The sequence below is a fragment of the Miniopterus natalensis genome, chromosome 9, assembly GCF_054644295.1.
Source record: "Miniopterus natalensis isolate mMinNat1 chromosome 9, mMinNat1.hap1, whole genome shotgun sequence".
Lineage (NCBI taxonomy): Eukaryota > Metazoa > Chordata > Mammalia > Chiroptera > Miniopteridae > Miniopterus > Miniopterus natalensis.
This window is the reverse complement of record NC_142089.1, coordinates 11,695,479-11,836,856: the sequence shown is the minus strand read 5'-3', so window position 1 is coordinate 11,836,856 and position 141,378 is coordinate 11,695,479. Positions and strand designations below refer to the sequence as shown.

The window sequence follows — 141,378 nt, the reverse complement described above, 5'->3', positions numbered from 1 at the left end:
CCAACAGCGGAAGGTGTCATTGGACCGTCAGAGTTTTGCCAGTTCGCTAAGGGACGTGGCGCGTGGCTGTCATTTTAAGAGGCATTGATCTTACTATGAAATTTTCTCATCAGTTTCTAAAGGTTCTTCGGGAGTGGGGGGGATTAGCCCTTTGCCTCTGATGGGAATTTCAAATAATTTTCCTCAGTCTGTCATGTGCCTTGACTTTCTTCGTGATGGGTGTGTGTTTTCCAGCATGCAAAATATTTCCTATCTTTAAATACGTAAATGTGTACATCTTTTTTAATGGCTTCTAGATTTTTGAGTTGTAATTAGACAGTCCTCACACTTGAAAGCCATCGAGAAATTCTTCCGCGTTTCCTTTAACGACGTGCGTGGTTTCGTGTCCGCATTTAAATCTTCGATTTCTTTGGAGCCTGTTTGAGGTAACTGGTAGGAACCCAGAATTTTGCTTTCCCAGGCGGCCACGCAGCTGTGCCAGCACCGTTTACGGAATAACTCAGCGTTCCTTCATTGGTCTGGGAGGGCAACTTTATCAAACACTAAATTCCTATCTGAATGGGGGCCTATTTCTGGGGTTTCTGTCCTACCCCGTTGGCCCGTTTGAGAATTCATGAGTCAAAAGCACATCGTTTGAATGACTGAAGCGCCATGACATGGTGGCTCCTTCCCGTCGGTGCCCTCTTTCCTCCAGAGTTCTCCTGAACTTCCCGTTAAACGGAGCAAGTGCAACAAAAACTGGGGATGTGTTTGCCCGACTCACCGTAGATTCATCAATTAGCCTGGAGAGAATTAAAACTTCATGGCGCTGAGTCTCCTTCCCGAAACATGATGTGTCTTTCTACTTGTCCACTTCTTTCTGTCTTTTCGCAGTTTTATTAATTAAAGTACGTATGGAAATAGAACAATGTAGACAGAAAAGCCACAAATCGTGAAGGGTAGAGCTCGATGAGTTCTCGAAAAGGGAACGCCCCCACGAAGTGACCGCCCAGGCTGAGAAATAGAAGATGACCGGCACCTGACAGCCCCTAGGGCCCCCTTCTCCAAACCATCCTCCCCACAGAAGCCACTGTCCCCACTGCTGTTGTCATGAGTGTTTCTGGTTTTGAACCCCATAACTTAAGTCCCACCGTCTACAGTCTCTGGGATCGGGCTTCCTTGGCTGAGCAGCGTGTTGGGGGGATTAATCCGCTCTGCTAGGCATGGCGGCACTCGGTTCATTTTCACTGCTGTGCGGTTTTCCCCGGGGTGACTGTGTTACGGTGTGTTCGAGGATCCTACCTCTGATGGCTATTTGGGTTGTTTCTAGTTGAGGCCCATTAGAAACCGTGCTGCTGTGAACATTCTAGTTCGTGTCTTTTCACTCAAATATGAGCTCATTTCTGTTGGGCCCTCCTGCAAGTAGCACGGCTGGGCCACAGGGTAAGTGTACTTGAACTTCGGCAGATACTCTCAGATTGTTTCCTAAAGCACTGGTACTCGTTCCCACTGCACCAGGGTCTGCTCAGACCTGTTCTTCCCTTCTTCCTGGGCACACGGTGAAAGGACATTTCCCAGCCTCCCTTGCAGCTAGGTAAGGCCACGGATGCTGAGCCCTCCCCAGTGGCCTGCCATGGGTGTCTGTGGGCTCCTCCCCCACATTCCCCTCCCCTTCCCTCTCTCTGGAACCCATAGGGACCCGGCTTCAACCGAGCAAACAATGCCAGTGCCCTCTGGGGGAGCAGAGAAGCGTGTTGGAAGCGACCTGGCTTCCTAGAGACCTCCCTGGGGCAGAGCTGCCCCACCCCCTAAACAGCTCACCTCGCAATGTCTACACGTGAGAGAATTAGACTCCTGTGTTCTTCAAGCCAGTGTATTTTGGGGTCTTTTTTGTTATGAGTTAGATCTTCTATCCTCAATAAGACAGGAATTGGTACCAGAAGCGGGGAACCCGTACATGCCATTGTTTTCAAGTCAGGCAGTAGATGAGTCATCACTCACGTTATGAAGATTTTCTGTATCCTTTACCTGTCATGTCATAAGGGGAGAGAAATGTGTTTCCCCTCGGGTCTCGTGTACCTTCCCCTTCATAAAGGGCGCGTTATTTAGGGTGCCTGTGTCCATCACTCTTTCTCATCTCCATTGTGAATCACTCTTTCCTGTATTCTAAAGTGCCTTTCTTTGTCTCATTAAATACTTTTCTAGTCTGAACTCCCCATTGTCTAAGGTTTATGCTCTAGTATTGAGATTTTTCTTTACATTTGCTTAGTACACTTTTGCTCCGCTTTTATTTTCAACCATCTGAATTACTTGGGTTTAGGAACGAATTCCTCCCACATGGAACATACACAGGGTTGGATTTGATTTGAGAATCCAATCTGAATTTTTTTTTTCTTTTCCTCGGCAAATTAAGCCCCTATTGACATTTCCATACCTGTGGTCTGTTACATTCTTTCATGTAACTTTTTTTCTGTTTTCACAGATTTTTAAAGTCTTTTACTATGTGGTTTGCTCTCTTTGCTTTTGTATGTGGTTCTTCTACTAGACAAGGAGTTTAAGGCTTTGGTTTAAACTTTATATGCTTTTTGTTATCATTTTATATGATATTCTTGCTCCACCATTTCTCAGAGGACCAGTGTTCTCCCTCAGGGCAGGGACCCTATATCCTTGCTCCCTTCTTTCCCCGCTGCACTATTTCCCTCCAATGACCTGACCATTAGGAGCTTTGTGGGGGCGGGGTGGGGGGTAGATTGTAAAGGGGGCTACTGGGGGGCGACCTCAGTCTGACAGAGCCCCACTTTCAGGCGATGATCACTAGGTGGCAGCATTGCTCTGCTGAGGAGGCAGGGCCGCGCTTCCTGGAGGCGGCAATTTCGGCCCCAGGGAGAAGGGAGCAGAACCTGCCCCTGCCCCTCCCGGCCTAGGGACCCTTCATTGATAGGGACGATGGCAGTGAGTGCGGTGACTTTCCCGAGGCATAACTACCTTTCCCATCAGTTGCTTCACGTGGCACAGCAAATTCTGCGAGGTCGCCCTATGGACCTGGTAGTGCGTTGTACAGGTGAGAACAGAGGCCCAAAGAGGGGTGCGGGATGGCCCCAAATCCGGGCCCCCTTGCTGGTCTTGCCATTCCTCTCTGAACCTGAAACAGTGGCAGGGGTGGGGGGTTCGGGGGAAATGCCTTTACCCATCCCGGTTGACTGGTCCAGAAGGGGATAAGCCCTTCTGAGAGGAGAAGTCGTGCACATACCTGGGAACCCTTTTAGGGGCCACCAGAACCCCGTCACATCAGCGAGTGGAGGGGTATCTAAAGTCAACCCCCACAAAATAAAAACAGGATCAAAAGTGATGATGGCAAAGGAGAAGGAATTATGTTTGTAACTGCCTGTCTTGATAAACACTTAATTAATGGTATTATTATTAGTTGTTATCGCTCAAAAAAAGAGGGAGTGGCTCCCCTTATGCCTCCCTCTAGAGACCAAGTCAACCCCCCCATTTAAAAGGCACCGAGTGCCTCTCCTTTAACAGGAACTAAAGGAAACCTCCTTACCATTCTCTTAAGTACCTATCGGATTCATTCCTCTCTCCCCCCCAGACTGCCAGCCCCCAAAAGAATAGGAACTGGTCTCTTTACTCTACAAATGGCATCCTCAGCTCCTGCTACTGGCGTGTGGCACACAGAGGTGCTCAGCAAACACGAGTGAATGCATGCACCGATGGATGAATGAATGAATGAATGAATGCATAAGTATCTTGGCCTGATCCCGTGGCCTCCATGAGGGCCCCCCTGCCCTGAGCTTTGCGCAGCCCACAGTGGGGAGCAATTCGTTGCTGCTCCAGGGCCCACTGTGTTCCATTGAACCCAAAACTGGAGTTGGTTCCATGTCAAAAGCTTCCCCAGCTGGGTTTGGGTGTATTTACCCCCCCCCCCCCCGCCCCCGCCGGCTGATGGCAGAGCAGAATGGGAGGTGACCCAGTGGAACCAGCCCCCATCCCCTGCCCATCCTGCCCCCCGCCCCCGCCCCCAGCTCAGTGGATGGCTGGGAGTCCTGCCGGGGCTGCGGGATGGAGAAGCCCGAGAGCCCTGCTCTTAAATTACAACTGGGGCCGTCTGCTGGGGAGATTAGGATCTCAGGGGTTTGCAGCCAGGGCTCTCGGGGTCTCCCTGCGGGAACAGTGGTTCGGGGATACACAGGCCTAGCACTGAGAGGGAAGGAGGGAAGGGGAGTGGGGAAGAGGGAGAAGAGACCCGGAGGGGAGACAGAGGAGAGGAAGGGGAGGGGAGAGGGAAGGGAGGGGGATGGGAAGAGAGACAGACCAGGAGACAAAAGAGAGACAGAGACAAGAGACAGGGCAACCCGGGAGATGAAGTCACGGAGGACTCGGGAGGCAGAGAAGCGGACAGAGGGGCAGTGAAGGCGCCCTTGCAGGCAGGGCGGTGAGCACAGCCCCCTTGCCTTCGGGAGTCTCCCCTCTGGACCTTGGGGACAAAGCGTATCTCCCCTGTCTCCTTCTGGAAGGTGGGCCAATCGCCTTACTGACCCTGAGCACCAAGGCAGGCAAGAGTCTTCCCAACCAGGCCCCGACTGGGAAAGACGTTTTCCCAAGGTCACACAGCAAACTTGTGGCAGGCACATCCAGGGACTTCAGTACAGGACCCCCAGGCCGGTACTAGATGCCATTCTCAGGGTCCCCTTGTTGGGAGCAGGAACCAACTAACCCTGGGAGACAGGTGTGCAGAGGTGACAGACCTCACACATTCTTTTTCTGTTTCCATTCATAGCTTCATTCATCTTGTCCAGTATAGGGCCCAGCCCATCAAAATCCCCACTAAGGCTAATTAAACACTGTTCGAGTGCCAAGCCCCACGTGAAGCGTTCATGCGGATTATCTGGTCTAATCCGCACAGCCATCTCACACCCCGTGAGCACACCCACCTCCGAATGGTTGTAGATTGGCTTGTGTGTGTGCCTGGCTCAGAGCAGGGGCTCAGCATCCACGTGTGGAACCAATGAATGAGCAGCGCTAGACGGTGGGTGCTAACGCTGTCCCCCTTTTACGGATGAGGAAACTGAGGCTTAGAGGTGAAGCAAGTTGCCCAACATCACAAAGGGAACATATTTGAACCCTGGCAGTCTGACCCCAGAGCCTATCTACCCTGTGCAGTGGGAACACAAAATAATTGATGAATACATGAATGAATGAGTGAACGATCGAATGAATGGGTGAATGAGTGAATGAGTGAGTGAATGAATGAATGCACAAGGTCTTGTATTTCTCTGACAGTGTGGGATAGAGCAGCTCCTTTTAAATGTGGAAGCAAGTACTAAACCTAAGACCTTGACCCTTGACCCTTGACCCTGCAGCATCACCTCTTGGAGTCCCACCCAGATAGGGTCAGTGACAGGCCTGAGTCAGACGGTAGGCTGGTAGGAGGCCAGACATCCTGCCCCACAGCCCTGCTCCCCTCTGAGACCGCCCTGTGCCTGGTGACAGAGCTGGGCTGGGGTTAAATTCCAGCCTTGCTCCTGACTTGCTGTGTGACCTACTGTGAGTCACAGTGCCTCTCTGAGTCTCCCTGCTCTAAAATGGGAATATTGTTCCCAAACCCACAGGGCTGTACTGAAAATTAGGAAATGAAACTGTAGACAACCAGCTCAGTGGGAGAGCATAGCTCTGCTCAACGAACCCCACCAGCCCCTCCTGGCCTCCCTCCCGGCAAACCCCAGAAGCCACCTGAGGACTCTGGAGGCCTGAACCAGAGGGAAAGAACTGAGGTTCATTCCCGGGCACCTGCACTACCACCCACCTCTCCTCCCAGCAGGCCAGCAGGAGAGGATTTATGAGTTAATGGCGGCATTGTCATCTAAGGGGCTTTGAGATCCTTGGAGAGAGAGCCCTGGAGACACAGGGAGTATGAAATGGGAGGCACAATGGTATTAGCACCCAATTACTCGGGGATGATCGCTCTGGCTCCCCTGACGCTGAACTGAAGAGGCTCCTCTCCCTGCCACCCCTGCCACTAGCCCCTGCTGGACCAGGCTGGGGCAGGCAGGAGCCATTGGCTCAGGCCTGAGTCCTTCCAGCTTGCTGTGTGGCCTTAGGCAGCTCACACACCCTCTCTGGGTGTCCTGCCTCATTAGCTGTTCACCAGACCAAGGATGAGCCGCTACACCTGCCCCTTGTCTCCCCGGGGGGGCCCTACAGCTGCTACACAAAATATGTGTGAATGTCACACGGGTGTCCACCCAGGGAGGAAGCCAGGGGCATCGCTCCCAGGCCAAGCTCCTCCCCGCCCCCGTCTTAGCCAAACGCAGAGGCCCGGGACATAGGGTCAAACGGGTATCAGACTCTGGTAAGAACAGCTCCCACTTAGCTCAGTGCAGCTGAGCCCCTTCCATAGTAACGCTTTAGTCCCCCATCTCTGGAAGAGGAAACTGAGGCAGAGGGCCTGTCCTTGCCCAAGGTCCCACGGCTAGGAAGCCGGTGACCAGGATTCGAACCCAGGAGGTCTAGCTCCAGCCGATCCTCATACATCTCAAAAGAAGCTCGGAGGAGGCACCCCAGCCTCCTTCCTGTGCTCTCACACTCAGAAGTTCCCCACCAGAGTACCTGCCAGCTCCCCGCCTTTCCTGCCTGACCATAAACCTGAGCGAGGTTTTACTGAGCGTGGACTACACACCGGGCTCTGCGCTGAGCTCCATCCCTTCCTAGCTAACTCACCTCCGGAGAAATGCAGTGCTTCCATTCCCATTTCACAGGTGCAGAGTCTGAGGCCTGGGGAGGAGAGATTTGCCTGGGATCTCTTGGCTAAAATGTGGCCGCTCCACCATCTGTGGCCCTACCTGATTCTTGACAGCTTCGCGCTCCCCCGTTTGTCTCCTCCTGCCTTTGCAAACAAGAAGGGGTTTATTTCCCATCCCCCTGACTTTGCAGGCTCATCTGGCCCCTCCTATTCCCTGCTGGGTACGCAGGGCCTGGAATGGCACCAGGCACATAGCAGGTGCTCAACAAATATTGACAAATAAGGGCTGGAAGGCAGTGTTTTGTAGAGCCCTCTGCACAGGGGTGGGACGCTTACCCTTCAGTGGCCTGAGAGGGGCCGGGACGGGGTGGAAGCTGCTCAGAGACGGGAGATCAGCAGAGGCGTCAGGCCAGAGCTCCTTCCGCGAGTTCTGGGACAGATGCGCAGCCCAGCCCGCCTGGCACAATGGGCACCCAGGCGGAGAGCTCAGGTGCCCTTCCTCGGGCAACCTAGCACCTCTAGGTCCCAATGGGCGAGCTGGCCCGCCTGTCTTTCCCGTTCAGAGCAACACATCCCCTCTGGGTACATGCCAGGCCTCCCCTCCCTCCTCGGAAGAGGCCAGCCTCCTAGTCCTCACCTAGCTCTTCAGCTTCCATCTCCTGCCCCCTCGCTCCGCCTGCCCTCCCACCGCCTCCACCCACCAGAAGTTAATTCCTCGGAAACTTTCCTTGGGAGCAATTTCCACTTCTTATTAAGCTCGCTGCGCCGGCCGGCTCGGTGCTATCTGGCTCCCTACAGAAGGGAAGACGGCTGACACTTGCCTGGAATAGCAGAGGTGACAGAGTTGGGGGGGCGGCTCGCAGGCCGTTTGGTATGCGCGCCCAGGCCACGCGCGTTACCTTCCATATTGGGGTGATAAAGATGATTTTCCATGCTGGCCCCTATCTCCTATCAAGACCAATCATTCAAATGCAGGCCTAGTCTTAAACCGCAGCCCCCTCCTGCGAGATGCTACCACCTCTGACGGAAATGGAACCTCATGATTTGAAAGGAAAAAAAATTTAATTGAAGTAGCCAGGTCATTCCCTCCGTGTGGCTCTCGGATTTAATGAAAAAATGGAGCCGGTTTTGAAGCCCGGTGTGCTTGTGGGGTGCGGAGAGGAAAGGGGGGGCTGGGAGGTATTTATCTGGGGGCTCTACAGGGTCCTCAATCTATCAGGAGGGTTCTGGACAAGGGCCCCGGGCCCCGGCCCACCTGCCAGGTGACCCGATCTCGGGCTGGGAAAACGAGAACCGAGCCCTGGGCTCAGGAGCAAGATCCTGACCCAAAAGAAACGGGGTGGGGGTGCGGGGAGGGAGCGTGACTTCACTTCCCATCTTAATAAAATTTTACCAGAGGAGAAAGAGGCTCCAGGAAGGTTTGGGTTCTTTCTCTTGATTATGATTATTTCTTAGGGTTTCAGAACTGTTTCCTGGGTTTGGAGTTTGTCAGCAGAATATTTATTGTACTTCATGGTGCGTTAGTAACGAGATTGTCTTCCCTTCCTCGGCGCACTTCAAACCCCCGTCTCCTGGAAGGAGGGTATATTAAGTAGGAGGATTTCTTTTCTGCCAAAGTCAGCAGCTGTGGCAGAGACGCCCCAACTCCCGGAACTCCGGCTGCGGTGGCATCGCCCACGGGCCCCGGGAGGGAGCGGGGAGGCGCCCTGGCCGGGCCTGGCACCCACCCCTGTCCTCATTCATCCCAGCCACTGCCCCCCCAGCACTGGCCGCTGGGAGCCCCTGCCTCAGTGCAGCCCCACCTCCCCCGAGGGGCACCACGCCCCAGAATGGCCTGGCACCCGCCGCAAATTAGAGCCTAGACCAGCGGGAGTGCGGGCCAGCAGGGAAGGGCTGGGAGGCGGGATGGGGAGGCGGCCCAGCCCCCCTCCCGCGGGAGCGAGGGGACAAAGGGGCCGGAACCCAGAGGCTGGCCGCCCAGCCAGGGGCCGGCCCGCAGCGGCTTCTCATACAGGTTCTGCAGGTCTGCCACGGAGGCGGGGAGAGATGTGGCCACAAGCCAGTAATTACAAATTGGTTCAGGAAAGGAAAGGCCGGAGAAGGTGTCTCCACGCTCGGGTGGAAATTCCTGCTCCGTCCAGGATGGGCCCAGAGCAGGCCCCGGGCTGGGAGGGAGAGCCCTGCACCTCCTCCCATTCACAGGGTGTCAAGCGGGCGGCCGCCTCTCTGAGCCTCACCTTCCCCCATCTGTCAACCCACGGGTGGGACTAGACCCCACCCAGGGATATTCCCGGTTCTGACAATAACAATAATGACAACAAGAGCGGGAGTTAACGTGTGGCGAGGGGACTGGCGGCCAGCACTGCGTTGTTATGGGTATTATCTCACTGAATCCGCCCAACAACACCGTGGGCTGGGTACTATTACTGTTCTCATTGTATGGGTGCAGGGACAAGACTAGGAGCAGCCAGTGCGGGGCCCCCGGGAGGTGCGCGAAGCCTTGTGATCCGGCAGGTAGGGGCAGTGCCTGTCCCCCATCCTGCCTCACCCCAAATCCCTCCAGTGACTCTTGGCAAAATCATCTCAGATGGTTCTGCAGGTCTAGGATTATTGCTTTATCTTCCAACTTTTCCTCATCAACTAAACATAAGAAAGAAATGTGTCCAGAATCTTAAAGACTCTGGAGTAGTTTGTGCCTGTGCAGACGTCAGCTGAAACATGGACAAGCGCAAGTCTGGGTCTTTTCTTTTTTTAAATTTTTTTATTGATTGATTTTTAGAGAGAGGGGAAGAGGGAGAGAGAGAGAGAAACATCGATGTGTTGTTCCACGTATTTATGCATTTATCGGTTGATTCTTATATGTGTCCTGGCCGGGGATCAAACCCGCAACCTTGGCGTATCGAGATGATGCTCTAAGCAACTGAGCTACTCGGCCAGGGCCCAAGTCTGGGTCTTTATTCCAGGAGGTGGAGGGGGGTGGAGAAGGCCCCCAAGACCAGTTAGTGGAGGCACCGCAGGCCCACCAACTATTATGGCCCTCCCCCTCTCCCCCTCCCCCAGAAACCCCCATCCCACCAGGCTCCTCTCTCCCTCTAGGGCAGACGCTCTCAGCCTTGGCACCACTGGCAGTTAGACTGGTAACTCTGGCTTGTAGGGACTGTCCTGTGCACAGTGGGATGTTTGGCCTCTACCCCCTAGAGGGTAAAAAGTACAGGGACCAGGGTACCCTGGTGCAATGCCCCTTCTGCCACTCAGAGCGTGGCATTTGGCCAGCAGCATAACCTCTCTAAAGCTCAGTCTTCTCCTCTGGAAAATGGGGATGACAATAATAAAAAAGGACATGATCTAAGGATTCCATGAGATAAAGCCTGTGAGGTGCCCCTGAGGTATTTGGCCAGCACCTGACACACGCGTTCACCTAGGAAATGGTCATGGGCTGGGGGGAAGAGCTCTGTCACCCAGAGGTTAGCACAGCCGTGGAAGTTGCCAGAGCTGGGTCTTCATGGACTGGAAACGGCACAGGCTCAAAATCTGTCTATGGACTCTGAGACCTGATCCTGAAGGCCTTGGTGGCCACGTTGTCCAGTCCTTTATCCGAAGACCCCATGTCCAGGTTTGCGTCCTTTCATTAGATCGTCAGTCCCCAAACAGCGCAGTTTTCACCCCCAGAGGACAGAGGCATTTTTGATTGTCACAGCTGGGCAGGGGAGGAGGGGGGAGGTGCTTTGGCATCTAGGGGACAGAGGCTGGGGATGCTGCTAAATATCCTACGGAGCAGAGGACAATCGAATGACAAAGAGCTATCCAGCCTAACATGTCAATGGCACCTAGGTTGAGGGACCGTGCATTATATTGATTAAACCCACTTGCTGTCCCTTTTTGGCCGTGCCCCCTTCCATCCACCCCACCCCTGCCAGACCCCGTAGGTCAGCAACAGGGCTGTCCCTGCCGTGGGATATCATCCGCCACGGAAGGAAGGGCCCGGCCAGGCCGCAGCCTGGGTGAAGCAGGGAAAGGCCATGCTGAGGGAGGGCCGCCAGACGCTCAGGGCGCATACTGGGTGATCCACGCAGAGGAAAATACTCAGAATAGGCAAAGTGGTGGAGACAGAGAGGAAATTAGTGGTTGCTTAGGGCTGGGGTCTGGGGACAAATGGGTCCGCGGTTCCCTTTGGAGTGGGGAACACGCTCTAGAGCCAGATGGTGCCGCTGGTCGCGCAGGGACATGAATGTGCAAATGCCACCGTTTTGTACAGTTTAGATGGTTAGAACAGGGTATGTTTTACGTATGTGTATTTTACCACAAATTTTTTCACATGTTAAAAAAAAAGAAAGGAAGGGGGAGGGAGAGGGAATGGGGGAGGGAAGGAGGGAGGGAAAGCGAAGGCGGCAGAACCTGCCCCCTGGGCTCGAGCTGAGCGCCCTGTCGTCCCTTTGGTTCCATCTGACGTTGGAACACAGTTTGCACAACAAACCAACCCACAGAAAAAGGGAGAAACAAACAATCCGAAGCCCAGCCCCAGACAGCTGAGGCCACTGCGGGTCCCGAGGGCCCACGGGTCGCAGGGCCACGGGCTGGCCTGCGGAAGGCGCATTTTGTCTACGGGGCTGTTCGCTTCTCCACTGGCCGCGTGGCTCTCACTTGGCGGACACGCGGTGGGAGAACCGCTGGGGAAATACGGTTTTACCCGAGCCCCGGGTTCCCAAGTGCCCAGTTAGGAGAAGGGGGCGGCCATTCTCGGAGGCTCTGGCTGCAGGCACTTGGAGCCAAAGCGAGCGTTGGTGCCACTGGGGTGCCACTGGGGTGCCACTGGGGTGCCACTGGGGCGCTGGGAGTGTGATGGACACCAAGCTGTGCCCTCGGGGCCGAGAGGGGGCCTTGGCGTAGCAGGCGCGGGGCTCATCGCAGCAATCCCGGGGGTCTCCCTGGGGTGGTGATGAAGCCGCTACATCCGTGCGACAGAACGTTAAAGGACTCCCAGTCCATCCCAAGGAAACTGCTTTAACGCAGATTCCCCGCTTTCATGTAAACTGTGGGTGTCCCCGAGTACAGGGAAAAGGCTCGCCTTCCCAGTGAGCACGTCCCAATGGCCCATATTTTGCCATTTGCAGCAAACCCAGTATCAGTCAACACTTTTTAGTCAGTATATCTGTCCGGAAATGAAGGAAACCCAAATCTGCCCTTTTTGTCTGCATCAATCTGCACCTTCCTTTCTATGGACTTCAGCCACCTCAGTCTTTGGGGCACAGACTTGCCTGGGCTCACACACTCACACACTCACACACACACACACACACACACACTGCCTCCTACAACTCCGTGGACTTCTTCCCTAAATTAATCAACATGTGAAACACACCTCCATGACCCTTCTCAATAATGCCCAGCCCTGGAAATTCAGAACAGAAGATAAGTTCCAGGTTTGAAATCATGGATGTAAGCCTAGGGACCATCTGAGCCCACAGTTAAACAGAGGCGCACACAGAGACCACAGGGGAAGTGACTTGCCCAAGGTCACCCAGGGACTCCGCGCTGGAGCCCAAGTGGGGACCCAGGCCCCTGGCTCCCCATCCAGCACTGCCCAGCGAGGTACAGGAATAGAGGTCACTGTCTAAATTTCAAGGAGACGAATGCAACTTCTCCATCCCCAAGGAGAGCCAACGAAGGGAAGCTTTGCAGGCGCAATTGGCAGGAAAAGTTTTCAAAGCCTTTCCTAACCTAATATATGTAAAGAAATCTTTGGAGAGTCAGTCCCCATTAATCAGCTGTCAGCAGCATTCTGAGGGAGGGGAGGGGGGAATAGAAAAGACTAACTCATTTCCCAGAGCCCAGTTCCAGGATTTCAAAAACGAGTTTAGCAGAGCCAGCCATGTTGGGGGGCATCTGAGAAAATGACAAATGCCTCTCACACCCTCAAATACTCTAAACCCGCATGACGGTCCTTCTGATTTAGTGCCTCTCACACTTTAGTGAGCATCAGAATCATCTGGAAGGCTTGTTAAAACCCAGCTTGCTGCCTGGCCAGTGTTGTTCAGTGGTTGAGCATCGACCTATGAAGCAGGAGGTCACAGTTTGATTCTGGTCGGGGCACATGCACAGGTCGTGGGCTAGATCCCCGGGGGGGGCGTGCAGGAGGCAGCCGATCCGTGGTTCTTTCTCATCCTTGATGTTTCCATGTCTCTCTCCCTCTCCCTTTTTCTCACTGAAGTCACTAAGAAACAAAAAAAAAACAAACAAAAAACCCAGCTTGCTGCCTCCCGCCCACCCAGAGTTTCTGATTCTGCAGGTCTGAGGTGGGGCCTGAGAAGCTGCATTTCTGACACGTCCCAGGTGATGCTCACACTGCTGGTCCAAAGACCACACTTTGAGAGTCAATGTTCTGAGCCATTGAAGCTACTTGAGTGGTTCAGACAAAGGGGGTGAAATGACAACTTTATTCACCTGGGAACAGAAGAATGTGGCAGTCGAGCATGGACTCAAAGTCAAGCAGAGGTGGCTGGCACCCGAGCTTTGCCACAAACTCCAAGAGTGCCGGCCCATTCTTGCTGCTCCCCGGGGCTGGCACATGGTGGGTGACCCATAAATGTGTGTTCCTAAATGCTGTCTTTGTTGTTGGGTAGAGGTGACTCACACCAGGCCTCCCCTGCTCCTCACTCAGTGGAAAGGAGGAGACAGATGGCATGGGGTCCACAGGAGCATCAGGAGTGGCCCGTGAATCTCACTTCTTTGCCTTGACATTGGGTTGGGGTAATTAGGTTCTGAGGCATGAACAAGAGCCCAAAGTCTGTTTCCTTTCATTGTAATAACTTGGATGATGTCCTTATTTTTATGTTATAATTCTCACTGTAAAAAAAATTTAGAGCGCTGGCTGGTGCGGCTCAGTTGGTGGAGCCTTGTTCCATGCACCGAGAGGTCGCTGGTTCGATTCCTGGTCATGGTACATGCGCGAGTTGCAGGCTCCTTCACCAGTAGGGGACGTGCAGGAGGAAGCCAATTGATGTCTCTCTCTCTCTCTCACACTCACACTCACACTCACACATACACGAGAAAATAAATATCATCCATCATCTCACCCCCTAGAAGTACTCACTGATCATTTGGGTACACCTTCTTCTGGGGGGTTTTTCTACACATCCGTATAATTTTTTTTTGAGATAGGGTCATGCTGTTTTGGAAGCTGCCCCTTCACACTCAGTGTTTTGTGAACGTTTGTCAGGTCTTTAAAAATTCTGAGAGACAGTTGAGTTAAGAACACAGTCCGTGGAGTCAGACTATCTGAGTTTGCGTTGGTACGTGCCCCTTACTAGGTAAGGGACCACAAGCCAGTTACTTAACTCCCCCGAGTCTCATGTTTTCACCAATACAATTGGGATGATAATATTAGCAGTAAAGCATTTACGATGGTTGCTAGCCTGGAGCCAAGGAAACATTATACAAGTGTTACCTCTTATATGTATCTTTGTGATGGCTCCTGAGTCTTCCATTATACGGATGTTTCATAATACATCTGTCAGTGTCCTATTGTTAAAGATTTTCCCCATTTTCCCTATTATAAAAAAAGCTGTGATAAACATACTTATATCTGTGCACATACGCCTGATAAATTCCTGGAAGGACAAAGTAATATCCCAAGGACGGTTCTAAACATTTTAGAGCTTTTGAAACATCCTTTGCAAGTCGCCCTTCAGTTTACTCTTTCACAAACAGTGCTTCAGGGTCCCAGCCTCCAGAACCGTCAGCAACCCTGAATAATATCATTTCCTCTCTTATAACAGCCACTTTGATGGGCAAGCATGCATCTCATTGTTTTAATTTGCTTTTCTTAGGTATTTGGTAAGACTGACAATTTTTCAAATGCTTCTAGCCTTCAGGGATGTCTTAATAAATTGCCTGTCTGTGGCCTTTGCCAGGGTTGTTCATCATCTTATTGATTTGCAAGAGCTCTTTATATAGCAAAGACTTTAACCCTCTGAAGCAGAGGTGTTGAAAGCATTTTCTCTAGTTTGTTATTTACTTCTCAACTTTACTTTTGCTGGCTTCTCCCCCTGGTGTGTTACTTTGTTCCCATCAGATTCATTTGGTAACCGGCCAGGGAAGCCATAGCTTCCTCCCCCACCAGCATCTTCCCTGCCAAGTTCCATCAGCCTGGGGCCCTTTTAAGTTTGTAGCCTGGAGCAGTCCCTTTGATTTACTGCCCCCTACATAATGAGAAACCCCAGATTGGAAAGTGGTCGATCAGGTCTTTCCAGAAGTCCTAGATGACCCCAAATCTGCTGGGCTCCCACCCCTGCTGGCTGCACAGGTCACAGGTCATCACGCCCCAATGACCCCCAAAAAGGGATAACTCAAGTCCCCTGGTGATAACAGTTGATGCCAGCCAACTGGTTGGGCTGCTTGCTTCTCTAAATGTCCCTGATACTTTTGGGTGGAATGCAGGTTATAGCCCAGGACTGCAAGAGGAAAAATAATATCCCCTTGAGGATAAGTGATAAAGGCTGCCCCTTACTGAGCCCTGCTGGGTACCAGCCACTGGACATGGGTTATCTCTCTGGCAATCCCCCGCAAGCTAAGTGTTACCGTGCTCATTTCTTAAACGTGAAAATGACATTTCAGAGAGGTTCAGTAACTTGCCCCAGGAAACCCAGCTTGTGAAGACTGAAACCAAGATGAAGATGGAGTTCTTCATGTTTCAAAGCTGTGCCCTACTGCAGAGCCCCACTTGCTGAACCCTCCTGCCTATAACCCCCAGCTTTGCCAGCTGCTTGCTCTGTGATGCCAGGAAAACCACATCACCACCCTAATCCCAGTTTGCCTTCATCTGGGGGTAGTAACAACCTGGTTTATACCGCTCAATATTGAGGCAAGGGGTGAGTTTTTAAAACACAAACATGGAAACCCTATGATCAGTAAAGGGGTTCAACAAAAGTGCCAGTGGCACCTTCACTCACAACTTTACGATTTATATCAACTTGCATAGCAGATACTTACAATTACAGGATGGATCACCAACCCCCTTCCCACCCCTCATTCATTCATTCATTCATTCATTCATTCATTCTCCTGGGGGGAGAGGCAGACCTCAAGGAGCCCCCCCCCCACATTCTCTCTTCCATTCAAGTGTCTTTCCCTTCCATGGCTGTGAACGCTTGTGTCTCCAAGGCCTCAGAGACGCGGACTCCTGAGTTCACTTGAAGCCAGATCCCCACCCCTTCCCCCAATGCCCCGCTGAGCCTAGTCCTCCTGACACACGGCAAGTCCGTGTCCACCTGAGTCACACCTGGGATCACAGGGAGCACACGTGTGGCTCTGCCCTTTCGAGACGTGGCGGCCTGAAGAACCTCTACTCCTGGCTGGCAGAGCATCCTGTAGAGGCAAATCGAGGCTGTTCGAGGTCCCACTGTGTCTGCCTGGCCAATTTGATTCCTCTTTGCCCTTAAACCAACATCGCCCTGTGTCAGTGAGGACAGATCTCAAAAACATTATGTTGGGCAAGAAAAGCAAGTTTCAGCTTGATGTCCGCCATCATAGATGAACTACAAAGACTACATATTTTAATGTAAATATGTAGTAAAATTATAAAAGCATGTGTGTTCGTTTCCTGTAGCTGCCGCAAGAAATGACTACAAAGTTGGTGACTTAAAATAACAAGAAGTGACTCTCTCACAGGTCTGGAGGTCAGAGGTCTGAAACCCTACTATCCCTGTGCCAGATCACGGTGTCGCAGGGAGTGCTCTCTCTCTAAGGGACAATATGTTCCTTCTTCCAGGTTCTGGTGGCTGCCAGCATTCCTTGGTTTACGGCCGCATCACTCCAATCTCTGCCTCCACAGTCACCGTTCCTTCTCCTACTCTGTGTCAGACCTCCCTTTTCTCCTCTCTTACAATGACACCCATGATGGCATTTCAAGCCCACCCAGATAATCCAGGAGTATCTCCCCATCTCAAGATCCTTAACTCAGTCCCATCGCCAAATGTTCTTTTGCATTTTAAGATAACATTTACAGGTTCCAGAGATTAAGACCTAATGGGGGCCATTATTCAGACTACTACAGCATGTATAGAAATGATATGTGGCAAATTCATGATTATGGTTTCTTCTCGGAGAAAATAAAGGGGCACGTGAGGGTGTCTACTATGTCTGTGAGTGCCCATCCTATTATAATGTCTATGTGAGGTATTTAATAATTTACAAAAATTTTAAGCCCTGTTATGTCCTAGCTGGGTAACCCTGGGCAATTTATTTCACATTTCTGGACTTCTGTCTCCTCACCTGTATGTGAGCATTTAATAATATGATGTACGCCAAGTGTCCAGCAAGCATCTGGCTTGTCATACGTACCAAGTCACCATTATTATTATTGCTTTTATTGTCCTTCTGAAATGGGAGAGCATTTTCTACAGCGCGCGCACACACACACACACACCCCTTGCCGAGCGAGAGAAATAAGTTTTTCTGCTCCAAGCCCTGATTTCTGAAACTTAGCATTGGGGGTGGGGCGGGGGGCCAGGCGCGCTGAGACCGACACCGGTGGAAGCGGGGGTGGGGGTGGGGAGTGGGGGCAGCCCCTTGCAGCGGCACTTTTTGATCTGCTATAACTGCCACTATAGAGAATGAGATGGAATTCATTTTTATGATGAAGGAATTAATGGTTATGGAGAGAATCGGGTTCAGGTGGAGGACTTGAATCCAAAGAAGGGAATAAAGCCTTGAAATTCAAATGAAAAATTATTATATAAGCATAAAGGAAACCTATTTTACACCTGTAAGACTAAATGTATAAATATGAACCACCTGCTCCCTCTGGGAAACGGGGATTGTGCTTTTAATTCACCTAGACAAATATGCGGTGCACCCTTCCTTCCACCTATACATCTCAATGCGGGCCTGGCACCCACCGGGCCTCGGGCCCTCCCGCGCTGGCCTCCGCCTCCCCTGGGCTGGGCACTTTCTGGCCAAGCAAAAGCCCTTGTGGCTTCTCCACAGCCCCCGGAGGTGGCTTCCTGAACCTGAAACTCCTTGGACAAGGTCATCTCAAAGGCTTCCTCCCAGCTCTAGCATTTTGTGGTCCTGCAGTCCCCCGCCCCCAGCCCCACCCCCACGGACTCCCGTGTCATCCTCCGGTCATTAGAGTGTTTCAGTTTCATCCATTCAATCAATAGCATCTTTTGAGTGCCCGCCACGTGCCCATCTCTGGGCTCAGTATTGGGTTCACCTAGTTTACAAAAGGGGAAACTGAGGCAGCAAGCAAAAAAATGGGAGCAAGAAAGAGGCCAGGCTTTGGAGTCAAGGAGGCCTAAGTTAAAATCTCTTTCGTACCACCCAATACTCTCTGACCTTGAACTAGTCTCAGTTTGACCTTGGACCTCCTTGAGTCTCAGCTTCTCCCTCTGTCAGGCAGAGACGCTAGTATCCACCACACAGGGTGGCGCTGAGATTAAACGGGCTTGCTGTTAGAAGCCTGGCATGGGGTGGGCATTCAAAAAGGCTGGTTATTAATTTTGGTGCCCAAGGTCAAAGAGTAATACGATCATTCAACTGAGTTCTTTACTGAGCACCTCTGTATTCTGCGAGACACAGCTCAGCCATAGCATTGCAGAGATGAGCGCCAAGTGCCAGCCATAGCATTGCAGAGGTGAGCGCCAAGTGCCAGCCATAGCATTGCAGAGGTGAGCGCCAAGTGCCAGCCATAGCATTGCAGAGGTGAGCGCCAACTGGTTCAGGACGCACTGCCCAGGAAGGAGGAGGCAAGGGGCCGGCATGTGTTCAGTGCTGACTGCAGAACAAGCACTAGGCATCCCTGCTACTTAAGACAGCACAGATCAGCCATGTTTTGAGTTCCATTTGAGCATGTGTGTAGGTGTCATATGTGGCATGACAAAGGTTCAATATTATGGCAAATCGCCGACCTCATGAGATTCAAACCCAAGTCTCCCAACCTTTTCCCAAGTCCTGATACCCTGCTCGTGCTGCAGTAATTCATTCATTCATTCATCCCATAAATATTTATTGAGCATCTACTATGGAACGTAGGCTATTGCTGCACCCAGGAAAGAACCCTCCCTACTGAGTGGGCCTGTGACAGAGGAGGGGGCTTCCCAAGGATGGAAGGAAAGACTAGCCCTGGGGCCCAAAGGAACCCAATTCCATCAGCTTTCCCTTAGCAACAGGCCTATCTGAGGTGGGGACCAGAAAGCTTTGATCTTTTCAACCTAATTCCCATCCCACCCCACCCCCCAAAAGCCTGGGGGCCTGGAGAGAGAGTCAGTCTGGATTGTGAGCGTCCCTGGAACTCGTGGAGAGCCAGAGCTCCAGGCCAGCCGGCGCTGGGCCCCGCTACCCTCCTCCACCTTTGATTTGTTTAATGAAAATGCTTTGCCGGTTCCATAGATGTTCGGCTGTGATAAGGTGATTGTCCAAGGGCACAGTCTACAACCCATTAACGCTGGGCTCGCTGCAAACTGAACTTGGAGAAGTGATCTGAAGGGGCCAGAAAAGGCAGCCCAGTGAATCCGACACTTGGTCTTTTGTTCAGGCAGCTGGGAGCCTGGGAGGAGACTTCCAGTGGTTCCAGGAAACAAATTCCCGTTGCACACACACCTCCACCTCCTCATAGCTGTGTGGAAGCACATGCATCCTGTGTACATGCATGCATGCATGCACATGTACAGGCACACTCACATGCTCTCCTATACTCCCATACCGGCACACACGTGCTCTCAGCCTCACATTCCTGCATGCACACTCCGGTGCACACTCAGGGCTCTGGGACCAGATTGGAGGGGCACTCTTCTACTGGGGGGGCTGCTTTTTTTCCCCACACCAGAAAGGGAAAGAGGGATTATGAGGCAAAGGAAAGCTTTTTCCAGATACTGGGGAACATACTGCGAAGATGGCCTCGACTGCGTTTCGGAAAGCCAGTGGGAAAGCAGTTAGCAAGAGAGGAAAATGCAGAGGGGCACAGCAGGCGCAGGAAGGGGAGGAGCCAGTGCGAGCAGCCGGCCACCTGGCAGCGTGGGCCAGAGGGGCATCCGGGCACCTCTTGGGTCTCCCCCTAAGTTTCAACCTCACAGTCTGTATTTCCAGAACTTCAGGAGGTAAGAGGCTCCCAGGACCAGCCTGAGGAGAAGGCAGAATAGAGGAGGGAGATGAAGAGGGAGGGCCAGGAAGAAGGGGAGGAGAGGGCTCAGGGGGAGCCTGCTGAGCAGTGCGCCTGGAAGAAGCCAGATTATTATTATTGCCGTTGTTATTTACTTTGAGAACTGGAACCCAGCACAGTCTAGTTTCTTTTTCTGGGGAAACTAAAATGTCAAGCAGGAAAACATTGCAGTTTCCCTTTCCCTTCTATTCAAGTTGGGGCAGATATTTGTTGGGGCAGATATTTTAAGGAGCAGTGCTCCTTCTTAAGAGAAAAATGATAATAAAGGGTTGGGGGCATGTGGAAAGGTGTTCTTTTCCAAGGGTGCCTCTTCGAATGTAGGGATTCCGGCATCTGGAGCCCAGAGTGAGCCTCCAGAGGGTCCTTTGTCCAGGACTGTTCCATTCCTCTCCCCACCCCCGCCCCACCCTCCTCTCTCCTTATCAAACATTTGAACACTGAATAATTCCATTTGTCTATGTCTCTGGCCAGAGCCTCTGAAAATGCAAAAGGCCCCACTGAAATCAAAACCCCCAGTTTTCAAGGTGGATTTATCACCCTTTAAAGGAAGATTTATTGGGCAATGGCTTTCAAAAAGTGCTCACTGCGGAGATCTGAAATAGAGTGTCCCCTCCTTGGCCTGGGAGAAAGGCTCACTGGGCACGTGGGGGAAGGGAAAGGGGAGCCCCAGTAGTGGTCCCAAGTTGTCTCACACTTTCCATCATTCACAGTCGGGGTGGGAGCTGCCAGAGAAAGGCCAGCTTCCCCAGCTGATGTCAACCTGGGATCTCTTGCTCCTGATCTCGGGCCTATGTTTTTCTTTCCCGTTTTAATTGGGTTTGGAGGGTTCAATTTGGGAACTTGGGAGAAAGAATTTCTATCAGCACTGTTGTTGCCCCTAAAAATGAAGTGCGGGGGGCGGGGCAAGGCCTCAGTACACACGGAGAGGGGTGGAGGTAGGGGACAGTTATCCAACCAGCGAGCACTAGCACGGGGTGGTTTCTGGGGGGAGGAGTGCTGGGATCGGTTGGGCTGGGCTCGGTTGGAGATGCTCCTCTAGAGACAGCTTGAGGTGGATGCAAAGCAGAGAAGGGGCCCCTCTCGAAGGTCTTTGCCCCACCCCAAGGGGACCAAAGGGCCCTCCCAGGGATTCAGGTCTGAGTTACAGCCCAGAGAGCAATGGGGGCTGGACATACCTCAGGAAACCATGGAGATGGGGGAGGTGGTGGACAAGATGAACAGACTAAGAGAGGGAAACTGCTGGGAGAAGTCAGAAAGGCAAGGAGGGAAGAGAGAGACAAAAAAAGATGGAAGAGCCCATGAGACAGAGCGTGGGGGGACAGAGAAAGACAGAAGAGTGTGTGTTGTGAGAAGGTGGGGGGGAGGGAGGGGAGGGAAGGAGAGAGGTGGGGGGGAGGGAGGGAGGAAGAAGCCTGGAGACAGAGACCGAGAACACGATGAGGGGCTGAAGGGAAAACTTTCCAGGCCAAGCCCAACCCAACATCAGCAATGCAGAGGGTGCCCCCTCAGAACTTGAAACAGCGATTGGAGGTCTTAGGAGTTGATTAATGTCTCTATGGGGGTGAACTGGGGCAAAGAGGTGAGCAAGGGGAAGAGAGAAGAGGGGGAAAAAATTCCCCCCACCTCCAGCTGCAGCCGCCCCAGGTCCCAGGTGAACCCCTCCTTTCCCCTGCTGGATGTGAAATCGCCATTTCACCCCGCCACACTTCTTAATTGTTGCAAAAATCATTTGTGAAATTGGCCTCCAACAGGCGAGAACGGCCACGCTCATTCTGACAGACACCCCCCTTCCTCCCCCTCATCTGCCCCTTGGGAGCCCACGGAATCCCCAAGCTGCGAAAACGCAGGGTTGGCGCCACTGGCGCTGGGTTTGGAGGAGCCTGCTAAGGTGGGAGGACCCCCTTGCTACTGGACCTGCTGCTCCCAGTTGGTTGCCAGAGAGAGCAGAACCGTGCCAAGGGTTAGGTGGTCCCCGCTCACCTGGGGTTCCAGTGTGCCCAGCAGCAGCTGATACTGAATCCAGGGGTCCTGCTGTATGCTCACCCCACCCACTTCAGAAGACCCACCCAATGCAAAGCCCAAGAGGGGTGACAGAGTCTTCCAGCTTCCAAACCAGGTGCACTCCAGGGGTCTTTTCTCCCAGGGGATTGACCAAAACACCAGTGACACCTTGATGGCTCTTGGAGCTACACTAAGGCAACATGGAAGAGATTCCAAAACATAAACACAAACACAGGCCCTCCCTTATAAACACACACTCAGACTGGACCGCAGCCTCCAGCAGACCTGCACACAAACCCACCTTCACCTACACACAGACACACTGGCCATTCCACCCACAAATACAGAGAAGAGGTGCCTTAAATCCTTCCGAGCCAAGAGGGAAACAGTGATTGATGAATGAATGAATGAATGAATGTGCAATTTAGGGTGTCCCAAAACAAGATATACACACACTTTGAACAATTATGAAGGCAGTGTTTATTAAAATACATTTCATTTTCAAAACTGAACTATCAGCTGTTACAGTGCATATACATTTATTTGGGACACGGGTATATGTAATATATGTATGTATGTGTGTATTACATACATATATGTATGTGTATGTCTGTGCATATATACATGTACATGAAATGTAGAGCCACCTCTGGAGGTCAAGGCAGGCCAGTCCCTTCAGCACCATGAGAGGTAAAGGGGACTCAAGTCTAATTCATCTTTCACACACACTATGGCTTAAAATGCCATCTCCCAATCTCTCCTGGGGGCAGTGAGTATAGTGCAGTGGCACCTCCAACGAAGAATGGGAACCAGAAAATTTTGTGGGGCCCCTATAACGCAGGCAGCCTGGCACCCTGGTCTGGGCAAGGCACCCTGGTGTACCCCTTTTCAATTCTGGGGCCACCTGAGGGGGTGGGTTTAATAGCTCTTCAGTAGGCTCCCATTCCTAGAGGGCACCGCCCCTCCCACCACCAAGAGCCCGAAGAGCCCCCAGCGCTGGGAGAGAGGAGAGAGGAGGGAATGTGTCACATGCTGAGAGGGCAAAGGTCACAGGTGAGGGAAAGGGGAGGGGAGGGGGCACGGTGGGGCCAGCCTGAGGAAAGCCCCCCAGGCCAAGACAAGGCTGACCCCAGAGGAGGGAGAGGGCGGGCAGGGGGCGGGCTGGTGGGTTTGGGGCGAGTTTGGGGGCTGGGTTTATTTTATTGTATTTTGCATCCAGCGCTGGGCTGGAGACACTCTTTCCCCAGGGAGACAAAAGGCCTGCAGTCCTGGCGTCCCGCCCCGCTGGGAGGGCGTTTCGCCCCCGGGACTCAGCCTCCGAGGCTGGGGCGTCTAGTCACTCTGGCCCCGCAGAGCGCAGAATTTCGGGACCTCTGACCACCCCACCCCCACTCCTGACCTTTTAATTGGGGCATCCCCCCCCCGTCCAAATTCCGAGTGGAGGAACCCCGAATTGGTGAGCTCAGGGTGGTACCAAGTGCTGACCCGCTCCCTCCCTCCCACCCCTTGGACCCCCAGATGCTGGGCACCCACTTGCGGCTCAGCCTCAGGGACCCGAACTACCTGCTGGAAAGGGGGTTCTGGGTGTGGCCTGGGAGCCGGAAGAAGACGGGTTTTAAAGGGCAGGAGGCGAGCGAGGGCCGGGGGAGGGGCGGGGAGGAAGACGCGCGCCCCTAAGCTCGGCAGACCCGGTTTTCTCAGCTCCAGACGCCGCCGAGGCGCCGCGGGCCTCTCGGAGCCGCGGGCGGCCGGGCGGGAACCCCACGGAGAAAGTCGTCATCGCTCCCTTGAAGTCACCCTCGGCCCCACTCGCGGCAGATGCAGCGCGTGAGCGAAACGAAGGAGAAGATGTGAACAATTCAGCGGACTGTGACCCTGGGAGGCCGGAGAGAAGGCGAGAGTCCGGAGGCGCCACGAGGCGGAGCCGACATTCCCATGCAGCCGCCGCCAGGGGCCGCGGGCGGCGGGGCGCGCCGCGCTCCGGCCCATCCGTCAAAGGGAGACACTTGGGCAAAGTTGGCCCCTCGCCTCCCTCCTCCCCCAGCCCCCGGCCTTTGCTCCCCATTTTAACGGACAGTTCAAATTCTCCCCCCTTGCCCCCCCCCAAAACAACACCAGGTCGAGTCGGGGATTAGAAAATTAAAAAAAAATATTCGTTGGCGATTTCTTTCCGTTATTGGTTCTCGGCTCCCTTCCGCCTGGCCCCCTTCCCTCTTCATAAATAAAAGTCCGAACCTATCAGATCTCGTTCGCTGCCCCCTCCTCCTCCTCCTCGTACTCCAGTGGAGCACTTTTGCACAACTTACCCAGAGAATCCCTCGCCCCCTCGCCTCCCCTCGCGCCCCGAAACCCGAGAGGCACCTTCCTCCCTCCCCGAGTGCTGTTCTGGGGGCGGGGGTGTGAAAGCTCGTGTGTAAGGGAGTCGCTGGCGAGCGTGGTCCGGAGAAAGGCGTGGAGAGCAGCGCCGAGAGGAGGGGGGCAGCGGGAGCGAGAGGATAAATATATAAATAAATACGAAAAAGAATCCAGTCCGCAGCCTCTCGGCTCAGAAACTTTGGCCCGGAGCGCGGGAGCGCGGCGCGCGCGGGTCCCAGGCTGGGGGCCCTGACTCCGGCCGCGTCCCCCGGGTCTGCCCTGCGCATCCGCCCGCACAACTTCTGGCCGAGCGGGGCGGGCAGAGGCGGACTTGGGGTTGGCGTGTTTGTTTGTTTGAACTTCCCCGTCGCCACCTTCCCTCCCCCCAACCTCCTCCCCCACCTCTCCCCCCCCTCCCCAGCTTCTGGACGCGGAGACTGCAGTCGGGGGTGGGGTGGGGGGGTGGGGGTAGGCAGAGTGTGGGGAGGGGAGCCGTAAGAGGTTAAAGAGAAAGAAGAAGACGGAGGAAAGAAAGAGATCGCGGCGGGGGTGAAGGGAAAGGACGGGAAGCGATTTTTGCCGACTCCGGATCCGTCTCCGGCGCGCGCGAGAATGGCGGCGCTTCCCGGCACAGTCCCGAGGATGATGCGGCCGGCGCCCGGGCAGAACTACCCCCGCACCGGGTTTCCTCTGGAAGGTAAGATCGCGGGGCTGGCCCCTCACTCCAACGCCGGGAACTCGAGGTCCTCTGAGAGGTGGCAATCCCCGGGGGTGGGGGGTGGCGGCGCCGGCGACAGCGCGGGGGTCGCCTTCCCTTCTGGGTCCAAGTCCCCGCGCCAGACCCAGGAAGTTTTGGGAACCGACACTTGTCCGGTTTCGCGTGGATCTCACTGACCCTCGGCCTCAGCGTCACGGGTCGTGGGCTCTGGCCTTTTACCCGCAGAGCCGGACGCATAGATTGGGGCTCCTAGTCCATTTCGGGTCCTAGTGAATTTCAGTTCTTCCCACTGTTTTCAGATACTTTCTCTCCCTCGGATACTTTCTCGGCTCGGTGCGTTCCCGGGCTACAGGGCTTGCCACTCTTGTTTTGAATGGTTTCTTTCACCTCGGGATGGTCTTCCAACCCCTTTTATTTCGAAATAACCACCAATGTACGGTATTTTATTTGTCGAAACGGGGAACGCCGCCCGCTTCTTCCAAAGCTGCTGGGCGTGGAAACAAACTAATTCGAAAGAATAAACAGTAACGAATTCCCCTCCCCAAACTTTTCATTCGGGCTTCCGAACTCTGGAAATCTCCCAGGACAGGACCCCAAGATGCCAAGCGGGCACCGCGATGTGCGGACAAGGGGAGAGCGTTCGTTTTGTAACGTGTGCTCCCTAAAGATCCAGCCCCCGGGGGGTGAGCAGAGCGGACCGGCGACGAACCCGGTTCCCGGCTGGAGACGGCGCTGGGAGCGCGCGCCGCCGGGACCGACCCTTTCCTGCGTTTTTGTTTTTGTTTTCTTTTTCAACTAACGGGAGGTCTTCGACCTGTCAACTGGGAGACCGTTCGGCTCCTGGGGGTAGGTAGCCCAGGGTGTCAAAGATCCGTGGCTCGCCAGAGGTGCGACTTTGTGTGTGTGTTTTTTTTTAAATTACTCTTCTTGTAATCGTATGAGCCCTGGGTGCCGTGAGGCAGGGGAGAGAAGGCTGGGAGGAGGTGCGCAGGCAGGCAGCCCGCGATCTGGGGAGGTGGGGGGGGGGGTCCCTCTGGCAGCGAGACGGCGCGGGTCCCTGAATTAGACGGAGGCGAAGAGAGTGGCTCCGTGATCAAGTGCGCGCGAGCAGCCACGCAGGCGGGGAGCGCGCGAGCCGGGGGATTTGCCGTAACCCTCTCCCGCAGCCAATGCCGGTGAAACAGGCGGCCGGGACGCGCGGCGGATTAGAACAATATTTGCCCAACATGACGGAGAATACTGAGGAGAGCCGAGCGCCGGTCGCTAAAGAGGCTCTTGAATATAAAGTTGGGTGCTCGAGAGCTCTCCAGCGCTAATGGCATAGCCCGCCGCGGAGACCGAGGGACTCTGACTTGGCGACGCACGGTTTCTGATTAAATCCGAGGGTGGCTTCAGACACCCTACTTTTACAAAGAGAGGTGGGGGGACCGGGAGAGCGAGGGGGGGAGGCCGTGGAAACAGCTCAGCAGCCTGAGCCTCTTCTCGCCTCCCCCCTTTCCAATTATCCTGCCGGCTCCCTCCTCCACGGGGGCTGTGAAATCGTCCTAATCTGCCAGATCTCCGCAGCCGCAGAGTCCCCAAATTGCGGGGATCCGGGCCGGATTAGTGTACCGGGTGCCCCCCAACCTTCTGAGAGGAGACTGTGTAGGTTTTGCATTAAGGCTTCTGAAGCAACACACGCTTCCCTCCCCAGCACACACCAGGAGTGCCTGTCTTCCTGGTTCCCAAAGTCGCCCACACCCAGGGACTCCGGCCATCTGTGTCCCGGCCCCTCCGAGCCTGCAGGGACAGCTCGTGGATTTCCAAAGCCAAGCCGGTATTTCATTTAGGAGACGGCCCGCAGTGGAGTATGTCCCCAAATCATCCTAAAACGAAATTAGAACTTTGAGAGAGGTTAGATGCAAGGGGCGTCCCTAGAGAGACAGCCAAGTGTCCCCAGGGGCAGCGGACAACAGTGCTATGTCACACAGTCCTCAGCTATTCAGTCATGGGTAGGACAGTTCTGTGTCCCAGGCCGGGGCTGTACATACGAGTAATCAACCAGCCCCTTCTGGCCCCCCACAAAATGAATCAGTCTTGACGACTTAGAGCATGGAACTGACCAGATGGGCCACATCTCACCCAGTGCAGGCGTCTCTAAGAGGCAGGCAGCCCTGCAGCCCAAGCTGCATCGGGGGAACAGAGAACCATTGGTCCCAGAGCCTCCAGACTCCACCAGACTCGGCCTCTGCCTCGCTCCCCTTCTCAGAGCCGTTCAGATCCCCCAGGTGTGTCCACATTCCGCTCGGTGTGGCAGGAGTGGGAATGTACAGCAACTGGGGGACTCTGGCAGCCATGACCCCCTCTCCATCCCTGCAGGACCCTCCCTCAGCTTCATGACAATTTTTTTTTCCTGATTGCTCGACTGCCACGGCTCCAAATGTTGGAAACTCAGAGCTGTCAAAGGTCTTGGGGCTCGAGAAAAACCGGAGTCAGGGGGTGTACTCAATGTATCCTCTCCCTGTGCCTCTCTCTTTCCTCGTCTCCCCTCCCTTCTCCAGTGTCCACCCCGCTTGGCCAAGGCCGGGTCAATCAGCTTGGTGGGGTCTTCATCAATGGGCGACCCCTGCCTAACCACATCCGCCACAAGATAGTGGAGATGGCCCACCATGGCATCCGGCCCTGTGTCATCTCCCGCCAGCTGCGTGTCTCCCATGGCTGCGTCTCCAAGATTCTCTGCCGCTACCAGGAGACCGGGTCCATCCGGCCTGGGGCCATCGGTGGCAGCAAGCCCAGAGTGAGTGTCTTTGCCATAGAGCTGGCAGTAGGCTTCCAATGGTTGGGGGATCCTGGCTGTGACCCCGCTCACTACCCTGTGTCATCCAGTAACACCGATGGCTGTATGCTTCTTACGGAAAATACAGTGGGAGAGTGTCCCCACCCCCAGATATTCCTCCCCACTGTTTGAATTTCTCAGGGATGGGAATAACTGAGGTCTAGGTTGCCCAGGACTTTGAGGCCAATGAGTTATTCCTGGGCTGTTTCTACATCTGTCCCGACCCCCTATCACCATCCCAGACCAGGGATAATCTTCCCTCAGTCTTGCCTGAAAGAGTGAGGAGGGGTATCCTGAGGGTCCTGGTTTGGTTTCTGCTTCATTATCTATCTCTACCCTATCCCCACCCCACCCCGCTGCCTTCCCGGGAGCCAGAACAGGTTTCCTGAAAGGATAAAGCTAATTTCGGAAGGAGGGCATGGCTACCCGAGCCGCCAGCCTGGCCTGGGGCTCCTGGGAGGTCGATATTAAAAGTATCTCCCTCCCCCCACCCCATCTTTCCACTCCTCCTCTCCCACCTCCACCTCTGAAGCAGGTGGCGACTCCGGACGTGGAGAAAAAGATCGAGGAGTACAAGAGGGAAAACCCAGGCATGTTCAGCTGGGAGATCCGAGACCGGCTGCTGAAGGACGGGCACTGCGACCGCAGCACCGTGCCCTCAGGTGAGAAGGCAGCTGAGCCAGCAGAGCTTGCCCGAGCCTGACCGGGGCTCGGGTGCGCGGGCTGGATGTGGGCAGAGGGTGGGTGGTGCGGAACTTGGAGAAAAGTTGGGAGGGAAAGAGAGCCAAAGGGCAGAGAGGGAATCAAAACCGAAAAGAAGGAGGGAATCAAAACCGAAAAGAAGGAGGGAATCAAAACCGAAAAGAAGATGGAAGGAGAGAAGGAAGGGAGGGAGGGAGGGAAGGAAAAGTTAACCTATACTGTTGGGTGAGAAGGGCAGCTCCCTAGGCACTGTCTCAGAGGGGCGGCCTAGAGATGGGTTTGTCCCGGGAGGTTTGATCTCCGTGGGCCCCCTGGGCCCCCTTCTCCAAGTCACCATTTCTGTTCTGTTGCTGCCACCAACCACCAGTGGGTCTCAGATGTAGTGGCCCTGGATCATGCTGCCTGTGAGAGAGAGAGGGGGGCCTGGGTGTGTGTGTGTGTAAGTGCACGCAGGGCTGGGGCACACCTGAGCGTGGGCTGGCATCGCCGGGGCTGGGGGCCTGCCTCCAGGGAGGTCCCGGGGAAGTGGGTGTGGATGTGAGTGCGCCTAGGGCACAAGCGTGTGCGAGGCCTTGTAGAGGAATGCGCAGGTGGGTGTTTCTGCGGGTCTTGCCACGGTGTGAGTGCCCTGGGTGTGAGGCTTTCCCTTCGGTGCCGGCTGTACTCGTGCCCCCGGGGAGGTGTAAATGCTTAAATGTGGGCTTGAGTCCCCTGGCAGTGTGTTGGGGGAAGGAGCCTCAGGCCTTCGTCCCGGGGGCCCAGGCGCCGGCCCGCGCTCCCTGGCCCCAAAAACTTATATTCGCTCTTTTGCCTTTGAATTTCTGAGGTTTAGTGAGTTCGATTAGCCGAGTGCTCAGAATCAAGTTCGGGAAGAAAGAGGAGGAGGAGGAGGCAGATAAGAAAGAAGATGACGGTGAGAAGAGGGCCAAGCACAGCATCGATGGCATCCTGGGCGACAAAGGTAGGGAACCTCCCCGGGCCGCAGAGCCCGCATTTCCCCCGCACGCTGGTGTGCGGGCCAGCGGTCTGCCTCGGTCGTGCCCGACCGGCGGGCAGAACTTGAGCAAGGAGAACTCGCAGCCCCGGGGCAGCCAGGAGCCTCTCAGGGTTTGTGGAGGGCGCCCGGTTGGTGCACCCTGAAGCTGGGCCGGGAGCAGAGCCCGGGCACAGAGGCCTCCGAGTCCCGGAGGAGCTCGGCTGCAGGTTAGTGCACCGGCCGCCGCTAACCGCGCGCCCAGCTTATCCAAGGACTCGGGGACGGGTGTCCTCCGGGGCTGGTGTTTTGGTTGCAGGTCCCAGAGTGGATCTATTATTTATAGGAAACTTGGGCAAGGGGGGCGGGGGTGGGGTGGGGGCGAGGAAGGAGGGGCCGGCCTGCGGCTCCCTAAATGAATTTGTTAAACAGACCCGCACACTCTCTCTAAACGGTCCCTTGAAACCCTGCCTGACAGTTGACTGACCGCCGCAATCAATAAAAATTAGCGAGGGCCGCTGCCTCTCATTTCCGAGTTGCCAAGGCCCAAACCGAGACCAGGGGGAGTGGGGAGGCAGATGGGTGAACTGTTAAGGTGCTCTTCTCTGGCCGGGCCACAAGTTGAGGCTAAGTTCCCAGAGCCTGCGTAGGAGGATCCCAGTGAAGGAGAGAGATTGGGGATCCCACACCCTCTTCCCCTTTCAGTGCCGCTAAGCGTGCTGGAGCCTAAGCCCAGCGCTCTGATTTTCCAGGAGACAAGCGAGTGAAGGCGTTTATCTTTCAAGCTCCCGCGTGCCTGGGAAGGGGGTTTGTGCTTTCGTTTATTGATGCGGGAAGTTTCAGGAGAAGGGAAAGTCCTTCCTGGATGCCACTTCCCCTCGCAGTTGTCTTTGAGACTCGGTAGGTGTGCTTGAAGGAAGGCCGTGGGGAGAAATAGAAATGGAAGACCCAGAGTCACAGACTAACAGGGAAGAAGCAGGTCCCCAAGTGCACACGCAGGGAGGCAGCAGTAAAGACAGTGGCCGTTCGAACCTGTAAACAGTGGCTTTGGGAAAAGTGCGGAAACTTGGAAAGAGCGTGTTATGTTCGAGTTTCCTGCCAGAGGTTTCTTGAGGCCCCCTCTCCTAGCCTCCTATGAACTCCTAGCCCAGGTCTCTCTCCAGTTTTCAGTTGTCTCTCCCAACCTTGAAGATGAACTTCACAGACAAAGCCCAGCGAGGCCCAGCCCCCACCAGCTTGGTTGGAGGGGGAACCATGGAAGGGGCAGGGGCAGCCCCTTGTGAGAGCAGCCTGGAGCTGGGACAGGGCGGGCTATTGACATTCAGGGCCCCAAGTGGAACCCTGTCCCGCCAGGGACAAAAGGACCAGGGAAGAAAGGGAGTGAGCTGTGCCTGGCACCCCGCTGTGCGGGGCCTGCAGAGGGGCCTGGGTCTGTAGCAGGAGGGGCCCTGCCCTGCCAAGCAGCCCCTGGCAGGCGTGAGGCTGCCCAGAGCCCTGGCACCCCTGGTGGGGGGGGGCGGGGACCCAGTCCTTATTCTAGTCTGTACTTAGTTGGACTTCTTTTTTGTGGGGTGGGAGACAATAAAACTTGAATAATCTTTCCCACCAAATACCGCACAGCAGACTCCGCTTCTGGGAGATTTGGTTTTATTTGGAGAGACTTTTTTTGGAGGGGGGTGGCGGGGGTATGTCCAATTCATCTTGTGAAGAAGCACAAGAGATTACTTTCTTTTGAGAAAAAAAGGAAAGGAAGAGGATGTGAAGATTTGTGATTTGGGGAATCCCTTTGACTCTAATGAGCTCGGGGGTTTCCAGTGCAGGTCTGGGCTTACAAAACCAGCTAACAGGCCACTTCGCTAGATAGAGGTTTTTCCTGCAGCAGAACCAGGAAGCTCCGCGTCCCCAGGGTTGAAGGAGGAGCCTGGCGGTTCCAGATGGGAAGGCTGAGAGCACAGGCACTGAGAACGCGGAGTTGCAAAATGAAATGAAAGCCGCAGGCCTGGTCTCCGAAAAGCCTCGCAGTTTTTGAGTGACAGTGGGCATGTTGGGCATTGTGACTGCGAGCTGGATGGCCCTGGAGGTGCTCGTGTCTTTCAGTGTGATGGTTTGCCCGTGGGCTTTTGGATTGGAGTGCTTCGCTTGTATTCTGAGGAAGTGGGATTCTGCGTGGGTGTGCAGTGTCATTGCAGATGGGCGTAAACGGACGGTGTGCCGGTAGGGTTGTCTTCCCGTCTGTGGATAAAGCCTCTCAGCTCCTGATGTGGTACCCCGGCCAGTCGTGCCCAGCTGGAACCTCTCATCTCTCTCCCAGGCCCCAGACATCTGTTTCATGGCCAAGTTAAAGGTGAAAAGGCCTCTGAGCCTCCACCCAAGTCGATCAGGTGGGAAGAGGCAGAGAGGTCCCATGGGCAGAGCAAGGGCAGGGGTGCACATCCCCAAACTTTGTTTTGGCCCCTTGCTTTTGACAAATGCTATCCCCGGGAGTTGCCCCACTCATGGCGGGGAGCCGCCGAAGAAGGGGTTTAAGAGCTCTCCTCTTTAAGCGCTAAAGAGAGATCCCTCCCTGAGTCCGTTTTTTCCTATCGTCCGCTCGGCATTTAATAACGTTAAGACTTATTAGAGCTGGTAATGAAAACTGGGACTGCTGAATAGGAAACTGTGTTGGAGAGGGGTGTAATAGCTTCCAGGCATGGTAAGAAACTATTTATCCGCAATCAGTCCTCACTCTCAGAGTTTGAAGCACAAACGTTAAGTTGAAGGGTTTTAAAGCAGATTAAATTGAGCTTTTATTTCTGTGCACTTTCATCTCTGAACAGCTCACTCCTGCTCCCCTTGGGCTGATATTCATGAGGCTGTTCGTATTTTTTTTTTTTCCTCTTATCCTTGTTAAGACTGAGTTATTAGGATTGTTGGTTGTGAGAATTCGCAGACCACTGAGGATAGGGGCTCGGGCCATGCTCTGCTCACCTGGAGAGGGAAGTGGACAGTTCCGTGCCCTTACCTGCTGGGACTCTCTCCTCCATACCCCTTCTCCGAGGATCAGGGGACAGAGAGGCCAGGGACTTGGCCAACCAGGAAAGGGTCTGAGGAGGGATGAGAGAGAACAAGATTTTCCTAACCTGAGCCCAGGAAGACTCTTGTAGGAAATTTGATAGGGGTTTGCACAAACCATCCTTCTGTGGGAACTGAGGGAGTGAGTGTGAAGAAATAAGCAATAATAATAAAAAGCGATAGCAACAGTAATAATGAGAGCACCAAAGCCTGGAGCATCTGACTGTGCAAATTTAGGCTGAAACTGACCAGATCAGACATGGGGCTCCGCAGCATTGTTCTCCCGGCGGAAAGCCCGGCAGGGCCACAATTAATATGAAATAAGGGAAAAAGTAACAAGGTTAAAAAAGAGGAGTGTGCATTTTCCTCAAGGGGTGGTGGTGCCAGTGCCAAAGTCCATGGGAGAATTTGCTGATTTCCCCCGTATGAAAGACCATCTGAGGTGGGGGCCAAGGGGTGTGTGTGTGTGTGTGTGTGTGTGTGTGTGTGTGTGTGAGAGAGAGAGAGAGAGAGAGAGAGAGAGAGAGAGAGAGAGAGAGAGAGAGAGAGATGTTTCTTCCCATTTTTCCTTTATTTTTAAAGCGGCAAGCTTACAGGTGTGCAGTGGGAAGCGGAGAAGGCTCGGGAAGGAGGGAGAGCCCCGAGTGGAGTGTCGGTTTTAGACACTTGTAAAAGGAGGTGGGAAACAATTTAATTTGGCAGCAGCGGTAGCTGCTAATGCGGTTTTCGGTCGTTTGCTACACAGGAGGAAGCTGTTTTGATTGTGTGTACAAGGACCTGCCAAATTTAATTAGGCTCCGGGGGAGCGAATGAATAGGGGAAGGGGGGGCACGGCTCCCCTCAGCCCACACCGTTTTTTTTTTTGGGCTTCACACCTGGAAGGGGCATTGTTTACCGGATAGGAAAGGACGGGGAAGGGAAGGAAAGGGGAGGGGGTCGCAGAGGGAGAGGGGCCTTGGAAGGGGGAGCCAGGGAGGAGAGGGAAGATAGTCCATTTATCAAGAAACAATCTGCATTGATTTAAACCAACAAGTTCCCTCCTCTGTAAATGTGTGTTTAGAGAAAGGTAATTGACACTCCACCAAATCAAAGGATTACCCGGGGTTGGCAATCTAATCAAACAGTCCAGGCGGGATTTGAAGCTGTTCAGAGTGGGATCAGCTTCGCATAATGGGGGCTCGGAGGAAGCTGGGAGGGTGTCAGGCAATTCCCCGGCCTTAGGCAGCGCTGGGTGGTGGGTACTTAGTGAGACCCGAGGGGGAGAGGTGGGGGCGGGGGCTGCGCGGGGCCCTAGCGCTGGGGGTGGGGCGAGCCGCGGAGGCGCTGCGCGCGCTGGGGACGCGCGTCCCGGGGGAGGGGGCTCCTGGCGAGTCTTCGCGGGGCAGACGAGACTCCCCCTTTCTGCCTTCCACCCCCCCTTCAAGAAGCGAGAGGGGGAGGAGGGAGCTCAGACAAGGGAAGAACAACAATGAGATAACTATTACAAAGGCAAACACTGGCGCTCGCGCGCGCGCTCGCAGCCCCAGAACCCGCGGCAAGTAAACAAAGTCCGCCAACTGCGCGCCAGATAAACTCGTGCCTAAATCGAGTGTGACGGGGCCGGGAGAGAAGAGACAGAAAGAGATAAGGTTGGAAGGGGAATGAACGAATATAATCTAATAGACATTTACAAAACAAACTTGAAACAAGGGAGAACAGGCGAGCGGAGGGTAATTATCCGCCCCAGAGACCGAGGGAAGCCGGTGGAGCGCTGGGGGTGGGCTTGGGGAGCGGAGCCGAGGGGGAGCTGTGCGCTGGGGGGCAGAGGGGGGGGCTCTGGGACTCCACCGGGCCCCGGGAGCGGGCCCCAGGGGTGCTCCAGGGAAGGGCTCTGCTCCCAGATGGAGGTTCCAGCGCAGCTCCGTTCTCCCCGTCGCATTTCTAAACAGGGTGGCGTCCCCCGCTGCCAGGGCTTGGGAGTTTTACTTTCACCTCCGGGCCCGCACCACCTCACGCCGGCTGTTTCCAAGCGTTTGTACCTAAAAGACTCCCGTGCACGGCACAGCCTTGGAAGGAATTAGATATTTACCCGTTTGAAATAAGCCTGGCTAAGAAGAGAGAGAGAGAGAGAGAGAGAGAGAGAGAGAGAGAGAGAGAGAGAGACATTGGAAATGGGAGGCTAGGGGAAGACTTCACACGAATTCATCACTAGGACCGGCGGAGGGGGAGATTTACCAGGCAGTATTGGGAAGTTATTTAGATATTAATAACACATTTTCCCGAGGCGCGACCACGGCCGCCATCTGCGCTGCTCTGCGAGCTATTTGGCTGGGTGAAATATGGGCGTCTCAAATGTTGGGAAGAGATAAGGCAATCAGACTAACCCTGGTCCTAAAAAAAAAAAAAAAAAAGGCATCGCAGCGTTAAACCCGGATTAACCTCCCCCACCCTCACCGCCCCCTCCCCTTTCGCAGCTTTCCAAATTTTTCAGTAGAATTTACATGGAAGGATTTAAAAGCACATATAACAAACGCTTTAAAGCAATAAGGTGATTACTTGGGCTTTTTTTTTTTTTTTTTAAAGAATTTCTGAAAATGATAGTTGTTACACATGGTATGATATAGAAGTAATATTATATAAAAACCATATATAGTTTTGTCTAGGGAGAAAGGGCTGAACAAATGAGGTTTCCTTCCAGGTGGGTTGCTTCTCTGGAGTCCCTATTTGCCGTCATCAGCAAACCTGATGAGGCTTCATTCCCGATGGGACCTCAGGGATACAAACGTGAAGTGTCCCAGACCCCTGGTTCCGGCCAGCGCAAGGTCCTGGTCTAAAGCCAGACACCCAAGAAGAGACAGTGCTTGGTGCGGGGAAGCCTCCCTGCTATTAGGAGCACGGAATAGAAACCCCAAAGGGGAGGTTCTTCGGGAACTTTGGGGCCCTGAAGGCCAACACAAAGGGGGGGGCACATTCCATGAATTCCAGAAAAAAAATAGCTGTTCTCCCTCACCCACTCCAGACTAATGAGGTAATTAGGAAACCCAGTTGGGGTTGGGGAGGAGAGGCGGTTGGAAGGTTAGGATGCGCCCCTCAGTTTTTGCTGTCCTAAGCCTTCCCTTCCCCCAGCTCTTGACTGAAAAGAGGAAAAAGGTGGAAGTGGGGTCAGTGCCTTCTGACCTGCTCTGGAGGGATTGGCCCTGGCTGGGGTCGGGCAGGGGGAGGGAGGCAACTCGCCTTCCCAAATCGAATCAAGGCAGAACGGTGACCTAAGGGGGAAACTTCGCCATTAGTAGATAGACCTTAACAAAACTTCAAACAAAGTCGGGGGGGGGGGGGAGGCGGTGCCTGGAAGGAGTCCGGAGAAAAGGGGGGGAGGGCGCCTGGAGGAGGGAGAGAAGCGGCGGAGGGGAAAGGGGAAGCGGGAACGAAAAGGAAGGGGTGTAAGCCGGGCATGTCCAGCGGGGGTCTGCTGCGCCAGGGACTTCAGCCCTAGGGGAGAGGAAAAGCGTCTCCAGCCGAGGCGGCCTCGGGAAGGAGGAGGGGAAGCTGCGCGCTCCCCTGGCCGCGCTCTGGAGAGACCCTCGAGGGCGCTCGCCCGGCTGTCCACCGGGCAGCGGAGTGAGGGTGGGCTGCGAGCCTGCTGCCCATGGATGCATTGGTTCCCGTTCCTAGACACTGCAGGGTCATCCTTGGTTTCTTGGGTCCTAGGGGTGCGCTGGGCCCGAACCTGGGTGGAGACCAAGAGAGGGATGGGCAGAGACCAGGGAGCCACAGAGAGTCAGAGGAGAGAGAGAGACCGAAAATTCAGCCTGAGAAAGACCGATCGCGGGCGGAGAGTCTGACTAGAGCGTTTGCAGAATCCGAGAAAGGCCGAGGGGCCCAGGGAAGCCCGGGACAGCAGGAAGACAAAGAGACAAGAGTCCCCGAGAGGCTGGCCCTGGGACTGGCAGAGCAGGAGAGGCCGCAGGACCCGGAGACCGCCGGCGGGAGCGCGCGGGGCCGAGGGGGCGAGCGCGCCGGGCCCGACGGCGGCGGGAGGCGGGCGGACGCTGTCGTCCTTTTGATCATCCGCGGCTTCCCCTTATCGGAAAGCGCTTTCGGTGACACTGGCACAAAGGCAGTTCATCATATTACAGCGCGGCCCGGAGGCTCGCTGCGATCCCGCCGCTTAATTAGAGGCGAGCGAGTCGGGCCAGCGGGGCGGGGGCGAAGCCGACCCCTACGCTGGGGCCCCCCGGCTCCGCGCTCGGACCCGAGGCGCTGGGAAGGCGCTGGCCCGCGCGCCGGGCACGGCCGGGACTCGGAGGGACGCGGGCGGGAGGCCTTATTTAGAGCGTTGCTGAACAGACAGGCCAGTCCAGGTGTCACTGCTGACGGAGCGAGGCTCGCGGGCGTCCGGTGTTTTGCAACCACCCCTAAGAAGTTGGCAGCTTTGGGAGGGATGGCGCGTGGGCCACCATCCCCTCTCCCCAGCTTTAGACGCTGCAAACCAGAGGGTAAGGGTAAGGTTTCCACGTTGCCCCGGCTGAAGGCTTCAAGCTGCCCTGGGTCCAATTCACACCCACCAGTTCCCGGAGGTTGAGAGTTCGATTCCCTCTTCAGTTGGCCTTCTCTCCCCGTCTCCATTCAAACCCCACTGTGCAAGGCGGGAGGGATCCTGAAGGGGCAACGTGCATTGTGGTGAACCCAGGAAGAGTTTTAGCGTGCATCCTGCCCCCAACTCACTAGCGATGTAATCTGGGACTAGTTCAATCTCTCTGGGTCTCTCTTTTCTCCCATGAAAAGCCAGGGAATTGGACTAAGACAGAGATTCTTACCCTTTGGGGGATCCTGATAAAACCTAAGAAACTGGTCCTTCACACATGTTCATATAGGCAGAATTTTGCAGGCGGTATAAAGGGTTCTCTGGTCTTGTAGGGGGCCACACCCCATTAAAAACTCCACAAATGCATGTTTTTTGGTGACTCCAGTGTTCTTGAGGGAGCTTCTGATTCCAGCATCAGGAGCCCTGGATGAGGCAATGGATTGGGATATCGCGGTGGCATGAGGCTGAGACAGCCTGCCCTCAGCCGGGCCCTTGCAGCTTCCTCCCTTTCCCAAAGAGACAGCGCAGCCCATTCCCCCCCACACACCTCCATTTGGTTGTTGGGTCTTTTCTGAGGTGGTTGTATGCAAAGGTAAGAACAAATACTGAGCTTCCCCTTTGCTTGTAAAAAGAAAGCAAAAGAAAGAAAGGGAGGGAGGGAGGAAGGAAGGGGGAGAGGAGAGAGGGGAAAAAGAAAAATTTTCTAATGGGGGCGATTTTCCTGATTCAGTCTGTAAAATTTTTTGAGCACCTACTATGTGCCAGGCATTGTGTTAAGTGCCCAGGAATACCTGAGACAAGAAGGTTCTTGCTTTCATGGAGTTCTGAGCCAGCGGGTTGACTCAGAAAATAAATAAGCCCACAGTAAACAGACGTGGCCCAGTAGGTATGTTTGTGCGGTGTTACCCCAGCGCCTGCCTCCTTGCTAGGCTGTCTCTGTGTTTGGGTGTTTGTGAATAGTGTGTGTGTGTGTGTGTGTAGATCTGTGTGTGAGCACAATATCAGGATGTGTTTGGGGCGAGGGCTGAATTTGGAAGGCAGCCCCCAACCTGACCTCGGGAGTCACAGGCGTCAGCCAGGACCTCGAAGCCACTCTGGTTCGAGTGAACAGAGGAGGGAGGAGCTGTGGGCTGCGCGGGTCTCCGGAGCCTCTTGCCTTGACAGCGCTCTTTGTCTGAAGCCAAAAAAGACTGAGATCAAAGAGGCCCCAGACTGAACCGAAAGAGGGGTGGGGCTTTGGGCACAAGCCTAGCTTGGAAAACTCCACCCTGAATTTTTCCGGGGTCCTTTTGGTGGGACCCAGATGCAGCCGAGCCCCAGACAAGTGGGCAGCAGCCTTTTGGTGGGGGCCTCTCTGCGGACCCAATCCTCATCGAGGGTGACAGGTGGAGAAGGGACCACTATGGCTGCAGGTTCAAATTCAGCCCAAGAGTCTCAAGGTGACTGGGGAAGGTGGAGAGAAGGCAACATCCGGGCGAAGTTTTACAGGGTTTATGAGTGGATGTGTGTGGTGCTGTATACTTTTGCATGGAGATTGTGGGTCTGGGATCAAGCCCCGATTGCCTGGAAACTTGTCCTAGATATCTGCACCGAGTTTATCTGGGCTGCATAGACATGAACATCAGATTCAAGCTCTAGTTTGTCTCTGGAGCAACAATTCGGGGTTGATAGGGGTCAGGGGAGCCCTAAGGAACCTTCTGGAACTCTCTGGTTCCCAGCATAAGCCTGTAGAGGTGCTTCATCGAGGGTGCTCCCATGTAACCATGGACACCAGAGAGGGGTTGGTCCAGAGGCTGGAAGCTTCCTCTGACTTTTCACTAAGACCCTTCCTCCTGGGCGCGGCATCCCTGCCGGTTTTCTACCTTGCCTGCACTTCTTGAGCTTGGGTTCACCCTTCCGAGGGTCGAAAAGTCCCAGATAAAAAAGAACTCCAGTGTGTGGGGGGGGAGAGGTGCCTGCAGCTAGGAGAAACCCTTTTCCTCTGCTTTATGTCCCCCCCCCTTCTATACCCCTTCTTCCATTTTCCCTCCAGCTGCCTGCAAATGCCAACATTCAAAATCTCCGCCGGAGCCCTCCCATGTTTGCCGATGGGGAAGGTTACTGCACCGTTTTTTTCCTGGGACTTATTGGAAGCGCCGAGAGTGAACCCTAAGAAAAGGAGTCTGGAACTTTCTTTAATAAAGGGGGCTAAATTTCTCTCTCTCCGGAGATCAAACTGTGTTGGGTTGGGACTTCCCTTTCCTTGGTCTGTACAGGCGACACCCAAGAGGTGCAGCTGGTGCGCCAGGCTTGGTGGCTATTGCCACTGTGAATGCCCCTTTGCGTCTGTCTAGTCCTTTAAAAACCTCTTGCCCTCCCCGCCGCGTTGGTAGGTTTGAATCCCGGGAGCGCAACCTCTGGGGTGGAGCCTTGCGTTGGTTACTTCGGGTGCGGGAGCCTCAGGTTCCCTCTCTGAATCCTGGGGTGAGGGCCTCCCCTCCCGCCCGGGCGCGGAGGAAATGAGCGCAGGGAAAGCGCTCTGGAAACTGGTCTGCGGGCGCACGGAGTGGGGAGGGAGGCTCGGCTCGGAGCGCCCCCCCCACCCCCCGTCGCCCCCTCCCCGCCGCCTTCTCCGCAGAGTCCCCGCTCGCGCCTCAATGGCCACTTTAGAAATACAAACAACTTTAGAAATAAAGTAACCAAACCCCCGAAAGGGGCTTTGAAGGGGCGAATGCCTGGTGGCGCTTTACTATGCTGTGGGCCGGGGCCCCGGCCTAATCCCGCTTTCATTTTCACCGACGGCCGCGGGGGAAGCGCTCCGGGCCTCCCGGCCCCTCAGGAGGCTGATTAGGCCACAAAGAGCCCCCATTATCCCGAGAAGAAAACCGGGGGGCGGCGCGGGGCGGGGGGAGCCGGGGGAGCGGCCCGCCCGCGCCCGGGCTATTGACTTAGTGGATGAAGTCAAGAGCGGGCGCCCCGGGAGCCCGAGGGGGGGGACGGGGCCGGGGCGGGGCGGCCGAACAAAACAGGGCGCACAAAACCCGCCACAAAACCCCAGCTCCGGGCGAGGGGAAGCCGGGCCTGGCGGAGGGCTCGTCTGAGCGTCTGCTGGGTCAGCTGTCCCTGTGGCCCGCTGGGGGGGGGGGCAGCCCGCTTCCCCACCCCCGGAGTCGGTGGCTTTTTTGGGGGGCGGGGGAGGAAAGGAGAAAGTTACAGCCACGGAGCAGGCTGCTCCGTCCAGGGCTGTGTGACCTGCGCGCAGGCTCTGGCGCCCAGGCCTTCCCTTCCTCCTCCGTGACCCGGGGAAGTTGGGTCCAGAGGGCTCCAAAAGTCATCGCAGCTGTGGCCACTGCGGGTCTGTGACCAGTGATGGCTGGTGGGCAGAGGCAACTCCTCTGAAATGCCCTAGAGGAGGTGCCTGAGGGGGGCCAGGGAGGTGGGGATGGAGGAGATAGAGGAGCACTCCGCCCGCCAGCCTGAAAGATGTGGGCGACTTTGAACGAGGTGCCCCAGGAGCCTCAGTGTCCCTGTCTGCAAAATGGTCCCACGGATGACAACTTCAAAGTGCTCTGGGAAGCGTTAATATAATTACGTAAAATGTAGCGCAAATTGAGAGGCTGGATGAATATCCCTCTTCCATCCCTTCCACCGCTGCTCCTCCCCTAAGGCTGCTTTCTATCTCCGGGGTGGGTGAGGTGAGGACAGGTACTGAGCCACCCGACATGAATAGCATCCTTCCTTATCTGAAATAAGTAGCTCCTGTGCGCAGCTCCTCACTCAACAGCCCGCCAGGGGAAGATGGTAGAAACAAGCCAGTTCTGGGGACCCAGCAGCTGCTCTTAAATGAGTTCCCACCCCTCCCAGGTAGAGGCCAGGCCACTTTGGTGAGCAGAGCGGGAAGGTGGGGGTGAGCACTATGTGGTGATTAAAGGAGATGGTGGAAACATCTTCCAGGTATAAAGGAGGCAGGTGAGGGTATGTGACATCCCCCCCATCACATCCCCTCCCCAACCATAGCTATCTCCATCCCCTTGAAATAGGGGAGGTCTCAGCCCTGATGGGATGACCTGGAAGTGCCGTGAAGGCATCTGGCTCTTCATTTGTTCATCCCCCCAACTCTTTATTAAGCCCTACTTTGTGTGGCCTGTGCTGAGTTAAGGAGTTAGGACTTATTCCAAGGGCAGTAGGGAGCCAAGGAGGGGATTTGGGCAAAGGAGTGATGGGCTGAGCAAAGAATGCACTAGAAGGTATGGAGAGACCAGCTAGGAGGTTCATACTGTGACACGGGGGGGGGGGAGGGGGGGTTACAGAGGGTGAGTAGAGGGGTGTAAAGAGAGGGCAGCCCCAGCCTGAGGTGGGAGGAGGGAGGGAAGCAGCTGTTGCCAGACTCCTCCTACCAGATGTCCAGGTGTGCTGAATGTGTGGTTGGCTACTAGGTCAATTAGAGGGACTTGGAATTCCTTTCCAGGCTGAGATCTCAAAGGGTGAGTCAGAGTGGAACAGGCCTTAGAGGTCACCTGGTCATTATAGATGGAAAAGCTGAGGTCCCCAGGACATGGCACGAGTGAGCCCGAAAGAGGGAAAGGTAACGGGACTGCTGGCAGCTGCCCTGGTAGAAGAGGAAAATAAGCTGAAGTCTTGCTTCCAGGAATTCGAAGGTGAGGGCAGCCATGGGAAGTCCGGCCCTTCCCCATCCCCGCAGCCCATTACCCTTTGTAAGTTCCATTTCACAGAGGGGGAAACTGAGGCACACAGATTAGCCCAAGGAAGTAGGGGGAGGAGGAGCCTCTCCTAATAGGGTCGGCAGGACCGGGTGCCTTTACCCTAAGAGGCCTGAAGGGCACAGCCAGCTGCTCTCCTTTGCCCCCATCTGGACGGTCACAGCCCCAGCAGCCCCACCCACCATCCTTCATGAACCCTGGATCCTCAGGCCCAGGGGAGACTGTAGCTCAAGCCAGTACTCCCACTACCACCCAACTCCCAGCACCTATGGCCACTTATTGGGGTCTTGAGACTGACAGATGCCACAGATGTGGCTTTCTGAAGGGTCTGCTCATCTCTGGGAAAAGTCCTTGTAGCAGCAAGGACAAATCAAGCCTAGCAGTATGGTGGCTGGGGTTGGAATTCGTACCTTCCTGTGAGCGGCCCTGGCTTGCCCACTAATTGCTGTGTAACTCTGGACAAGTCACTTCTCCGGTTTTTGCCCCTTTGTCTGAACAATGGCAGGGCACAAGGAGCCCGGTGGTTTTTAAACTGTGTTCCGTGGCACCTTGGGGTTCCGAGCAGGAGGTGATGCAGCTGGTGAGGCTCCTTCAAGCTCCGATACTCTGGGCATTGGAGGCGAAACGAGCGCGCTCCCTGTGGGTAGAGGAGATGGTGAGCCAGGGCTTTGTCCTAGGAAGGAGCAGGATCACCTTCTGTCTGAGGCTACTCTGGAGGAGGGGGAGGAGAGAGACGCTCTGTTTACGCCTGGAATCAGAGCCCCAGGCTGTGGTTATTGGTCTTCAGAGATAAGCTGATATTCTTATCTGGTGACAAATGATTCCCCTCCTCTTCTATTCCCCTGATTAGAGAACTTTCTCTCCTGGCTGGGAGGTCTCTTTGGGGAACAGGCATGGCTGGGCTCCAGACACTGGGCTTTACCTGCCCAGACTGCCGTGTGGGCAGGGGAGGCAGTTACCCTCTCTGCGGCTCATTGAGGGACTGGTGGGGTGGCTGGGTGGCAGCGTCATCCTGGCATGGTCCTGGAAGGAAGGATCAATGCAGAGTGTGGGAGATGGAAAGACCTGTGAGCCTGCAGGGCTGAAAGGTGTGCCCCAGGGTCACTCGGGTGCTTTTGCAAAGCATGCGACCTGGGCACTTCCTCTATTTGGGACGTCTGAGGGCAGTGGCTCTTGGATAAGCTGCCTTGGTTGAGAGCCACTGGTTTGTGCAACATCCTGTTTTACAGATGGAGAAACTCAGGCCCAGAGAGGGGAAGGGACTTGTTCCTTGTTGCACAGCAAATCAAGAGCAGAGTCAGAACAGGGACCTGATTTCCAGACTGTTAAACTAGGCACCGTGGATGGAACATTTTTCCAAAGTCGCTGGGTCCCTCGCTTTTAAAAAATATGTATTATCTTTATTGATTTCAGAGAGAGGGAAGGAGAGGGGGAGAGAGAAAGAAACATCAATGATGAGTCATTGATCAGCTGCCTCCCGAATGCCCCCAGCTGGGGATCGAGCCCACAGCCTGGGCATGTGCCCTGACTGGGAATCGAACCGCAATCTCCTGGATCCCAGGTCGATGCTCAAACGCTGAGCCATGCCCAGCCAGGCCCTCGCTTTTTATTATTGTCCCCTGCAAGGGTCTGACCTGCCAGGAACAAGGGAGCTGACAGGGCCAGACTCCCACCTGTCCTGCTGTCCCCGGCACCCGCCCACACCCTGGGGTTGGCCTCCCAGACAGTTGCTTTCATCTCAACTCTGGGCCCTCAGCCCTTACATCCAAAGGCAGCCTCAGGGACACAGAGCACTGGACTCGGAGCCAGTGAGCCCAGGCACAGCCTCCCTGCTGTGGCTCCTCTGAGCAAGTCCAGTCGCTTCACCTCTCTGAGCCTTAGTTTTCTCATCTATCCAGTGGGGGTAAAAATCACAAAGGGAACAAATGAGTTAAAACACAGAAAAGGTGGCTAGCACATAGGAAGTGCCTGGTGAAAATGGGATAGAAGACCTGAGAGTAATTTGTGCAGAACAGATGACCCATAAAGGTTTCCAAGGTGACTTCCCAAGTCAGATGCACACTGTTCCTCTGTCAAGGGCTCGGAAATATATATGCACATAGTTCTGTCATGTTTTAAAAGGTTTATTACAAAAGTAATATGTGCTTGTAAACTTTCAAATCAAGAAAAAAGTATGTGATGTTAAAATTGAGATTTCTCCCTGTGAGGTAATCTTGTTGAGTTTGGGAGGGTAGCTGTCTAGATTTACATCCATATCTATGTTGTATCCATCCATCCATCCATCTGTCTAGACATAGATGTAGATTTAAAGGAAAGGGGCATCATGTCAACTACTTGGGCACTAGAGAGGCTTCTGGGGTGACCAAGAAGCCTCAGAATGGAATTCTCAGTCATGTGTATGTGTGAGAACATATGCATTTCCCTGGGCAGGGAACCTTAGCTTTTCCTGGGCCTCATAGGACCCAGGGTCCCCAACAGGGTAAGCATCCTGAGCTGAGATTTGCAGGTGTTTGTCGTCGAAGAGGGGCAAGCAGAAGCCCCCTCCCCCAGGCCCTCAGTGTCGTGTCACGCCTCCCCCATGCACCTGCCAGGGCTTCCGGCGGCCTCTGCTTCAAAGCGCGGGCTGGGCTTTACCTGCCTCGCCTCTGAGAAAAGCGGCCAGGTCTGAAAGGGGAAGTGGCATTTCAGGCGCTTAATTAGACCCAGGACAAGAATGGAGGCTGGCTCTGGGGTCAGGCCAGGGGAGATTGTTGGGGGATTAACACCCAGGTAAACCCATCAAGGCTCACCGCCCCTTGGCAGGAGGCAGCGAGAGAATCCTGGGCCACAGTGGAAAGGCCGGCCAGCAGCATGGACTCACATTCCGGAGGGGGGTGCAGGGAGGGCAGGGACAGAGGAGAAGGGAGGGCCCCTCCGCCTGCAACCTCCGCAGTCCTTCTTTCCCACCCCATACTAGTGCCCCAGGAAGGTGGAGCTAAGACTCCCACTTTAGTCTCACAACAACAATGTACTGAGTACCTACTGTGTGCCAGGCACTGTTCCAGGGCTGAGAATACAGTCTCGAACAGCACAAGGCCCTGGTTTCACGGAGCTTGCATTTGTCCATGGGCTGAACGTGTCTGCCCCCATTTTACAGAAAGGAGAAACTGAGGCTTAGAAAGGTCAAATCATCTGCCTGAAGTCGCCTAGCCAGTAGGTTGCTGAGCCAGCCAGGACAGTCAGGGCTGCCTTCAGAGCCCAGGCTCTTTCTCCTGCTCTCTAGGAAAGCTTTAAGTGACAATAAAAGGTTTAAATGCCATCGAGAGGTGATGCCTCCTTTGGTCAGGGGTCTGGAGGACGTGTGCGCAGTCACGTGCTCATTCTGGCACCTCAGCCTCTGTCCATTCCCTGGGCCCCCAGCCCGGCCTTGTTGCACGAGGGCCTTTCTTTTCAGGGATTGCAAATATGCCAAAGATTAACGCCCGCAGCTGGCTGCAGCCTTGAACAATGGGGGGACTGAGGAAGTGAAGAAATAGCCAGAGAGGCGGGCAGCCCTGTCCAGAGAGGCGGTTCGCAGGGTCTTTGCTCTCCACTGGGAGTGACCCTTCCCCCTCCCTGCTCTCATCTACCGCCCCCCTTCCCCAGCTGGAAGGGGAAAACAGTCTGCTGAGAAATTCTCACTGGGAAGAACACTTCTCACAAAGTCCACCGACTTAGACCAGAGATTAGGGGAAAATTTAAAAAAGGGGAGGGAATTTTCCCAGAGGGAAAATTCCAATAAATAATCATATGAGAGAGAGAGCTGAGGAGTGGGCCTGGAACCCCAGCCTGAGATGTGTCAGCTCCAACTCTGTTCTCCTTAATGGACGACAAAACAACATAATGAAGCCAACCAGAGCCCAGGGATGTGATCGAAGCCTTTCTCCTTTCCCAGTCTCCACTCCACCTGCTTCCTCTTAGTGATCAGCAAGGGTGACAGCTGCCCCCGAGGACATCATGGGCTCCTGGGGCAAGTGGAGGAAAAAACAAACCACATTGGGTGGGCTGGAAGGTAGCCTGTGCTAATTTGCAAGGCTGTAATAATTGGAGATATCGTGTTCCTTTCCCGCTGGGGTGCAGTGCTGGAGAGCAAACTTGGGATTGTGCAAGACCTACTGTGTGTAGGGCACAGTCCCTGAAGCCCCAGAACCCTGTGAACGTCACAGATTTTACTAATCCCATTTTACAGATGAGAGAACTGAGGCTCAGGGAGGTTAAGTCACTTGCCCAAGACCAGGGCTTGAGAAAGAGGCAGAAGGAGTTTTAATCCTGGCCTCTCCGCCTTTGGGCCCCAGACTAGGTCAGCCCCAGACTCAGGTCAGCTCAGGAGGGGCCAGAGGGAAAACAAACCTTTTTTTGCTAGTGCCTACCATACCCCAGTGACATCAGCTCCTGGGCCAGATACTCCTTTATTTCCGTCATTATGATGATGATTTCAGTTTAACTCTGCTATTTCATCCGGCTGGTCAGGTTTGTGCAAGCTCCTTCTCATCTCATCTCATCTCATCTCAAAAAATAAAGAATCTCATTTTAAATAAACACGAGCAGAACTCCCTGCTCACAGCCAGGAGCCGGTCTCCCTGGATTCCAGTTTGCACGGTCAGAAACAAGGGCTGTGGCCAGTCCCAGCCCATGACTAGGAAGCTGAGAAATGCAGGTGGCGGGTCCCCTCCGCAGATGAAGCCACTTAATTACCACGCAATCAATATGCAAACAAGTGCCAAACTGGGTCTGAATCAAATTCCTCATTGGGGACCCAGTGGGGGAGGAGAGTCCAGGAGAGGCAGAAGCAGGGCCCACCGGGGGTAGGCTGGCTGGGAGGGCACTTTGGGACAAAGAGACTGGCTTCCACTGGGACCCATGCACCTGAGGGCCACTCAGAGGTTCTGGGAGCCCCCAGCATCTGGCTTGAGGCCCAGGTCTCATTGAGGGGAACTTGGGTCCCCGGCTCAAGGCTGCGGTCCGCAGGAGGGTTTCCAGGCCTGTCAGCTGAAGTCTGGCGGCCTCCACTAATTCATTTGACTCGGAAATCTCAACTTGACCAGGTCCCCCCTCCCTTCTTTAAAACAAACTCATTAAACTTGTCAACACTCATTAGGCCTGTAAAACATTGAACTGGAGCCACTGGGGAGACTTGGAGGGGGGGTGTGTGTGTGTGTGTGTGTGTGTGTGTGTGTGTGTGTGTGTGTGTGTGTGTGTGTGTGTGTGTGTGTGTGTGTGTGTGTGTGTGTGTGTGTGTGTGTGTGTGGGAGTGCTTACTGCAAAGCTGAACCAGGTCCTGGGAGTCCCACCTCTGAGGCTTGACCGGGCAGGAGTCAGATTGTTCGTCTCCTCCCTGCCTTCTGCACCCGCCTTTCATCGACGGCAGAACAGTATGGGGTTGAGGCCCAGCCCCAGAGCCAGACTTGAGTTAGAATCGGCTTTGCCCTCCTGGCTGTCTGACGTGGGCCAGTTTCTTATCCTCTATGCCTCAGTCACCCCATCTGTAATATGGGTATCCTAGTAACAGGACCTATCTCTCCAGGCTGTTGGAAAAATAATGTGCGTATTATTTATAATATAACAGTGCTTGGCATATTTTAAGAGCGCAACCACTGGTAGCTATTGTTATTAATAATACCTTAAATGTAAGGGTTAGAATGTTGAAGTCTGGATTTGATAAGACTTGAGTTTGGACCTCAGCTTCCTGCCTTGGGACTCTGGATATTGGGGTCATTTCTCTGAGCCTCAGTTTCCCCAAGCATACAACGAGTTCAGTAAAATGCGTGTTAAAAATACGATTGTGCTGAGAAGTGAGTTAGCACATATAGAGTCAAAACTAGGGTGGTGTTTGTCGCTGTCTGAATATTTGGAATGGCCCTTTTTCTTTGTCCCTCCCGATACAACCTGCTGCCCTGAGCCTCACCATGAGGCATGGAACACAGGGGTGTGTACGGATCTCACTCCTTTAGTGGGGAGCTCAGGGTCCTTCCTACAACCTAAAGCAAAGCTGGGTGGGATATAGGCTTCCAGGAGAGGGGCTGGGACTGAACCCAGCCCCAGCCTGGGGGTGAAGGTTCCTCTGGCCTTAGAAGCGGAAGCCTCATTTAAAGAAGAAAAAATTGCTTCGAGGAGAAAAAACTGGCCCCTCTGCCCTTGATTTAAAAAAAAAAAATACAAAAACACCTCTAGTTTTAAAACCATCTGATGGGAAGGAAACCAAGTGACCCCAGATGGAAAAGAGAAGCTGGAGGGCGGGCTCCTGCCTGCTGTTGCCTCTGAGCCACACTTTCCTTCTAAGAAATGCCTCCTCTGGGCCTCGGCTCCCTGCAGAAGGAACTCGGCCCTCCTGCCACTGCCGGTGGGACCAGCCCGGCGCCCGAGACCCTCCGACGGCAGCGGACTTCGGGCCCCATGAATGGCGGTTTTGTCTGGGCTTGCATTTAGGATTTGCGGCTGTAGTTGTGATGTGTTCTTTTTCCCTTTAAAGCGGGGTGTCCACAGGCTCTCTCCCTCTCTCCTCCATTCCCCTTCTCATTAAGAATGCCTCCTTAAAAAAAAAAACTAAAAAAAAAAAACTAAAAAAAACCACAACAAACCACGCCGGCCTTCTGCTATTTTTCTTCTCTCTGAAAATGAGAACATCAGCTATTGAAGCGGATTGATGAACTCTTCCTAAAAGTTTATTAAGGGAAGGTTAGACAAAGGCCCCAGGCCCGCAGGCAACTGAGCAGTCAGTATATAGACTGGGCCCTTTTGTCCCCCCAGGGCCGACGCATGAATACCTCTCAATGGCCCTCTTTAGAGTGACAAGATCAAGCCAGACAACGGCTTGTTAAAAGGACTGCCAGCGTTCTCTGTCCCCCGGCCCGAAGCTCCGCCCCCCACCTCGCCTGCATTAATGTACATCTGCGGCGGGAGGAATAATCGGCTGGAATTCTGTCTGTTTTGTGTGGGTTTTTCTTTTTCCCTAAATACACCCTTCCTCCCCTCCTCTCCCCTGCCCCCACTTGCCCTTCTCCCCCGTCCGTCCCACCCCCTCCCCCAGCCGTCCTCCAGCCATATGTTGCCCAGCGCAGCCTGCTTGTGCCTTTGAAGGGACCCCAGGGTGGGTGTTTCTGGAGGAGAGAACGGGGGTCACGCCTCCGTGTCTTCTCGTCTGTCCTCATCGTAATCACCACCTTTATTGAACACTTACTATGTCCTAGGGCTGAGATCGGAACTTAGGTGTGTCATCGCTCACGTGGGCTTTTACTTCAAGGTGGGCGCTCTTTCCCCCCCAAGTTACAGATGGCAGAGCAAGGTTTCCAGCAGAGAAGTTTTCAGCAGGGCTGGGACCAGGCCCGGCTGGCTGAGCCTCACCCTGTTTCTCAGCTGCTGCACCCAGGACAGGAGTTGAGGCGAAAAGTCAGTCCCATCCCCAGGTACACGGTTGGCTTCTCAGTCGGTGGTCTCGATGGTCACCGCTGAAGGAGAGGTGCTGAGCTCAGATAAGCCACAGGCGGGGCAACCCCCCAGTTCCCTCTGAATGGGATGGGGAGTGTGTGCGTGTGCGTATGTGTGTGAGTGTATGCATGCATGTGCAGTATATGTAGTGTACATGTGTATGTGTGCATGTGTGTGTACTGCAGAGTCACTGACCTGGTGAGTTCAGTTCTGTGCTCCTGTCTTCTGTGCCAGGTTGGGACTTTCTTGGAGGGCGAGGACTGGTTAGTTAACTGCATCTTATCTGTGCCGGTACAATGCTGTACGCCGAGTAGGTGCCCAATAAATCTCCCCAAATCTAGAACTTTCCTGAGACACGTGAGCAGTATAGAGGGGAAAGGGGCAACCAGGCCTCTGCTGAGGGTCCAGCCTAGCTCCTCCCCCCCTTCCCCCCTCTCTCCCCATCTGACACCTGTCTTCATCTGGGCACTGAAGGGGCCCGAAAAGGGAGTGTCCCTAATGGTTATGGGCTAGAGACTCAGACCTGTACCACTGACCTTCACCTTCTGAACAGCTCCCCTTGTAGCCCAGCCAGGATGGGTGTTGGTACTCACCCTCCCCAGTGGTTCTTCCCTGGGAAAGCGATAATGGGGGGAAGAGAAGGGGGGGGTTAAGCAGGTAGAAGGAAATCGAGCCTGTCTGAGAGGTAGGCTCCTGGCCTCTGCATCCCGCCTTTCCTCCCTGGGGGGCGACTGACTGGGACCGTCCTAGTTTTAATACCGAGAGTCCCATGTCCCAGAAAACCCCCAGTTTTGGGCAAACTGGGATGGTCAGTCACCCTACTCCCTGGGGTGCAGGGACAGGTCTCTTTGCTTACTCCTCCAGGTATGTCATCAGCAAATGGGGTGATGACTGGGTGGGAAGGGAGGAGAGGCTGCAAAAGGACCTTGAAAAGTATGGTGCGCCCTGCGCTTGCACAGGGAGCATTGCCTTGGGGAAGACTCTTGGACGTGGTGCTTTGTGCTGGGTGGCTGAGTGCGGTGTCCTCTTGTGGGGGGCACCCATGGGGGGCACCCTTCCCCCCATGAAGCCTCCATGGGGGACCCAGATTCATATTTGGCAGCAGGAGCTTGGCCTTTTGCTTTAGACCAACCCGAGTTCCAGTCCTATCTTGACCACTTGCTGGCTGGGTGGTTTTGGGGGCTCATCACCCCACTTGTGAAACAGGAGATGCCACTCAAATCCAGATTTGCTCAGAACAAATGTTCAGTTCCTCCATTCGTCTCTGCTTTGCTTGTCCCCAGACCCCTTATTTTTTTCTGGCTTAAGGACAGAGTTAGAGGGAAGACAACGGGAAGTCCAGATGCCGAATCTATCCAGAGAGACCAGGGGGGATGGGGGAGCGGGGGGCGGGGAGCTGGCTGAAGACTCATCATAATTTAAGAAATCTGGCTCTCCCGCCTCCCCCCAAGATAAGAGTTGCTATTTCATGGATGATTCTAGGCAAACTTCCCCCAAGGAAGGGCTATGACCCTTGACCCCTGTAACCTGTATTTAACACGTTCAAAAGCTCCCACTCCCCCCAGAGAGGTGACCTGAGCTGGGACCAAGGCAACAGGGCTATAAACAAGCGGCCTCCGTGGGCTCAGGAATCCTGAGCGAAAAAACAGAAGGGGCTCTGAGGTGGGGCCCGTCCTGGACTGTGAGCATGTGGCCAAGGAGCGGGTGGTGGGGAGGTGGGTTGGGGGGAAGATGCTCAGGAGGTGGAAAGAGGGGAGGAGAAGTGGGCAGCCTACCCCCCAAATAAGAAGTTATTTCCTCTTCCTGACCCTCGGTTTTCTCACCTGTAGAATGGAGCTAAACATACGGTCCTCATAGGGTTTTTGTAAGGACTCAGTGAAATAATGTGAGCGAAAGCAGCTTAGTAGTAGGGGCTCAACTGTACTAGAGGGAAATATGCAAAGAAAAATGCTAAATCAGGGCACAGATGGGGGGATGATTGCAGACTGAAGTAGCTAACGCTCTGGCGTCTGGTGACCAGTGAATCTTTGTTGAGCACTAACTAAATGCCAATGCAGGGTGAAGCAGAGAACAACATGGCCATCCCTGCCTTCAGGGCCCCCTTATTTGTTGAGGATACAGACAGGCAAACAGATACCCCCATTAAGTATGAGAAGTGCCTGGGGTGCAGAGGGGCCATGGGAGATGCGGGCTCTGGGGGCCACAAGATGGAAATGAATTGCTATCCATTTTTGCAAACACATTTCCGGTGCATCTTTCCAGAAACTTCCTGACCTCTGCTCCCACTACCACCATTGCCCACCTGAACCTGCCGTGGTGTGTCCACCTCTTTCGCACTGACCGCCATCCTCCCCATCTTCTTGATGGGAAAGCAGAAGCACTCCCTCCAGATCTTCTGGAAACCTGTATGGGACTGCACTCTGGGTCAACCTAGCTTTTCCCTTGCTCTGTAACCTCAGGCAAGAAGCGGGCTCTCTGAGCCTCAGTCTTCTCACCTATTAAGTAGAGTGAATGACACCTACCTCACTGTTGGAAAAAACCAAGTGCCCGGTGTTGTGCCTGCTCACAGTAGATCCCAGAATGAGGGTGCTGGTGCCAGAGGCAGGCCTGGTGCCCATGCTGGCGTCTGGCTGCTCACAGGGGCCAGGGCTCGGGCTCCCAGGCCCAGCCTGGCCTTTGAAGCTCAGTGCAGCTCCTTATTACAGCAATTAATTACCAGGAACAATGCCGCTCAGCCCTGCCCTCCGCTGCGCCTCGGAGTGTTGGGGTGGGCGGGGGGCGCTGGGAGAGGGGAGGCTAACGGCTGCCTGTTTGTTTATGGGCACAAGAAGCGTTATTGGTTTTACACTCCAGCCTGTTTTGAAATCAAAGAACGTTTCCAGGGAGGGGTGGAAGCCAGCCGCCTGGAGCTCGGACAGCGGAGTGGCAGTATTTATTTTTTGGTCCCTGGTCGAGCGCAGCCTGGTCTCTGCCTGCACCCGTGTCCTCAGAGGTCTGCTCTAGGGTGGACAATAGGATGGCAATTCACTGGGGACAGGTGGGTGCTCGGGGACCAGGGCAGCAGCTGCTCTTCCATGAGCTGTGGGCACTTCTGAAGGGTGTGACCAGGGGCCTGGCCAAGCCACTCATCCTCTTTAGGCCTTTATGATCTTGTCTTCAAAATGGGCCTAAAGATGATGACCCTGCCCAGCCACCTTGAAATATGAGCTAAGTGACATTTGATGATGTGACAATATTAGTAACCTTTATGAAGCCCTGCAGTTGGCTCCTTTTTTCCTTCTTTAGGCCATTCATTCATTCATTCATTCATTCACTGGTTCTCTTGGTCTGTGAGAGAGGCTACAGCTTCAAGTCAGACTTCTGCTTGGAATTAGGAAAAAACACACAACCCGGTTTCTGACATCCGAAAACATTTCATTAGTTCTTTATAACACACGAATGGCACGCTTATTGTGGGGAAGGGAAGTCAAATGCTGGAAGAGTAGGGACGGTAAAAAGTTTGCCATCCCCTCCTCTCCGCCCTCCAGAGTTAAATGTCATGAATAAATGGGAGTCTGATCTTCTAGGCATTTCTCTGCAGGGAAGCGTGCACTTCCATACGTGGCTTTATTTTGAGAAAATGGCTTGTGCGATAGGCACTGTTCTAGACTTCAGCAGTTAGTGGATCAGGGACATCACTTTCTGGAGGCTGCTTGCTCCTCGATGCCGCACCAGCAGTAGGTTTTATCAGCTGTTTTGTCGCTGTCGAGACAGGTGAGAACACCCTGTGCCTGTCACTTTCCCCGGTTAACCCGAGGAGCCACTGCTGTTCCTACTTTACAGATGACCAGACCGAGGACCGGGAAAGTAGGTTATTTCGGGCCTCCTGCTGGAAAGTAACTGAACTGGAATTTGAATCTGGAAGATTCAGGGGTGTCCAGAGGAATTGGCCCCATGCTGAAATACAGCTGCTCAGTTTGGAGGACAGACTCCAGATAAGAGTGCAGCCTGGCCCTTTGGTGACAGATAAGCAGGGTTGATGTTCTCCAGACAGGCCAGGAAGCATTACAGGACTTTAACGTGGCCTTGAAGTTCAGGCCAGTTGCTACCTGCCCGTCCGAGATGACTCCCGAGCACCTTCTTCTCCCTCCTATTGAGAGAGAATGGAGACTAGAGGGAGGCTCAGTAAACCCGCCCCCACCTATCTACTGTGTCCTTTCCCAGTCTGGGATCCCGAAACACACCAGGTCCTTGTACTGAGGTTGGGATTTGGGGCTGAAAACGAGCTCCCCTCCTCACATGTCAGGGCTGGAAGCATCTAGTCTGACCTTCTCACTTTTGCAGATGGGGGGGGCAGAGGTCCCAGAAAGGTTAAGTGACTTGCCCAAGGTCACACAGCTAATTGGTGACAGGGCCTGGAAAGATTCCATCTTGCTGGAAAGATGATCCTGTTCCTCTGAGGTAGCCGTGACCTCTCTCCTGGCCCCTGCACGGCCTGTAGCTGCATCTGGGTTTTTCCTCTCCAACTGTTGAGAGCCTTCCAAACCCGGAGGAGGCCAGGAGGCATCGCCGCTGGGGAGCTGTGACCTGGAAAAGGGAAGACAAAGCCTGCGGTGGGGGAGGGCGGAGACAGGCTGCTCCTGGTGCGGGCGAGGTGGCCATGCTGGGAGTCTATTTACGAAGCTATCGGAGCCCTCTCATCTGGCCAGCACTTTACAGTTTATAAAGCTCTTCCACAGCTGTGAGCCTCACACCCCCTGTGAAGTAGCCTTGTCACCCCTGTTTGACACGTGGGGAAATTGAGGCCAAAAGGGTGACTCATGTAGCTCAGAGTCACACAGTGAGCGATGGGGTGTCAGACCTGGGTGGAGAAGAGCATTGGACCATTTAGTTCTCTGTCCCCATTTTCTAGATGAGGAAGGGGAGGCCAGGAGCTCCCTATTCTGGGACCTGTTCCCCTAGACACATGCTGTCCCCCTAGACATATGACAGGTGCATGCAGCTGATCCGTGTTTCTTTCTCTCTCCCTCTCTTTTCCTCTCTCTCTAAGAAATCAATAAAAACATACTTAAAAAAAAAATAGTAGCACACGGGTGGGAAAAAGTAGGTTTATAGTTGTATGTGAAACAGAGTTTACTCTTACTATTTATTAATTATTGTATGATTTTCCATATGGACAACTAACTATAAACCTTTTGCCCACACCTGTATAATTTGAAGGAGAAAACCCCCAGCTCTACAGTCCAGGGTTGAAGGCCAACACCAAACCTCAGGCCTGTACTCCACACAACAGAGATCTGCTTGATGTCAAGGGGAGACCCTGATGGCCCTCTGGCCTGTGAGGACCTCCTGGGTTCTCCAGAGAAGTTGTTGGGGGCAGGGGGAGGTGGCACACTCTCTGCCCCAAGCCCCAGAGGGGCTAATGGCACAGGTCAACACACCTGCAAGAGCCACATTCTCTCTAGTAGCTGCCCAGTATATCCTCAGAGGTACGAGGGCCTGCCCTGCCCATCTAAGCCTCCATCTGCGTGAAGTCCATGCCAGCCCATGATGGTGGGGAAGGCTCCATGCCAGCCCTGATGGTGGGGAAAGGGGTGGTGGGGCCTGGAGGTGACTGGGAGGCACCGGGCCAATGGCGGAGCCCAGACATCTCCCCATTCCTTCCCTGGCAGAGTCCTCAGGGTTCATCCCTTCACCCAGGGGGTGCATGGCAGCATGCCACCTGAGGACAGGTTTTGAAAGTCAATTGTTTGAAACCAGGGGAGCCAAGGCCTCAGGGGCCTCTCAGAGCAAACAAGCTTTTGGCAAGTTCAGAGAAAAGCAAACTGGATTGAATTTCCCCTGCGACTCACCTGGGGAAAATTCAGACTGCTTGGTGATGGGGTCTCTGGGAGCTTGGCCCAGTGGTAGGCTTAGGGCACAGGGGTCACCGAGAAAGACCCCTGAGCCACTCTGCTGCTCCAGAGCAGCTTGTTCCACTAAGGGCTCAGGACTACTGAGGTTGGGCAGTTCTTTCTTGGGTCTGACTTCAATTCCTCGAGGTGCAGATCAAAAGATGGCAGGACCTCAACTGCCTGCCCCAGCTCAGCAGCTCTGAGAGTCCTGACCCTGCAGCGGCTAGTGTGTGTGCTATGTGTGTGGGGGGCAAGCTGCCTGACTTCTCTGTGCCTGCTCCCATCTGTAAAATAGCACCCACAAGCTCTTGGTCGAGTGTAAAATCCTACAGAAAGGGCAGGGGTGGGGAGAGGCTTGCTCCGTGGTGGGCTTTACTGGCATCCTTCAGGGTCACAGGGGAAGGAAGGATGCTTCGGTCTGCATACACCCCTGACTTTGCAGCAGCCTCCGAAAGGGAGCCCTTTCCCCAGGAAGCCAGCCCCTCGCTAATGATGGAGCGCACCAGGGACAAATTGCAGCAGGTGGGTTGTAGAGAACGCAGTTGGAGGGCTGAGATTAGATGTAAGGAAATGCACACCTACATCCTGGGTGCGAGGAGGAAGAGTAGCTGGGGTGGGGAGCTATTTATTTACTCTGAGAATGTGGTAGAGTGTGGGTGACCTCCCCAGCCCAGTCCCAGGAGCTCCTGCCCACCTGTCACCTTTGGCTGGGACCCCATCCCTGAGCCAAGCCAACCAGCCCCAGGAGATGGGGAGGGTCCAATCTCCGCTCTTCTCTTCCCCAGCCAAGGCCAGTGGGACACATGCGTCCCCCCCCCCCCCCGCCAGCTTTCCCCCTCCCTCTGAAATCTCCATGACTCCTCCCCCCATACCCATCTCTTAACCAGGCAGGCGCAGGAGCTGAATAGGAGACGGGGAAATTCAGAGCAAAACCTGGGAGATCTCTGGCAGTGGTTCTCAGCCCTGGCTGGACATGAGAGCCACAGTGGGGAGCTTTTAAAAATTGCGGTGCCCAAGCTGCACCCCAGACCATTACATCGGAACGGGGGCAGTCTTTTCTAAAGCCCCCCAGCTGATTCTAGTGAACTGGTCGAGGTTTTGAACCTCTGGTCCTGGAGTCTGAGCAGCCACATGGATGCCTGAGCCTGTCCTCCCAGCTTCAAAGTCCTCACCCGCAAAAACCAGGACCATCAGAACTGTAAGTCAGATGGGAAGGGGGGCCTGTGAGAAAGGCCCGGTACCTAGTAGGTGCTCATTAAATGCTTGTTATAATCCTACCAGCCCCCATTTCATGGAGTGCCTGCTCCTTGCCAAGTATTTTGCATTCATTTGCATAAGCTTTTCTCGGGCTGGGGGTGACTCCTGGACTGGCATAGCTTTCTGCAGGAGGAGGGTTGCCTTCGTCCTGGCTCGGGGGCAGGCAGGTGTGTCTGGAGGCCCTCGAGGAGAACCCTAGCTGGTTCTTGTTTGGATGCGTCTTAGGTAACCTTCGGCAAACAGTGACTCAGCTGTAGCCAAGTCCCTTCCCAGGCCGCCCAGCTCCCTCAGGTTTCCTCCTGCAACAAGTTAGGGCCCACGAGGATGTGGCAAGCTCCTGTGTCGGTTTTCCTTGGGGGCCCTTGGAAGAGATCAGGGGCCGAGGGACAGGGGTCTCTCTTTTGTCTCCCTTTCCTCAGATACTTGCTTTACCTGAGTACCACCTGCCTCCTAGATCCTGGAGCTCAGAGAGGCTAAGTGACCAGCCCGAGGTCACACAGGATTCAAATACCTAGTTTTTGGTGTCGGAAGCCATATCTTGCTGGTAGCCTATAGTCCTACCTTGGGGACAAAGGAATGATGCCTCTGGATACCCAGCCTGGCCAGACACCCCCCTGCTCAGTTCCTGGCACTTGGCCTCAGTCTCCCTTCTCCTCTCCCTTCCTCCCAAGTCTGGATCACCCTGAGTCAGCATGACAGCCAATGGCATTGTTTCCAGGCTTGCAGGGGAGGCCCAGGAGGAATCCAGGACATCTTTAGAGCTGCAGAGCCTGTGTCCCTAGTCAGCAGCCCCAGGACTTAGATATAAGTGGTGGCCATACAGGCATCACCTTTAGGGGGTCCCTGCCTGTGGAGACCTGCTCTCGACATCCCTCCACCATTTGCTGACATACCCCGAGAGTGCCTGTGGATCTCTGGCACTAGAGAGGGGGCCTGACACTCTAACCTGCTGTGTGACCTCTGGCTAGTCGCATACCCTCTCTGGGCTCAGTTTGCTCATCTGTAAGACAATGACTCAGGACTAAATTATCTCTCAGGTCACTCCCAGCTTGAACAACTGACTCTCTTGACACAAAAAGAGGTCTCAGACATTAGAGACCAAGTCCATCTGGGGAAGCTGCCCTACACAAGGAGGCTGGTGCCTGCCACAGACCTGAGATCAACCCCACACCCTGCCTCTTTGAGCCTTGGTTTCCTTATCTATAAATGGAATGGTACTAGTTGCAACATCAGTTAGTGAGCTAATCCCCAAAAAGCCCTCAACAGTGCCTGGCACACAGGAAGCACTTCCGGTGAGCTGGCATGATTGCTGGTGATGATTTCCCTGCACCCAAAGCCCTTGTTTGTACCAGGGTAATAGAGTCTAGCAGGTGGTGCTAGTGCCAGGATTAAATGAGATAATAAGTGCCTGGACCTGGTGCCTGGCAGATGGTCCCAGATATTATAAAATCAGTGATTTGCACAGGGATGGCTGAGTCTCTGATTTCCAAACCCCATAATGGGAACAGAGGAGGTAGGAGCTGGGAAGTGGGGGGAGGGTGGGGACAGGGTGGGGTGGCTGTTGGTCGTCCTGCTCAGGGTGCCAAAGACACTCTGTCCCATAGACCCTGAGCTCCCGGGCCCAGGGACCTGCTGTGCCCCTCCCACCCTCTTGGCCCACGGCTGTGGTCATGGCAGCCGCACCCACAGCCCAGCCCTAGCCCAAGCCTCACTGTCCATCAAGCACCCTCTCTACCCTCTTGCTTCCCTTGGGCCAGAGTCTCAAAGCCTCATTTATGAAACCTTCCGACCTGGAGCCCAGACCCGCACTCCCCTAGGGCATCGGCCCATCCATTCATCTACCTGTCACATGTCATCCCTGGTGTGGCTCCAGGGCCTGGAGAGTGGGTGCCAGCAGGCCCGTGGGGGCTGGAAGCTCTTTAGATGACAGCCCCGGCCTGTGTGACACCATCCACCTGGCTCCTTGTCCCATCAGGCACCACTTAAGGGGATGTACCCTTCCAATGGGGAGGGCAAAGATGGGGCTGGAGATGCCTTCAGAAATGGAAATAGGAAGCATTTGTTTGTAATTTACTGCCTGACACGTAACGGGAACCCGATGGGACCAATCAAGGCTCCGCACTCACCCAACTCCCACCTCAAAAGTGCTGGAGCTGGTCCAGTTCTCTGGAGGCAAATTCATCTCAAAGTGGGGCTAACCGCTCTGCACCCACCACGTGCCCCCCCCTCCCTCCCCCCCGCCCCCTCCAAACTTTTGCAGGACTCTGCACTGCTCCAAGCTGTGAGGCAGGAAGGTGGGGTTGGAGGGGGCTTGCTTTTGAGGTAGAAAAAGGGTGAAGGAGGCAATTTGGGAATGGACTAGAATATTTTGGGCACAAGACAGGCAAAGAGAGGGGGCCAATGATGGAGGAGAAATCCAGTTTTCAATTTTCCTCGAGAGAAACGAGCGCGAGAGACAGAATAATTTTCCAGTGCGCAGGCCATAAGCAAAACCTCCTTGAGACACTGCGAGCTATTAAAGAGGAAGAAAGAAAAGAAATTGTGAAGTCAGTTTTTGCCTTTAGCAGAGCTGTACAATGCGCTCTTATTTCCAGGGGAATCTAATTAGAGGGCAGGCGGCCGAGCCTGCGAGGGGGTGAAAGCTGGAGGTTGGGGCTGGGGGGCCCTGTGGGCTGCGTGGGAGGATGGCTGGGAGGGAAACGTGGGGCTTTGGGGAGGGTTCCCCCCCTCCCAGCATCGCGGAAGGCTCAGCAGGCTTGGATTCATAGCCTGAATCTTGGCTCTGCCTGAGGTCTTTGAGTTGGTGGCTTAACCTGAGCATCCGTTTCTTCATTTAAAAAACAGGAGTAATGCCCTAGCTGGGTTGGCTCAGTGGTTAGAGCATCGGCCCTCGGAATGAAGGGTCCCGGGTTCGATTCCGGTCAAGGGCACGTACCTCGGTTGCAGGCTCGATCCCCGGCCCTGGTCGGGGCGCATGTAGGAGGCAGCCAATCGATGTGTCTCTCTCACATCGATGTCTCTCTCTCTCTGTGCCTCCCTCTCCCTTCCACTTTAAAAAAATCAATGGGAAAAATACGCTCGGGGGATGATTAAAAACACAAAACAAAAAACAGGAATAGTAAACTTTGTTGTTTGCATAGTTGTCAGGATGCGGTGAAGGAATATATGGGCAGAGCTTGACACCCACTGGGTGCTCGATGTGTGTTGATTTCCATTCTTTGTTATCCACCGAGGCTACCAGCTTCCATGCCTCCAACACCAGCACTGTCCCCATCTCCAGGCAGCCTCAACGTCCCCGTCACTCTCAGAACCTCCTTCCCCATCTCCCTTCTCTTTCCCTACCCACCCTCTGAATCTAACCACCAGGTCCCCTTAGCCTCCTAGTATCACATGTGTAGCTCAGCCTCTGAGGCCACCAAGCCATCCATTCTCCTCTCCCCAGCCTCTTGCAGGATACTTAAGATTCTTCTATTAAAAGATGGATTATTTTGCCCAGAAATACATAACATAGAGTGGAATTGTAAGCACACATGCGCACACATGCACACCTGCAGGATCATGGCCAACAGGAACGTGTATCCTTCCATGTCCATCTCACCAAGCACCAGATCCAGCAGCTTCCCACCACATCTGTCCATATCTCGAGTGCTGCATCCCTGCCCACCGAATGCAGCCCAGGCCACAGGGCACTGAACTGTTCAGTAGCCCTGTCAGGGCTGTTTGGAGCGAGCACAGCATGGCATTGGAGGGAGAGAAGGGAAGGAGGCAGAGGGGTGCAGAAAAAGAAGCATTGGCAGGTGAACACTGGGCCATTTCCAAGGCCTTTCCACTGTCCTCACTTACAGAAAGGGAGATGGGGTGGCAGATGGGGTCTGTATATGGTATGAGACTTCCAATGGGTCTGGACTCAAGTCCTGGCACAGCCACATAGAGCTGTGTGACCTTGGGTAAGTCATTGCCCCTCTCTGAGTCTCATCCTAGAACTGGTTTAATGTCAGTAAAACCTGCCTGCCAGGCCTGAGCTTTGTGGGTGCCAGTTATGCATGCCAAGCACAGTACCTGGCACCAGGTAAGCAAGCGCATCACTATTTCATCTCCGGAGAGGACCACTTGTTCTTAAGAAGCAGGAGGCCCGACCCCTCATCCTCAGCTCCTTAAATAAGACTGTTTTACCCACCCCAAGTATCTAGAAACATGCCTTTGTCCTCTGAGAACCAAGATGTTTTCAAATTCCACCCCTCCCTGCTATTTAATGTAACTAACCTCAGGCTGGCCACATTTTGGGACAATCACATTATTCTATCAAGATTCAGCAAACTGGGCCCAGAGCGATAATTGCCCCAGGGTGCGAGTAACAGATTTTATTTTTATTGATCAAAAAAAATTTTTTTTTATCAGAAACACATCAAACTCGAAAAGGCGTAAGCAGCAGGATCAAATTGAATTTTAACTCCTTTAAAAACTGGCTCCCTCCAGCAACCGATTTCCAAAGATGCCGGACCCTGCAGCGAGATGCTCTGAGTCTGGGGGGCGGGGGTGAGGGATCCCACGGCGATGGAGGCTGTTGTGCAGACATGGCGAAGACACTGCATTTGCATGTGGCCCGCCTCTGAGTGGCCCGAGCATCTGGGTAGGGACCAGGGAATTCGGTGGAGTGCCCCGCGCGGGTTTGCGGAGCGCTGCTCCTCCGGACCTCTTGGAACTGTTCAGCTGGCTGGCTGAGGCTTTCAGCGTGGGCCAGGTGTCTGGCGTTGCATAAATACATCTTTAATGAGATGATCGTGCAGGATGATCCTCGCACACTTACACATTGGTTTGGAGAGCAAACCGTCGTAGGCATCTGTCGGGACATTGGAAGTTATTGCATAGATCTGGGTATATAGCAGGGGCAATGCATTCATTCTTAAATGCGCATTCATTCATTCATTCAATAAATGTGTGTTGAGCTCTTCCCGTGGGCCAAGTCCTCTTCTGGGCCTTGGGAATAAAGTAATGAACAAACCAGATAAAAATCCTTGTCCTCCTGGAGAGGAAGTATTGCCTTTCCAAATTATTCAAGCTGGGAAGCTGGGAGATGGGTCATGGAGGAGCCAAGTGTCAGGCGTAGTCCCTGACTTCAGCCTTTTAAAGGTCACTCTTCTGATACTGTGACAGCTCTTTCCCCTTGCTAATACCAGGGACACATCAGATTGCTGAATTCCAAGGGAACAGTGGTGGGGGAAAGGCAAGAGGACTTAGGTAAGAGCCAGGTGGAGAGAAGGGTGGAAATAGGTGGGTTTAGAGGCTGGGGTGGGTCAGGGGGCAGGTTGGACCTTGGTCAGGGCTCCAGGCATCCTGGGCCATGCTCTGTCAAGAATCTGACGACCCAGCTACCATGTCAAGTTGCAGGAGCAGGGACCACAGAGAAGAAAGTTCGCCTGCCAAGCTTGCCCCCCCCCACCCGCTGCACATGCCTTGGGCTGTCTCTCCCCCCACCGCACGCCTCCTGAGTGAAAAAGACCCAGAGTTTTGGAGCCCTGTGGGGCTGAGGGCTTGGCACTCTCTTCCAGGCCCTCAATTTCCACTCTGATAATCGGTAAGAAGTTGCGTGGTTTTCCCCTTCCATAGAGCAGCATGGTTTTATTTTTAGCTCTCGCTGTTTTTCTCGGAGGCCTCAAACAATAGCACAGTGGTTCTCAAACTGTGGCCCCCCGTGAGCAGCAGCAGCATCACCTGGGAACTTGTTGGAAATTAACGTCTTAGACCCCACCTCTGAATCAGAGACTCCCACAGGGGCCCAGCAGCGCGTGTTCAGCAAGCCCTCCAGGGGATCCTGATGCCCTCAAGACGCTGGGGAGGCCACTTGATTTACTTAAAATGCATTCATTGGCTTTGGCGGCGCCGGACCACCTGGGTTCGAAGGGAGGCTGTGTGTCTTAGCATGTGAGCAGGTCTCCACACCTTTCTGAGAATTCAGCAAAGCGCACTGGCCCCTGAGACCATCGTGAGGCTACCGTGAGAGGACACGGTGCCTGAGTTGCTGGCACACAACTAACTGGCACCCCTTCTTCCTTCTGTCACTGTGTTATGCGACAGAAGCCACCCTTTGAAAGCAGACGAAACTGTTCAACACCATAAGTGCTAAGCAGCTTTGAAAACTCAGCCTCACCAGCCTCTGACAGCCAGAGAATCAGAGCATCTTAGAATCGCAGAACCAGATGTTAGACCCAAGGAAGCTGTTTAGTCCTGCCCCCTTATTTACACGGGAGGAAACAGAGGCTCACCGAGGCCCTGTACCTGGCCCAGGTGACACAGCATGTCAGAGCCACCTCCTTTCCCCCCACCCCCTTGCGACCACATAGCCGCCTCTTTCCATCTCCATCCTGCCCTCTGAGTTATTTTGCACAGACTCAGAGCGAGGGAGCCCCAAATGAATCCCTAGCTGCAATTTGCGGGTATCTTCGGAAGGCAGACATCACACTCGCTTGGTTCTCGGCCCTATCAGCCCAGCTAGTTCAGTCCCTACTCGTGCTCAGCACTGTTGAGTGGATGGATGGATGAATGTCTTGAAGGTGTGGCCCTAAGTTTGAGTCTTTGGCCGTTTCTCCTCATGGCAGTTTCTCTGCGGGCAGGAGCCCGAGCAAGGGGAGAGGGCAGCAGGCCCCTGCCCTCGGTGGGTGCAGGTGATGGCCCTCTCACGGGCCATCAGCATCCCGGCCCCAGGACCTGGCTCTAGCCGGTGTCTGCTTCGGGACCAAGTTTTCCAGGGCTGCGCGTCCGCCTGACATAATACGTAACAGTAATTAAGAAGTAAGCCGCCTTGCCCAGCTTCACAGCAATCATTTGGCTAAGTAACTACCATGGTCCAGTGCCTCAAAAATCACCATTAGAGTACGCTCCTTATGGCCATAAAATTTCTCGTTTTCTGCCTTTCATCAGCCTCCCCCTGCAATCTTCGCCCTGCTTTATTTATACATTCGTCCTCAAACAATGGCAATAAACTCTTTCCCAGAGTGTTGCAAATCAGAAATTTGTCCACATTTTTCCACCACCTTCCACTGTGGACCTGCTCTGCCTGGGAACGGCCCAGCCAGGCCAGCTGCAGAGGCTGGGCTGTGCTAGATTGATGGGGGCACGACAGGATGGCGTTGCTGGGGAGAGAGGGTGGGGAGGGGGCGGCGGGAGAATGCACCATGAAAGGCCTCTGGCTGCCCAGCGACCAGCCTGAGACACAAGGGGCTGTGACTGGCGCAGGGGAGCGGAGGGGAAGGGGAGGGAGGGGAGGGGAGGGTTGAGCCTTCCCCACCTCCTTCCCCAAACTGGAGAAGAAAGGGCCTGGGGACTACTGGGAAGCAGGCTTGGGCCCAGGCAGAACATGAGGGTGATAAAACCCATCTTTCCTGCCCCCCAGGAAGCAGACGATCCCAGGGAGCCCCGAAGCCCCCACCGCACCTCCCACTTAGAATCCCAGCCCCCTCTGGAGCTCCTTACTACCTGTATCAGTCAGTCATTCTTTCATCCAGCAACAGGTATTACTGAAAGCCCTCCCGTGTGCCAGGAACTGTACTGGGCACTGCACTATGAAGTAATAAATGGATCAGCTACAACCCAGGCCTCTTCTCAGGGTTGTTCTTAGAGATCCAGGAGGACCTCTTGATTTGGGGGCCCAGAGAGAGGTTTAGACTTGCTAGAGGTCACGCAGCAAGTTGAAGGCAAAGTCAGAGACAAACTTCAGGGTTCCTATCAGGAACCCCTTAGTCTTTCCAACTGGCCCCCAGGCTCCTTGGGGACCATCCTCTGGGCAAGATAATAGTCCTGCCATATGACTGGGGTGCTGGGTGCCTGCGGCCGGTTTGGGGGACACTTCAGCGGTGACCATTTGCCTGTTAACCTGAAACTGCTGGAGGGAGCAATAGGTGGAAAAGTAACTCAGCTGATATCTTTGGAGATGATCTACAGAGAGGAGGACTGCTCTGTTCCATGTGCTTCCAGGAGAAGGTTTTTCGTTTCTAAGGAGAGAGGCTGGCCTCCGGTAAAGCCACTCACCCCTGTGGCAGGACGGTCGGCTTGCTTTTCCAGAGATCCTGCTAGACTTCCGTATCTGCTCTCTAGGGTCAGCCCGCAGCTCTGCCCACCTCTAAAAGCGCGGTTCTCTTTAAAGGGGGCAGATCTGAGCTGCCCACTCGCTTCTGGGGTGGTGAAATTTCATTGCTGTAGCTTTTATCAGTGTGGGCCTGTGGGGCGCCCAGGAGGACTAGTGAATACCTGTTGGGCACATGCTCCTTTGTGCACCTCCGCCTCTAACGTAGTATTAGGATTCGGAGTTTTCTTTTTAAAGAAAGGTGGAGGTGGGGATGTATGGAAATTGCGTGGGTAGGAGTGACCCCCGAGGGAAAGAAATCAGTGCCCAGTTCCGAGACCAGGACTTTGGGGAAGCTTGAGTCTGTTCTTCTTGTGTATGTGGTGACAAGGGCCACGGCTTCTTTGTTTAACTGTGGCTGCAGCTCCTGTTAGAGACTGTTATTAACAACCTTCTAGAAGGATAACCACGAGCTGTTCCCAGTCACCCTGCCCTGGGGTAACGCCCCGTTATAATAGAAAGAATATAGTTTCCATCCTCAAGAATCTCCCTGCCTTAACGTGAAGGCACCATCTCTATGCTGAGGTGTCCCCAATTTGACGGGGGAAACCAAGTGGGTTTCAGTATCACTCTGACATTGAGTTAGTTAATCCCTTTGAGCCTCAGTTTCCTTATCTGTAAAATGGGGCTGATAGTAATGCTAATAAAGATACCTCTTAGGGTTGTAGAGGGAGACCATGACTTGCTACAGGAAAGGCACATGTAGGCTCAGAATTCATGCACCACTATTTTTGTTCATTCTGTCACCTTCATGCCCAGTCCTGCTGTAGGAGACTTTGTGTGATCACACAGCCCAGGCTTCGGGGTACAGTGAGCCCCAGGTTTAAGCCCTTCCTCGAGGCTGAACCCAGAGGCAGGGGATTCGATGGATGCAGGGAGGCAGGGGCCAGGGGTCCTGAGGCCACTTTCCATCCCGCCTCCTTTGATGACTTTCCAACTGGCTGCAACCCCGCTGCCTCCCGGCTCCAGCACTGAGGAGCAGAAGGGGGTGGGGCGGGGAAGGAGGGTCCGCCAGGCTTGACTTCTCAGGCATATGGTCCTTTCACAGAGGCTTTGTGGGGCGCTGACGGGTGGCCGAGCTGCCTTTTCCCTGCCATGCTGGGGGCTTCATCTGGCCATGGGGGCCCCAGCTGCTGCTCTTTCCCCTTCGCTGATTTTGAGGCCTCACCCCAGGCCTCCCCAGGCCCAGCTTCCTGAGGGTCTCCCTCCCTCTTTGGGCCCTTAGCACCTGCCAGCATTTGTGTGCCAGCTGCAGCACTTACCTGAGACTCAGGCACCCTCTCCTCTCTGTGGGCACCGTTTATATCTAGGATGGCTTTCTGGCACCTAGAGCTCTTGGGAGGCAGATCCAGAATTCACATGAATCCCAGGTCCACCTGACCCCACAGCTTCTCTTCCCACCTCCCCCAGTGTCTACCTGTGGCCGCCTCGGCCATTCTCTGTAAGACGGGACCCCTTTGCAAGCCCCCTTTCGGGAGCTGAAGCAGAGAGCTCTGCCGCCTGCCAGCAGCCCGCTGAAGAAGCGAAGGGAAACTGGGATCGTTTTCAAGATTGTCTTAGAGTCACAGGAAGAGTGTAAAAGGGGATAGTGAGCTGAACTCCTCCTCTGATGGGCTTGTCCTGCCTCTCAGGCACCTGCTTAAAACGCCCGCCTTCTCCCATCCCCCGTCCACAGCTGCTGTCTCCTTCCGAAACCCCGCATTTGCTGCCTATGATGCCAACAGGTGAAGGAGACCGAGTTGGAAGGGTCCTCATGACATTCATCTTCATTCTCTTGCCTTAAGGTGAACCTTAGTTTCGAACTCTGCACCCAGTAAGTCTTCCCTGAGTGCCCTTGCCTCAGGTGGCTCCAGCCCACTACAAGCCCCCTCTTCTCTCCATCTGTGACTTGTGCTTGGTTCACGGTTCTGTGCAGGAAAAGCTCTGCATCCACCATGAGAAAGCATGGCTCTGAATTCTGGCAATGCAACTGCACGGTACCATTTCAAACAAGACTACTTCCTCCTTCCTAGATCTGCTCCTTCCTGGTAGGAATGTAGAAAGAGTGCCCCCCAGGGCCTGAGAACCGTATTATGCTGTTAGCACACAAGCCATGATCGGGTTCAGAGAAAACAAAACCAAGGCAAAGTGAGAGTTCCCTCTTAGCTTTCTAAAGACACTTCCTTGGGTTGGGTACTGAAATTGGGCCAGTAGACTTGTCTCGGTGCCTGAGAAATAGCATAGGGTCTAAGTTGGATAGGACCTATTTGGACTCCCCCCTTGCCAGTGCCTCCCACCCCAGGGAGGCCTCTCGGAGAGCAGGACTGAAATGAATCAAATGCAGACAGTTTTGCCGAGTCCCAGCAATGCGGGCACCTCAGACCCAGATAGAGGAAGACGCCATCAGGGAGGGGTGACCCCAAGATGAGTCAGAAAGGACAGGGTTAGTGGAAAAGCCAAAAAATCAAGAGAAGGCTGAGACTCGGAAGGGCAGCAATGGACGAATTAGGAACGATCACCAAGAGCAAAGGTGTGTCTTTGGAGACCAAGGCTAAGGTCACCCCCACCCCAGCATTCCTGCAGACGCAGCTACTGCGTGCAGGTGCGAAAGCTGGACGCGAAGAAGGCTGATAGGAGAAAACGGGTTCATTTGAGGTGTGGGGTTGGCGAGAGCTCCCCGGACACCCTGGACCGCCTGCCAGAAAGATGAACCAATGGGTCCTAGAGCAAAATAATCCTGAAACACCTCTGGAGGCAGAAATGACAAAACTGTCCTACATCGGGCACATCAGGAGCAGGCAGGGTTCTTTGGAAAAGGCAATGCTGGGAAGCACCGAAGGCAGCAGGGAAAGGGCAAGAACAGACAGGAGGTGGGTTTCCATAAAAGAAGCCACAGGCGTGAGTCTGCAGGAGCCGGGCAGGGCCGTGGAGGACAGGACCTTGAGGGCGTCACTCATTCAATCATAGGGTCGCCAGGACTTGAAGCCGCCTCGACACGTAACACATGTTTGCTCAGCACTCATGTGACCCTGAGACTGTTTCATGTGTTTTAATAGCCTCACTCGCCTGCTCACTCATTCAGTAAATATTTGAGGGCCCACTTTGTGTCCAGCACTGGAGATTCAGCAGCGAACAAAAAAGACCTAAACACGGACCCTCATGGAGCTTGTGCTGTGGGGACGGCCAGGACAGTGGCGGCAGGGAGCTGGGGACAAACAGTGAAATAGAACATTTAGCACGTGTGATCGTGATACGTGCTGTGGGAAAATGCGAAGCCAAGAAGGTCGACATAGTGGGAGGGAAGCCCTCCTCTTGCCCATATTTTCCACTCGTGGAATCCACAGAACCCAGGCAGACCGCGCCGGGAGCTGCTTCTCTGCTTGGCCAGGCCGCTGAGACCTGCAGGCCAAGAGGGGGCTGGGGCGGGTGCTCGGGCCGAGACACGGCCTGTGCAGAGGCCTGCAACTGCTGGGGTTGCTGGAGCCCAGGGACAGGCTCGCCGTGGGGGTGGGGTATGGGGTAGGTTGGGGATTCAGAATCACTAACGGGGATTCCGAATCCCTGGCTTTGGTTCTGGGCTGATTGCCCGTGAGGAGTGGAAGGGGATTAACGGGGCATTAGGGAGGGGCACCAGGTCTGCGTGTGGACCCTGGGTGGCGGTGCTGAGATGGGCGCCCAGAAGCTCACGCAGAGATGGGCAGGAGGAGCTCACTACCAGGAGGGGCTGACTTGGGTCCGAGCCCCACCTCTCCGCCTGATTCCCCACCTCCCAGCCCTTGCGCGGGCCCCTGCGGACATTACCTAGACGCACACCATGCGCTGGTTACAGCTGAGCAGTTCAGCGGAGGGGCTGGGAGGGCGCCCGCCATGGCCCCGGCTTTCTGGGCCCCCAGCTGAGCTGTAAATGACTTTTCCATTTTCTGAGACCTGCGCCCAGGCCTGTTTGGTATTCAGGGACGCCTGGTCCACACTCGCCAGCTCCCAGCTCTGCCCGAATTACTTGATTAAAACGCATATCAACCATTATATGATTCGTTTCTCTGCCGCAGCTCCTAGCCGGCCTATGTTAAGCTGTAATAAAGGCTGGATTGGGAGGCGGTGGGGACAGGAGCACAGGAGCAGGGGTGGGAGGGTGTCTCTGTGGGAGGGGGCTTCTGAGAGAAGGACCCCACACCTTAAGGCCATTGCTAGCTTCCCCTGATCCAGAATTTCTGACAAGGATTTGGAGATGGGTCAACTCTTCCTGTAGGTCCAGAAACTGTGACCATCCCATTCAAGGCTTTTACCTTTGGCCAAGGGAGAGTAAGGAAGGTTTGGGGGATGGGGATGGAGAACAGCCACCTTGATTTCTTTCCATGATCAGAAATGGAATTCTCCATCCCCTGGGAATTCACTGCAGCAAATTTGACTCTCACTGGGCTGGGAATCCCGAGTCCCAAGTTTTCTTCCCAGGCTCACTACCCTGGGATTCCACCGAACATCTGTAAAACGGGGATGTTCCTGCCTGCTTGGCCCTCCAGGGTTATTGGGAGAAAGTGTGTTAGGACCATGAAAGGGCGTATACACTGCAGAGTGTGTGCACAAGTTTAAGGTGATGACTGTTGCAGTGTGTCAGGGTTCAAAGGAACTTTGTCATCCCACAAAGCCCTATTCACCCAAGAAGTGTTTATGGGGCGCCTGCTGTGTGCTAGGAACAGTCCCTGTTGCACTCCTGGGTTTCCTGGTGCAGTGGGACCCAGAGGCCCATAAACAGGGAAGGTTGGTGTCTCCCGATGAGCTTCTGAAACCAGCCCCGGTGGGCCTGGGAAGCCTGGCTGGGGGAGGCACCCATGAGCTGGGTTCTGCTGGATGGGCAGGAGTGCTCCTGGTGAAAGGCAGAGGCGTTCCAGGCAGAGGGTGCTCTGTTCAAACTCCTGAGCAAATCTTGAGCGTGTGACATAGCTGGGCTCAGTCATTTAAGGAGCCTGAGAGCTGGACAGGGAGCCACGAGGACTGGCAGGGTGAGCGACACGGGGCCAGGGCGCATGTGGTGGGGCCTTGCTGGTGTATCGAGGCTTCCTGAGTCAGCGGCGGTGAGCTGGTGGGCTTCGAAGGAGTGGGCAGAGGCTGGGGTCGGGGCTGTGAGAGCTGCCCCCAGCGATATCCTGTCCACTGCCAGCAAGCTGGCCTGGGCTGCATCTGCCTCAAGCAAATCTCATCCTGTGCACCCTTAAGCTTTGACAAACCGAACGGTTCCTGTCACCCTTCCCGTCCCTCATTCCATCCTCAGGCCATTCAGTTGGCTCTCTCAAGTCACGCTTTTTGCACCTACCCTGGCCCCGATTCACCTGGAAGCCTCCATCGGACTGGGGACTTCCCAGAACAGGGGTGATACCTCTTCCATCGGATTACGAGCTTCCTAAGACAGAGGCTTTTCCGCCCCCGTCAGATTGGGAGGGCCCCAAGGTGGGGCTGGTTTTCTTCCTTGCTTCGTTTCAGGCTCTCCATATCCCTAAGCAGAGAGAGGATCCAGGAACCTAGAGAGAGGGCCCCTCACCATATTCTTCTCCCGCGGGCCGGTCTCCTGACCAGCAGCAGCTCTTCTCCCCTCCCTAGGATCTTTCTGTCTCACAGCTGCTTGAGAGCAAGGGGACAGGAATGCAGCTGGCCAGGAGGCTGCTCCCCCGCTACCCACCCCAAATCCAGCCTCTGTTTAATGAATGCGCTCCCATGTCCACTCTCCCCACATGCCCCCTCCCTGTGCCAGCTGCCCAGGCTTTCGATGCATGGAGGACCCAGCCCTAGCCATCAGGGCCTCTCTGTGGCCAAGTCCACCTAATCCTGTTGATTAATTTAACTCTGAGACCAATGGGTTCCAGAAGGGGAGTGGGGAGAACATCATTGGGGAAACTGAAGCAAGGGTGCTATGGTGGGATCAGGATTCTTTGTGATCTCCCCTCACTCAGACCGCTTTTGTCCTGCACCCCCTCTCTCCTTTTTCTGTGATCATCATGATGTGCCCTTTACAGGTTCCAAATTATCCCACAATCTTCGTTTCATTTCATTTCATTCTCAGAGTGATCCAGTGAGGCATGCAGGCATGCATCGTTATCATCATTTTTACATCTGAGCAAACCGAGGTCTAGAGAGGGGAAGCCACTTGTCCAAGGCCACACAGAGAGGGAAAGACAGAGCCCAGAATCCAGGTGTGAGGCTTCCCAGACCAGGACTCCTGACTAGACCGGAGCTGCCCCAGAAGGCCCCCAAATTCCCTCTCAATCTCCCCTTCCTTCTCCAGGAACGAGCATGGGCTTACTGGCTATGTGGCCTCCATCAAGTTACTGAATGTCCCTGAGCCTTGTTTTCCCTCTTTGTAAAAGAGCCAATAGCCCAGACCTACTGTGAGGCTGGCATAGTCCTAGAAGGATCTCTTCCCCGGGGCTGGGCCAGGGAAGAGGCGAGAGATCTTTTCGGAGGCCTAAAGTTACACAGTCTAATTCTCTTAAGATCTCTTTCAATCTCTGGCTACTGGGACAGAGCCGTGCTCTCCCCACTCAGCATCCAGAGGGTTGTTATGGCAACTGCTCACATCCTAGAGGATCCTTCCGAACAACAGAGGCGTCAGGGCCCTGCTTTGCCCTCCCCGGCCTGGGTTTGGGTCTGGTTGTCTCTCTGGGCCCAGAGAATTCGCAGATCTGTGCTGAGCAAGGGTGGAAGGAACAGGGAGATGGAGAGGAAGTGGACTCTGTACTCCATGATGAGTCCAGAAAGCTGTAGGTAGTTTGCAGGGCAAGGGCGCTGGGTGCACCCGGGCCTGAGTGGCGCTGAGGCTGCACAGGACAGTATCAGAAGCACCTCGAATTTATCCCTCAGCCTGTCAGTTGCCACCTGCAATTATGCTTTTGATTACGGCCCCCTGGCCTATTATTTCCTTAATATTTTACTTTATACAGAAGCACCTTAAAAAAGTGAATTCAAGGAAACAAATGCTCTTGGAAATGGAAAATGAGTGTCATGTCCTATAAATAGACGGGAACCATAAAAACAATGATGTTCATTCTCCCTGGAGACGATGGCATGTGGAAAGCTCTGAGCCTGAGGCCGGTCCGCTCCTTGTTAGCAAGAGACAGCAGCAGTGTCAAATCTGTGCTGTCCTGTGTGGTAGCCACCAGCCACACTTGGCTTCGTAAATTTGAATGAAAGTGAAATAACATAAAAAATTCAGTTCTTCAGTTGCACTAGACACGTTTCAAGTGCTCATTGCCGCATGCGGCTGATGCTAGCATAGGGAACCACGCAGGCCTAGAACATCGTCATGGCAGAAAGGCCTGTGGGACAGGGCCGCGTCTCCCCAATCTGATCTCCCAGCTCTGAGCACAATTTCTGCCCAGAGGTTTTGCCCCCGACAACCCTGATCCCTGCTCACTCAGCTCCTGTCTGAGCTCAAGGGCTCCCACCAGAGGAGGAAACCTGGTGCCCTGGTCACCAGCAGCGGGCTGGCCTCCCTCCCTGCCCGCCACTCCCTGCCACCTCCTTCTGAGCCCCTGAGGGAGCCCTGTCCTTGTCGCTGTCAGAAAACTGAGATTATGCAGTAAGTTTCAGGAAATGAATCCTTGTGATTAGTTGTCTTTGGCTCTGAGCCCCAGACGTGCGGGGGAAGGTACCCAGGATGACAGCTGTGCCCACCGTGGTCTCCTCTCAGTGACGGGTTGCGGGGCAGCTGGGAAAGGGCCGATGAAGGTGTTGGAGCCGACCCCAGTCAGTGCCTTTAGGAACGAAGCTGGCAGCAACGAAGGGAGGGCTCCCTTGCCCATGGTTCCCTTGTCGTCACAATCACGGACAGCCAGTGAAGAGCAGGCGTGACTGTCCAGTGGCCAAGGCAGCAGGATGGAGGGAGGGGACTCAGGTGGAGGGGCACTGCCCAAGACTAGATGAGCTCCCAGCTTTGGATGTAGCCCCGTGAAAACATGACCCATTGTGCCCTTTCGCACGCCAGGCCTTTGCATGCACTCTTCCCTCTGCCTGGAATGCCTTTCCCTTCACCTCCGTGTGACATCTAAGAGGCTGTCTTAGGTTGGTGGGCGTGCGGGTGGGCAGTTTGCTCCCTGTGGGAGGGGCCTAAACCTATTCACGTAACCAATGTTTGAAGCAATTGAGTAAGAACAGGGGTGGGGACAGGACACTATTGCATTTGCTCCCTCTGTCCCTTCCTTTCTTCCCGCCTCCCTCTCCATTTTTGCAGCCTTTCCCCCAAATGCAGTAGTGTCATTGTTTAAATGGTCATCATTTAAAAAATACTAAACTATAAACAAATACAGAGAAGAAAAAAGCTCCGTCGCCCTGAGGGTAACATCTGTTAATCTTTTGACTGTAGTGCTCCACGATGTGTCATCCACACGCTTTCTAAAAGTGGGATTGAGCTTTGTGCACTGGTGTGCACCTTGCCTTTTTCTTAAAGTCAGGATTATCGAGGTATAGTTAATCTACAAGAAAATTCTGTTTTGGAGAATATCGTTCTAGAAATTTTGACAAATGCTTTTGATCATGAAACCACCCTCCTGTGCCTTGTGCTCGAGAGGGATGCACCCTCAGAGCAGCGATGGGCCTGAAGGTGGGCGCAGGGCACCCTCCGGCTCACCAGGCCCCGCCTCTCCCTCCCTCTCCCCGCCTGTAGGGAACCGGCTGGACGAGGGCTCCGACGTGGAGTCCGAGCCCGACCTCCCTCTGAAGCGCAAGCAGCGCCGCAGTCGGACCACGTTCACGGCCGAGCAGCTGGAGGAGCTGGAGAAGGCCTTCGAGAGGACGCACTACCCGGACATCTACACCCGCGAGGAGCTGGCGCAGAGGACCAAGCTGACCGAGGCGCGGGTCCAGGTGAGGACGCGTCTCAGGTGTTGGCACTGCGGGCATAATCCAGGGACCCGCATTGGAAGGCGGCGTGGCCAGGGTCTGAGGGTTCAGTGGGCCCCCAGGGGGTTCTGCAGCAGGTGCTCTGGGGACTGCGTAGACAAGCAGTGCCACCAGCAAGGGGTGCAGAGTAAGTGGGCAGCAAATGTTGGTTGACTGACTGACCGATGGAGTGGTGGACAGCCCCAGGGAAGCCAAGAGCTGCAGTGAGACCTGTTGAATTAAGATAATTTCTCCAGGCAACAAGCACTTCAAAAAAAAGATGAAAGGAAGGAGAAATACAGAGGAAGAGAGGAAAAGGTCAAGGAAGAGAGAAAGAAAAAGGGAGAAGGAGGGAGGAAGAGAAGGAGGGAGGAAGGAAGGAAAGGAAGGGAGGGAGGGCAGTAATTGAGCCAAAAGAGAGGGCTCAGGGAGTATAAAAATCTCCCAATCTCTGATGAGGGGAGGAAGTAGTTTGAAGGAAAATTTATGAAAAGGCCTAGCTTCCTAAGATGGGTAATGAGTTTCCTGTTATGGGAAGCATGCAAGCAGATTAGGCAGGCATGTCCGTGGTGGGTTAGAAGCTTCAGAGGGAGTCTGCTAGACTTTGAACACACCCTCAAGTGTGCTGTTCCTAACCAGTGGGGGTGGGGAGGGAGAGTGCAGAAAGAGCAGAGCCTGCTGGGGTTCAAGGCCTGCGGGGGGGGGGGGGGGGGGGCTCTCACATTCCGAGGACCACAGTCCTCTGAGTGCAGAGTCCCCACCGGGCTGGGAAGGCTCAGGCTGGGTGGTGCGGGGGGGAAGGTCACGGTGAACAGCTCCCGTGGGAACCCCTTCCTGGCTTGTCTCCTCCCTGGATGGGAGAGGGAGGTCTGCAGGGGGCACTTCAATCCGAGGGTACCCAACATTTGTTGGGCACCCACCTTATGCCAATCACAGGGCTTGGGCTTCTTGTGCATGACCTGGTGGGCCCTCAGACCACCTTGTCGGGGTCAGTATGGTCACGCCCAAGCCATGGGTACAGAAGCTGAGGCTGAGAGCAATGACACACCCAGTGGCTCAGAGCTGAACAGGCCTTGAACTGGGCCTGGAATTCCGGCCTGGCAGACACCGAAGCCCAGGTCCTTTCCACCCAGGAAACAGAAGTTGACTCAGAGCTGGAATTTGTAAGCAGTAGGGAAAGTTCTAGAAGCAAAGTGGCATTTAACCACTCCAGGAACCAATGTACCTCCCTCTGCCCTGCCCCCCCTCCTGGAGTGGGGGGCCTTTGGCTGCCTTTGAGAGAGACCCCAAGGGGCCGGGGGCAGGCGCAGCAGCCAGCTCATCTCATTCCCTCCTGCCCTCCCCAGGGTGATACCCGAGCCTGCCCCTGCCCTGCCTCCCTCCCCTGATCCTCCTGCAGCTGTTCTCCTGGGCACATTCCTGGGTGCTTTCTCATTCCCACGTCTGGGGGCCACGGCTGCTTCCCACCACCTTGAAGCCCGACCGCTCCTTGTAAAATTTCCTGGCTGTCAGGGCAGTGCTTTTATTGGCCCAGGGGACCCAGAAACAGGTGTCACTCAAGGTCCAAGGAGGGAGGGGGGCTGGGAAGAGGGGGAACAGCCAGAGTCCAGACAAACCCACAGTGAGGGGCCCAGGCTGACATCCTCCACATGCTGACACTCCTGCCAGACTCTGGGCAAGGCTGGGTCTTCCCCTCAGACTGAGCTCCCCAGGGCAGGACTGGGTCTTCCCCTCTTAGCCTGAGAGCTTTCCCAGCAGAGGGAAGAATAGTAAATGCTGATTTTTAAAAAAGAGTGAACAAAGGGTAAACAAAAAAAAACACAAAAAAAAACCCAAGACAGGAATGATGGGACATTTGGCCTGGCAAGGAGGAGACTTAGGGGACATGGCTGCTCTGAGAGGCCCCCAGGGTAGAAGCTGGGCCAATAGAAAATGCCCCAGGTCCCATATAAAGGTTTGCAGACATGAGAGCACAGGACTGGGAGTCACAGGTCTAGGTTCCCATGGGTTCCTGCCTCTCATCAGCTATGTCACCTTTAACAGGTCAGTTTCCTTTCCTGAGACTTAATTTTCCATCTATAAATAAAGAAATTTAACTAAATGGTCACTAAGGACCCTTAAAGCTCTAGGATTCTCACTTATTGACAATCAGGGCTGCTTTGTGAGTTGATGAAGTCCCCATTACCAGAAGCATTCAAGCAGAAGTGCAACGGTCAGTCTGTTGGAGACCCCGGAGAGAGGATTTCTACCATGGATAATATGCCAGGGACCTCGAAGCCACCTGGCCACTGCTTAGGTTTCATGGCTCTATACTTTTGAGGCCTTGGCTCTGATTCTAAGAGTCTGTGGCTCAGGGATTTTGCAGTCCTGTGCCATTTTTTTAACTTAAATTTTATTTTTCAGTTACAGTTTACATTCAATACTGTTTTGTATTGGTTTCAATGTACAGCATAGTGGTTAGACAATCATATACTTTACAAAGTATTTGCCCCGGTATTTCCAGCACCCACCTGGCACCGTACATAGTTATTACAATATTATTGACTACATTCCCCGTGCTGAACTTTACAGCCCTGTCACTACTCTGTAACTACCAATTTGTACTTCTTAACCCCTTCACCTTTTTCACCCAGCCTCCCAACCCCCTCCCTTCTGGCAACCAATTTTTATGGTTTCTCGGTGGCCCTGGAAGATGGGTGGGATAGTGGAGTGGTTCAGAAGGTCTCAGAGCCAGATGCCTAGGTGTGAATTCCAGCTCCATCAATTGCTCCCTTCACTCTCAGTTTCCTCATCTGCGAAATGGAGATGAACTAATAGGGTCTGAGGATTAAATGATGACATGGAAACACACACACACACACAAACGCAGAATTAGAAAGTGGCCAACACACAGAACTGCCCTAAGTGGGGGGTCGTTATGATGAAAACTCCACCTGTTTTGGTGGTTCCAATCTTGCCACCCTTGAAACTGCAGGTTCATTCATCTGGCACTCATTTATTGAGCACCTACTATGTGCCAGGCACTGGTCTAGGCACCGGGGATTCAGCAGACAGAAATCGCTGCTGTCATGGAGCTGATATTCATTCAAATAAACAAGTCAGCAGGTAAACATGTGTCAGGTGGGGTTTGTAACTCAACTCTGTAGCCTCCCTCTGGCTCCTCTCCAGCCCTGCCTTTGAAGCCTGCAAGGTGTTATATGGCACCCCTGTTGTCTGGCAGACACCCCTGTCTCAGCCTTTTTGAAGGGTGGGGTGGGGTGGGGGAGGAAAGGGGTGTCAGACAGGAAGACACATGCCTGGGGACCAATAACTGTCTCTGGAGGAATCTTCATTTTTAAACGACTACAGGCTGACCCACAACCTTGCAAATATCTTCCTTGGAGGTAAATGAATCCGTTGTGTCTCTATGGATGCCAGGCCACCCCCCCGCCCCCCGAGCCTATGTTTCTTCTTGACACAGAGGCCACCCTGAATGGAACCCCATTTTGGAGGGTGTAGAGGGACTTGCTAATTATTAGCAACTTAAACCACATCTTTTCACAACACTAGATCACACGTATAGTGCACTGATGCTCAGGACTTTACATACATACATTATCTTTACCATCCTTGTCGTATTCCCAGGAGGTAGGGAGGTGGGATTAGTCCCTCCATTTGGCAGGTGAGAAATCTGAGGTTTAGCCAAGAGAAGCAACTGTGCTAGGACTTGAACCCAAATCTGCCCTCCCTGTTCTTTTTGTCTGTGCTGCGTTGAAACCAAGGAAGGCAATTGGAGACACACACAGGGAGAAAACAAAACAAGGTGATAAAAGTCCTGCAGGAAAGTACCACCTGCAAAGGCTTCTCTTAGTGTTACAAAGGGAAGTTTGCAAGTGTTAGTTAGCACAGAGCCACGACCAGAGGCCTGGAGGAGGGAGCAGTTCAGGGGGTTTAATGTCTGTGTTCCTGGCCCTCTGGGACATCTCCCCAACACGGAGTGATAGGAGTCCTGCCCTTTGGGAAAGGCGGAATTGAAACCCCGTCGTGGAAGCGGGGCAGGATACCTCCCATTCCTCCCAGTTCAGAGGCAGCCTCAGTCTGACTGGCTGGCATCCATCCCACCCCAGGATGCCCCTGGGAAGCCCTCAGCGCCCTGGGGAGTTAAGGAGAAGCCGGGACTTCAATTTTATGTGGACGCCTGTTTCACTCCTGACTTAGCTGCCTCAACTCCTTTCTCTCTGAATCTGAAACTGGTGCGAGCCAGCTGCTCTCTTCGGCCAGCCTGGAAAGCGGAACCCTGTTTCCCTGGGATACCAGGGACACATAAGACCCCGCTGCCCAGTGGGGCTCCCCTCCCGCATGTCAGAAGGCGTGGTCTGGAGGTTTGGGGTCTTAAGTGATTCTGTGCCAGGGAAGGTTGTGGTCTTCACCCCACAAGGAGGGGATCCCAACTGAGCCTTGGGGCCCCAGGCCCAGCAAAACCCTCTCTGCCTTCCCTTGTTCATTCATTCATTCATTCATTCATTCATTCATTCATTCATTCAACAGTATTGGGTGAGCACCTACAGAGCAGGGAGCAGTGAGTGAGGGATGCAAGGCCTCTGCCCACAGAGCCTGGGGCCTGAGAGACAGACAAAGAGAAGAATCACCAAAAAAACCCAGTAAATAAGACAACTGGGTGAGGAAGCACACAGGAGGCCTCGGGAGAAAAGGCAGGACCCGCCCGAACTTTCCTTCCAGGCGTGATTAAGGAATCAGAGCCAGAGGCAGTTCCACTGAGCCTGCAAGCCGAGGAGCCAGCTGCAAGAAGAGTGTCCCAGTTAGAGGGAATAGCATGTGCAAAGCTTAAAGACAGAAGAGCCCCCTTAGAGCAGCCTGTTTCGCACAATCATTCCCCTCTCTTTCTGGCCCAGCCAGATCTTGTTGCAGATTCAGACAAGTGGGCTCTGGAAAGTCAGGCTGATTTGTTTGAACCTCAGATCCATTACAGGATATCTATGTGGTATTCGCAAGTTACTTGACTTTTGTGAGCCTCGGTTTTCCCTTCTGCAAAATGGGAATACAAGGACATGTCTCACAGTTCTATGCATGGACAGACATGTGAAGCGCCAGCATGGGGCTTGGAGGAAAGGGAGGCTCAGTGATGTTGGGTTAGTTTTCCCCTGATGCTGATTTAACAGACTCTTGTGTCTGTGGGGGATGGGTTTCCCCAATCAAGGGGCCTGTGCTGGATAAGCAAAGTGGGGCCTCAGGCTCTGGACAAAAAACTGGTTTTCACATCTGAATCTGGCAGACAAGTCTCATTCTGGATTCTGGTGGGTTCTGGATGTGTGGCTTCCTCCTTGGGAGCTTCCTGGAGGAGATGGGAGTTGAGCATGTGTGGGAACAAGGACAGTCACCTATTGACATCTTTTGGGGCAGCAGCAGCTACAGTGGAAAGAGCACTGTACCCAGAGTCACACAGCCGGATACGTGGGCAAGTCACCCACTCTCTCTGGGTCTCAGTTTGTTCATCTGTAAAACGGGCACAATGATAATAAGCTTCTCACTGGGAGACCGTGAAGACAGAATGGGACTGTGCCCATGACATCTCTCTGCAGAGTGTCCCCAGCTGCATGAAGGTGGGGATGTCCTGTGGAGAGGATGCTGGCTGGATGGAGGGTGACGGCTGGGGGACTGGTTCTAGCTGAGTCTCAGCTCTCCGCCAGGAGCCGGGCTGAGGGTTCCATTCTCCACTCTCAACCCCCCAGGTCTGGTTCAGTAACCGCCGGGCCCGCTGGCGTAAGCAGGCAGGAGCCAACCAGCTGGCAGCGTTCAACCACCTTCTGCCAGGGGGCTTCCCGCCCGCCGGCATGCCCACGCTGCCCCCCTACCAGCTGCCGGACTCCACCTACCCCACCACCACCATTTCCCAAGGTGAGTGCCCGAGTCCTGCCCTGGCATCTGAGCCGTGCCCTTTGCCCCTCTCACCTCGGGCCACCCATTCCTTCCTTCCCGAGTAAGTGACGAGGGTTGCATATTTATGGCCATTTGTCTACTTTCACGGGGACAGAATATTAGGACAAAATAAGGTGAACGTCTTGGCTCTGCCAACAGGCCACAGAGCACCCAGGTGAAGATTAACAAGGTCACCTCCACGTCTGCGTTTAGAGCAGAGCTTCTCAAACTGTAAAATCACAGGAACCTCCTGGGTCTCATTCAGATACAGAAGAGATGGCGAGCCTTGGAGGGGAAGGGTTCCTCCCGCCTCCCTCCTTGGATCCTGCTTCTGATTCTGCCTCCCCCGACTCCCCCCACCCCATTACCTCACACGGCCTCATGAAGCCCCGGTGGCCTCCTCTCAAAGGGCTGGCAGGCTGGAGCTCTGGAGGCTGAGGAGAGAAGCAGGGACCTTCTCTGGCATCTTGATGAGAATTCAAACCTTTGCCAAAGGTGATGGTCCGGTTGGCTGGAAGGCTGCACGGAGGGGCCCTCACAGAGCGGAATAGCAGCCGAGCAGCTAGGTAGAGACACAGCAGTGCACCACTCACTAGCCTTGTCACCTCGCACGAGTGCCCCAACCCCACCAAGCCTCGGCTTCTTCATCTATAAAATGGGAGCCATAGTCTTGCTTCATACCCTTAGTATTTGTAAAAGCATCGGGCAAGTGGTCAATGCTCACAAAATGCTATTGGGACAGGCCTGGATAGATCAACGGAGTCCCCAACAAGGTCTGACTTTCAGTCCAGTTAAGTTACTAGCACCCAATGTGTGCCAAGCACTGGGCAGCAGGGCCGGGACAGTCCCCTAGAGGTTGTCTAGAATGTTGATTGGCCGTCAGTCCAGACTTAGCCAGTTCCTCATGCCCTGCCCAGAAGCCAGCTTGTCCCATCTCATTATCGAGAGATGGTCCCTTTCCTCCACTGGGTGGGGACTGGGCGAAGGCAGCTCATAGCTTGCTTTCCTAACAGGAGGTCCTTTCCCTGCCCTGGGAGGCCCACCCTCCAAGGGGAGGCCACGTGCTCAGCCCTCCCCTGGGTCTCTCCACAGACGGAGGCAGCACCGTGCACCGACCCCAGCCCCTCCCGCCGTCCACCATGCACCAGGGGGGGCTGGCTGCAGCCGCTGCAGCCGCAGACACCAGCTCTGCTTACGGAGCCCGCCACAGCTTCTCCAGCTACTCCGACAGCTTCATGAATCCAGCGGCGCCCTCCAACCACATGAACCCCGTCAGCAACGGCCTGTCTCCTCAGGTAGGTGGCCTCGCCCCTCTACCCAAGGTCCTACCACCAGATGTCCACCAGCCCGGCCTTCGAGGGCTCTGGGTGACACAGTCTGGCTCTCCTTGGGGAAAAAGTCACTGGTCTCCAGGAAACCACTGGCTGGTGGCTACTGTGAGAGTTTAAACACCTTCACTTGTCACTATTTCATGATCCTTCTCCTTGGGTTTATCTTCTCAAGCTGCAGACCTGGGTGACCCAGTGGGGGGGTGCAGAGAAAGGGTTTTCATACAAGTTTCCATACGTCTTGTCCCCCAGAAACAAACAGATATTGTGTAATAGCCTTGCTTCTGGCCCCAGAGCCACTCAGAGCTTATGAAACTGGCCCACCACCCACCTCATAGCTGTTCGGTCCATAAAAGTCAGGCATTTTCAGACAATGCCTTGGTGGGCGCCTTGCTCCACTCCCTGTGGGATGCTGACTGGGGCTGGGGCTTTGTTCTAGAACCAGGAGTCCTTCCTGGATTCCACCCAGTGCTCCATTTCCTGCCTTTTACCAGGAGTGACCCACAAACGAAGGCAGGACCACGTCCTGTCCGTGGAGAGAATTGTGGCTGGGCTCCTACAGTGGCGCTCTGCTCCCATTGGTTCTTGGAACTCTGTGCACTCGTGTGTGATTGGCTGCTGGTTACGTCACTCGTTGCCTGGTGGTGCTGTTAGAAGTCCTGGGACCTCCTTTAAACTAAGCGGGGAAGCAATGCTGAGGCTGAGGGTGGTTAGCCGAGGGTCTGGGAAACAGGACTCGGTGATGCTGGAAGTTCTAGTGAATCTGAGGACCTGGTGAGTTCATTTTTGTAGCTGCAGCATTTCTGTAGGCTCTCAGGTATGCACAGGGGGAGGGATTAAATCCAAGACTGGCTTTACCCTGCTTCCCACCTCCTGAGACACCCCTCCGGTCTGTGGTGAGAATACATGTGATACAAACTTACCTGAACAGCCGCCCTGCAGTAGAAAGGAGAAGACTTGGAGCGGGTTTAAACCCCAGCTCCGCTGCCCAAGAGTTAGGCAAGGGAGCATCCTTGAGCCTCAGTTTATCCCCCATTAAACAAAAGAGTGATTAAACAGAGGGTCACTAACCTCCTAAGAAAGGTGTTCTCTGTACTCGTGTGCTAATAGGTCGAAGCACCTCGCACAGAGCCTGGCACAAAATAGGGACCAAGTAAATGTTAATTCTCTTTTCCATCTCCCACCCTGCCAATGCCAAGGCTATATAATTACTACAGAAACTTGTTGCCTGAAATAAAAGGGGGCTGAAGGGGAGGGGAGGTCAGCTACAATCCCCCCAACATCCATCCAGCTACCTGTTTTTGTAAATAAAGTTTTATTAGGACACAGCCATGTTCATTTATGTATTTATGGCTGCTTTTGTGCTAAACAGCAGAGTTGAGTAGTTTCAAAAGAGACCACATGGCCCACAAAGCCTAAAATATTTACTATCTGGTCTTTGCAGAAAGAAATGGCCACCCCCTGGTCTAAAACATTTCCGAGAATGTTAATTTTCTGCATGTTTTTGGTTCATTTCTGTTTGCCTCTATTAATGTGTGCAGCTGAGGGCCAATGGCATTTGAGTTCCATCATTTACTTGTGGGTAAGTTCCCTTCTCTCGATGCCTTGATTTTCTCATCCACAAAATGGGAGTGAAACAGCACCTACCGCATAGGGTCATTGAGGATTGAGTGAGACGATCTATGCAAAGCCCTTAGCCCAGGTCCACATGGAGTTGAGTGCCTGGTAAACATACAGCTGAACGCAGAGTTCCTAATGGTGATGCACCGAGTCCCCTGGGGGCCAGATTATAGGGGGTGATGCAGCCTGTAGACCAGAATGTTTTCCCAGTGGAGCCTCTTTGGGATTCAAGGCCATGATCTCTTTGCCAAGGACCAGCTAACCTTCCAGAGCCAGGAGACAGGACACAACAGGACCCCAGAGCTGGCTGGGTGAAGGTGCTGCAGAGACTCGAGGTGTCTGCACCTGAGAACGTGGTCCTGGCCTGACCTTATGGTACAAAGCAAGTTGGAGGAGCATCATTTGGAAATCTGAAGAGGGACATTGATTATGTGGCCACCCATCTTACTTTACAGATGCAGGGCCCAGGACACATTGGCTGGGCCAAGGCTGAGTCCAGGGCACCTGGCTCCCTGACCACTGCTCTTCCCAGCCCACCAGTCTCAATGGGGGCTGAGGTTTATCCCTAAAGCAGCACCTCTGTCACAGGGCAGAGAAGAGACTGGCAAACCAGGGGCCCCCGGCTTCTGCAGCGTGGTTCAGCAGGGGGTTAAAGAGCGAGGATGTTCCATGCACAGTGTAGGCCCAGAAATGAACCTCAGGGATGGAGGGAAGAAGAGAAACTGTCCCACCGCCGTGGGACAGATCCAGCCCAACCCTCAGCAGGTTACCCCCTGCTCCTCAGGCGGAGAGGCCGTGAGGCCGTGATGGATTGGGCGAACTTCAGACACTTGCCCAGAGGTTCCCACCAAAGGTGTGAAGACAGATGGAGGTCTGACAGGGGCAGAGGGGACCAGGAGGTGAACAGCTGCTGGAGGGGAGAGGGGCTGCGCGAGGGGCGGACACGGGGGCAGGCTGTGTGTGCTTCTGTGTGCGTGACCCTCTGGGGTTAAGCTGCGAACACTTCCTGAAGGCGGGGGGCAGCAAGGGGGGCATTTGTACGAAAGCTCCTGGCCTTTCTGAGCTCCCACACCGGCACGCTCCCTCCTCCATCCGAGCAGGCCCACTGGACACCTTCAGCACATCTCTGTGGCTTGAGGAGTGGTGGGGGTTCTCCACCAAGGCAGGTCCGCTCCCCATGTCCTGTCTCCCCAACAGGAGGAGCTCACCTGAGCGAGAGCGAGAGGATGGGCCCCGCCTGGGTGGGGCTTCCACCTGGGGCACCCAGAATGGCAGGTCCCTGCCACTGCTGCCCAGATAGCCTTGGCCCAAGGGGATTACGTTGGGGGATAAAGTTGGGGCTCTGCTGAGCATCTGCTTGTCACACTGGCTGGCTCGCTGCTGCCTGGGGAAGATGTGCCCCCTCCCAGTGGTTGACCCCATTTTTGTCTCAGACCCAGCTCGGGAAGCAGGTGTTGTGAGCCTCAGGGACTCCACGGAAAGACTGCCCAGCAGAACTTCACAAAAAACCACTTACTCATCTCAGCTCTGTGCCTGACGCCTGACTCAAAGATGACAAATAGCTATTGAGGGCCTGCTAGGTGCCAGGCACTGTTCCAGGCTCAACCAGTGATCATAAGGGATGAAGCCCCTGCCAGTGCAGAGCCTGCAGTGAAATAGGGCAGACAGACAATTCGCATCACGAACAGGAAGTCATCCACTACGTTTCATGTGACGTTGACAAGGACAGCTAAACTTTCTGAGCCCCTGTGACCCAGACCCTGCTTGGAGCGTTTCCTGTCTTCTCATCTTTTGAAGGGACAGATCCAGGATTCAACCCTTGTCTCTAGAGCCTGAGCTCTTAACCGCTCACACCCCTGCCTGAGAAATGCCCACACTTGCTGTCTCTTTTGGAGATTGGTTGGCAGCGAAAAGAAACCATCTCAGGAAGCTGGTACCTTCAGCTTTTTGGAGGGGAACGCTCATTCAACCCATGTCATGGATGAGAAAACTGAGGCCAGGACCACAGGTTAGGGGATGATAGGCAGAACTGACTCGAACAAGTAAAAATCTTCTAGAGGTCTGGATAACCATGAGGCTTGGTCCCCTCCGAGCCCAGCCCTCACCCGCCCCCAAAGGCAGCCATATAGGATCAGGCACTCAGCACCCCGCATGTGGACGTCCCAGCTTTGTGCACTGGGTCCATCTGAAGAGGAAAACCACCTCTGCCCACGAGACCTCTCTCTGCTGGCTCATTGGAGGCTCACACTCAAAGGCCCCCCCGCCCATTCTGTCCCCTTCACTCCAAGCTGAGGGTCAGTTACTTGGAAAACAACTTAGGGCAGTTTAGGACAAAAGGAAGCTTTTGTAACCTGGATGACTGAATACTCTGATACCTGCAGACTTGCTGCTCCATACTGGCCCATATCTAGCAGTCGCAAGGGCAGGAGGCAGAGATATAAAGGGAACACCTAGGCCTGTCCTTAGGGATTCCCCAGTTCTGGTGGGGGAGACACAGCCCCTGCCCGAGGAGCCCCTGGTCTGAGAGGAGGGACACAGCTCCTGTCCTCAGGAGGTCACAGTCAGTGGGAGAGAAAAAACCCTTGTCCTTAGATCACCTAGTCCGATGGTGGAGTCACAGCCGCCTCTTGGAGAGTTCCCGGTGGGATGGCGGAGGCAGGCATCAGGCATCATTCATAGCTGCAGCGCTTACCAATCCAGGCTCCCAAGCAAAGAAGCAGGTGCACAGTTTTTCCATTTCGAGGGTCATCTGGGTTGGAGACCAGGCCGCAGTCACAGTAAAACAAGCCTTCCTGTCCTTCCTCCTGTGCTTGTAATAATTATAGTGGCAGCCGGCATGGAGTGAACACTTAAAATGGGCCAGCCATGGACTAGGCTAAATACTGTACCTGCTTTCACTCACCGAATCGTGGCAGTTACTGTGATCTTCATTTTACAGATGAGGAGCCTGGCTTTTCCAGGGCCATCCATTCATCCTTCATCCATCCGTCGACCCATTCATCCATCCAACAAATATTTATTAAGCCCCTACCATGTGCCAGGCTCTGTGGGAGGCTCTGGAAAGTGGCAGAGCTAGAATTCGAATGGTCCAGCCACAGAGCCCCCTGTATTGTTTATTGTATGTGCCCGGGGAGGTTGGTCCTGTGGTCCACACAGGAAAGCTGAGGTTTGCAGCCACAGGGACATAGCCAGGTTCAGAGTTTCCCCCTCCTCCTGAGAGCAGTAGAAATGAAGCTCAAGGCTTTATTTTTATTTCTTGGTGAATGGGGTCTCCTGAGTGCCTCTCAATAGCAGATTCCCACCGCTGCCCTCTTGGCATCATTCGAGGCCCCCAGGGGAGCTGGTCCAGCAGGGAAAGATTGCATCAGTTGAATACCTGTGGGTTAGGTGCCAAGTGCCATGTAAGTACTTGGCCTCTAGGAAGTCATTCCAGCCCCACAGAAACCCTATACTTGGGGAATCAGCCTCAGAGAGGTTAAGTAACTTGCTGGAGGCCACAGAGCAGGTGAGTGGCAGAGATGGGATTCTAAGGCAGATCTGCCTGACCCAGGCACTGCACCTTCCCCTGACCCTGAGCAGGATAAGGTCAAGCCCATCACTCGAGGGAACTGAGCTGTGCCCCTCACACGGTGGGCACAGGAAACTCCTTTCCCTCTCTCTCCTCTCACTTCCTCTTTGTGTTTCTCCCCCTTTATTGGCGACACTGCGTTTATAATAAGCATTTAAAATGAGTCTTGCTGGACCAGGGACGGGGAAGGAGGAGGGAGTGGGAGATTTATAGGCAGGAAGATGGGGAGGGGGATTGTAGGGTGTTAAATAGCCCAGAATTTTTAAAAAACTGATGCAAATCACTGGTAGGAGAGAAAATTATGTGCAATTACGTCCTGATATTGGAAGGTTTTGCCTAGCCCAGGCAACAAGATCTCATTAACAAGCAGAAAATAAGATTGAAATGGTGTGTAAAAGAGCTGAAAAATGAATTTGAATGCTGCGTTTGTCCACAATTACCCCCTCCTTCACACACATTTTATTGCAATTTTTTTATTATTCTTAATCTCTCCGTTCCTCAAAGCAGATTGGGGACATCCTGGCATTACCGGGGCGTCGGGAGGAGGTGTGGAGGATTTCCTGCTCCCCTGAAAGGAGACCCTTCTCTCGCACATTTTCCAAGGTTGGGTTTTGGAGGGATCAGAATTCATTTCTCCGGCTTAGCGGGTTGTAGGAACATGGGGCTTTAACCCCAGCCCAGCACTCCTCCGGGCCGCCAGCCCTTCCTTCTCTCCCTTCCCGGTGGCCCTTCTGTCTCCATCTTCCTTCCCTTTGCCTTCTCAAGGTCTCCTCTAGGCTTTCCCTTTCCCCAGAGGCCTCTCCCTCAGGCCTCAGGGCAAGAGAAGCTGCATGGCCTTTGCTAAAGAGCAGCCTAGGCTGAAGTTCTGGTTCTGCCACTTCCTAAATTGCTGTGTGGCCCTGGGGCAGCTTGCTTAACCTCTCTGGGCCTCATTTTTCTTATCTGAAGGTGGGAGTGATAATCCCTACCTCTCAGGGGAGCCATGAGGACTAAAGGAGAATTTGAGTAAAGTGCCTGGCACATAGTAGGTGCTTAATAAATGTGCATTCATTCTCCCCACCGCCTGTCTCTGCCCCGGCTTCCAGCCCTGCCTTTCACCCCCTTTCTTTTCCCATCTCCTTCCCCCTTCCCTTCCCTCTATACTTCACTCCCTTCAGTTGGTTGGAAAATAACGGAGTTGGTTTCCCATCCAGAACAGTGTGGGGTGTTCTGCTGACCCCGGTCCCGGGAAGACAGGATGCTGGGGTAAACGTAGCACCCCGCTCTGCGGAAAGCACAGGAAAGGCTGCCCACCCCAACCCCCAGGGCTCTGGGCAAGGATGAGCTGGGATGGAAGGACTGACTAGCTCATGTCGGAAGGACGCTGGCTCTGAGTGGTTTTTCCCAGGATTAGGGGAAAGCTAACTGAGTCACTGCATCCACCCACCCACCCATTTCTCACCATTTCTCACCATGAGCAACCGTGATGGTGTGGGTCAGAGGTCAGCTTGCGGAAAGGGCCAGGAGCCTGTGGCCAGATTTTCTTGGACCTGAAGCCAAGTGACATTTTACAGTGTCTGCCCTCCCCAACTGGCTTTCACCATACTCCCAGAGATGCCCTCGCCCCAGCCATATCTGCCAGCCCCTTGTCACAGCCCTGATCAGAGCACCAACTGAGGGCCGTGGGGACTGTCCACTCAGCTCCTCAGGCATCCCCCACACCCGAGTGCTCCTTCCCCTTGACCCCTGGCCAGGCCAGCTACAGGGCTTCGGGAATTGGCCCTGGTGCCCTGGGCATCCTGCAGCCCTTCCAGCCCCTGGGGGCACAGATCCTGCCAAGATCCTGCTCTCACACCCAGTTCTGCCTTTGTGCACGGTTAACCTACCTCAGTGGGAAAAGCTGAGTTATTTCCCCCCGGCGGCTCCTCGCCAAACAAAACCACCTGCTCACGTCAATCAGAGGCTCGGCTCCAGCCCAGAGGGAGAGGCCTGGACAGAGCCTCCTCTCCTGTGAAAACAGACCCGTGTTTATGTCTCTGCCGCTCTCACCCTCTTTTCCTGGGTGGAGGAGAGCACGGGGGCGGGGGACAGAGGTGAGACTGGGATCAGGAACTTTCCAGACTGCTGGTGAGTGGTGGGCCATGCCCACGCACAGGTCCTGCTAGGATTTGAGGGGCCTGCTTTGTTGTCTGGCTTCCAGGTGACTTTGGGGTCTTTTATCATTGAGGGAGAAGCAGGAGGGCACCCCTGGCTTTTTCTCCTTCTTAAAGGACCGGGTGGGATTCTGGGAAGATGGAGTTTTAAGCCCACCTCCCTGAGTCTGGACAAGAGATACAGGTTGGGGGCTGCCCTCCAGGGCCGCTCTGGGCCTCTCCTTCGCCCACCACTGAGGCATCTGCAGCAGTCTAGACTCCACACCTTGGGCAGGTGTGGGCGGGAGCTGCTCTGCCGCCCCCTGGCCTAACAAGCAGGGGAGGGAGACCTGGATGCTTCCATGCACCCCTGGATGCCAGGGACCACGGTCCTCAGTAGGACCACAGGCGACGCAGTGATAGCAGGTGCATGATGATTTCTTTGGTAGCACACAGAACTCAGTGTCTGGCACACAGTAGGTCTCCAACCACAGTTGGTGACCCCCAGGCGTGCTGCAGGCCTGATGACACGTAGCTGTGGTCTGCTCCCTAGAGCTTTTTGAGGCAGCCGATCGCTTAGTTTGCACTTGAACATTGTTACATAGGATTTCCCTCAGATTCGTTTCTCTAGCTTCTGTTACTAACACAGCACACAGGGAGGCTCGGAAAAAGAAATACACACGCTGCCTCTGCTCTTACCAAGTATATCTGGGGGGAGATAGTGCTCCCCCCTCACTCCCCCACCCCCCCAGCAAGGAGAGAGTCAGCTGTTGAGAATTTAGTGGGATTTCTGGTCAGACAGGATAGGAAGAGTCGGGGAGTTTGAAGAAGGGAGGGCATGGCCACAGAAGACTTCCTGGAGGAGGGGTCTCAAGGGGGAGGTAGGATTGGCTCAGGGGAAAATAGGAAGGGATAGAAGGTGGGTGCAGACCAGACAGCAGCAAATAATATGGCAAATACTAAAACACTGTCTAATTCAGACACATCATGGACTCAGTGGAATGAACATACAGACCAGGGTTCGGATCCTGGGTCCTATATTTACTCTCTGTGTGAGCACAAGCAAGTTACATGAGCTCTCTGAGCCTCAGTTTCCTCATCTGTAAAATGGGGTGATCCTACTCACCTTGCAGGACCATGAGCAATAAATGAGACTGTTTACACTTAGTACCATGCCTGGCATACAGGAAGGACTTAACAAGTGATGCTTTTTCCCTCTCTACTTCTCCCTGCTCTGATCAGAAACTGAATTAGTGACCACCAGCTAGGTTTCTCTGCTTAGGCCTATTTTTTTTTTTTTTTTTCCTGGGACTGGAGGTCTGGTTTAGCCTAGGCCAGGCCTGGTCGCTGGCTGGAACGTTGAGAGATCTGAGTTCCCGCCTGTCTCTGCTTCTGACCCACTGTGTGACCTTCCCTCTCTAGGCCTCAGTTTCTGCATCTGTGCAATTAAAGAGATGGATGGACTGCCAGTAAGGAGCCTTGTTGCTCAGAGTCTGTGACTTCTGTGTGTTCTTTGTATGAGCACGTGAGTCCTCCTGTCCTCCCCACCCTCCTGGGGCCTCCGCCTGGGTCTGCTGAGCTTCCCATTTAGCTGTCCAGAGCCGCCTGGTTTGGTGGGAAAGAATGCAAATAGCGGATTTGTCCTTCCTGATTAACCTAGGGGCTCTGAATGCGACAGTCCCCGCAGATAGAGGGGAAGAAAATGAGGGAGATTAGCAATTAATACGGTGGGCGGACTCGGAGCTGCTCAGGCCCGTCCCTGGGGTCCCTGGCGGGAGGGAGGCTGCTGGGATGGCCAGCACCTGGACCTGGGAGGCCAGGCAAGACCGCAGGTAGGAGAGACAGGTGAATATGAGGGTCCCCCAGGGCCACACTCTACCCTGCCTCCAGGCCTTTGCACCTGCTGCCTGCTCTGCACGAGGCTCCTCCTGCAGCTCCCGTGTCGCCTTGGTCCCACTGCTGCTTACCTTTCAGACATGGCCCTTCCAGGAAGCCTTCCCTCACGCCCTCGTGGTGGGTGGGCTGTTCTTTCACTGTGCATTTGTCACACTCTATCAGTATATTAAAAGTACTTGTATTGCCAGACAAATAACAATACCAATGGTTCAGGTTTTTGAGCTCTCAGATGCTGTACTATTTCATCTCCATAACACCTCCCTGGAAGGGGCGGCCTCAGTTCCCTCTGTCTTACCAACGGCGGGCGGGGGGCAGAGGAACCAAGCAGTTTGAATAATTTGCCTAAGTTTCTAACAAGGGCAGAGCCTGGACTTGAACCTACCTGCCTGGCCCCAGAAACCATGCTGTTACTCAGTACATGTCACAGAAATGGTCTGTTTTCCACCTGCTGGTGACATCTTTGAGGCCCCAGCCATGACTCTCTGATCTCAGCTATTCCCAGTGTCCTAAGAGGCAAGAGAGCAGGGGCGTAAAGACCCAGGCTCTGGAAGCCCTGGGCCTGGGCCCAGTTCCCAGCACTGTCACTTCCTACATGTATGACTCCAAACAGGTTCTCTGCGTCAGTTTCCTCCTCTAAAGCAGAGCTAATGATAGTTCCTATCTCATAGAGCTAGTCTGAGTTGATATATGCAAAGTACATTGGTGTCTGGCACAATACGGGGTAGCAATTACAGATGGGGGCTCCCAAGGCCACACAGCGAGTGTGTGCAGGGCCAGGCCCCAGATCTCCTGTTGCAGAATTAATTTTCCCCCAGCACCCTTGATTTCCTCTGCTCCTTCCTGCCTCCCTGTCCAGGCATCTACCCTGTCCCAACCTCAGCCACAGGGCCTCCCCCTCTCTCCCGACCCTCCACCTGGTCCCCCTCTTTCCTGGCCCTCTCCCCAGCTATGAACATTTCTCCAGCACCTTTGGGGTGCGGACAGGTCTTCTGAGCTCCCCTAAGGGTTCTGCTAGGGCAGCTGGGCTTCTAGGAGCAAGAGATCTGGGCCACTGTCCCCAGGGCATCACTGGAGACCTTCAAAAGGTCAGGCCTGAGTGGCATCCCTAACTCCTATGCACCCTTGGCCAGCTACCCCACTTTGCGCCTGTTTCCTTCTGAGTGACAAGTGCCAGCACATTGTTCGGAGGTAGAATAGCCTCTGCCCCACCCCTAGCCCAGCCAGCCAGGCCCACCCTCCCACACCCCTCCTCCAGCCAGTCTAGCCTCCGTGGCCTGTCCCTCATCCCAGAACTTTCTCTTGGGCCCTGCTGACAGGAAAGTAACCTCCCTGTTTTCTGCACACCGCCCCTGCTCTCTCTCCTTGCCCCATTTCCTCCCTCCGTACCTGGCGTCTCTCAGCCCCTTCTCTCCCTCCAGCCCCTTTGCCCCTCGCCCCATTTGCACCACCCCCTTGACACCCTCTCCTGGTTCCCATCATAAGCCTCCTGCACTCTGCAGATGGGATCCCCCCCACCGTCTTTCAAACCCTCTTTCCCCTCCTTCCTTCTCTCTCTCAGATCCAGCCCCTTCCCCATTCTCTTTCCCCTGGTCTCTCTCATTCCTCTCCGCTCCCTCTCTCACTCCCGGTTCCTCCCATAAACACCTCTTCTTTCTCCATCTCCAGCACCCCCACGCCCCTCACCTGCTCCCCCTTCCTGCCTCCCTCTCCCATTTCTCCTTTCCCAGCTCCCCCGTCTCTCTCCGACCCGTCCAGCTCCCCAGGGCCGGCCCACAGGCTGGGCTGGGCGCAGGTTCTGGGGGCCCGGCCAACCTGGGTCCAGGCAGGGGTGGGGGCGGAGGGGGGGGATGGAAGGATGGAAGGGGGGATCTGGCTGGATCAGCGTGGCGGCCCCTCCCTGCGCACTGCGGCGACGGCACCGCGCCTTTGATCCATGGCCCGAGGCCGCCTGACAGTGGAAAATGCAGGGAGACAAAACCACTCAGTCAAAGTGATTCCCAACAACTGTCTCCCCGAGATAAGAACGCACTTGGGCTCAGCGGCCTGCTTAATTCCAGCTGCCCGGCCGGGATGGGGAGCAGCGGGCCCGCAGCCCCCGATGCTGAGGCGCCCGCCTGGCCTGGGCCAGACGCCGGCCTCCCAGCACAGGGATTGTGGGTCCTGCCTCCACCCTCTGTCCCCCGTCTCAGCTCAGAGGCCACTTCCCCCAGAAGCCTTCCCTGACCCGCCAGTCTGGGTGGCCATACTCCCTCCCAGGGTAGCAGTTTTGCCTCTTAATTTTAACTTTGTAGATATTCCTCTCTCTCCCTAAAGCAAGGACCAGGCCATCCTGGTGTTTCAGGCACAAAGCCTGGCATGTAGTAGGGCCCATAAGTGGCTGTGGACATGCCTGGACCCTGAGCATCCATTCCATGCCTGGCTGTGGCCGCTGCCTCCAAGGATTTTCCAGTTAGTTCCACAAGAGACAAGGAAGCAAACCGGGAGCCAGAAGCCTCCAGAGGAGGGGATGCCCCAGGCAGGGACAGAGGAGGGGTGGGTATCCGTGGCCCCCCGGCACCCTCCTGCCAAGGGGAATACCTTTGGCCTGGCTAGGCTGGACGGACCACCTGGAGGTCCACCTTCGCTTTCTAACCACCTTCCTGAGTGGGTAGGTGGTCAGATTATGTAAAGTGAGGCCAAAGGGGACCCTTCGCCATCCCACCCTAAACCTCCATGGGGCTATGTGTCTTTGGGAATAGGGAGAGCCAGTGTGTTTGGGGTGAGGGCAGAGGGCAGAGGGCAGAGGTCATGGGGAAGCAGATTCAGCTCCAGGTAAGGAAGGGCTTTTCACAGCAGACTTGGCCAGGGATGGAAAGGTGGGAAGGGCAGGCTTGTGAATCAGTGAGTATGCCCTCTCGGGGGGGTTGTGAGTGTGTGGGTGGGCAAACAGCATCTGGTTTTATCCAGACTGTTGGAGAGTGCGTTCTTTGCAAGGTAGGAGATTAAATTGGAGTCAGTGGTTCCCAAACCTGTGCATCAGAATGATGTGGGATACCTATTAAAGATCTAAATTCAGGCTCCACCCCAGCAGGCTGCCACAGCAGGTCTCTTGTGCACCTGGGGGAATCTGGACTTTAGAGAAGGCACCATCTGAGGCCACAGGTCTGGGCCTGGCACACCTGAAGCCCTGGATTGGGGAGCCTGCACCCTGTCCATGTCATACCAACACCTTGACTCCCATCCCCCCATTTCTTTAGGAAGTGATATGGGGAGGGGCTGTTGAATTGAACTGAGATCCCCGCTCCAGCAATCCTCAAGCTAGATGTCTCCCTAGAAAGAGCTAAGCCAGGGTCTCCTTTGACAAGGAGAGACACTGCGTAGCCCACACACTTGCCGTGCCTAGGAGGACTCAGGGGTCAGCAGGGCCTTTCTGAGGGCACGGTGGATGTGGCAATGGCTAGGTCACTGCAGAGGGTTGGGTCGATGGACGGCCTTTAGAGTCACCTCTCTACTCCGAGTGGCAGGGACAACCCCCATTTCAGCACAAGCCCTGGGAGTCTTCTCCAGCATTGAGCCTGGGATGAGGGCATGAGGGGACCCACTCCTGCCTGGCCCCTGGCCCTCCATCCTGCTGGTCTGTCGGGGACCAGCAGAGAGTGTCAGAGGATTAAGGTCCCGTGAGGGCCCTAGCAAGTGTCTTACACAAAGGGGGTGTGTCCAGGCTGAAATTGAGACACAATGCCCCAGGGCAGAATCTCCTGAGCCTCCCCCCAGGGCCACCTTCCCTCCCCTAACCCCAAACTCCCAGGCTGCTCGCTGACTCCAACCCCATTAAACCCCACTCTCCCTCCCTGGGCCTCTGGGAGAAGCAGCTGTCCCAGCCGGGGGTCCCGCCCTGCTTGGGCCCCGCAAGTAGCAGGGTTGCCGTTTCAGCATCGGTTACTGTCCATATAACAGTGACGGCATCCCTGCAATGTTCAGAACCTGGTGGTCAAGCAGGTATTTTTAGCCATTTGATCCTCACTGAGCCCTGCGGGCCTGGAATCATCATGCCCATTTTGCAGACTGAGAGAGGTAAAGCTCAAGGTCAGCAGCAAGGGACAATGTCAGAATCCAAAACTCAGGTCTGCCCAGCACAGGATTGAATTCTCTCCTCCATGCTGGGCAGGCAGGGACTAGGTCAAACCCTTGCTACTCTTGGTCGGGTCTGCACTTTAACAAGTTCCCAGGGGACTTGCGTGCACAGGCCAGTTTGAGAGAAGCACTGGCTGAAATGACCTTGCCATGCCCTCCCCAACTCCCCAGCTCTCTGCATGAGCTCCCTGCAGTGGCTCAGAGTGGACTGACCACCCAGGACAGCAGAGGAAGGAGACAGAAAGAGGCCTGGGAGGGAAACTGAAACCCCTCAGAGGTCCAGAGGAAGAAAAGCTGGGGCGGAGGAGGTGGGCTGAGAGTTCCTCCAACCCTGCAGTCCTGTTCTGTGCTCACAACCAGCTGACTGGGGTGTGAGCCTGGCACCCCATCAGGGTGGGCTCGTTCCTGGTGCACTAAGCTCCAGGGCTGATTCAGAAGCGCTTCCTGCTGCAGGTAGAGAGGGGCGGTGAGCAGAGGGGCATGGAAGTGGACAGATAGACCCATAGAGAGAATCGGGGTTTGAGATGCTGGTGGAGAGAAGGGAGGTAGGTCCAGACAGACACTCCAAACAGTCTGGGAAAGGGAGGGATGGAGGAGCAATAGAGACAGGTAGGGAGACAGAGAATCCAGGAGGGAAGCACATAGAGAGACAGAGAGATGCCCAGAGACTGAGAGAGACAGAAACAGGAAGAGACACAGAAAGAGCAGGAAACAGAGCAAACAGAAAGAAGTATGTAGGCCCGAGTTTGAATCCAGCCCCATGACCTCCTAGCTGGGTGCCTTGGGGAGGGAAGGAATGGTAACCTGCCAGAGCCCAGCTTCTTTCCATGTGTCTTTCTGCCACCTGCTGTCCAGGTGCCTGTGGAGGGGACTTTTTCCCAAGCAAAGGGGACTGGCTGCTCAGGCCTGAACCCCAGATGCCCTGCTCCCAGCCCTGGCCTCCAGGTGTGGCAGTGGTTGGTCCCAGAGCCCCAGGAGCCTGGGGTGAGAAGTCCTGCCCTTTTGCCAAGTGTTTCCTTTTAGTTCCAGATGCCACCTTGACAGGTGCTCCCCTGTGATTAATGTGCCCACCCCCCTGAGCCTGGGACCAACCCCTTCTCCCCAAACCAAAGACCAAGCCTTCCAGAATCCCCTCCTGGCTTCTCCCTCTCCCTGGACCTTCCACATCCACCAGGAGTGGAGACCAGACCACTCCTCAAAGCCACCCTCGGATGAGCGGTTAACTGAGTTTTCCCTCACGTCTCTGCTTTAAGTCTCCATCTGGGTGGTGGTGTTAGTTACTAATGCTGCTGCCGTGGTTGGGGGGCCAGGTCAGCAAAGCGCCCGGGGCGCCCTGGGGCGATGCAGAGAGGCCTCCGGGTGCCTGCTGGGAGGCCCCACAGCCCTGAGAACAGTCACTAATGGTGGAGGTGGGATCACTTCCCCTGTGTCAGTGACTCAGGGAGGCGACCTTTACAGTCTTCAGATCATCTTTGGGGCACCCAGGTTTCAGCAACTTGAAGGCCCTGTGCAGAGTGGCAGGGGTGGGGACCACAGATTGTGGGGTAGAGCCAGGTGGTTCGAGGGACTGCTGTCAGAGTGGGGGACTATGGTTGGAGATGTGGGTTGAGTTTTGGTCATGGTTGAATTGGAGAGTTGTTTTCTAAGTTAGATAACAGGTTCTAAAACTTGGATAATCTAACTCTCTAGTTGGAAACAGCGGTTACCAGCTGTGTGATCTTGAGCAAGTGACTTGAACTCTCTGTGCCTGAGTTTCCTCATCTGTGATACATGGATGACAGGAGTACCTGTTTCAGAGGGTTGTTGTGAGGAGTAGATGGGTTTGCACGTGAAATTCTTAGAACGCTGCTTGGCGTGGAGTAAGCACTGAAGAGCCCCATGCTTGGGGGCACGAGTGGGTGCATTTGGAATTGTAAAGTTGGGTTGTAATAGGAGCTGGGGACCCAGGCTGGCAGTGGGGTGTTTGCAGTATAGGATGGCAGGGACTCCATTTGGGTTCCCTTCCTCACCTTCCCACCCTCTTCCCGCACACCCCAAGGCTGTGCCTTCCCAGCCCGCAGTGCCAGCTAGAAAGCTCTTATCTCCTCCCGCATCTCTCCCGCATCTCTCCCGGGCCCTGGGACTGAAAAGAGACAACATCTCTCCTCGCAGTCCCCAGCCTCTTGTTTGTTTGCTACGTCGGAGCCGTGGGCACGTTTTTTTGCTAATTTTGCGGCTGCCTTTATCAAATGGGTATTCACAGGCACTTTATCCTCGATAAGTGGATTAGCCGGTGTGCTAAACAAGACGGCGCGGGACTCGGGGGCTGCTCCGGAGAAGATATTTGTTTCCCGAAGAATGAGCTGTGTTCCCTGCCCCGCGCAGGTGAGGCAGGCAGGGCCCGGGTAGCCCCAGGGCCCTCTGTGCTCGTCCCTGGCGCCGGAGCCCTGATTCATTCGTGGGAGCTCTACAGTGCAGGCAGAGTTGAGGGGAGGCTGGGCCCCAGGAGGGCGGCCCTGGGCCCCTCTGGGGAGCGGAGAGTGGGACCCTGCGTTCAGTCCAGCCACCTGGTATACCTGGGCTCATTTGGAGAATGTCACCTCCCCAGGCAGCAGCTGCCTCCTCTCCATCTCCAACCTTCGTCCATCTTTCCCGTCCTTCCTTCCCTTCCTCCCGGCCTTTTGCTACCTTTTTGTTTCCTTTCTTGGTCATTCAAACACCTCCAGAGGCCTTTCGCAAGTCCTGTGAGTCCAGATATGGGTAAGGCACGGCCCTCGCTTTTGCAGACCAAAGCGCAAAACCAAACCAACAAATTAATAGGCCCCCGAACAAGAGGCGATTCTGGTTCCACAGTGGGCTTCTCAAACTTCTCTCCAAAGCACCCCCGGTAATAACGGTTGAGTGTGTTCCCCCCGAGGCCCCGGGGGTGGGGTACCACACAGACTTTTACGGATTATCTTGGAAATGCTCGCTCATTTTGCATCCTTTGCTACAGCGGAGCCATAGTTGTTGGTCATAATAACGAAATAAATTAGCATTGGGTCGAGTCGACGCTGGGAGTTTGCATGGCCCCCGATGCTGCAACATCATGGATGTTGGGACCAGGGAGGAAGCAAAAGACAACTGGACGTCTGCGTGTGAGGGACAGAAACGGAGCGCAGGAGGGGGACTGGATGGGGTGGATGTGTGGGTGTCAAGGCCAAGAGGTCAGGGCAGAGATGTGGGTTTCAGAGGCATCGCTCCACAGAGACCCATAAATGGAGCAAGGCGCTCAGGGAGAAAGGAGAGAGAGAGGCTGGGAGGATGCCTGGCCAGCTGCTCCCCCCACCGTGGGCTCCCAAATGTTTTCTTTCCCCCCTACATTTCTAATGAGTGGCCAGGATCTTGAGGTCCCTGCTCTGCGCTGTAGCCCGAATCTGGTTGAGGGTGAGAGGGGGAAGCAGAGACTCTAAGATGGAAAGAATAGGATGGAGCAGAGCATTCGGGTCCCCAGCTGGTCCTTAGCAGCGTCTGTCCTCCCCAAGCTGCCTCCAGCTGAGGGCCATTTTGCTGTTTATTTACATGTAATTATTGCTATGAGGTGCAGATATTAACGCTGTCAAGAGCAATTTGCTCTGACAGTTTTCACTCGCTCAGTGCCCCCGCCACTCTCAACGGAGCCCAGGGCTCTCCCTGCTCTGGCTGCTGCGCACTCGGTGCCCGGGCGGGAACCACCCAGCCGGCAAGGAGTGGTGTCGGCGAGCTCACCCGGCTCCTCTGCAAACTCATTAAACTTCAAAATTGAATTTGGTTTGGGAGAGGGCTGGCTGGGCCCTGCTCCACCCGGCCTAGGCTGCCTCAAGGCCTCCCTGCCCTGCCTTCCTCCAAGAAAACTGGGCAGGGGCTGGGCTGGTTGAGGCAGGGGCTGGTGTCAGGCTGGCAGAGGGCAGCGGGTTAAGACAATGGAGGATCATTGTCAGAGGTGACAGTGCACCCAGCCTCAACATGGCCATGGCACAGGGGCCGGGCATGGTGACTGAAACCTTCTCAACCCTGTTTCCCGGTCACCCCAAAGGAAGTCAGGCACCTCTAACTTTGGGAGTCATCGTTGCAGTTGACAACTGTACCCACCCAACAGAGAGGCTTCCCTATGGAGCCAGTCAGGCATCGTAGCCAGCCTGCAGGGGATGGTGCCACCGGGCTGGGACAGGTGCTGAGCTGGCCCTGCAGTGGTCCCGTAGGTAGGTGCTAGAAAGAGAATTAACTCTATAGAGTTACGCCTTCTGAGTTCAAATCTCAGTCTGCCACTTCCTAAATAATTTGCAGACTCGGGAAAATTATTTAGCTTCCCAGAGCCCCAGTTTTCTGATCTCCAACACGGAGCAGCCAATACCCACATTTCACTGGATCAGATACAGTTTGACGCTGGCCCTTTCCTGATCTTATCAGAGGTATCAGCAAAAGCTTGCACACAGCTCTGTCATCGTTGCTACCTGACCATGATGCTACCTGGCTGCCACCTCAGTCACAGAGAGGCACTAGGAGATGGTAAAATGCATTCGAATTTCAGAAAGATTGAAATGCTTATCCTTCTGACAGCCGTGGTAAGGAGTGTATAGCATTGCTGCCTGTGCATAGTAGGGACTTGGCACATACTAGGTGCTTAATCGTGCAAAGCTACAATCACTTTTTTGAGCCTCTCAATCATAGCCTTCCATGATTAAGCACCTAGTATGTGCCATTTTACAGAAGAGGAAGCTGAGGCTTTCATTCCACTTAAAAGGACTTTGCTCCTGGGAGAGGGCAAGCGGGGCCTGAGCTGTCATGGCCACGAGTCCTTAACGCATTGTGATATGTGCCAGCTTGTCCGCCCAGGTACTAACGAGGCCTGCCTGCCACCACTCACTCCCTGCCACGGCCAATCTGCGTTCCTGTCTCCGGCAATTACTGAGGGGGAGCCCCCCTCCACGCCAGGGCGCCAAGAGCCCAGGCCTCCCATCCGCCTTCTCCTCTCCCACCCTGGGCCTGGTGAGTCCAGGGGGCCTTCTCCCTACCCCTCCCGGCCCTCCTGGCTCCCCCTCCGCCCCTCAGCTCAGCCAATTAGGCCCCTGACACCTGGAGCCGCTGACAAACTGTTTCTGTCACTTGCTCTCTGTCTTTCATTAGGGGCCCCAGAGGAGGGGGAGCGGGAGGGGAGGGGGAGGAGATGGGATCTTTCATGCTTAGTAAGGCCAAATACATTAATTACAAAACGGCCATTTGCCGCGTGAAAGTGTGCTAATTAAATTTATGCAATCATTATCTTTAAATAGTCATATCTTTCCCGGCGATCGGCCCCTTCCTTCTCCAGCCCCACTGCTGCTCTGAGCAGAGTCGCGCTAATCCCTGGCCCGCCATTATCGCGCCATCAGAACCGGTCTCTGAATCCCAGCGCATCCCCGCATCCCACTGGCTCTGGTGCCCACCGGGGCCAGGAGCCCTCGGACCCATCCTGGCATAATTCAGGCTTGGGCCAACCCAGTATCCTTCCAGGAAGGGGGGGCCAAATCCAGGCCCCCTCCAGTATTTCTAGATATTTCTAGATGTTTCCAGATATTTGGAGATTGACATCTTGTAGAACAAACATTGGCTGTGTGTGTGTATCAGAGAAAGTCTTCAGCTTCTGCAACAACGGGTGGGAACTCATTCTGCCCAGCCCCTCACTTCTGCATGGTCTTTAACTAAAGCCTCCAAGGACCCCTGTGGTGGGGAGGGGGCTCCGAAATTCACTGAGCTGAGGGGTGGGTGCGAGCATGCCGCAAGACCATCCATTCTTTTCATTCAAACAAATTCTGTGCCAGACCCTGTGCTGGGGATAAACAGATTCGTTCACTCATTCACTCATTCATTCAGGAATTCACTCACCCTGCAAATGTTTGTTGGACACCTACTGTGTGCCAGGCACTAGGAAAAGGACATCAAGTCAGCCCCCAGAAGCTCCTGGCCAGATCCAGGGTCAAGGTCAGTCTGTGCCGAGGGCAGAAGGTAGGGCCACAGTAGGGCTGCAGGTTGTCTTGAGATGAGATACAAACCCAAGACTTCACAGCCATTCTTGGCTTAGCCCCTCAGGGTCTCTGCCTGCACACACTAGGAGGTTCTTACCAAAGTCTTGGCTGAATCCCTTCTCTGCAGAAATCCCTCTCCAATCACATACACCCCATCTCAGGCATCTTTTCGGGTCTGAATGTTAAATTCCAACATGGGAGGAAGAGGTAACCTGCCAGAGTGTGGGGTGGGGAGTCCCCTCCTGGTCAGAGATGGCAGTCAGTGGCCAGGTACATACCAAGTGCCCTCTGAGCTTCTGAGGGCCCCAGGCCCCAGTGTGTACCCTCGGTGAGGTCAGCTAGAGGGACTGACAGGACATGTGCCCCCACACACGTGAAGTAAGCACACACACATGCACGAGCAATACGCACACATGATAATCACACATATGCACATATAGACTCACAAGTACACATACAAAAGTCACATCTAGCATACACACAATACTCTCACATGCACATGCATGCATGCACACAAACACTAATCTCTCACACGTGATATTCCCACAGGCACACACAGTACACACACGCATACGTGCACACCCACACACCCACAGTTAAGAACGACCCAGAGCCATCTGTGGTAATGAAGACCACAGCCAAGGCAGGATTACTGAACTATAAGTCAGAGGTCAAGGGTTCCTGTCCCAGTGCTGCCACATATCCCCTAGGAAATTCTGGGTGAGCCCCTAAGCCTCAGTTTCCTCATCTGAAAAATGAGCTAACAATGCTTCATAGAGCAGTCATAAGGCTTAAAGGGAAATGCTTTGGAAACTAAGGTTTTGCACTTATGCAAGAGAATGACAGCAGGCAGCCTTCGAAGAGCCCTCCTGGAAGGCTGGGTGGCGACAAGTGAGGGAGGAATGGGAGTCAGGGGGCTGAGGTGGGGTTGGGAGAGGGGAGGGGAGGGGAGTTTGCTGGCCATGCCTGGGCATGAGCTCTCCTGGTGGGTGGGGGGCTGCTGTATGAGGTGTGGACAGCGGAGGGGGGGAGTGAGAGGGCCGTGAGCAGGAGGATGGAAAGGAAGGCGGGGTGGGAATGTGGAGACCTGCAGGAAATCTTGTTTGGAAGCTCAAAGTCAGCACCCGAAGCCCATTACCGCTGTCCACAGGAGGCAGGGAGAAGGGAGGGGGCCCCGATCCTCTTAGCAGAGAATTGAGCGGGAGAGAGGGGGAGCGGGGTGGGTGGCTGCCGGGTGGGCGATTTCTCGCTCGCACTAATCCCAGCGTGGAGCTGGGGACAGGCGGCAGAATGGGCGGGGGTGTTTGTGTGAGGTGTGTCTGGGTGTCTGTTGGGGACCGGAGGAGGGTGCCTATAAGCACACAGGCTTGCCTTAGTGAGCTGACAATCGTGGAGTCACGAGGCTGCGGTGCACACAATGCGTGTGCGACTTTGCCCGGGCATCTTTGAGGCACTTGGATGGCGTGCGGCCCAGCGGGGTGTGGGAGTGCCATTGTCATGTGTGTCATTCTTGTGTGTTCATGTGCATTCCGATGTGAGTGTCTGTGTATATTCTGTGTGTGCCGGTGTCTTCACCCAAGGGTGTGGGTGTGTAGTCGGATTGTGTGTGTGTGTGGCAATGCTAATGCTGATCTGAGAGCAGTGGTTCTCAAACTCGGCGGCAGGTTAGATGAATTGGAATGAGCTTTAAAAAATTCTGGCGCCCAGACCCTTAGATCAGCTAATCAGAATCTCTGAGGCGTGGGTCCAGGTGTCAGCATTTTGAAAGACTCCTCAAGCGATTCCACTGGGCAGCCAAGGCGAAGAAGCAGCGACGGAGGGGGCACGTCCCAGAGGAGCAGCCCTGTCCCTTCTCGGACTCCAGGCCCCAGGCTCTTTGGGGCCAGGGCAAGTCATGAGCTGGGCTGCCCCAGCCTGGGACAGTTCTTGGCCCAATAAAGACACACTTCACTCAGGCCAGACAAGCATTGCTTTCCAAACTGTGCCCTTGCCTTCTCTCCGCAGGCGGCCCCCAAACATGCCCCTCTCACCTCTTGTGGAAGTCAAGGGGATGGATTAGTTAGAGGACAGACCAGGGCTGCTATCGAACGTGCGGCTCGGAGATAAACCAGCAGGTCCTCTTGGAGCCAAGCCTGAGACTGGGGCAGGAGGGGTGCCAGTGGTGAGCCGGGGACCTGCTCAGCTGCCGTGATTCTTCCGTGACACTCTCCTCAAGTGCCCTCCTTTGAACCTTAGTTTCCCCACCTGGGAAAATGCGTCAGTCTCCAAGGTGCCTCGCAGGTTCTGTGTGTGTATCCCGGTGTGTTTACGTGTATGTAAGTGTGCTGTGTGCATCTTAAATGTACTTGTGAGTTTAGGAAAAGCAGATGTGTACAGGGGAGGGATATTCCTGCCGGTTTATTGGGGGGTTGGTGAAGAGCTATTTGGCCATCCAGACGAGGCGTTTTTGAGTTGTCTCACCTTCCTGGGTTCAGGTGTGTGTCCCTGTGGTGGTGCGGCTTGGGCCGCCCTGTGCGGTGTGTGAATTCTGGGCCTCTCTAGGTCTCAACTGGAGACTTCACAGATTCACCATCAGGGCCCCATGTCCTTTGATGTCACCCCCTCACTACAGATGAGCATTTTCAGGCCAAAGAGGGGGCATGGCTTGTCCAAGAGATACACACCTGACTCCCTTTCCGGAGCACAGGCCACAGCTTCTGCATGGAGGCAAAGTAATTCTCTGTCCAGAAAGCACCCTCTGTGTGCCAGGCCGCTTGGGGAAAAAGATGAAAACAACACAGTCCCTGACAAGGAGCAGTCCCCTGAGTCTGCCCTCAAGTGGTCATTTCTCCCTTGGGCCAGGTCCCTTCTAAAGCAGGTGGAAGAGGGGAGAGAGAGCTGCATTTACTAAGGAGCCAGTGATGTGCCAGGTCCTGTGTCAATGTGCGTTGACCCACGTAATCCTTACAGTACCCTGTGGGTAGCTACAATATTATCATTCCCATTATACAGATGAGAAAACTGCGGCTCAGAAGGTTAAAGAAATTGCCCAGGGTCACAGCTAGCCAGCAGCAGAGCAGGGGTGCCGGCGCAGACATTCTGGCCCCGGGTGCTGCAGGGCAGCTCCGCAGGGCACCGTTGGCCAGGCGCCCGCGGTGAAACCGCTGTCTGGTCCCCTCCTGGGATTGCGGAGGTGGGGCTTCCGACCTGCCCGCTGGTCCAGCGGTCCTTGGCCTCATTCCAGCCCCAGTCTGTTTCTAGGTCCAATATCCTGACCTCATCGGTCTCAGCCCCTGCACCCCCCCACCCCTCTGCTTCCTGCTGAGGCCCCCACTCATCCACTTGAACCCTGCCACGGAGCCCCGATGATGGCGATCACCCCTTCTAATTGCAGCCTCACTCCCAAAGCCACTTTCGGTTATCACAGAGGGTGCAGATCTCACAGCTCAGCCTCCTCGGTCCCAGGCCCTCCGGGCCAGCTCAGGAACGGAGGGAATTAATTACATTTCTCCCATCCCCTTCTTTTAAAGTAGGGGAGCGCCGGCAAGTCCCGGGGGAGGGGGCGGTGAGCAGAGGATGTGGAAGGGGGGCTGGCACGGGGCTCTTCGGCTCCCACCCCCCAAAACCTGCAAGCCAGCGGCGGAAGGGGGGGTGAAGCCGACTCCTTATTGATTTAGTCTGGTAGAGGCTGGGACTGATTTAGAGCAGAGGGAAAGGAAGGGGCTGGGGGTGGGTGGGGGCCGTGGCGGGTGGGGGGGAGAGGAAGGGATGGCTGTCACTCAGCCTGACAGACAGCCGGGAGATTTGCCTTCAGATAAAACCTTACAGATGTGGAGGTCGGTATTGATTTTGAGTTAGTAACGGTAACGTACCAAGAAGTAATACATTAGTGAAAGCAAGGTCACCGGGAAAAAGTAAAACCCACCAGGGAGAGGCCTTAACATTCTTGAGGGGGGTGGATTACCGCATCAGACCAGGACTTCCTCAAGTTCAAAAGTTTGCAGGCTCCAGACCTCGGCTAGGCCCCTAACGCTCTGTGCTGCTGCGGGCAAAAAGGGACTCCAGGAAGTCCCTGGGCAAGAGGGACTCCGGGAACTCCATGGGCAGAAAGGGACTCTGGGAAGCCCATGGGCTGACCAGAGGCCGGGAGGGCCACCTAGGCCTGCAGGGCTCTGTGCAGTGGGGCTGCCAAGGGCCTCTCTCTTCTCTCCAGTACTGACTGTTGTGGGGAAGGAATACACTAGAGGTAAGGGAGACCCAGGTTCAAATCCCAGCTCTGCCACGTGCTGGTTGTGTTATCTCAGGTGCACCTTTTCCTTCCCCATCTGCAGAACGGGGGTAATAATGGTCTGTTTCCTTGAGGAGTCACTGCTCCCACCTCCCACCTCTTTTAGCTGGGTCCTGTTCCATTTGCTTAGAAGCTGGCACGACCGGAGACTGGGGTTTGGTGAAATGGAAGCCCTTTGATCCACAGGCCTCCGGGGACTCTGGGAGAGAGTAAGCAGATGACGTACCTCCTCCATTCACACCTACCCCAGATGTGAATTCGATTTGATGTTCCAGGGCAAATCCCATTGAACAAATCCCGTTACAGTAAGAACTCCCTGGGCCTGAGCTTATTCGGAGCTGTCTGTTAATGGCCCAGGGTCCAAGGCCTCCTCAGCCACTAGGCACCACACAAGTCCCTCTGACAAAGGATTCTGGGAGGCCTCACAGTGCTCAGGGTTTTCACTCCCTACATGGACCTTCTTGCTCTTCTTTAAACCTGCTGGGCATGTGTCCACCTCAGGGCCTTTGCACTTACTGATTCCTTTGCCTGGAAAGCTGTCTGCTACATCTTCTCATGGCTGGTTCTTTTTGGCTTGGTATCACCTTTTGGGGGGAAGTCTTGCCTGACTGTTCCACATACCCTTTCCCCTTACTTTTCCTCCATAGCAGTTTATCAGTATTGGGAATTATATATTTGTTACTTGTTGCCAGCCTCCTTTACTAAACTGATAGCTCTAGGAGAGCATGGAGTTGCTAATGCTCACTGCTACATCTCAGTGGATGGCACATAGTAGGTACTCAATAAATATGTGTTAAGTGAATGTGCATGAATTCAATTCAGGGTTTTTCTGAGCTCAAAGTATGTAGCAGACACAATGAAGGCACTGAGATGGCAAAGATGGGTGAAATACAGCTCTATCCTGTCCTCAAAGGATTCATAGTCTTGCCCTATCTCCGGCCTGGCATGTGGCAGCACATGTTTGTTGAATGAATAAAGGACGTCTTTAGGAAACCCCAGCGTTTGGTGTAGCTGGGATTTAAAGTGCAAGGTAGGAAGTGGTGGGGAGGAGTTGGGACAGGCAGGTAGCAGTCAGATCACAAGAAACCTTTGCCCTGTTTGCCTGGGAGGTAGTGAGAAGCCACCGATGATTCTAGAATGATACGCGTGATATGGTTAGCCTTGCGGCGGTTCCCTGAAGGTCTCAGTCTTGCAGGATGAGTACTGGCTCTGTGCACAGCACCTAACCCGTCCCCAGAACACCCTTATCCTCTCTCCACCCAGACATCTCCCACCCAGACTTCCCTTTTCACAGTCCCATGCCCTGTGTCTTTCCCATCTCAGTGGGTGACACACCAGTAAGTCCCACCTAAACCCCACCAGTGGCGGTGGAGACGAAGACCAGCCCCAGCAGACCCATGCCCTTGACTTTGGCTCTGGGAAGGAGTGGGAAAGGTAAAGAACAGAAGGTAGGTGCCCCTTGGGTGAGGAAAGTGTGTTGGGAGCATTGAGGGGAGAGTCAGGGGTGAGGGACCCCAACCCCCACCAGTAGCTGCTCAGGAAACAGACTATGGGCTGGCCCCGGAGTAGGAACCTCTAAAGGGGTCACGTGCCTAAAACTCATCCTTGAGAGTCAGGCTTGGCGTTATCAGGCGGGTGAGCTGGACAGTCTATGAGATCTGGAGAAGCTCCAGCCCTTGGTGGGCCTCGGTTTTGCCATCTGAGAAATGAGCTCCATAGCCCTGCCCCACACATCTCTGTAGGGCTCTGGATCGGGAGAGTCACGTGAGTTTGTGGCTAAGAGGAGGGCCGGCGAAGGCAGGAGGCAGGAAGAAGAGGGTTGGAGGAGCCGGGCCGCTGGGCCTGAGCACTTGCCCTGCGCCAGGCTGGCTGCGAAGCCTCCCCGTGCAGAGCGCATCTCAGCCCCCAGCCACTCTCTGAGCCAGGTCTGTCATCAGCACTTTTCCTCGGGATGAGGTGGTCACAGAAGGGAAGGGACGCCCTAGGCTGCACAGCTAGGAAGTGGAGGAGCTCTGTGCCGTCCCTGGCCTGAGGATGTCGGTCCTGGCCATGTCCCGGTGTCTATGGCAGGGACAAGTCAAAAGTGAGAAGGGAAACATTTTCAGAAAGCGTCATCAGCCACCGGGTCATTGCTCAGGTGCCCGCAGCCCACCCTCTCCCGGCAGGTGGGTGGGGAAATCAGAGAACACAGCACGTGCCCCGTGTGGTGTCAGCATGACTCTACCTTGGTGTCGGGCAGACTGTCAGCAAGCCTGGCCCCGCCCGGCACTGTGGCCTCCTTCCCGTAGGGGTGGCATTCCCCGGAGGTGACCAGGGTCCTGGGCCCTTCAGGTCAGATCCACAAAGGTCTGCCCCTCCCCCCTCTCCCCTGGCCCGACTAGGGTGCCCTGCTCTCTCACCGCAGGAATCCTGCTGTCCACACCACCTCTCCCTGCTCCCTCCTGGATGGCTGGACACTGGCTGTCACCGCCTCCAGCATCTTTCCTGGACCACCTGGCTGGCTGGGTGCTCTCCTCCAGGCTGCCTCCGTAACCACCCTCATTACTCCACACCTTCATCATCTGTTGCTAGGTGACCCCTCCCCCAGACCCAAACACCCCCCCTGCTGAGGTCCATGACCTTCAATGCATGTTTGTCGAATGAATAAGTGAGCATACCAATGAACCAACACTAGGTTCTTAAAGAGGAGATTATAGAGACAAGCCTCACTGTCAGTCCAAGTCACCAGCACTGACGCTGAGTTCTGTTTGCCGAGCCGGACCCCTGGACAGCACTGGCCTTGGGCATTGGTGCTGTACATTACCAGGAGGTCACCAGGTCTTGGCCAAAGTCAAGAGCATGGTAGGACTAGCCCGGGATGAGGGGCGAAGCCGGACAGATCCAGTCCTGCTCTAACCTTTGTGTTGGAAGATGGGAGCATCCCAGTCTGATGGGGGAGGCACAGTTCCCTGTCTTGGGGGAGCTCCCTGTCTGATAGGAGAGAGATAGTTTGCTCATTCATTCATTCGTGCACTTACGCATTCATTTATTTAGTCAGGCCTGGGGCTAGAGAGGTGGGCAGGCTCCTCCTCACTCCTGGATCTCTGGGTGGAGGAAGCCTCCGTGGGTCAGGACCTAACCAGGAGGAACCACTAACCATCTTCCCCGCAGGGGCAAGCAAGCAGGTCAGCTGAAGACCTCGATGCTGCAGGGACCTCAAGGGAGAAACTCCGGCAAAGGCCTGGCCGGGGCCAGCCTGGCATCAGCATCCCCGCACACACTTGCATCTGTGGGGTCCTTCAAGCCCCCACCCTGCCACTTAGCCCACCCGGTGGTCTCTCCCCACAGGTGATGAGCATCCTGAGCAACCCCAGTGCGGTGGCGCCTCAGCCGCAGGCTGACTTCTCCATCTCCCCGCTGCACGGAGGCCTGGACTCGGCCCCCTCCATCTCGGCCAGCTGCAGCCAGCGGGCGGACTCCATCAAGCCGGGGGATAGCCTGCCCACCTCCCAGTCCTACTGCCCACCCACCTACAGCACCACCGGCTACAGCGTGGACCCCGTGGCTGGCTACCAGTATGGCCAGTACGGCCAGAGTGAGTGCCCTTTGCCCGGCATCCCCCCTCCACCCTGCCCCCTGCTTATCTGAAGAGAGCTGTGAGGTGGTGTTGGGGTGGGGGTGCCCATTTCACAGATGAGGAAATTGAGGTGCAAAAAGGAGGAACAGCCGCTCTAAGATGATACTGAGCGGGGCCCCTGCACTCGCGCTCCTGCTGCCTTCGAGAAAAGCTGTCGCATAGAAACAGTATAATACGATCCACAGATGTCATTTAAAGTTTCCGTGCAGCCGCATTGTGAAATGTGAGAAGTAACAGCAAAATTATTTTCACTGACGTAGTTTATTTAATGATTCTATCCCAAAGATAATAATTTGGACAAGTAATTTATATAAGATTATTAATGAGCTATTTGACATTCTTTTCTTAATACTACACCTCTGAAATCCAGCTCATTTTCATTTGGACGCGAAGTGTTCATTGGGAATGCTAGACCTGTACTGCAATTTCATGACATTTACAACTGAGGAAGTTGGAGGTTTACACATCCAAGTTGTTCCAGCTATACTGAAAAGTTTCCCAACCACTGAACTAAATCGGATTTCAGTTTTTAAATTAAAATTAGGTAAAATTAGATCAAAATGTAAAAACTTGGTTCCTCGGTTGCACTCGCCACATTTCAGGGGCTCCACCGCCGGACATGTGGGACAGTGTGGACGGAGACCTGCCCCTTTCTGCCCCTGGCCATGGGAGTCAGCTGTACTCTGAGCCCTCTCCTCTCCCCCCGTCCTAAGCCTTGGTTTCCCCAAACTTTGAGCTGGTCTCTCGTGCCCAGCCCAGGTGCCATCCCCTTGGCACTTTGTCTGAGATGGGGAAGGCAGATCCTCAGACCAAAAGCTACACAGGGCAGGCCCAGCCGCAGCCTCCAGCTGCTGGCACGGCGGCAGCAGGGCAGGCCAAGAGGGCACAGGGAGCCGAGGTCACCGGCTGCCCCCTGCCCCGCCTCCCGGCAGAGGCTCACCTGCTGGTGTCAAACTAATCAGAAGGGTGTGTGGCGGGAGGGCGAGACCTCCCAGCCCAAGGATGTCCTCCCACCCCACCCCCGCCGCAGCCCCGGCCCAGCCTCGCTGACCCCTGCTTCCTGACCCCCGCACCCTGATCCCCGCACCAACCCACTCCTCGGCCTAGGCCTTGCCTTTTCAGCTAAATGCGGGCCAGCTGCGCCGGCTCCACCTCCCAGCTGTGCCCGGCCCCCTCCTGTATGTGCATGTTTGGATGTGATATATGTGCACACCTGTACATGCATGAGCGTGAATACGTGTTTTGGATGTGTTATAATTCGTGTGTGTCTGTATTTGTGAGTATTCCAGTATACAGATGTTAATGCACACATCCTGTGCGTAGGTATGTGTACACGTGTGAATGTGAGTGGCACATGTGGATGCATGTGCATATGACTGTTCACCTACATATGAGTTTAAATAAGCATACTGTGCGTACGTGGTATGCATATGTGTTTTTATGTGAGTGCACATGTGCACACGGGCATGTAAGCATATGTGGCTATAACACATACATGTGTGTTTAAATGTGCATTCAGATGTGTACATGTGGCCATGCCTGTGTGTTTGACATGTGTGCATATGTTATTATGTGGACATGTATAATAAATACGTGTGCATAGATGTGTGTGCAAATATGTGTAACATGTGTGTACATTGTTTGAGTGTGTATTTGGGAGTATTTATGGAACATGAAGATGAAGTGTGCAGTGTAAATATGGGTGCCTGTGTAGTTGAGTGTCTGCATAGGTGTGGCTGTGTGCTCCTGTGTGTAGTTGTGCATCCAGGCTTGTACACACGGTATTGCCTTGTATATCACTGTGTCTGTGTGAGTGTGCGTGCATGGGGAGTGCGTGTGTGCGTGTATATAATGTGTATGCATGTATGTTTGAGAGCAGGGTGCACAAATGTGCACCAGTGTGTTTCCAGAGGAGCCAAGGGCAACCCCCTGCCCCAGCCCCTGTGCCGGGGAACAGAGAGGGACACACATGCTCTTGATAAAGAGTTTAGAGCCCCGGCCTGGGGCAGGCGTTAGTCACACCCAGAGCCCCATGCCCGACTCCAGGGGTGCCTGCCCAACTCGGAAATAAAATTAACCCCAGAGTCAGCACGGGGTGGCAAGGGAGGGGGGATCAAAAGGGAAAGGGCCCAGGAGGCGAGAAAGAAGTGTTTGTTCCGCCTCTGCTCCTAGAAGCTGGCTGGAGCGATTTCCTCCTCCCCTCCCCCCCCCATTCCCCTCTAACTTCACCCCTGCTCCCTGCTCCCCCAGGGGCAGCTCAGAGCTCCTCCTGAGTCACATTCTCCAGCCCCATCCAGAGGGAACCCTAGCACAAGACCCCCCCACCCCACAGAGGCTCCGGGGTTGGGCCTGAGGGAGAGTCTGCCCTGTCTTGCACCATGAGAGTAGGCAAGGCTCCCTGCTTCTCTGAGCCTCAGTTTTGCCATCTGTGAAATGGGGTCCCGGGGATTAGACTCGACCTTCTCAGTTTTTCCACTGTAGCATCTCCCTCACCTTTGACATTGACATCCTGGGACCACTGAGGGATGCACTGTGTTCCCACTGACCACCTGTCCCATGTTCATGGGCAACCGAATAAACCCATGGCTGGGCTCCCACAGCCCACAGGTGAAAGTCACATGTCTTAAGCTGCCCGTGTATGCACAGGCCCAACCTGTCACCTGCTCACATCTGTCCTGTGCATGAGTTTCAGCCAACCAGGCACTGGGTGAAATGCATATTCCTCATCCTGCCCAAGGCCGATGTGATCTGTCCTCAGGTTACAGACACACAGGCTCAGAGAGGCTAGAAACTTTCCCAAGGTCACACAGCAGGTGAGTGGCAGAATAAAGGTCTCCTAACCTCAAACCCAGTTCTCTCTGGACAAACCACAAACTTGTCTAAGACACCTAATGATGATAAACACCTAGACCCACCATGACTAACAGTCATGACTCCACCCCCTCCTGTGCACACACAGAGGCCCACGCAGAGATTCGTTTCTATGCGAGTTTTCACTAATATGTGTCTTTGAGGTATAAATGCAGGGATGTATATTTGTGAAGGAAGGGAGGAGACATGACCATTTATTGAGCATCTACTGTGGCCCGGCATTTCACCCCCATGGCCACCCTGTATAGTGCACGTGGTTATTACCACGGGACAGATGAGGAAATGGGATCCAGAGCAGTCGTTTACCCGAGGTCACCCAGGACTGTGTATCTGTGTGTGCACAGCCCCACCTCAGCCCCGCCCGGGGAGAACCTCGCCTCCAGGTGTGCATGGTGTGTACACATGGGCCAAACTCTGAAACGGCAGAGCACACCTCAACCTGGGCCTTGCGCCTTCCCAGGGACACCCCCACACCTTCCTTTCCTGCCCCTGGCCTCCGTCTGTCCATCCTATCTTTCCCTCCTGTCCCTGGAGGGGGTCGAGGTAGGGGGGCAGGGACAGGGCACACGGCAGATTAATATGGCCCTGGTGTTCCCAGAGGCCAGGGCCGGACTAATGATGGGGCTGATAGAACGCAGAAGTGTGAAGAGAATTTTAATAGATCTGACAAGTCTAATAAGAATTTGTGTCTGGAAGGGTCCTCCTCTGGGGCCGCGGGCTGACAAGATGCTGACGGCTGAGGTTTGTTTACGGGTTGGCATCACAGCCACAGCTCCTGCCAACTCCCGGTTAATCTAATTTGAGACGTTTAGAGCCCAGGCGTGGGTGCGAGGCAGAGAAGGGGAGACACGGAGAGACAGAGGGACAGGGAGGGCCGCTGACAGAGGCCGTAATGAGAGATGCCACAGCCCTGCCCTGGCCGGCCCCTGGCTGGACCCCGGGGAGAGGCAGGCTCTCTGCGGCCTTGTAGGTGCCCTTGAAGTTGGCTGGGTCGTCAGTAAAGTTTGACTTCTGGGTGTTTCCCTGCTCCCTTGACAGGGCCTGGGGAAGCTCCTACTGTGCGCTGGGCCGTGGCTGGTAACTGGGAGAAGCTAAAGAGGGAGTAACGAGTGATCAGAGGTGCAAACGGGACAGAGTCAGGCCCTGCCATCCCACATGTTATGGGTGACTCTTTGTCAGCAATCTCTCTGTTCCTCAGTTTCCACATTTGTAAAATGGGAACAGCTGTACCTAAAGCATGGGGCTGAAGGAATTCAATGAGATCGTGTCCACCTAGCACGTAGTAAGTGTCCGTTTGTGAGGGGCCTCGCTTTGCTGTTCTCATCACTGTGTTCAAATCCAGACCTTCCTGCCCCACCCAGGGAAGAGCTGGAGAGGTTGGCATCAGAGGTTGGCATGATGTGGAATATGGAGGGGTAAGCAGAGCCTTTGGTGACTCAGGAAATGTCACCTGACTTGGCTGTGTGCCCTTGAAAAGTCACATTTCCTGGAATGGAAAATGGGGCCCATGCAGGATCTGGGGTGTGCCTCACACACTGTGAAGTGCTGTGCACACACCTGGGGTTATTCTGTAGAAGGCCCTGGGGGAAGTCGTGGGGTAGTTAGGACCCGGCATCAGACTGCCTGGGTTTGAATCCTGGCTCCACAGCTTATGAGCCAGGCGATCTTTCAAATTATGCCACCTCTCAGGAAAGGGCCTCAGTTTCATCTGTAAAATGGGGATTGTAGCACCACCAGCCTCCTAGAGTTGCTGTGCACGCCACTGCCCAGAACACGAGCGAGCTCTCGGCAAACGTTAGCTTCCCCCCCCCCCCCCATAGGGCGCACCCCGGAGCCCAGGGAAGACTGGCTCCGAGCAGCAGAGATGGTGTGGCCAGAGTTACGGGGTCCCCCTGAGGCCAGAGGTGGAGATTCTCCCACACCCACCCAGAGTAAGGGGCACACCCAGGTGGGGCGAGGCTGGCCACCACCACCTCTGTTGACCAGCCGGGAGCGTAAAGGCTGAGTGACCTTGGGGACAACCCAGTGGCTCAGCTTGGGCCCTCGAGCCTGGGAAGCTCAGGGGCACAGGGTCCGACACTCAAAAGGCCCAGGGCATTAGCACATGCCTTAGGAACCTAGGGGGCCATGCCCCGAGCCCTCTGTGCCCAGCATCTTAAAGCACATCATCTCATCTTATCCTCATAATAGCCGCGAGGAGGGTGGGACTTGTCCTTTCCATGTTATAGACGAGGAAAGAGGTCTGGAAGAGCAAAGTGACCTGCCCAAAGCTGCAGGAACAGGAGGTGGTTGGGACTCCAGATTGCCCTTGTCGCTGTTCCTTTCCCTCTTGTCCCGTTGAAGGTCACCCCTGATTACTGATTTCTAGTCCCAGGAGCCCACGTCCATTGAGCGCACCGCGCGCCAGGCACAGTGCTACTAACCACTTTACATGCCCTTTCCCATTCAGCTCTCACAACCCTTCAGCCTAGCTGCTGTTATCATCCCCATTTTACAGATGAGGAAACTGAGGCTTGGAAAGGTGACACGGGATGCCCAAAATTACACACTTAGAATCGGCCGGCCCAGGATGGGAACCTAGGTCAGCTAAACCCCTAGGCTTCGTAGCCTCCTGTAGCTCAGTTGTTAGGCCTTGCGCTTCAGCCATCCCATCACCTCCTGGCTCCGAGCCCTCAACTTTGGGGAGGCATGTAGAGTGTCACAGGGTCCCTCAGTGGGAGGTGCCAAAGCAGGTGTTGGGCTCAGCCTTGTGATTCCTAGTGCAACACTCTTTCCATCTTCCTGTCGCCTCTGGATTTGAGAGATCCCAGGGGGCTGGATTGGCCATAGCCATGAATTCCGGCTCAGGAAGCAGCATCTCACGAGGCTGTGGTCACATGCCAGTCAAATCATTTGGTCAGGGCTGATTTCTGCTGTAGCCTCGGGCAGGTGCAATTAATAGAGTCAGGATAGCACGTGCACATGCAGGCCCAATGGTCATACCTGTACACACACACACACATACTCTGACACATGTACCTGGCCTAGAGGGAGCTCACCTGTACACAGTTACCTGTACGTGGGAAGCATTCCCACTGTTGTGCTCACAAAGGTGCAAATAACTCACCCACATCTGTATTGTGCAAGTAATGCTCGTGTGTGAACATTCATGTCTGTGCCCGTTGCTACTTCACCGAGACCCGTATTTCCACTAGTCTCACACATACACACAAGTACATGCCCTCAAACTCTCATCCCTCTCCCCTGGGTGACCAGAATTGACAAGGCTGGAGGTCTCAGCTTTCTGCATATCAGGGTCCTGGCCCACCTCTGCATGGACCCCTCAGCTCACCTGCAAAAGCTGCTCTGAGTTTTGAGTAAGTGGCTCGCTTTGCCTCAGCCATCAGCTGGGCTCAGGGTCCAAAGGAGGCAGAGGACTGTGCCCTCATGACGACCTGGGCTCCATGGGACTCACTGGGCTCCATGTCTCCATAGAGGGGACACGTACAGAAGGAGGGGCCAGTTCTTTACTCAACAATGTGGATATCCCCTGGATCTCCCTACAGAACCTGCGAGAGAGCTGGGCTTTTTATACTTTATTAATTAAGTATTTGCTGAATGATTGGAGAGGAGAGAAGAGAAAGAGCTTTATGAAGAGATGGGTGGACGGATGGATGGATGGATGGACAAACTGATGTATGGATAAATGAATGGGTGGATGTATATGTGGGTGGAGGGCTTGATGGATGATATAGGACAGATAGAAAAATAGGAAAAAAGAATTTCTAGGAGTTTCTTTTCTTTTTTTCCAGCTGCTGTTGATTACCTGGCCAAAAACGTGAGCCTGTCCACACAGCGCCGCATGAAGCTCGGGGAGCACTCGGCTGTGCTGGGACTCCTGCCAGTGGAGACTGGCCAGGCCTACTAGGGCCCCCGGGGCGACTTGCCCCAGCCCAAGTTCCAGCTCAGCCCTTACTGACTCCTGAACCTCCCAGCCTCAGTCCTCTCATCGCCCTAGGGTCCCAGGAGGCCAGGAAAGCAGCCCATTCCCTTGTCATAGCCAACCCTCGGGAGGTGTGCAGCTGGTCCCTCATTTACCTGTGGCTGGGGGCCTCCAGTGAACCCCCCACCCTGGAGTCTGCACCTTTACTTTCTCCCTATGAGGGTTCCTGGTCAGCCCACCGTCCTCTCCCAGTCAGATCCTGTCAAGGTCTCTGCCATCTCAGGTACAGAGATCGAAGCCAGCCCTCCAGGTGGGTCTCTGGCCCAGGGCTAGGACCACAACCCATTCCTCCTCTGGATGATGGGACTCCAGCAGAGAGGGAACCTGGCCCTGGGGTTTTCCCAGGGGGGACCACCCAGGAATTCTGAGGACTTCAGGACCCTCCCCACATACCTCTGTTGGGTGTAAGAAGAGACGTAGCCAGGAGGTGAGGCCATGGAGGGGTGGGGCTCGTCAGCAGTGGACCAGCCCAAGATACAGGGACCCCGTAAGGCATCCAGAAGCAGGCACTCTTATAATGAAGCCCAAGTTCCCACCTTGCCCACCCATGTGGGGCCTGGGGAGCCCACAAAACCCTCAGTTTTCGCATTCACTGGATCAGATGAGGGGTAGGGATCAGGTCTTGAGGACCCAAGTCAAGAGGTTTAGGGCAGGCTTGGAAGGGGATCGGTAACTGGGGTCCCTCTGCTTATGGGCTGCAAACCTTTATTGCCAAAGGCTTCAGCTCTGTGTATCTCTGATTTCTCACGAAGCCTCCGCAGAGACCTGAGCCCATCTCCTGCATGCTCAGTCTTCTAGGAGGGGGGCCTCCATCTGCCAGGGAGTCCCTTTAAGCTGCTGGGGGTGCAGAGGATGTCCCTGGGAGCTCTGGAGAACGGTTCTTGGACTGCAGGGACTGCCTGCCCCACAGATAATACCACAGATTCCCCTTGGCATTTGGCGGGGAGGGAACATGTCCCTGTCCCACCCGGAGTAGCATCTTTCAGTGATGATTCACTCCGCCAAGAGGCCTCTGTCTCCTGCTCCAGCACAGCTGTGCAGGGACAGATGTGGCCAGTCTTCAAGCCACCGCCCCTGGGCAGGGTGGGACGCTGCCAGCTCTGGAGAAGAGGGAGATGCCTTCCTTGGCCACTCCAGTGGCTTCCTCAAGCTCCTTTCTCTTTAGAGTTGAGACCTTTGGGGAATTATTTAAGCCCCTGACTACGCCTCCCTTGGAACTTTTCACCACCATCACCTATTTATCAAAATTATATTCATCTTCACCATCAGCATCACTGGAACCTACACTCGGATCACCCTTCCCAAGTGCTGCTGGGTAAAAAGCAGTGATGGGAGGCACAGCTCTGAATCCACAAAGACTGGACCAAATTGCTTGTCCCCACTTGAGAACAGGAGGCCACCTCTTTGCTCAACCCACATCTTGCCCACAGCCAACAAGACATTCCTAGAGAGACGGGCTGCTGCTTTGGGAGTTGAGCTGAGTTCCTCCCTGCTGGGGAGCTGGGACACGTTCCTGCATGGGCCTCACCTCTGTGAAAGATGCTCACCTGTTTCTCGTTGTCAGACGCAGTAACATCAGCTCTATTGGACCAGGCCAGGGTGGCTCGTACCTCTGGTTTAGAAGAACCTATTAATAGTTGGGGACAAACAGACTCTTTGGTAGCAGGGGACACCAGGCATGTGTGGCCCATCAAGTTCAGGCCAGGTTTCAACTGGAGCATCCACTGTAGAAGCCTTTTGGTTCTTTAAGCTCTGGACAAACAGGAAGACTGTTGTCCCTTGGTGACCCAGTCCAAGCTTCTCTAGCTGTCACAGCCAGGAAGCAGCTCTTCCTTCAACCGCAGTCTTCATCAACATTCCATGAACGGTCATCCCTTCCTCCTGAAGGCCTGGCTCAGGAACCATCTGAGTCTCTCTACCCTGTGTCGCCCAGGTGCAGGGATGTCAGGCAGGTGACATCAACACTGCTCAGCCCCACCCCCAGGAGGTGACATTCCAGTGCTGGGACCAATCCAGATCTCTGCCCCCTTATGATGAAATGGCAGTAAACCAAATGATTTCTTGTTCTGTTCAACTTCTCTGGAGTTTTCCCAGGCCACCGTCTTGGTAGAAAACGGGACTTCTTCCCCTAGGTGCCCCACTCCCGTCGCAAAGAGACCTTGGCCCAGACAGGTTTTCCCTAAAACACCATTCATTACTCCGCTTAGCCAGCTTGGGCTATAAAATTCAGTCTCACAACTTCACCAGAGAGATGATGTGGGATGAGAGGTACAAGGCCCCAAACTCCTGAGGGTTGACCACAGCCTGAGAAAGTCCTGAATCCCAGCGGCTAGGCCGCCCGGAAGCAATCCCCACCCATCCCTGTAAATAGAGTCTGTAGCAAAAGAAGATGTTCCCTCCAACTGATCATACGTAGCTGTTGGTCCTGCTTACGGGCGGCCCCTCTCCTGAGCTCATTGTACATTAGTTGGAAACGTGGTGATGTGCTGTTCGTTTATAGGGAGTTGACTTTTATATATATAAATATATATACTACAAAAGGAAAGAAAACCCCCGCAGTGCGTGTCGTGCTAGTGCCAGGGACCATCTGTAGGGATATATCTGCATATCGTGTGTTTCAAATTATACATTCCAGACTCTATTGGGTTCTTTCATTTTTATGGCTTTGCTTTTTTCATTTGGTATTTCTCTCTTGCTATGAAAAAAAAAAAAAGAAGTGATGTGTAAGAACCAGGCTATGCTTTTATACTCGTGTTTTACTTGATTTACCTTTGCCGTTTTTTGCCAGAGGACTAGGAAGGAGAAGAGGGGGGGATGCGAGAGGAGGGAGGAATGAGAGAAGTTTGCCCAGGAGAAAACCGACAAGGTCAGATTCCAGTCTGACTGTGGCTTGAGAGCAGGCCCCGTCCCAGACTTTGACTGCGCCTCCCGAGTCCATGGAGCTGGCGAAACGTCCTGAGCTTCGGATTCTGGAACTTGGCGACGCTCCGGGATTGCCCAGAAAAGACATTCCCTGGGACCTCTCTCAGACTGACGCTCTCCTCAAGCTCCCGAGTGTGCCCTTCACTATTGGATGCTTTTGGAGGTCGACTGGTCTTCTCCCCTCCTGCAGAGGCACCAAACCAAGGCCAAATGGGGTTCTCCAGCCGCCGTCGCCAAGTGCTCAGAGACATCCGTGCGTTGAATGCTTTCTCTGTCGCCTCTGCCGTGGCCCATCCCCTACCCGGGAACTACCTACATACACTCTGGATCATTCCTCCTTCCCAGTACCTGCAAGCGGCTGCTTGTGCTCGGCCCGCAGCCGGCCTCCCCGTGGAAGTGAGCGTGTGTGCATGGGCGTGTGAGCGGGGTGTGCGTGTGGACGCGAGGGTGTGTGCTTAAATATAATCGCACCATAATTTATTCAGCTATACGGAGTAGTAGACTAGAAAGAGAAACTGGCATTTGCTTTAACTACCTGCTTGTAAGCGCTTCCTCTGTAACTCAGGCGTAACTGTTATACATTAAAAGAAATTAAAAGCATTTGCAAGGCTCCGTGTACTCACTCGATCGCCATTCGGCGGCTGCCCTAAAAGGGCAGGGGTGGGGGTGGGGGTGGGGGGCGGAGGTGCTTTGACCTAATTGAGGGGGTCCGGCCAGGAACTGCCTTTCCCTCACACCCCACCGGGTCCCCCGGTGCCGAGCAGCCCTAGATACATAGTGGATACCTAATCAGTATTTGATCGATGGATGCTGTTGCGAAGCGTCTCTCTGGTAAAAACTCAGTTCTCTTCACTAGGACAAATTTTTCTGCTGCTGAGCTTAGAACCCTCTGCGGCCATCTCCATGGACACACATTTGGTGGCGTTATTGGGGAAAAATGTGCGTGAAGGATTGGTAAAGTGTTTCTATCGACCTGGTCCATCCAGCCCAGCCAAGCTGTCCAGGGCAGGACCAAGGAGGTTGAGTCTGAGACCCAGGGTCTGAGGCCAGTGGGAGGGCTGCCCCAGCATCCTCCTCCAGATGGAGTCCCTGCAGTGTGATGAGCTCTGTTCCAGCCCCCCATGAAGTCCAGGCAGCTCGTTCAGAACCAGGGCTCCCAACCACGTTCCACCCCATGTCTGTTGCCCCACCCCCCCCCCCCCCCCCAACCAGGCAATCGTCATTCAGTATGTCAGGAAGTTATGGGGGAGAGTCAAGAACTAGTCAGGTTCCACTCTTAGCTCTGCATATGACTTGCTATGGATCCCAAGATAATTTCCTCCCTGTCTCAGGCCCTAATTCCATGTATTTTTAAAAAGCAGGCCAGGTGATCTCTAAGCATCTTCCAGGCTACCATGACAATAAACCAAGCCAAGGGCTGGTCTTGAAGCAGCCCAAAAGAGTGCCTATAACGGGGAGGTGTCCAACACTAGTGCTGGGAAGGCAACTCAACATGTTGGGTGCTGAGTGTATGATGCCAAGAAACTCCCAGACAAAGCCTGCCCTTTGGGGGCCTCCAGAGAGCTCTCTGACCCCATCTTAAGCAGCTTTCCTAGGAGTCCCACTCAAAAACCTGTTTACATCCCATGGAAAACTGAAAAATATAGTCTCTGCCCTGGCACAGTACTGCCCAGAATAAAATCAGGTGTCTGCGTCTAAAGGAATAGAGAAGAATGGTCATTGGATAGAGAAGTGTATTAGTCAGCTGTTGTTGCAACAATGCTGTGTAACAAAGCAGTCTGTTCCCAGTCTCATTGCTCATACATACCTTATGGTGGATGAGTTGCACAGCCTTTCTCTGAACAAGATTTACTAGTGAGGGGAAGAGGCTCCTGAGGTGAGGGGGGACACACAGGGCAGAGAGCCCAAAGTTTCTGAGCATAATCCCATCTTTTGTGAGTTGAGTCTAGAATACCTGAAGCTTCCAGAACCATGCCCTCCACTCCAAGGCTGCCACTGACTTACTCTGAACAGAGAATTGTTTTCCTGCTCCCGATGATGTGAACAGCTATTGCAGGGAGCAGAGACTCATTCCCTCGAGGCACCAGGGAGAGGGTGTTCAGGGATCCAGTAACCTCTGCTCTCTCCTTAGAAGGAGTCAAACATGGTCCCTCAGGGGAAGCCCCCCCACGACCCCAGGTGCCCTCTGTGCCACATTAGCCACTTCTCTTGTCCTTCAAATGGAAATAAAGTCTGTCCCGTTCCGTCAGGCTACAGTGCAGCGAGCAACTCCCCCAAAGCTCGGTGGCTTAAAGCACCAAAGATGAGCTTTTTATCTGGTTCACGTTCATGTCCACTACTCATCACAGTCAGCCCGACAGAGAACAGGCATCATCGCACACATGCTGGTCGCTGGTATCAGAAGGAAAGAGAGGTGGTGACTCGGGCACTGGCTCCTGAGGCTTCTATCCAAAGCGCCCTGGGACACTTCTGCTCGCCCTCCATTGGCCAAAGCAAGTCATGTGGTCACATTGAACTTGAAGAGAGAAGGGAAGTGTAATCCATCCAGTGCCTGGGAGGTGGGAAGTGGGATTATCGGGAACAGCCCTAGGACCGCCACACCCACGTACACAGAGGCTTTCATCAGAACCAAATGAGACTAAAGATGTGAACTTGGCAACAAACATTCCCATAGCACCTGCTCTGCACTCTTCTCCATGAAGGGCTTGGGAGGTAGGGCGGGGTAAGGAGTGGCCCCAAAAGAGCAGATATAGATGGTCTCTGCTCTAAGGAAAGAGAAGACCACTTCCAGAGCCCCTGCATGAGTCCAGGTATATGCTTTTTGTCAAATCACCAGCATAATGACCTTGCAAGGTGGGAATCTCACCCTCAATGTACAGGGAAGGAACCAAGGGTCAGAGAGTTAGTCTCCTGCCCAAGCTCACACAGCTGGTTAATAGTAGATACTGTGCTCTCCAAAATAGGTCAACCATTGTCACATTTTAAAATTAAAGTGTGGAGAGATGGAACAGGAATCTTGTCTGAGGGTGGGTGCCCATGGTCTCTACCCCATAGAAACCAGGCAGGGCTGCCTTCCACAGTCTGGCTTAAACAGAGCCCACCCAGTGTCAGAGAACCCTGCAGGTCACCTTCTCACCAGCTGATGAAACACCAGCCAGGCAACCTATGGGAATCAGCAGTGGCCGCTCCCAGAATTCATATCTCATTCATTCTCTGAAGACATGAGCATGTCAGCCAGAAATATGAACTTCATAGAGAAAAGACACTAACATTTATGGTGCCTACTATAAACCAGGTGGTCCTCACCCATTATTTTAGTTAATCCTTCCAACATCCAGGTGAGATAGACATTGGGGTTCCCACTATACAGAGGTGGAGATGGACCCAGAGAAGTGAAGTAACTAGCTCAAGGCCCCCCGACTAGCAGGAGTGGAGTCAATCCCAAACCCATCTGGTCCCAGTGCCCTGTCCTTCATAGCAAGCTGCCTCCCCAACAGGACACTATGGGAACTAGGAAGACAGTGTTTCTTGAAAAATGTATCAGATGGCTAATACTAGAGTAATGCTGCATAAAAATAATAACCTAAAGACTCAGTGGCCTGCAACAAGCATTAATTCTCGCCTTCACAAGTGTGTAGATCGACCGTGGTTTGGCTAATCTATATTTGGGTGGTGTGGGAGGCAGAACTCTATGATGTCCCCTGGTGCATACTTCCAGTACAGTCCTCTGCCCTTGATTGTGGCCAGGATCTGTGAATATGACGGGACGGTCACTACCTGGACATGGTTACATTATCTGGCAAAGGTGATCGGACAGCCACTCATGATTACATCACATTATACGAGACTCCATCACAGCAGCCTGGAGTGAGATTCTCCCGCTGCCTATTAAAAAGTAGGCTGCCTGCTAGTTGTGAGAGGGCCATCGCTAGGGTGTGAGGACCCTCTCTAGGAAGCTGAGAGTGACCCTTGTCAACAGCCAGCAGGAAAGCAGGGACTTCAGTTCTACACAAAAACCCGAATTCTGCCAACACCCTGAATGGGCTTGAAAAGTCTTCCCCAGTCGAGCTTTCAGATGAGATCGCAGCCCCTGCCAAGACCTTGGTTTCAATCTGATGAGACCTGAGTAGAGGACCCTGCTAGGCTATGCACAGACAGACTTCTCACCTACAGAACCTGTGAGGTGAGGAATGGGTTGTTGTAAGCTAAGTCAGTGGTAATTTGTTATGCAGCAACAGAAAACTAATACAGACGCTCAGTTTTAAGCTCTAGATCTGACAAAATTTGTTCTGGGAGGCCCATGAAGAGTACAGCTACTGGGCCATGATTACAGATCACCAGAGTTCTAAAGGCATTTTGGGGGTCCCATTCCAAGTCCCATTCCCAGCTTCTTCTCTTTTCAGATTCACTAACAGCTCATTGACCAAGGCAAGTCTAATGGTCTAGCCCAAAGTCAAAAGTTGGGGAACTCAATTCACCCATCTTGAGGCATAGAAAGGGTATGTATGTCTATGACAGTGGAATTAAGAATTGGGACCCATTATTCAGGAAATGTAGTAAAAACAAACAAAAAACAAGCAAACAAAAAAGATCCTCTGCCTGGTTCTACCTCTTTCACTTCTCCACGGGTACACTGCTGACCAGTAAGCAATGACCTCCATGCCGCATTTGAAGCCCACGAAGCTCCCTCCCCGAGGCCTGTCAAATTTGTCTATGGAGAGAGAGCAGGCCTCCAAGAGAGGAAAGTGAGACCTTGGAAAAGTCAGGATATAGATCAGGTACCAGTATGAGGTTTTGTGGGTTATCAGGAGCAACCTCGGATAACATCGACGTGAGTAGGAGCATTCTCAGGCAGAAGGGCTTAGGTAAGAGTTGGGGTGGGGGTTGCTAGATTCCCTGAGACCATGGGCTGGACCACACCCTCCTGACCTTAGAGAACCCTTCTTTTGTGAAGCCAGGCTTGACGCCAGCCCTTTAGTTGACTATGTTTCTCTCTCACATCGATGTTTCTCTCCCTCCCTCCTTCTTTCTAAAAAATCAATAAAAACATATCCTTGGGTGAAGCTTAAAACAAAACAAAACAAAAGCATAGCTGGGATAAAGGCATGTGCTAAAAGAGGAGCTGCTGTGGCCCCCAAGGAGCCCTGCTCTTGGCCAGGGCCTTGCTCTGCGTGGGAAGGGTCACGTGTTCTCTGTATTAGCTCATTTGGTCCTCACGGTGACCCTGCGGGCTCCAAATCACCTCCTACTTTACAGAGGAGGACCCCAAGGTCTTGAGAGTAGAAGATTATCGGAGATGACACCAGAGGTGGTGGAGCCGGGATTCAAAACCAGGCGAGGAATCAGTGTCCACACTTCTAACCGCGCCGTGTGATGGAACATTTCACAGGAGTGAAGACATAGCTGTCACCTGGCTGTGACGATGACCAATGTGCCACCACGCTTGTTTCACCTGTACCCTCACCCGCCTCCCCTCCACATCCTGGGCTGCTTTTGGAGCAAATCCCAGCTCCCACATCATTTCATCTTTAACTATGTCAGCGCGCGTCTCTGGAAGCTAAGGAAGAGCCCACGTTCCTCACTGCAGGGCCTGGTGTGGAGCGGGCACGATAACTGTTTGTTGAATGAATGAACGACCTCTCAGCACCTGTCCAGAGGAAAGTATATTTACGAGTCTCTAAAAGGCAGCCGGAAGCAGTGGGAAGATGATTCCCGTAAGGCTCGGGTTCAAACCCTGGCTCTGCCCATTGCTGTGGGTATGGGACGCTGAGTGACCTCATGGACACCCTGTGAGCCCCAATTTCCTCCTCTGGAATCTGGGCATCATAACATCATGACATGCAAAGGTGCTGGGGTTGAATGAGAACATGAACGTGGGCACATGCCCAGCAGAAAGTCCGGCTGTGGCAGAGTGGCCCATGGGGACAGAGGCCTGCCAGTGTCTCATCTAGTTTCTCTGTGCCTCAGTCTCCTCATCTGTAAAATGGGATAATGTAACACCTACCTCCAAGGGCCACTGTGAAGACTGAGTTAGTCTATGTTAGAGGTTTAAAGGCTGGCACTTAGTAGGTGTTCAACATGAGTTAGGAACCATTAGAAGCCCACCGCATGGAGAAGTACCATCAGCATGACAGTCATTCTCCTGTAAGACAGAACAATTAAGAATCTAGCTGCGCTTAAGATCAGAGCAGTGGTTCTCAGCTTGGGGTGATGTCGGCCCCGCAGGAAGCGCTTGGCAGTGTTTGGAGGCCTCTTTTTGTTGTCAAAATTGGGCAAGTGGGCTGCTGCTGGCACCTGGAGGGTAGAGACCAGGGATGCTGCTAAACCTCCCGCAATGCACAGGATGGCCCCTCGACAGAGACATATCTGGACCAAAATGTCAATAGTTCAACCAGAAAAGTAAATCAAAAGATGTTAGAAAAACAGATTTAAAAAATGTGAAATCCACTCTTAGCTGGCAAGCTACAAGGACAGGTGACAGGTGCAGCTGGCTCACCCGCCATAGTTTGCTGACAACAACCAGATGAGGTAGACTTTGGCGCTACCTCATTCTAAAGATAAGGCCACCGTGTCCCAGAGAGGTTAAGGGACTTGCGTAAGGTCACACAGCCCGCTGGTGGCGAAACCAGCATTCAGTGTCAGGTAGTCGGGCCCTGGGGCCAGGCTCCCCACCAACCTGCCACGTGAGCACCGAACCCTCAGGCGAAGGAAGCCAAGCTTTTGACTTTACGGTTGGGGGAAACTGAGGACCCGAGTGGGGATCGAGACTGCAACCCACCCAGGGGCACACAGCAAGGTGGAGACTCAGAGTAGGGCCTGTGCTTCCACATTGCACAGCTTCTTCATTTGTTCCAACTAATTATCATTTGCTAAGCAGATCTGGATGTGCTGACAGGAGAGGGAGAGGTGGGGGCCGGTGGGGGGACGGGAAGGTAGGAGAGAGAAGGGCCAGGGAGCCACCGCCTCCACACGCGTCCACACGCGTCCACACGCCCGCACACACAACGGCTTCCATTTCCTGAGATGTCCACCTGCTTTTATGAATATAAGTGGATTTGTAACAAGCATTGCAGCTGCATATAAGGCATTCAGACATGGAGACAATTTTACTAGATAATAGACTATCATGCAGGATACAATTTAAATTAAAAAATGCAATTTTCACCTTGAAATGAACAAATGATTACAATTTCTATACAAATTAAGGCATTCAGCCTCTCTTTCAGTAGTGGCACCAGCCCATGAAATATGACATAATTACCATGAAATACATTTTCAAATATTTTGATTTTTGTCTGCCGCTTTTTAAAAAACATAGGCCGCCTTCTAGGTCTCCGAGTGTGTGTTGGCATTTCCCACCTTCTGGGAAAAACACATTAAAAAGAAAAACCAAAGTCCCCGAAGATGAAGTTGGCCCCCCTCGCTGCCCTCCCCTCCTCCCATCTCCTCACCCCTCAGAGTTCCCTGCCCTCCCCCGCCCCCTCCCTTGGCTCAGAGATAAAATTGAAAAAAGGCAGACGGAGGAGAGGGGACGCAGGCGACCAGCTCCAAAGCCTGAGATTTATCTAAATTGCTACGCTTATCTGAAGAATCGCATCTGTTGGTTATCGCGACGCCAGCCTCTCCAACCCTCCATCCCTCTCTTCCCTGGAAATCGGCCTCCGTCCCCAGCTCTCCCCCCTACGATGCACACCCCCTCCGCCGCCCCTCTTATTTTTTAATTATTTTTCCATTCCGTTGTCTCTTTACGGCTAGAGACCAAAGGCTGAGCAGCCGCCGCCTGTGGCTTGCTCCAGCCCACAGGGCCGGATACAAAACTTTGGGGTTCAGCGGGAGTGGACAGGGGAGGTGGCCAGTGGGTCTCGGTTCCCTGCACTCGTTCCCCGTTCCCTGGCCAAGCTGGGTGACTGAGGAAGGTCGTTCCTATTCTAATTCGTCCTGTCCCCGTGTTGTAAGCCCACCATCTCGAGCCACCGTTGCTTTGGTCTGCGCTTTGCGTGGACCTCTTAGGTCGTTAGACTGTGTCCCAGTCCCCTAAAAGCAGACTTTTGACCTTTTTTGGTCTTGGTCTTGGTCCTGAGCCCCCTGCCCTGACCCATCACCTGCTGGGCGGGTGTCATCACCCCCAATCCCCCCGGCTTGGTTCCTGTGTGTCGTGTGGGCTCAACTCAGCTCAGCCTCTCCGCCCTCGAGGGTCACTGTGGCTCTTCCTCAGCCCATCCTGGGCTAGTCCAGCCTGGCCCATGTCAGGGGCTATCCAGGATCTCTTTAGATATAAAGAAAATGCCCTAATGTTTGTCATCAGTGCTATCCCAATGCATTTAATTAACACACGCACACAGGGCAAGTCCAGGAAGAAACATTAATGATAAGAGGCACTGTCTAGAGCACCTCGCTCTTGTTTTCCAAGCTCTCCCACTTGCACTTGCTTCAACTCCACCCTGTCTCGCCACTGTCCTGTGTGGAGGCCTCACTCACTAAGGGACACACTCAGCATTTCACAGAGGAGGTAGCCAAGTATCTAGACCAAAGCAGGAAGTTAGCAAAACAATTCAAGGCCCATCAACCAAAGCCCCTTTGCCCTGTCTTCCAGCAGTTTGTTTGGAAAATACTTCATGGGACTTTGTGAACTTGGGCCACGCCCTCACCTCTGAGCCCATCCTTCCCTACACCTCACCCTCTATCCCCCTCTGGACCCCAGGGCCAGGTGAAGACTGGGTCATACTCCAGCTCAGAAAGCAGGACGGATGTCCTAGTGGAAAGAGAATGGTTTTAGGAACCAGCATCAGGAGTTTCGGAATCTCATAGCCATCTCGTCCTTGCTGTCTGATGTTGGCCACACTAATTGGTTTCTGTGCCTCAGTTTTCTCATCTGCAAAATGGAGGCGACGATACTTCTGAATGAAGGCTGTGAGAATTAACTTTGAGAGCATGCATAGGTCTTTGGCAGGCGTGAACTTTCCCCTCTCATGCTGTGGCTCCCAGCTTGCTAACAGATTTTGAAATATATTTTTAAAAATCCTTTTAGTACATCAAGAAAAGCCCAAGCTCCAAAATGTCCATCACTTAGAAACTTGTTGGTATTTGGAGATGAGCCGGGTTTCTATGCCTGAAGTAGATACCAGGGTATTGAAAGACGAATGTGAGCAACCAGAGAGGGGTGGGTGAGTTGAGAGGAGGCAGGAAGGAGAGATGGTTATTATAAGTTATTACAAATATAAGTTTTATTAAGCACCTTCTCTCTGTTACAGGCTCTTTATCTCATTGAATTCTCAGAATATTATGAAATTACTATTAATCCCATTTAACAAAGAAAGAAAACTGAGTTACAGAGAGGCTATGTTCTTTGCCCAAGATCACACAGCTGGGAAGTGGCAGAGCTGGGAGCTTAAAAAGTGCTCTACTCAGCTGTTCTAGGTAGACTAGGTGACCATCTTTTCCCAACTATTTATTTTCTTAGTAGAAAGATATAACCATATAGCATACGGTGGCCTAGGCACCAAAGGCATGTCAACAGCCAGTTGGTTGAGTATGACATGTACACAGTTACCTTAATTCTAAGGCAGAATTCACTGATGCCACATATAGGAAGCAAGGTTACCAAGCACCCCCGTGGCCCTCCGCTCTGACCACGACCCAGGGAGCCGCTGAGGCCGGAGGAGGAGGGGATGCAGAGTCAGCAGGTCAGATTCGACCTGTGGTTCTGCAAAGCCACACGTGTGGTCAGGTCAGATCATTTGGTGCCTCTGGGCCTCCACACTGTCACCTGGAGAACGAAGGGACTGAGCTGACATCAGTGATCTGTACACATTTCCACAAGCATCCCAAGGAGGGAGGAAGGGACTGTGCGTGCCCGTGCCTGGGCATTTGGTGTGGGCAAATAACCCCAAACAGCCCACCACAACCCAACGTTCATTTAAATGGTCGAACTTTTTTTAACCTCACAAATGTATTCAAAATGTGCATGCTACTCTCAAATGGGTGCTACAATATAGAAATGGTGCCAGTTCAGCTCTCAAATTGCATCTAAAACCACGACCACCAACCCCTAGACAAGCTATATCACACTTTTTCTTGGCTCTGCTGCATGTCTACAAATTCAGCAAAAGATCTGGCCTTTTGCCCAGCCAGGCATGGCTCAGCGGTTGAGCATCGAGCTAGGATCCAGGAGATCGAGTTTTGAGTCCTGGTCAGGGCACATGCCCCGATTGTGGGCTCGATCCCCAGCGGGGGGTGTGCAGGAGGCAGCCGATCAATAACTCTCTCATCATTGATGTTTCTGCCTCTCTTTCCCTCTCTCTGAAATCAATAAAGATATATTAAAAAAAAAAAAAAAAAGATCTGGCCTTTTTTAACAGCCTTTTCAAAGTGAAAGATTTTCTAGGATAAGGTTCTGTCAATTATTATAACACCGGCACATTCTAAGATTGAGCCATTTTACCATCCTAACATTGTAATGTTGTCACCCTTGATTATGAAATTATTCTAACGCTCAGGCTCTGCCTCGTTCCAGCGTTCAGTCTGCCTGGTCCCCACAGAAGCCCTCTGGCCTTCAGCTGACCTGTTCCCAGCATCTGATTCTAAGTCATGCACAGGAAGGTGCTCAGGCCCTGGTGGCCTCCTCGCTCCTCGGAGGGAAACGAGTCCATGAACTAGCCTGGGGACCTTCCTGCAGGCGTCGGGCAACACCAGCCTCTCCCCTACCTCCACAGGGACACAACTGAACGTAGGTAAGGCTTTTGGTTACCTTGAAAATGGGGCTAAAGGACTATTTCAGAAGTTGTTTGAGACCTTGTGCAATATAATAATTATTTTTACAGCTACCATTTGCTGGGTGCTGAGTCCATGCATTATATCACCTAACCCTCAAAACCACCTTCTAGGCTACCATGGTTCCCAGCTTAGAGAGGATGAAACAGGCTCAGAGAGATTCATTGGCTTGTGCAAGCCCCACGGCTAATTAGGGAGAGAGGCGGGACATTAACCCATGACTATCTGACCCCAGCTCGCTCCTCTGTTGACCAATGGGTACAGATGGAACTGTGGGGAATGACAAACTGAAGCCACAGCCTGACACGGCTTAATTAAATATTTATAGAGTGAATGAACTGTCAGTCCTCTTAGGAATTCACCAGCCAACACTCAGATGGGTGGCAGGCTACCCCCGCTTTAAACATGACTGACTCTCAGAGTGGCTAAGATATTTCAGAAGGTCACACAGCTCCCAAGCGACTGGGAGGAGGGGGAGGAGGGAGTGGCTGGGACACAGGCCTGCGGCCAGCGGCCGAGTCCTCGGCTCTCCACGTCGCTCCGGCAGTGAGGTGGTGCAGGCTCACCAGGGCCACGCTGGGTGCCTTGGGAAGTCATTTGTACCAGCTTATGGTGGCCTTGGATTCGGGGACCCTGAAGATGTGTTAGGGAGAACAACCGTGAAATGTATGTCACTGGGGTCAGAACCCTCTCTGTTACAAAGGCAGGGTTTGCTGAGCCTCATGTTAAAGCTGGTCAGAGGCGACGGGGCAGGGGAAATAAAGATCTTTAAACATCATCGTAGTCATTGGCCAAGGAATTCCACCCCTGGAACCCAAGCCTCGGGGGAAAGCCTGTGACGGGGGCAAAGCCCTCTCTCCGAGGGGACGCCCGGGACAGTGAAATGAATGAGCGCAGCCCAAGGGGAACGGCTAAGGGACATTCCGCTCACTGAGCTACTTTGCAGCCATCCTCAGCAACATGGGAAAAGCTTGGTAATCCAATGATAAGCCAAATAATTTAGGATAGAAAACTGACTTTATGATCTCAAATATGTTACAGACCAGAAGGGACAGTAGGAAAGGTCATGGACACTGCCATCGAGAATGGAATTAAGACGATTCTCTTTTTACTCTCTAAATGGACGCTCTGTTACTTTGATAACTCAAAACTCATGAACCAAAATAAAAGGCAGACCGGGAATAAGTGTGAAGACAAAGGCTAGAAAAAGGCACCTCCTTGGTTATCACCTCTCGTTGATGATAGCTCTCTGAGGAAAGAAAAGTTGCCCCGCCAAAAAAAGGAAATGGAGGGAAGAAATTGAACTGAATCTAAAACGGTTTAAGCCTAAATGTGTCCAGTGACCAAAGACTCACAGAAGGCCGCAGAGGAAAGCTATCACCCCGGGATCTGTCTGCGTGATGCGCACGGAGGATCCCCGGGCTCACCTGGAGACCCCGCGCCTCCCCCAGTCTCGAGTGATGTGCTGGGCGAGTGTCCTCCCGGGGCCTTTCCTGCCCAAACGCGCCAAGGCCTCCATCCATGAACCCTCTGCAGGGCTCCCTCTAAACAGGAGCTTCCAGTTTCAATAGGACACTGTGTCACAACCTCCAGAAATCCTCGCCTCCTGCCTGAGCAATAGACACTAGGCAATAATGCTCATTTATAATTAAGAATACTTTCATAGCAGCCCCCACTGCTTGAACACCTTGCGTATAAGAGCTAAGACCCATCACTCATTCCCTTATTTAATCCTGGTAATATCTTATGCGGGAGGTGCTGGGATTGTCCCCTTCTGGTGCACAAAGAAGTTCTGGTTAAGTGGCTCACTCAAGGGCCAGTGGCAGAGCTGGGATTCAAACCCTGGTCTCAGACCTTCACCAGCACCAGGCTCGGCGCATTAGGCGGGACCCTGGTCAATATAACCACACAGATGAAAGCTTTGCTCATTTCTCTGCTGCCATTAAGAAATATATGGATGCTCTTTAGTTGTTAAGCACAGGAAGATCTGCAAGATATACAATTAGATTAAAAATAAATAAATTTAGAACCGTGTGTATGATATGCCACCATTTGAGTATGAAAGAGAAAAAGAACATATATGTGTGCTGGCTTTGTACGTGCGTAAAAAATCTCTGGAAGCTACATGAGGAGCTGTTTACATTGGTTACCTCTAGGGAGGGGAGCAGGGAAAGATGCCTTTGTCCTTTGGAACTTTGAGTCACGTCACTGTCTGATATTCAATAAATAAAATTAAAATATTTTTGAAACATAAGGTAAATGAAAGCATTGGTCTCGAAAGCACAAGCAAATAGGCAGTGGTCACCAGCCACATGCTCGTTGGAACAGGCTCCGAACCGTCTGTCCTGAGTGGCCTTTGAGTTTCACAGAATTGGACTCGCATTTCTTGTCTGTCGTTGTCTGCATAGCTTAGTGGCACCATCAGATGATTCTAATAAGGGAGCCTGAGTTTGTGAGAGCCGCGGCTCCCAGGGCAGGGATATAGCTGGTGATTCAGATTTGCACCAGGGAAACTTTTTTAAATAAAAGATACAAGAAGTTCAAGGACATTGGACCAAAAAAAAAAAATTAAAAAAAAAAACAACAAACCTGTTAAAAAGGATTTTACTCATTCAACAAATATCACATGAGCATATACTATGTTCCAGAGCCGTGTTATGCACGGAAAATATGGTCCCAGCTTCTGACCTCAGAGAGCTCACATTCTAGCAAGAGGAGACAGATAGTAAGCAACCAGACAAACAAAGATTGAAAAGAATAACTGCAGCTGTGCTGAGCATGGGATGAGCAGGGGGCTCTGAGAGGGGACGATGGGGCTTGATTAGATGCCTCCAACGAGGCCACATTTACACGGAACCCTGAATGACGCCGAGGAGGCAGCCAGCTATAAGCTGGGGAGAAGCAACAGTAAGTGCAAAGGCCCTGTGGCGGAGAAAGGCTTGGCATGTTTGCTTTGAGTCCGGAGCAGTGAGGGAAGGATTCCACATCAACTTTTTACAGGAGGAGAGAACTATTCTACTTGTTTTTAATTAACACTTCGATTCATTCCCTCTGTAACAATTCACACAAGACAAGGTGACAGAGACCCCTTCACCACCACTGAAATTAGTCTCCCTGACCGAGTCCATGCCTGTTGTCATTTTGCTGTTTACTCTTCCAGAGTCCTCTGCATTCAGTGTGTGTACAGAAATGCAGTTCGGGGAGGGTGAATGCGTGGGTTCGTATCATACGTATTTTTCTGCCATTTGAAGTTCCAGTCATCTAGCTCGAAGATCTGTAATTGTCAGTCCCAGTAACTTGAATTCATTTTTAAGTTCACTCTTACTTTTTACTCTGCAAACATTTATAAACCACCCGCTAAAAGCCAGACCCATGGAGATAAGTAAGATGCAGACTCTACGTGCAAAGAACTTGCATCCTAGGAGAGAAGCCAGACATCAAACTAGGCACTTAAACTCCCAGGGATTGCGGCCTTGCAGGGAGGGACCAGGGTATGTGTGTATTGGGGGGGGGGGGGGGGGGGCTGAGCCAATCAGCTGTGAATGGAGAGGAGAGGGGGAGCAAAATGGAGGGGGAGGGGGAAAGCATGGCAGGTTGAGGTCACAGCATGTGCAAAGGGGTGGAGGCATGAAAAGGAACGGCAGCTCAGGGAGACACAGTAGCCCAGCCTGGCTGGTGCTCAGGATACATGAAAACAGAGGGGCAGGCAAGGCTCGGGCGTGGGGACAGGACCCCGAGGACCATATTTCTGAAATGTATATGGCACATGCTACATGACAGGTGGTGTTCTAAGCTTTACCTGCATTAACATCTCTAATTCTTGCCACCACCCTAGAAATGGCTGCTATTATCTCTATTTTAAAGATGAGAACCGAGACCCAGAGAGGTTCAGAAATGTATCTGACGACACACAGCTAGTAAGTGGAGGAGCCAGGGTGCAGACTCAGGCTGTTGGTGCCTTGAATCACTTCATTTCACTGGATCACAAAGAGGGCTGGGGTTGGGGGCAGGGCAGGGCAGGGCAGGGCATCCGCCTGCAGGCCCCTCACAGCCAGCAGAAAGCAGCTCATCGCAGGCCAGGGAAGGGCACAGCCCTTAACATTATAGACACTGGGGAGCAGGGTGGGACAGCTCCTGCGGCCAGTGCGGGAGAGGAGGGGACTCGTTAAGGGACAGCCTCAGGGGAACATAGACAAGAGGGGCCCCTAAGGGGATGAAGAGGGTAGAGAAGATGATCTAGATAGTGCTTCCGTGCTTGAGTCCTCAGCAAACACCGCCGGAGTTGCATTAAAACACGGGGCTGAATAATTTGCAGTTCTAACAGGCTGCCAGCTGCTGCTGCTGGGAACCACTTTGAGAACCCCTGAAGCAGCTAAGGGGGGAGGGGAGCAGGACCATCGAGGCCCTGGCACAGGGCCCGGCCCCTGTGAGGTCTCAGGACTCAGCAGCTGCTAGTTTTCCATCTCCAGGGAGGAACTCAGGGCACAGAGGGGCCGAGGGAGCGCTGAGCCCCCCACTGCAGTCAGGGTCCCCTCAGCCCAGAGCTCACAACCTCCCGCTCTGCCCCCGCTTCTGCCCAGCCCGTCACCTGCTCCTCGGTTCCTCCTCTGCTGAGGGTGGGCACTCACGGGGGTGCCCCTAAGAGTGTGCGAAGGGTGGTCAGGCCAAGGGGTGCCTCAGCCATTTGAGGGGCAGCAGGGGAGGGCAGGGGAAGGAGGAAGGCCTGTGGGCACGGGAAGAAAGAGAGGAAAGGGCAGAAACACTCTGAGTATCATTATTGAGCTTCTACTGTGTCCTTGGAATAGATCTTATGTCTCAGATGGGGAAACTGAGGCCAGGGGAAGGGGCTTGCCTAGAAGCAAGGGACTAGAAACCTGGGCCTAGAAACCAGGTCTCTGCCCTGAATTCCCCATTGGATGAGGGGGTCCCCAAGCCAGGCCAGGCCATTGAGGCAGACTCCAGGAGATGGGCCCCCCTCCATCTGCCACACAGGTGCCGGCCGGGGACGCTGAAAGGCAAGAGGGAAGCACCTGCCACTGGTGAGCTCCGGCTACGTGCCAGTTCTCCCTGCAGCCCTGAAAGGCTGATGCTATTGTCTTCATGTTATGGATGAGGAACTGAGGTTCCAAGTGATGAGGCGACTTGCTGTTTGGTGAATACCTACTATGTGCCGGGCTCCCACCCATGCCAAATGAGCCCTTCACCTATTTGGTCTAAGAGCAATGCTATGAGGTCACAGATGGTGCAGCAGGCAGGGAGATGAGGCTCAGAGAGGCCCACTACCCACCCAAGGTGAAACAGCCAGCTGAAGGTGTTTTCTGGAGGAGGCCAGAGCTGCTTGGACAGGAGGCACCCAGGTTGGGACGTGTATGTTTATCCCTCCATTGACCCCGGACACTGGGCCTCATACCCCGTTTCCGTCCTCTATCCCAGCAGTCCCTGCAGCTGTGCCTGCCCCCTCTAGTCCCCCAACTGTCACGGATTATGCCAGGGACCCCGGGGACAGTGGAGGGAACATCTGGATCTTGTTACAGGGCCTCGCTGGGGGTCTGGGGGCAGGGGTGCTAAGGCAGATCTAAATGAGTTTCAGAACCTCAGCAGGGCCCTAGTGTGGGCGGGTGAGGGGCCGAGGGCTGGGTCGGGCTGAGCAGGAAGGTGGGATCAGGGCAGGCCCGGGGACCCTTCCTGAGCCGCTGGGGCCAGGCGGGAGGCAGGATTATGGAATTAGTTCAGGAGGCAGAGCTGGGCAGGGGTTGGTGAAGGCGGCCCCAGGCAGTAGCTCAGCCAGTCTCTGTCCCCACCTCCCAGGGGGGACACTGGGTACCGGGGGCTCGGCGGGAATATGGTTTGGTTTAGGGGCCAGCCCTGAGGAACAGGTCAAACCAAATTCAGCTTGAAATTTCAGGCAGGTCACAGAAGCCCAGGTGAGGGCCATGTGCCTGTGTCAACAGTGAGGCCATGGGGTGGGCGTCCTCACCACGGGGGCAGCTAGGGGGCTTCACTGCTCTTTAGGTTGCTACTTGGCATGTCTGCTGTGAGCAGGGGGATTGGAGAGGGCCATCAAGAGAAGGAATCCCACAGTGTCCACCATTTTCAAAGCACGTACCGTGTTTTGAGTATGTTTGGTTCTCATGAAAACTCCCCAAAACAGGCACAGTTAGTGTCCACTTGACAGATGAGAAAACAGAGGCTCAGAGAGGGAAGGTGAAGGGACTACTTTCTGGAGGAAGTGAAACTCAAACTGGAAGGTGCTAAGACAGGGAGGAGGTGGAAAAGGCGCTCCAGGTGGGGGATACAGCAAGGGCAAAACCGAGGAGGCAGGGCTGCCCACCGGTTGGGTGGGTGTTGAGGAGAAGCAGAGGGTTTGCATGGGGCCATGTAAGAATCAGATTGAACAAGGAGATTGAGGACTGTTTGTGAAGGGCTTTGAATGCCAGGGTAAGTGGTTTGGTATTTGTCTTGGAAGCAATAGGGAGCCATGCAAGGTTCCTGGGGGTAGCACTGACACGATCAGGGATGTGTTATGAGAAGAATCAGCAGGGCAGCTCTCACAAAAATGGGTTAAAGAGAGGAAAGCATGAGCCCAGCAAGGCAGGCAAGCAAGGACTGTGTTGGCAGGGCCACCACAGGACAGAATGTCGTGAAGAGAAGGAAATAAACTAATCCTTGTTGCAATTATAGCTGAATGTTTATTGCAAATTTCCAAGTGCCAAGCACTGTTTTGAGCACATACAATATCTGCACAGGAGTAGCATTATTATACCCATTTTGTAAACAAAGAAACTGAGACACAGAAGGGTTATTTGCCTGAAGGTCACAGAACTAACAAGTGGCTGAGCTGGGGCTGGGATAGAGGCCTTTTTACTCCCCTGAGGTGTCATTTCTAGAGATGCTGCCTCCCCACAAGTGCACGGCGGGTGCAGAGGGCAAAGCCAGGGGCGGTCTAGGCCAAGGGCGAGGGCACCTCAAGGGACAAAACTGGACACTGAGGCACTGACACTCAGTTCCCTGCCTTCCTGGACCTTCCTGAGCCATGCCTGCCCTCCAGACACTCAGCTCTAAGGCCCACCCCTAAAAGGCATTGCACAGTCTATGCAAGACAAGTGTCAGACCACGGGAAGGCCTGACCGCACCCCAAGAGTCCTAGAGAGCCCCTGACACATTCTTGGTGAGGAACATAAAGACACCAAGGATCACAGATAAAATGCCCCTCCCTGGGGAACCTCCCTAACAATGGCCAGTTGGCGAGAAGCTGGGCTGGGCCTCGGCCTGTCCTGCTGAGCCCAAGAAGAAGCCTCCCACCCTTCCAGGCCTCCGTTTCTTCAGCTGTGAAGTGAGGTCACAACTTCATAGACCCACCTGGTAGAGCGGCTGGCCAGGCTCAATGGTGGTCTATACAGAGCCTTCACTCAGCGCGCCCCAGCCGGGCAGTCACTGTTCGAGAAGCAGCATTGTTGAGAGCCTGCTGGATGCACCAGGATCTGGGGACCCCTTCCTTTCTGGACTGCCACCCACCTTTATGTCCTGGGTCTCGGTGCTGCCCAGAGCGTGGCCTGCCGGCTGTCAGGGGGCCCCCGGCAGGAAAGGGCACATGGCCCCTTTAAGGCAGGCCCCAGCTGGGCCGCCTGGATATTGGAGCAGGGACAAGATTAGGTGGTGGGAGGCTCGGGGCCCAGGCCAGATGCGCCTGAGCGGGGCCTCGTTATGTATTCATGAGCTGTGAGGAAAAGAAATAAAAGGATTCATTATCGCCCAAACTGTTACTAATGACATGTACCTGGAGCCCGAGCACCTCTGGAAATCTAATGCGACACACTCCGAGAGAAAATGCATTCCCGGGCTCCGCGCCCAGGCCACTGGAAAATGTCCCCTCCCTGCCCTTCCTCATTGCCATTCACCAGGGCGACATTTACAATTCTTCTGCCATTATGTCCGACCAGGGCCTCTGAGCCTCTGTCACGACCTGCACATTAGCTGAAAATTGGAAATTCCACAGCGTGGCCGTGGCCATGGCCGTGGCCGTGGTGGGCTGGGACGCAGCGGGGTGCGGGAACCAGAGGCGCACAGGACTGAGAGGGAGGGGTACCGAGGGGCAGGGGCAGGGGGACAAGAGGAGAGATGGTGCTGCTGGCCTTCAGGGCCATCCATCCTCAACCTGGTCACCCGTTGCACCTAGTTCAGCCCTGGGGTGCCAGACTCCGTTGGGTGGCCAGGGCGATGACACCCCCTTTTACATCTTTGCCTTCGCTCTCCCTCCACCCCCATCCTGCTGCCTCCTAAATAACAATGACAACCCTTTGTTCCCTTCAAAGGCTCAATAAAAATAGTACCAACACCTCCAAAGGAAACAGGAGTCCAGATCTTATTTTACAAGATAAAGGTGTCCCAGAAGCATGGCATAAACCCCGTCTCGCCCCTCTCCACCACCACACTATGAAGTGGGCTCTGTTTGGATCCCAATGGACAGATAAGAGAACCCAGCTGGGAGAGGTGAGGGACTTGCCCAAGGTCACACAGCCAGAAAGGAGCAGAGCTGGGATTTGAACCAGGACCACGGTGATTCCAGGACTTGGCCTTGCCCTGGCACCACATGGAAACCCCAAGTTCAAGGCTCAGCTCCTCCTAGAAGCCTTCTCAGGCAGCCTCAGCCCACTGCGATCACAGCCCTGGGATGGGCACTTCCAGGTTGCCCCCAGACCAGCTGTCCCATGTGACAAACTGTGGGCTTCTGATTAACGCACCTTCATGGGCAAGGTTCCCCTGCCTGTCCTGACTGCTATGACCTGGGTGGGGGTAGGGGATGCAGGCACCCCATCACCTGTGTTTCTTGCATCCTGCAGAGTTTAGCACCCACTACGTGGAGTCTCCATCTGACCCATGTGGCTTCGGAGGCAGAGCTAGGATGCACTGGGAGACTCAGGGAAGACTGGTTTGGGTCCTGCCCATGAAAGAACTTTGATTAGGAATGACTGATAAGATATAGTATTTCAAATAAACAACGAAAAACTTTTTAGTATAAATATGTTCCAAATACTGTTGCTTACCTGAAATTCAAATTGACTGGGTGTCCTGTATTTCTATTTGCTAAATATGGCCATCCTAGCTTTGAGACCCCAAGCTACCCCACATGGGACCTGGCTCACCTGGGGGATATGGAGTCAGTGCCCCAAACCACTAGTTCCCAAGATCTTAGAAACTTCAGCTAGAGATCCTATTTCCCAGACCAACTTGTAGCTAGGTGTGGTCACATGAGTAAGTTCTGGTCAGTGGTACGTATGTAAATATGATGTCAGACCCTCCTAGATCAAGGCTTAAAGGGAAAGGACAGACACTTCTCTTCCCCTTTCCCACTTCCTGCTCGATGGGTTGCAGATGAGATGGCAGGAGCTGCGGCAGCCATAATTGAACTCACAGGTAGAAGCTACATGTTGAGAATGGCAGCCCTAGCAGGACTGACCCACTTTTTTGGGTGTTACTAAAAATAAATAAAAGTAAAAATAAAAAATAAATCAAATACACAAAGAATTTCTAACTTGTTTAAGCTGCTGTAGTGTTGGATTTATTTGTCCTAGTAGCTTAGCCTGTACCCCACCTAATGCACTCTCCCACCAAAATGCCAGCCTCCGTGAAGAAGGGACTTAGTCTTATTCACTGCTATAATACCAATGTGTGTCACCAGCAGGTCCTCAATAAATATTTGTTGAACAAATAAATGATTAGCCTAGATGACCTCTGAAGGTATATTAACAGTTGATTAATCAATTACAATCATTAGCATTTAATGAAAACTTTATATATATATATATATATATATATATATTTTTTTTTTTTCCCTTTGATCCTATCCGATGGGTTCTTACCCCGCGAGACAGGGAACATTCATGTCCCCATTTTACAGATGAAGAAACTGAGGCCACTTGTCCCAGTTCAGGCAGATGGGGGGAGCCAGGATGCAGTCTGACTCCGGGGCCTGCTCGCTTAACTTCATCCTGATTCCTATTATGAAAAAAAAAAAAAAAAGCAAATGGGTGAGTGAAAGCACAACTCTAACTTTATTCATCCCTTTATTTATTCAACAGTATGTGTCAGGTACAATTCTAGAGCCTGGGACCTCGGCACTGACCAAGACGAACAGAAAGCTGTGTCTGCAGGGCTTACGCTCTAGTCGGAGAGACGGGGTAAACAGGCAAACAAGCGAAGTGCCCCGCGTCCCTGCGGGACTCCATCTGTGCGAGGTCCCAGAGCGGGCAACGCCACTCTGTGGGGATGGAAAGCAGGACCGTGGTTGCCTGCGGGGGAGGCTTGGCCGAGGGGCCGAGGGGCCTGAGGGGCCCCGGGGGCTTTCTGGGGCCGTGAACATGGCGTGTATCTTGATCGAGGGGGTGGTAACATGGGTGTACACATTTGTCAAAGCTATCGAACTGTACACCTAAGATCTGTACATTTTACCGGATACACATTAAACCTCAGCATCTAAGTAAAATATATGTGAATGTAAAATATATATAGTGTCAGATGGTTCTAAATACTAAGGCTAGAATAAAGACGAAAATTGGGATTTTACTTAGGGTGTCCATGGAAGGCAGGATGGAAAGAAGGGGGGGTGGAGGGATGGAGGGAAAGGAGGGAAGGAGAGGCAGGTGGGGGGAAAAGTAAATGAAGAAAGGGGTGCATAAAAGCCATGTCTTGTCCAGACAGGGACACTGGGCAGCACGAATCCACCTGGAGCTTCGCAGCCTTGGGCACCGAGGCTCCTCTAACACGTTTCTCCTTGAGAACTTATCATGATCTGGGTGCTGTCTACCCAAGAGCGTGGGATTCTGACAAGGACCAGCTTGAGGACAAACCCTGTTCCAGGGTCCAGGAGACAGAAGTCAGGGGACAGACAGGCCCAGGTGACCGCGCTGTGCCCCTCTCCCCTCGCGTGCCAGCCGCATCTCTCCACTCCAGCTGCCCTCGCGGGCTTCCTCAGGGCGCGGACTGGCAGAGCGTCCTGATTTAATCAGGGCTGCACACAGATCCTCCTGCGGCCACCGCTTACACTGCGGAGGCCCAGGCCGCCCAGATTCATCCACAGGATGTCACAGGCACTGTTCTGCCGTGTTTGTCATCTTCCCCAGCCAGGTGCGAGGTTTCCCAAGGCCCTGGACATGAGGCCTCAGCATCAGGGCCCAGGCCCCCCCCACCCCCAACTCCCTTCCCTCCTGCCTTCACATAAACCTCCCACCTTTCGGGAAGATGGGCTGCAAGTGACACTTATTAGGCCAGGAGAGGGGCCTGGGGCAGGACCCTAACTCCAATATCTCTATCTGAGATGAGCTGCAAGATTGAGAGACAGATGCCGGCCTGGGAGGCCCGTCGGGGTTGGAGTCCCAGCTCCATCCCAGAGGAACATGCAGTTATCCTAAGCTCCCAGCCATGCCCCCTGCCCAGTCCCTCCTCTCCATCTTCATTTCAACGAGTGTGGTCGATCACATACTAGGTGACTGGGAACGCTACAGTGACTAAGACATGGACCCTGCCTTCAGGTCATCAAAGTGCTCCTGGCCTCAGTTTCCTCATTGGCAGGATGGGGCACCAAAACCTCCCAGGGCCGCTTCACAGGGCAGCTGTGAGGCTCCTGGGAAGTGGCTAACGTGGCCATGATGGGGAAGCCGTGGAAAGAAGGCCCAGCATGGAGTCAGGAGGCCTGGGCTCAAGTTCCCGGCAGCCATCAGCTAGCCCAGGGATTTTGGACAAAAACCTGCCCCTCCCTGAGCCTGTCTGCTCAGCTGCAAAAACGAAGGAACACAGATGATAAAAATAGGAGCTATTGGCCAAGTGCTACTATGGGCCAAGTACTGTTCTAAGCACTTTACAGCTATGAATTAATTTAAACCCCATCACCTCCATTTTATAGGTGAAAAAAGTTGAAACCCTACATGTCAAATAACTCAAGGTCACACAGTGGTAGGTGCTCAAGGTCACACAGTAGTAGGTGCAGAACCCAGGTTCAAAGCCAGGCCATCTGGCCCCGAACCTGCTCCCTTTCCCCCTCCTGCTCCACAGCCTCTCACCACCAGGCAGGTCCCAGGTCCATGGGCAGTGTGGCCCAAATGAGCAGGTCCCCCTGCGCCTGCCACGAAGTTCACTTGCAACAAAAGCATCCCCAATGTTCCCTTGGAGTCCTCAGCAACCAGGCCTGATTTCTTTCACAAATTTCTTGGTATGTGTTTGGTTTGGTTTTTAAAAATCAGACAGAGAAGTCTCCCAGGGTAAGTGCCCTGCCTCCCCCATCAGACCGTTTCCCCAGGGCAGGTGCTCTGTCTCTCCCATCCTGCCGGGAGCTCCCCAAATCAGGAGCTGCTTTTCCCTATCTTTCAGGGAGTTTCCGGGGTGAGGACAGGAGGGGCACCCTGATTCTCACCACAGTTTTGCACCTGCCTGTCCTTAATCTCTGCAATTCCCATCTGAGGCCCAGCCATCCGCAGAGACATCTGGCCTGCCTCTTCAGGAGCCCCACCTGCCAGATGACCTTCTCCAGCCACCTTGGAGAAATGAAATAGCCTTTCCTAAATCACCGCCAGAATTGGCTGAACGTGAGAAACCTCGAGCTCGGGGCATTGGCTGCTGAGGTGCTAAGAGTTAATTCAATTAGCCAGGGCATGTGAAGCTGGACCTCCCTGCCCGCAGCCACGGCGCAGCAGGCTTCCGCTGGACTTCCCACACCTCTGCCAGCCTTGCCCGGCTCCGGATGAAACCTCAGCTTCCCCTCCCACCTCCTGTGTGGCCCTGGAGGTTTCCACTTCTGCAAAAGCTAAGGAAGGACTAGCAAGTCCAACCCCACGGGGGGAATGATGGTGACACAGCAAATGGTGGCGAGCTCCAGCTTCGAACCCAGGATTTCCAACTCCTGGTTCCCAGTTCTGCCTTTGCACTTGCTGTTCCCTCTGCCTGGGATGCTCTTCCCCCAGATCTCTGCTGGGCTCCCTCCTGTTCTTCCTTCAGTTCTCAGCTCAAATGTCACCTCCCCTGATCACACCTTACCTCAAGCACCCGCCCCCCCCCCCCCCCCCGATCCCGAAGCTTCCATCAGCTGCCCTGCTTTATTTTCCAAGT

General features: G+C 54.0%; 1 protein-coding gene across 1 annotated transcript; it reads left to right on the top strand.

Moving 5' to 3' along the window:
- The first annotated feature begins 24,769 nt into the window (after window positions 1-24,769).
- PAX7 (paired box 7) lies at window positions 24,770-114,824 on the top strand. Its single transcript, XM_016214718.2, has 9 exons — window positions 24,770-24,933; window positions 27,495-27,730; window positions 28,302-28,431; window positions 29,304-29,432; window positions 73,084-73,283; window positions 79,028-79,193; window positions 80,307-80,509; window positions 107,447-107,693; window positions 114,398-114,824. Exons 1-9 carry the CDS (start codon window positions 24,849-24,851, stop codon window positions 114,511-114,513), a joined length of 1,512 nt encoding a protein of 503 aa, XP_016070204.1. The 5' UTR covers window positions 24,770-24,848; the 3' UTR covers window positions 114,514-114,824.
- Window positions 114,825-141,378: the final 26,554 nt, after the last annotated feature.

What these genes read in the sequence shown, in the direction of transcription:
- PAX7 (XM_016214718.2), top strand. Translation starts at nt 24,849, where the DNA reads ATGGCGGCGCTTCCCGGCACAGTCCCGAGGATGATGCGGCCGGCGCCC. An exon ending in TCGGTGGCAGCAAGCCCAGA is followed by an intron (nt 27,731 to 28,301) that starts GTGAGTGTCTTT and finishes CCACCTCTGAAG; the next exon opens with CAGGTGGCGACTCCGGACGT. An exon ending in TGGCATCCTGGGCGACAAAG is followed by an intron (nt 29,433 to 73,083) that starts GTAGGGAACCTC and finishes CCCCGCCTGTAG; the next exon opens with GGAACCGGCTGGACGAGGGC.